Genomic DNA, 144,179 nt, shown 5'->3' with positions numbered 1-144,179 from the left:
TCTTTACCATGTAGTTATTTGGTCGGGTCATATAAATATCCTCCTCCAAATACCATGAAGGAAATCAATTTGCACATTCATTCACTCAACCTATAAATCATAAACAACAACAATAGAAAATAAAAATCTAATGGATGTCATTTATTAATAAGAGAGAATATCTCATCATAATCAACATCCACAACCTGAGATTAGCCTTTCTTAACCAATATTGCTTTATACTTCTCAATATGTATTCATTTGAAACCAATAAGTTTTCCTTGTTTAGGAAATAGTATAAGATTCCTTGTATCATTCTTTTCTAAAGTTGACATTTTTTCATCCATAGAATTTTTCTAGGATTTTGCATCATTCATACCTAATGCCTCTTTTACAATTAGAAGTTCGTCTATATTAGTATTCATAGAAAAAGTACATTTCCAATTACCAAGTGACTAGCTTTCAAGTGGCTGTCTATGCCTTATAGACCTTAAAACAATCTAATTTGGAGTGTCTTCCTCCTATTCAAAAGATTCATAGCTAGTTGAACTGTCCTTGGCTTCTTGTCTATTCACTTCAACTTTCTAAGGTGTAGGAAGAAGTTGAATCACATAATCCTTTTTAGTTTGTTCTGGCTACAATAATTTAGAAAGAGGGCCAGTTTCTCTAAAAATAACAATTCTACTATATATTACCTGTTGTGCAACAAGATCCCAAATCTTGTATCCTTTCACACCATAACTGTACCCGATGAAGATACATTTATCAGAGTTTTTCTCCAACTTTTCTCACTTCTCCTTTGACACGTGCATATTCCTCACAATCAAAAACTCTAAGATGTCTTAATGAAGGCTTATGACCCAACCATGCCTCCATAGGCATTTTACCAACAAGAGCTAATGAAGGAGACTTGTTAATCATATAGCAGGCAGTGACAACAACTTCAACCCAAATTTTTTGTTTTAAACCAACATCACTCAACATACTCCTAGTCTTCTCCATCAACGTCCTATTCTTTCATATGCTGAGAACACAATCATATTGAGAGGGGGAGGGAGGGGGGGTGGTGGGGGGGTGAATCAATATAATGACAAACTTTTACTTTTTTGACTTAGTATCTTAAACATATAACTTAATCTAAAAGCATATTCATTGCCTATAAAAATTCACATGATATCTAACTATTATGCATCACAAGTTGAACATAACATATAAGTAGAAACCTTTACAAGAGAAAACCACAGTAAAATAGCTTCCTTAAATATAGAAAACTTCTTGTACAAATTGATAAGTATCAACCCACTAGAGGCACCAACCCATGGTTCTATTTGTGAGAACCTTTTTCACTAGAGGCACCAACCCCTCATTCTCTTTAGAGGCACCAACCTCTCATTCAAATCTAGATCTTTACTAAATTGATTAATGAACTTATCCTTCACAATAAATGTTGTCAAACTTCCTCTCAATTTCCTCTTCAAATCTGGTATAAGTTTGCAACAATACTTTATTCTTAATAAAGTTCTTTATGTCACCTCTAAATTTTTCACAAAAACTCTTCACAATCATCTCTTTAACATGATTTATAATTCTACTTCTAGGTCTTCTTTATCTTTGCATGAAATTTGCTTATGAATTCTTCACAAATTTTTTCACAAGATCATCATAAATACCTCGGGCATTTTATTTAAAAAAAAACACAACGCATTTTCATTTTGAAAGCACAAGCGACGACCGTCTTGCCTCCTTGCCCCCCCCTGCCAGAGCGATCTCTGTACAAGCAAGGTAAGGTTTTTTTTGCAATCAAAGGAACTCTTTGTTTTTCAATGAAGGGCAACTAATTTTTTTTCGCAATCAAGGGCAACTGGGTTTTTTTTGCAAATTAATCCATTTTGTGCATAATAACAGCGGTTTATTCCTTCCTTAATATATTATCGCTCAGGGCTGCGGGAATCATGCCCTCGAAATGTCTTGATTCCCGCCCACCTCGGAATTGGACTATGCTATGATCATTAATAAGCAGCGGATCTCTTTCTTTAGTCGGTTCTAATCACCAGAATGATTTAGTATACATGCGGTCTCAAACGGTAGATAGGTAAAGTTCGCACCAAATCGATCCAATCCAAATCTTACCTGCGATCTTAAAATTCCATGAAATGACATCTCTTTGAGGTATTCCGTCATACAATTCACATGCCGTGTGTATGCTACCCCATTTTGCGATTTTTGTTATTGGAGCATTTGCAACTAATTTTTGACAAAAAACCCCCTTCGATTATGCTTTAATGGATGTCCATACCTTGTTCGAAAGCTCCTATTTTGGCACACGCAAGGAGGATGCTGGCAAACATTGCATTGAGATAAACATGACTGTATTTCCCTTTGTATTGATCTAGGGCTACTCATTAATGTATCTATGGATTTCCCTTATTCACTATGTTGTGACAGTCATTTGCAGATTTGGAACTATCATCTTTCATAATTTGATGTCTTTAAGATGTGGGTACATTGCTTGACAAGAAAAGCTCAAGCATTTGTGAAGTTCAAAGAGTTTAAACCCCTTGTTGAATGGTCATCCAGTTGTTCTCTAAATGCAAAATGCTCAAGTAAATGAGAAATTCACTCAAAATGGTTTATCCACAACTAAAAGAAAACAACTAACCACTACATATATGCATCAACAAAACAGTGTTGTATAGAGACCTAATCATGCCTTCATGGACATGTAGATCAAGTTCCTACATTTTGGACAAAAGCAATTCACACAATAATATATTTGTTGAACACACCCACCACACAGATTTGGTTATGCAATAATATATTTGTTGTTAACTTTATCATGGAGGATTTGGTTATGCTTGTTACAATCAAGGTTTGACCAAACTAATTCTTAAATATACAAATGAAGAGTGTGGTTGGTTGGTGACTAATTACTCTTTTTTACACCATTTACAAGATCATATCTAAATCAAGTGTCTCAAGAATTAAGCTACTACTAAGAAGATAGTTTGCCTAAAGCAAATGGGTTTCTTGGGTGGCTATTTATTGTAGATAACTTAGTTCCTTTTTGAGAATCAATCAATTTGGAACATGTATAACTCACATTTGTGACATGTCACTAATGCAATTCCTTAGTACTTGTTTGAGTACTATCTCCTCTATTGTTTTCTATCCACTTTTGTGTCCTTAGAACAAATAATAGATTAATGAGGTGGTGGAAAAGGTGGATTCACCTAAGAGGGAGTGGATTTTCCCAATAATATGTTAGATTCTCCCAAGGATAGATGAACTATACACTTGAAAGGTAGATGATTAAGGATGATGACAAGGTGAATTTTCCTTAGAATGATAGGGTTGATTTTCCTAAGAACAAGTAGATTCATGTAAGCTAGAGGATACAAATTTGGACAAAATAATGGAAGGAGACTAAAACTAGATAGATTCACCTAAATGGGAGTGTAGTCGTCTAAGGATAGGAAAAATTCACCATTTGCGTAAGAAAGATGGATAAGATAAATGATTTATGTGAAATAGATTCACCTAAGAGAAAGTAGATTCACATAAGGATAGGTGGATTTTCCTAAAGATGAAGGGATAAGACTTAACAAAAAGAGGACTTAGGATGATGACAAGGAGGATTCATTTAAGGATATGGCATATTCACCTAAGGGATAGTGTATTCTCCCAAGAATATGGAAAAATTATTGATTGGTGGAATGACATACTAGATCAAGGAATGATACAAGGGTAGATTCACCTAAATATAGGGTAAATTCAGCTAAAAGGGTACCCATGAGATTGTGGTACTGAGTACCTATCTATGGATGGTGTATTTGGATACAAGTATGATGAAACCAGGCTTGTGTATGATGAAACAAAGTCCAGATCTCCATTATAGGTCCAACATAATCTCTATTATTTGAGACACCATTTTATTAGCATATCCAATTAGGGTAATTTATGGGTTTAATTATGGATCATGTTGTCTATTTCCATGCACTATTGAACTTATTTTGATGTATTGTGATTATTTTAATTTTGAAGTTATAAATAAATTATGTTTGTACCTTAGAAAGGGTAACTCCAATTGATGTTTGGGCAATTTATTTGAAAACTTATATTGATTATTGCCCTATGTTATGTAATGGAGTTATTTTTACACTAAGTAATTAACTAGAAAAATGAATTTGTATTGTTGTACAAGTATGATGAAACCATGCTTGTGTGTTTACATGTTTGTGCATCCTATTGAGAACCAACCTCGCTGTTGAGGAACTCAATAAATGTGGTGTTAAGTAGAAGAATGGAAAACTCAAGAAGCTATGGTGACATATTGTGGCATTAGTAGGGATTATCTCTATTGACCACACCTTTCAAAGATAGTATCCCCTAGTTCTCCTCATAGAATGGACCATTGGATGGCTCATAGTGGTATCCTATCCTACATTTATCTTGATGGCATTACCGATAGTTGGTATGCGGTTCTTGGTACGGGTTTCCTCTTATCCTATTATCTTATTTATATCTTTGTTCCAACATGTGGAGATTGATTTTTGTCATGCTATGATGATTTTCATGTTTGCATGTGTTTTGACATTATGCAAATAGATATGATGTCACACCATATGTTTTGATATAGTGTAGGTGATGGTTACATGTTGTTGATGGTAGCGATTTGGGTTCAAAGACACAATTCCACACACACACACAAATATTTGAAGATGCATTTTATATTATTCCTTCTTAGTGGCGATTAGTGTTGGAAGATTTGCACACTTGTAGAGAGGAACTCATGTTAGATACAATAGGTTGTGTTTGATAACATATGAATGTGCCTCATGATGTATACATATAGCTTTAGTGTGTGACATGCATGCACATTTTTCCATAAGACACATTGCTATGTGGCATGTGCCCTATGCATGTCTTCTTTGTGAGGCACGTTGCTATGTGCAATGTGGCCCTAGGTGTGTCTTCTCTATGAGGTGTATTGCCATGATATGTTAGGATTTGTAGTGTGCAGGCCACAAATGCATGCATGAGGGACTATTATTATAGTCATGTTTTTGGGGCATGTAGCCTAGGCATGTCTTCTCCATTAGGTACATGGCCATGCCATGTGGGAATTTTTGTGTTCACGCCACAAATGCACACATGAGGGACTATTATTGGAGTCATGATGAATCTTCATTCTATTTAGCCACAATTTCTAGTCGTATAGTTATGTAATGTGCACTTTTAAGGATTGTGAAGTTTCCTTCAATTATTGAGGTTAGAGATAATCTACCTATATGGGAAGTGGTTAAACTCTACCTCTAAGTGGCTCATCTTGAGCATTGTTGGTATATGGGCATTGATGACATATTATATCTGGTTCTATCATTTTTGTGGGTGCAAAATTAACAAGGCAAAATAGTATTAGTGGGATCATGATCTCATCAAAATGGTTTTGGCTTTGCATTTATGATAGCACATTGATCACACCTTACAAAAGGTTCCAATCTCATACATAGCATCCCAAAGTAAGGTCAATAATGATGTAACTTAATGCTTAAACTGGAGTTCTGGGTAGTCATATACCAATCATTTCCAGGATTGATGCTTAAACTGGAGTTCTGGGTAGTCACATACCCATGGCATAGGGTAGGGGTGACCTACAAACAATGCTAGTTCTAGACGCCTGTTTGCTTGGTGTATAACTTGTCAAAATTAGATCGATTGGCTACAGGTCTACCATAAAGTTTCCAACTTATCACCAGTGAAAATACAAGAACCAAGGCTTAGAATACTCAAAAATGTCTCTCAGAAAGTCTGCAACAGGCAAAATTTTAGTAAGAATTTGCAGACACAATGCTTAGAAATTCACACAATCAGCTACATTAAATACGTTCTCTATTAAGTTCAATGTTTTAAGATGAAAAAGAAGAGTTAAATGGTTTTGGTTCGATTTGCAATTTTTGTGAAGCTTTTGCATTGAAGTTTCCATAGCCTGATTTTTTTGCCTGTGAAGAAAGACCATTGCAGATAATATCAGCGAAGAACAAAATAAGGAGACAATTGCTAGATTATGGTCTAACTTGAAAAGAAAAGGTGATGGGAAATGTTATTGTCCCTGCAAAATTTGTAAGGGCTTAAAGACTAGAATATTTCTAATCAAAACAACTAAGAAACATTGTAGGCAGCATGGTCACATTGAAGGGGGACATGATTATCATCCACTGGTAAGTTGTTCATTATATCGTTTTAACAATTTATATACATAAGAAATCACTTGATAATGAGATCATGATCATGGTTTATTTATGTTGATCATTTTTATATAGGTCGAGCACCCCAGGGCACATGATATGGACCAACACAACCCGAAGAATATGGTTTTCGAAGTGGAGGAACATGGAGGTGTGAATATCGAAGCTGAAGATAATGATCCCATGGAAGATGTTGATCATGCACCAGAAAACACAATTGAAGATGATGGTACAAATACATTGATCCATGACACATTTAGTACTGGCACAACTGATCATGATGATCAGGATGACCTTGATGTTCATGATTTACCTCTTCTTGAGAAGGCATATGAGCCCCTTTACAAAGGCTCCCAAACAACTCTTCTCTCTACTATATTGTTGTTGGTGAACTTGAAGGTTATGAATGGTTTATCCAACATAACAATCTCATGTATGTTAAGGTGTGTCATACATGTCATTATAGTTAATAAATGGTGAATCATGTACCATTAATATTCTTTATATTAACACCTCAAACTTTTTTTTTGTTGTTGTAGATTGATAGGTGAGTTTTTCTTACCACCATCAAATATTCTACCTTGCTCCTACTGAGAATTATCTGCCATTATGAAAGATATTGGAATGGAGTATCAAACAATAGATGCTTGTCCCAATGATCATATTATATATCATAAACAACATGAATTTGGAACAGAATTCCCTGAATGTCATATCAGTAGATATCGAACAGATCAAATAACAAAAAAGGTGCCTCGCAAGGTTCTTCGTTATATTCCCATTATTCCACGTATGCAACGATTATTCAGGTGCACTAGCTTGGCACAATTTATGGATTACCATGCATGTAATAGAAGTCGAGATGACATTATTCGAATGCCTGCGGATGGTTCAACATTTATGGACATAGAGGAAAAGTGGCCACACTTTAAAGAAGAACCTCGTAATCTTAGGCTTTCATTGGCAGCAGACGGTGTCAATCCATTTGGAGAGTTGAGATCTGTTTACTCGGTGTGGCCTATTTTTGTTATCAACAATAATATTCCTCCATGAATGTCAATAAAGAGGGAACACATAATGTTGGCAATGATTGTTCCAGGTATTTTATCATTTAATAGTCATCTACATTTAATTATAAATATTGCAGTAAAATGGTCATAATAATTATGTAATGTTTTTGTTCATTCCACTAGGCAAGTACCAAGTTAAAGATATGAATGTATATATTGAGCCTCTTATCGATGAGTTGCTGGAGTTATGGAATGGTGTGACCATGTATGACATCTCTAGACCAATAGGACAAAGACAATTTCAATTCCATGCAATGCTTGTATGGACAATACATGATGCCCCAGGGCTAACACATTTTTGTGGTACGTTATAGTGTTCAAGTTGCGCATGATAATTATAATTATAAAAATTAACAGATTTAATAGAATTATACATTATCTTGTAGGTCTTCAAACAAAGGGAAAATTTGCATGTCCATTTTGTGGTCCAAAGATGAAATCCCGTCATTCAAAAAGTTTAGGAAAGCAGGTGTTTGATGAGTATAGGCACTTCTTTTCAATGGGAAAGAAGAGACTACATCAAAGCCACAAAGAATGACTCTTCACTTATGGAAGTTGGAATATAATAGAATTAATCATCAAGGTAATGTCATTCCATCTAATGGTTTATGTTTGGAATTTGAATTTTTCTATCGTGTTTTGTTTACTGATGATATAATTGATGATACTGAAGGTCGTCAAGGCATGGATGACCACCTTCCAAAGGGACTAAAAAGTTATCCCAGATAATTCAGTAGGTTGCCTTACTACGAGAAGCTACAAATTGTGCATTTGTTTGATACAATGCATATTGGAAAGAATATAATAGAGACATTATGGAAAATATTGGATGGAAGGCGTGACAAAGAAAAAATTGTCAAAATTTGTAGTGATATTGTGGAATCCAATCATGCAATGAAAAATGTCATTCAATCAAATAGCAATGGAGATCAGATTAATATAAGTGCCCTTCCTTGGTTATTAATGGAGCAGCAAAGCAATTCTATAAAAGAAGTCATACGAAAAACTTGATTTCCCACAGGATTTGCTGCGAACATAAACAATCTCATATCAAAGAAGAGTGAATTTAGGCCAGGGATGAAAACACATGATTGGCATACCTTCATTAAGGTAATTCACGTTCTTGTGTATTTACTATATATTTGTATACTGCGCATGTACTTTTCATTGTATTATGTTAGAAAACAATGAAAAGATCATTTTATAATTGTTGCAGTACGTTCGACCTCTATCTCTCCTAGACCACTTCGACAATAATATCAAGCAAGTCATATATGATCTTGGAAAATACATGAGGTAAGTAGTGGTGTTTGTTCAATTTGTTGTATAGATATTATATTTGCCATTTGTTTTACTTGTTATGCAATATATTGTATATTATTTTGTAAAGTCTCATTTATATATTATTGCGTCTTCAATCTCTTTTAGGTGGTTGTCATCTAAAGAAATCCACAAGGAAGATATAAAATATTGGAAGAGAAAAATCCGTCATCTAATGTGTGAAATGCAAAAGTGTCTACCTTCAACTTTTTTCAATGCACAAGAACACTACCTCATACACCAAGTTGAGGAGATCGAATTGTGTGGACTTGTACACACTAGGTCAATGTGGATGGTTGAGAGGCACTTAAAATTTTTGAAGGCTTTGGTTCGACAAAGAGCACATCCTGAGGGTTCTATGGTGGAGGGATATATGGTATACCAAACTATGGTGTACATTACTGAATATCTTCCTAAGTTTGCAGCAAAAATCCACGTAGATCGCATTTGGGATCCCAACTCCATTAATAAATTCGAAGGGGAGCTCTTGATGGGGAAAGGTAGATTGAAGAAAGTGAGAGGTAATTATAAGATGCTATTGTAGTAAATTAATTCTTCATCTTCTAAATAAATCAGTTGTAAGTGGTCTATTAATTATTTGTATAGTTGGTCGGGAGTGGGATGCGCTACATTTGTATATTGCAAACAATCTTGATTGGATGACGGTGTGGATTTAACAATGTCAACATTCTGGTCGCACATTAACATGGGATGGTGTCACTTCATTGGTTAAAGAAGCTCATCGTAATGGAGATTCCAATGTTACACAAAGGGAAATTGATTTAGCATATGGTTTAAGAGATCAACAGGTACGTATAATTTTATTAATCACCCGTATGTTTATCAACTCATGATGCAATAATTTTAATATGTTAGACATATTGCAGGTCAAACACCACAAGGCTATGTGCTGCAATGGTCATAAATTTCGCATCAAACAGTTGGATGACACGAAGAAAACTTGTGATTCTGGGATAACTGCAGTCTTTGAGGTGACCAATATTTCATCTAGAAACAACATACATCCTCAAGAGTCTCAAAATCGATACTATGGCATTTTGGATGATATACTTGAGTGTGACTTTAATTCCTTCAAATTAGTTTTGTTCGTCGTCAATGGTATAGGCTACGACTGAATAAAAATGATCCTGATAGAACTGTTATCGAACATGATAATGGATTTACAATGGTTAATACAAGGTCATTTGAACGAGTTGGGGATGAGCCCTATGTTCTTCCAAGTCAATGTGAGAAGGTATTTTACTCGGAGGTTCCACATAAACTGGGTTGGTCATTTGTTGTTAGACATGATCCAAGAGGAAGGCCGATAATGTATAATGTGATGGAAGAAGAAGATACCAAAGAAGTAGAAGATGATATAGATGATGATCACGATCAACAGTTAGTCGATGATGTTCCTAATGGAAATGTACACAAAGAAGAAGCTGATGATGATGATGCTGTTGCTGCTGATGATGATGGTGATGGTGATGGTGATGGTGATGGTGATGGTGATGGTGATGGTGATGGTGATGGTGATGGTGATGGTGATGGTGATGGTGATGGCGATGGTGACGATGACGACGACGACGACGATGAGGATGATGATGATGATGATGATGATGATGATGATGATTGATGATGATGATGATGATGGTCATGATGATGAGCTGGATGAAGAAGAAGATCAATGACATGAATGAAATGTATGAGATGCGATTATTATATTATCTATTTAATATTGATATCTTGATAGAAATTGATTTGACTTATATGGTTACATAAATAATTCATATGTTTTGAATTCTAATGCCATTACTCAATTAATTCATGATGCACCTCTAGCTATGTGATAGATGGTGATTTAAAATACATATGTGATGGATTACATGCTTATGATGATACATGTGACATTTTTTGAACTTTGTGTTTATTTATGGAATGTGGACTACTTATTAGCTATGTGATGGATGGTGATTTATGATACGTATGTGATGGATTACATGTTTATGATGATACATATGTGATTCTTATGATGCTCAATTACATATATGATGATACATATGTGATGCTTATGATGCTTATGATACTGCAGTATTTATTGTTTATCAAATTACAAATGTAATGCTTATGATGCTCAATTGTTGGTGTAGGAACCTAAACCCCTTTCACGAGGATCCTGCACAGTCTCATGGATCGACAGGTATAAGTCAATACACCTTATAGAAATAATATATTTTTAAAAAATTACAAGAAAAATAAACTTCCTCAGTTTTTCAAACCTCAACATTAGCAGCAAATCTAATACAGTTATCAACACTTGAGGCCCCAGTTGGACTTACTCAAATTTTAATCTCAACATCAACTTTATGGCCGACTTCTTCATCAATATTACCCTCATTTGCAAAATATCTCTCTCATTACCAACTAAGTCTCTCATTTGATGGTGCACAGGTATCACCAAATAGGTATTTGTCAGATGTGTCTTCCTCGAGTGAGGGAAATGCAGGAATAGAAGAGGAAAGTGAGACATGTAGTAGATCTCAAATAGGGAGATCAACTAGAGGTCAAAAGATTAGAAGAAAATTCAATAAACACATGGAATTTTTTCTTGCTCAAGGGGGGTCATGTTCTTATGATGATGAGACCAAAGGCGACTTTGAGGTGCCCTTGAGGTACAAACATCTACTGAAACAATGTGTACTCAAGGAACTTCCTCCAATAAACACTGATTTTTGTGTTAATGAGAGGATATATCGCATAGCACCTTCGTCGTTACATGCTTTGGGCCTATTTTCCATGCACAACATAAAGGTCTGTTACAACAAAGTTGTTGAATTGATGGAGTTTGTTGGACCTTGTTACAATTATAATGATTGGATGCAGATTGTTCGATATAAAAAAAGTATGCATAGGTATGCACTGTCAGCCAATTATATACAACAAAAAGATAATGATCAAAGTAAATGAGTGGCTATATACATTGATGGAAGGCCAAAAGCAACAGGGAATATTGCAGCTTTTATAAATAGTACATGACCTGGGTCAACTAATAAGCAACCCAATTGCATATTTGAGGCACGTGAGGGAAATTGTGCGTTTGTATGTGCGATAAAATCAATAAGTGCAGGGGAAGAGCTGCTAATCAATTACAATTTGAATCATATAGATACAAAAAAAGTTACTATCATGGGGGTGGTACGTACTATATATACCATTTAAACCAACTTCCAATTAATGAATCCAATAAACCATTGTATTATTAAGTTTTTTTGCTAAGTCTATTGGTTTCATTTCGCTAATGTTTTTATATTTTTTCTTTGTCACAGGGCCACATGGATCCACCACATAGCATAGATAGGGGTGTAGGTCCCGACACTTCTACGGAGTAGGTAAACCTCATTGTAATTGTACAAATTAGATAGAAGCAAACTGTTACATTATGATCTTTTCTTGAGTGTTTTGAAGTAATTTTGATAGTGTTAATTATATTCTTGTCACAGACGGATGTTCGGGATAAGGGAAAGGAACCTGCAATACCTCAGCACCTCCATAGGGATGTGGGGCGCTCGATAGTGTTATGCGCTGATGACATCACACTTAACGCAAACCCTATACAATTGGTACAAAATAATATTAGAAAAATTAGCCAAGAGATTGTTGATTTGGCAACCATAAGCCCTCAGATTGATGAGATAACAGAGAGGGTGCAACTATTGTTGCGGACAGTGGAAAACTTGCAAGTAAGCAGTAATGAAAGCTTTAATCATAACAAAAGTTCAATAATGGTTTATATTTTTTTCTCTTTTATGTCATTAACTAAAATATGTATGTGTTGTTTTTACATAAATTTATAAGGCCTCATCATCTTGGTGGCGATGATTAGGGTATTGCGAGTAGTTCAGGTGATGACCATGTTCTATATATTAAAACCACTCCTTTGGACTTGTGAACTTGCTTTTTTAATGTTTTATATATTTAATGTATTACTCTTCAGGTGCTGACATGGGTCCGAGGTCGACCTCAACTGTATTGCCGACTGCAATGTCAGCAACACGTAGCATGCAGACATCGTCTGTTGCACCAGCTCATGTTGACCCGCCCACTGGTGGTAGATCCCTCTTTTTCTCTCTCTTTCGTTATGTGTTTATTACCCTTGAAGTGTTCTTTCTTGGAGGCATTTCATAGTGGATTCATTTATTGTGGCAAGAGATGCACATGAGGATGTGCTAGAGGTGACTACTGGTGATAACATACCATCATTTCCTGGATCTTCCCATATTGCTAGTATGAGAACGTTGCAGGCCACATTGGTGGTGAGCGACGGAGAATTGATTCCCTTGAAGATACAGAAGGTTCCAGGCACTTTAAAATTATTATTATATATAGTCTAATTGTAATTTACTTACTGATCACTCATTTTGGACTAATGATCACATGTTTTTTTTGCAGGAAATGATATTTTTTATAAAAATCTTAATGACATTACATTGCAGATATTTGGGCCCACCGTATGTAAAAGGTGGAACATCATACGTGAACTAACCCTTATCCACTATTTTGAATTCATATCATTGCTAGAATAGTTTTCCTTTTATCCATTTCTTGAACTATATCAAAGGTAGCTTCAGTTTCTTTCTAAATCTAACAGGTTTGTTTTTGCTTTAAAGGTGGAATGACCAAGAAAAAAAGTTAAAAGATGAACTCACAAACCGTATGGTAGGGTTGTTTGGAAATGACACATTTGACAAGACTAAGCTCCTAGAAAAAGCTAGCACATATCTAAAGTATGTGAGGGACCAATACAAGACACATTTAGAGAAGAACGTAAAGTATGAGTGTCCCCCCATGATTCCAGAGAGGGAGTGGAAGGACCTGATTTTGGATGCAAAGGAGAGAATTGAAAGGAAAAAAGGAAATACACCACCAGACGCTAGAAGAAGGTATGTGATACTATTAAGAATGTGAATATGTACTAATTATTCATTATATTTATATAATCTAACATATTTCAAACTTTTCATAGATTGAGTGACATGTCAAAGGCAACCAAGGCAAGACAAGAAAAGCATGGGCAACACAAAATCGACTCTGGTGGTTATATGAAACTTGCCGCACGAATTGTAAGAATCAGTAAATTAAGTATCACATCAAAATATTTATAAATTGTAAACAGTTTTTTTTTTATCAAACAATACAAGCAAAATTCACAATACTAAGAAAAAATGTAGGGCTCTGAATTCAATAGAGCACCCACAGAAGATGACAAGAGAATTGGCTACCAGCAAGGCTATATAGCCGTGGCTGAATGGCTACGAGAATTGAGTGGGCAAACATGAGATTCTGATGCATCTGTCACAATGGTAAATAAGCTAAATGAAAATTATTTCAAATTGAATACTTAACCAATAATCTATTTGATGTTAAGTTTCAACATAAAGTGACTATATTTTTTTTAAATAAGCAAGCAATGATAACACTGCGCATGGCATTGGAATGCAACATGATAATCGTGGAACAAAACCTGTACATGAAGGTCCGAATGTGCATCCTAGTAGTGGAGGTATTCATTTGCTATTCAAATTTTTTTATGTAATTATTAATACAATTAAACATCTTAAATTGAAAATTAGTGTAGTAATTAATGTAACCTTTATTGTTAATATTTTAGAGCATGTAGTCGGTGGTGACCAAGTGAAGCATGATCCGAGTAGACAACATCAGGAACGTGATGTTCCCCAATCAGGTAAAGAGGACCACTGTTATTCCTTTAAACAAATTTAATTGCAATTGGTGTATTGATTAATGTAACATTTCGTATTTCAACTCCAGGGGATCTAGAGGGTGTTCAACATGTTGAGGTTGAGGCTAGACAAAATGATGTGGAAGATGATGTGGCCCCATCAGGTAAAGAGTGTAACAGTTGTGTTCTTTAAATTAATGAAATACTTGTAACAATAATAAAAAAATGTTTTGAATTTAACCCAATTCTTTTTTATTGCAGAGGACCCCCCTTTGGTTCAGCATCATCGTCCTTTGTATAGGACTAGGCATACATCAAGAGCACGAGAAGAGGGCAGAACATCCAAAGATGGGGGAAATGATGAAGAAGACGATGCTCCACTTAGACTTTACATAGCTTCAAAAAAAAAACAAAGAAATAAATGATTGTAATCTACCTTATTTGATAATGACTGATTTTTATGTGTTAATGAATGTAATTATGTGCTAATGAATGTTCATGAATGATATGTGTTGATGATTATTGATGAATGTTGCGTGTTAATGAAAGTTAATGAATTTTATGTGTTAATGAACGTTATGTGATAATGAATGAATGTTATATTTTAATAATGGATGAAAGAATGAATGAAAGAATGAATGAATGCTAGATGTTAACAGGGAATTTAGAGTGATGTTAGGGGCAGGGGAGGGGCCAAATGAGCTTCCACCTTCACGTGGTCGGCCCTGTTAAGTAGAGATTATTAAACTATTCTCGAAACAAAGCGAAGCTCAATAAGATAACACACTTTTCAATATTTCATTATGATGCACAGTTAATCTTACTGAATAATGTAAGTATATTGAATCTTAATTGCAGGGTCCAACAGAGCCAACATGAACAACACCATGGTGCGACTGCAAAAGTTGTGAATATGCCTCATCATGAATAAAGTTGAATTAGCGCATCCTCTGTAAAATCTCAAATGCTCTATACTTTGGAAGTTTTGAAATTTTTATGATCATATCGGTCCCCTGCCTAAAAGCTTTTTTCCTTGATTTGTTTGTGATACACATTGAGAGATTTTTGTTTTCCTTTTATTTATGCATGTCTTAACCATTCTCCACATGCTTCCCATTCTTATTTAGATTGTTGTATTTTTACATATGTTGGAATCTGTAGTTCCACGTACATGTTTTCTATGTTCTTTGTAACTATATGAAAAGGTGTAAAATGTGGGTATAGTCCAAAATCTTGATTACCAACAAGCTATTGTTGTTTAATAGTTCCAGTGTTTGTATTAATTGAAATAGTTTAACCCTTTTAACATGTTTCATAGCAAACCTGCACTTTGTATGCAATCTTATTGTTACAGTTCAATTACTGAGGTGATTTGATTTTCAAAAGTATTCCGACGAAAACAAAATTGGTTTTCATTTATGTATTTTATTAAAATTTTAGAGTTTCCTCGTGAACATTTAAACTTAGAAGGATTTAAAAATTCAATACAAGAGTACTGGACATAATTTTTGGAGATAGAATTGAAACTCTCTCCCATGACTTCAGATTGTTTCCATGCTCTCTAGGCTAGTAGCTTTCAGACACAAAACATAGGTCTTCTAAATTCTGTCCCAACATTAATTAGTTCCTTTCTCTTCTTTTTCATCCTTTTGGAAAGAGAATTGGAAATTGTTAGGAACAAAATCACCCTCTCATTGTATTCAAAGTAGATGCGTAGCAAAGCTAGATGCATCAATCGTTAAATCATAAACAAACACAAGCTCAAAAATTGTGTTACCAAGTACGCTTGGAACCTAGCTTGTAACTAACTAGTTCATACTAGATATTGTTTGGGTATGGTATTCAATTCTATTAGAATCTACAAAATAAATATTAACCTAGAAATTAATGTAAGTGATAACATTTTTAAAATTGTTAAATATAAATGATAATAGAATCAAAATAGCATAACATAGTTGATTTCATAAGAGAGAAAATGAAAAAGTTCACAATATCTTCACTCGATATCCAAGATTTTTAATCCATGAGGATGAAGATGAGGATGATATAGAAAACCAAAAGACAAGGAGTTGTTTATCCAAGTTTCCAAATTTTTGAGGATAAGGAAAAAAACATAATCCTATGAAAGAAGGAGAATGTGCAAGTCATTATCTCAAGTTAAAAGAAATTACTTAAGTAAACTAAACAAACAAATGCAATATCATACTTACGATAAAACATATCCACTTGGTGAATAAAATGGTACATTGGCACACCCCCTTAAGTGCAATTGAGGTAAGAAGAAATGGGTCACAAGGTTAGGTATCCATGTAAAATATGAAATAACCCCAAATTATAAAGAGAGTGTACCCTCCCGAAGTAGAGACTAGAAAATCCATAGGACAAAATTCCATCCCAAGTGACATATGTGAAGGATAATATAGACCCACCCCATCCCCTAAAGTTGGTGCCTCCACAAAGAAGAGAGAAAAGCAATGCAAAATGTTGAATGGTGAATGTTGTAGTAGGTTCATTTGCAACAAATGATGCACCTTCCTTTCACAATATTGAAATCTTGAGTTGTCAAATTGTTGAATTCCCATTCAAGTGGAATGTAGAAAGGAATTCAGATGTATGGTTTTTGAAGTGACTCATGTGTCTTGATGTTGATGTTACGTTGTGATTGTTCCATAGAAGATTCAAGGACTACAATCATTGAAGTGTGAGACCTTAATTAATGTGAAATAGAATGTGTCATGTTGCATGATATGGTGGGGATAGAACAAGTGAATTTACAATGGGAGATGATGTAACTTGATGAGCATTGTCATCAATGAGAAGACAAATATTTTCAATTGTTTCATCAATATTTGAAAGGTGAGAGTCCACAAACAGATGTGAAATGTTTAAGTAGGCCTCCCAATGAAGTGGATCTCATAGACACGAAGAATCCTATATAGAGAATCATTGAGAGCCCTTGAAGAAGCAAATTTGAACTTCGATGAAGCAATACATGATGGAGGAATATCTTGCAAGAGGAAATCAAAGTCATTATGGTGTCATCTAGATCTGAAATGTGGTCTACTTTTCAAAAAAGTAAAGATGCTTGATAGGAATGTGTCCTAGTGGGGTGAATCTAGAAGACATATAATCCTATTGCAAAGAATCATGGAAAGTTCTAGAAGAAGCAACTTTTAATTATGAAGTAGCAACGTGTATAAGAGATGTTCTCATTTGTAGATGGAGTATCAAGAGGAGGATCACTAGTCCATGGACCATGTCATTGTTGTTAAATACCTACGCTTTTGTTCATAGTCACTTGGTGTAGGAATGAATTCAATGAGATAGGGTAGGAGATCCTACATAATGTAATTTTTCACTATCCCTTGTTTCAAGTACAAATGGTTCTCTGAATTTATCTTGACAATAGAATGTTGGAATTTAATACCATAATCCATGATGAAAACTAACAAAAATGGAAATTTATCTTAGTTCGCAATTACAAAATGCTTTTGTATAGGCCTCTCGAAGATTAAGTACATCAAATTGAGACTTTATAAATTGAGTGTATGTATTAGCAATCTCCCAAATTGTTCAATGGTCTCCAAACCTTGTCAATTTTTTATTTTTATTTTAACTCAAATATGTATGGTATAGGCATATCATTGGTTGTGTGATTTTTTTTTCCTTAAATGCTTCTACGACCAAAAGAGATAAGTTTTAGATGAAAATGGGGTCTTATGGGCCTTTTTGACACAATGGTAGGTTCTTTAGACCTGAAAATGCCCCCAAAACTAGTCGATTGCCTTAAGTTACAAACAAATCCTTGTTTGTGAGCATGCTTCTTGATCTCCAATTTTGGTGGAATGAAAGATAATATTGAATTTCTCAAGCCTTTTGGATGCTTCAAAACCACAAAAAAAAAGCTACTTTGATCATTGAAATGTTGTAGTGACTTGGATAAAAAAAGAAAACTAAGTCTAAACTTTAGAAGTTAGTTTTTTCTTGTCAAATTGTTTTCAATTTTTAAATCATCCAAGGATGCAAGAGGAGTATATTTTGTTATGAAAAGATTAAAAAAAAAACTTAGAATCTTTTGAAACCATTGAAACATGGTGACCCCTTCCCCCCTCCAAAATCCCTATTTTTTCAGGATGCAATACTTAGGGGAAACATCCCCTTGCCGCACCACTTAGGGACATCCTAGGGACTCCAAGGAGTCTCTTGACCATCTTGAGGATGCCTATGAGTCTCCCATGGCCCCCAATTAGAAACTCCAATTCTAAACAAAAATGGTGAAATTATTGTGAAAATGTCATTCGTATTAAAGGTTTGGCAATGCCCCCTAACCTTGATGGGTGCTCTGCCCCAAACCCCCCACAAGGGGCACTACCCATTGACCCCAAACCTCTACCCACCATTCTTATTGTTAATGCAATCATTTCCATTTTTTTTATGTTGACTAGTTTAAACACTTAGTATGCCAAAGTTTCATTTGAAATTCTTATACTTATTCTTAGTTTGTTCCCAAAGTTCCAAAACTCTACCACCATTGTTAATGTTCAAATTTCAATGCAATCATTGACATATTTTTAATGTTTATTGTAAAATTTACATAGTGAGGCAAAGTTTTATTTATAGTTGTTATACTTATTCTATACACATCCTTTATAATTAATTTTTTAAGTTGTATATATATTTGCATCCCACCCCGCCCCCTTCATCATCCCCCTGTCGTCCCCAAACTTAAGCCCTTGGTAAGTTAAGATATGAAAGCTCACAATAGTTTCATTTGATATGTTCATCGAGGAAAAACCTACAATATATAGCTTCCAAGATTCCAAATCCATGAGGATGAAGAAGAGGTAGAAAACCAAAAAAAGAAATTGCTTATCCAAGTTTCCAAATTTGTGACAAGGAAAAAGTAGAATCTCAATCAAAGAAGGAGAATGTGAAACTCATTATCTTATTCTACCTAAGTAAAAATATTACCTAATTAAGCTTTTTAATAGTGGAATATCACACTTAGGATAAAACATATCCAAGGTAAATAAAATATTACATTGATAGGCTTCTTTGGTTGCTCTAAAAGTGGTGCCTTATGAATTATGTTCTTGGATACTAAAGTTTCCAAATTCTGGGCACTCTTGATAGCTTCTCGTAGAGATTGTGACTCGAAGGCTTTAACCAAACCTTTCAATGGTTTATGTTGATGTGTTTTTTATGCACTATGCAACAGAAAATAAAATACTAAGTATTCTATCGTCTCTTGAACAAAATCCTCCCAAGTGCTAAACTACGTGATCAAATGGGATGACTCCAAGATTCCAATAGTCAGGTCTTGACTTTATATTGCAGATAGACTCAATGATTGTGATGTGATATCTACTGGAATCACAAGGGGGACTTACGTTGCTTGGGTCAAGACCTATCCATTCTCATGTTTCATGATTGATTTACACTCCATGATTAAGGTCATCCTTGAGCAACATCTCGACTTAGCCAAATTTTGTTTTTTGTACCCTTTGCCTTAGGTTTTATTGGAATTCTTGCTTCTCTAGCATGGGCACATTTCTAGGGTTCATTCGCACAAATTGCTCTTGATGAGCAAGCTAGTATCATGACCATGACTTAAACAAAATGTTAACTTAGTCAAATTATCTCCTCCAAACTTCTATGAGTTCATCGCCTTCATTCTTCATCATTTGGATGTCTTTTGTCATTGGAAGGTAATTCTTGACCACCATACCTCAATCTTGACCTATTCTATACCCTAAAACCCTAGAACCTAGTCATGTTTACAATTGAGATCTTGGTGACTTGATCACTTAATACAGCTTAATCATGCAGGTCTCATCTAACTCTGACTCCAACACTTAAGCAAATCAACCCTAGCAACCAAGTACTTTTGGAAATATCTTGCAACTTGACAACATGGGTAATGATGGAGGAATGGAAGGTGAGACCTATAGAGGTGAGAGAGAGAGAGAGGGTGAGAGGAAGAGATAATGACCTCGAGAGGGTAGAGAAAGAGAAGTAGAGAGGGAGAGAAGAAGAGAGGGATGGAGAAAGAGACCTAGAGAGGGGAGAGAGAAGAGAGATAGTAGAGAGGGATAGAGAAGAGAGATAGAAGAGAGACACCAATGTCAATCTTTTTCTATAAAAAAAAATTTTCCGAAAAATCGGCCTCTCGTCGGAATTCCGACTCCAAAGGATAAAATTCCGACATAAGAGTGTCGTCGGATGCACAACATCCTCGTCGGAACTCTCCTGGAGGCCATCGTATTACGACGGCCTCCAAGAGAGTGTCGTCGGATGTCAGAATTTTATCCTTTGGAGTCGGAATTCCGACGAGAGGCCGATATCGCGACGGTATTCTTTCAGGGTATGAGCATCCATGGCGGTCGTCGGAAAGGTTGGAGGTGATGTCGGAATTGCGATGACCACAAGGATAGTCGGAACTTCGGACACAAAGTTTTCGACGGCTTTTTTTGTCGGTAGTGCGATGAAATTTTGTCAGAATTCCAACGATTTGCCATCGAAATTTTGACCCGAATGTACTAGTGAAGAGAGGTAACCTTTCACAAGTATGCTTATTTACTTCTCCTCTGCTATAACAAAACATAATTATATATCTTTTATATTTTCTTCATTCCTTGCACCTATTTATTTTATCACTTGAACTCCTTCATCATTCTACACAATCTCTTTTTATCTATATCTACCAAACAAAAAGATACATCTTTTATGATTCTTCTTTCTATTTTATAAATGCATTTATACCATAGACACATTTCATATACTTCCTCTTTTTCTCCTTATTACCCACTCACCACACACTCACTTTACATCTCACTTACTTTTTTGCCACAAACAATCAACTCACACTCCCATAGTAGTTTTATATTATCCACATACCCTTTCATGAAGGATGTAAAACTCTTTTCAAAGAGTCATATCTTTTTCAAATATAATCACAGCCCTTTGACAAGTATTTCCTTTGCAATTAATAAAACTTTACCTTTAAATTAATTTCACCAAGCAAGTCGCATCTCCTCCCTTCCTTTGTATCAATCTTTATTTTCTTTTATTCAAATTCACACAGATAGAATACATTTATTTTATTTCATAACAAAATCACATTACTTTGTTAATCACAACTTGTCATCATGTGAAACATGATATTACCATCAAAATTCAATTGTGTAGTTTTTGAGTCGAACTCAATGACCTATTTTTAATGAGTAGTGGTTTACAAGGACCCATCTCTCATGAGAATGAATGGTCTACATAACACTCATTGCATCTAGGTGATCCTCACAAAGGTGAAGCATTAAACCTTCCCACGAGATCACCTATCAATTGTTAGCTTATGTGATTGACCTTCTTGCTCTAATCGACACAACTAGTTGCATAATGTCTGGTCCTCCCTTATCGACACTATAATGTTAATATATCTTTACATATAGTCCGTTAGTAGTTTGATCCATAATAATGTTTATTGCCTTTGATCAAACCATGTGCTTTCTTCATGCTTATTGTTGTTATCTTCTCATATACATATTGTGGCTCTTCATCATCGCTACTATTAATAATTCACTTTCATCTTAATTACATATCATTCTTGGGTGATCTAAAATGATTGACTTTGAACAAAATGGTCGGCCAACATCATAATGATTTAATCAATTACTTCAGTGATTTTCTCTTATCGACATTATCTTCATTTTAACTTTCGACTACTGTTGTTTTATCTTCATGAAGTCTTAGCATTCACTTCTCTATATTTTTATCAGAGCCACCTTTGCACATTGTAATGAGTTGATCTGTGTTGCTTCCATTTAATAAAGTCGTTGCTTCTTTCTTAATACTATCACTGCTTTCTTATAGAGTCACCATTCTAATTGTTGTTTGTTCTTAAATCAGTTCTCAAGCAGACATCTTGTTCTTGCTATCCAGCCTTGCATTCAAGAGTTGTATTATAAATGTTTCATTATATGTTGCCTCTTCACAAATATAGATCACTACCTTTGTTCATATCTTGTTCCTTGAATATGTATTACACTTTGATGATGATTTCCTTGACATAGATGTCATTTGGCATTAATGACAATTCCCAACAAACTTGCTCATACACTTGCGAGTAATCTTGCTTGGTCTTGTATGCTATCAATTTGATTTATAATGATAATACAAGGAGCTTTCTCAATGTATCAACAAAAATTGTTCCGTTTTATAAACTTATTACTACATGTATATTGACATCAATAACAATATTTTCATTCTTAACATCAATGACAAATTTATATATAAACTTCGTTCAGATTACCTACTTGACATCAATGTCAACATTTCCAACATCAGCAACTCCATTCTCTTGTAGATAATATGGAGTTGTCTTATGTCTATGAACGTCGCAATTTTTACTAAATCTATCAAAATCATTAGAGAAAATTTTACTGCCATTATCAATCCTTAAACATGTAATTTTTCTTCCCAATTTGCAACTCAACCATTTCTCCAAATTCTTTAAATCGACTAAAAACTTCAAATTTATTCTTTAGAAAATATTCTCATGTCCTTTTGCTATAATCATCAATAAACAAAACATAATATGAGGATTTTACAATTAAAAGAACATCTACAAGATCAAACACATCAGAATGAATAAAATCCAATACACCAAAAGATTATTAAAAATTGAACACGGTTTTGTTTTCATAAAGATAATGCTCACAGAAATCAAAACCAATATTAAAATCATTCAATCCTTAATAAGATTTTTATTTTTCAAAGGCCTTAAACCCTTTTCTCGAATGTAACCTAATCTTTGATCATAGTCTTATCTATAAATAACTTTGGTTCAGAAGAAGGAGCACTCTTAAGTACACAAAAGCCATGACTATTTATTGAAAGTTGAACCCTCACCTCTTCCAATGAAATATTCTGTAATGTCTCTTATACGATTCTTTAGAGTTTGTGACTAATTTCAATTGCTAGAGATTTCTTTCTATTAAAGCTTACCAAATGAATTTGGAGAGTGACTATATCTTTTAATGGAGGGGTTGACTAATGCAATGTTAATTATCTTGATAATATGCAAAGATTAGATTGTCCAACAATACTTGTACATGATGGTGATTTCCTATGATCAACCAATGTCAACTATATAAACCTTAGCTTGTGGAAACTGATCAATGTATATGATTCTCCTTTGAATTTCAAAGTATTGGACCAGATATACCTATTGAATGTAATTACAATGTATTACTGATGTACAAGATGGTTCCGAATATGATTAGTATGATTTATCCTAATACTTACTGAAGTTATGAAACTTGTATTATGCAAGATCAAAGAATTATATCGATCAAGCCGCTATCTCTGATATCTTCTCGATGTATATGCAAATGATCTCCTGTTGATCGGCATGATCACTTATCAGATGTATTTCTTATGAAGTGACAATGATCTATAATTATTGTTGTTTTTGATGTTGCTTTATAAATATGCAAAGGTGTCACTACTATCGGTCTCATCAGACCTCCCAATTTGGTATGATTGGCGCATGTCTAATGCAAATTCTTGTCATGGTGATTACTTTGGCACTGTTTCTGATTTTTAGTATGCATCTGCGCCTTGTTATCTTTTTTCCCCCAATCTACCCTCTTAATTCCACACGTTTCTTCCCTTTATATCTCCTTACCCCTTTGAAGAGACGTCCTTTGAATATAATTCTTTTGTTAAGGCTCGATCGCTTGTTTAAAAGTAAACTATTTCTTATATACTTCATTAGCAACATATATCGGTGCCTTAGGAAGGTAATATATCTTCTTTTAAAGGTTCACTCCATCATTAATAACTGCACTCTTTAATACATTGTTTCATATTGAATCACAATCTTTTGTTTGTGAGTTTATTAGAATAAGCATGAACTGCCACCTACTACAAAGTCGGCCACCTTACTTTATCAACTATCATTAACTTTTGATTGAACATCTTTGCAAAGTTTGACATGTAAAATCATTAATCACTACGTTCCCAGGTTTTCAATTTGTTAATTAATTTGAACATTAGCTAACATAGTGGTTTCCATCATGAGTATAATATCATGTTACCAAGCCAATTCCGGTTAGATCATATGAAGCTATCTTGGGTATATGAAACATTGTTTGTAAGGAAGTCACTGCTGCAATATGGAGTTTCTTTAGAGTATTAGCATTATTCATCATCTACGAAGGCAGTAGCTAGGAGATTGTGGTTCGATATTGCATTTGCACCTATTGCACTTGTTCGGTTTCCTTGTCTTTGTAATGGCTTGTTCACATCTACTTTTGGTTCTAGAGACTAGGAATTTGGATGGGGACATCACATATTCATAGATTTACTTTTCATATAAATATTATTACATTCAACAATGTATCTGTCTAGCTTATATAATGTGTCAAATTCGACACCTCTAGCAATCATCATAGCACCTTTGATCATTTTACATTTTGCATTAGAAAAGTCTATCTAGACACTTATATATATTAGTTTGCTCACAGATAACAAATTTTGTGTTAGTCAAGGGATATGCAACACACCAAAAATCTTTTTTATTCTACCATCAAGAAACTTGATTCTAACTTTACTAAGACCACCTGTTGACGTTATTAATTCCTCCTTTAGTCACTCGATCCTTCTAGTATAATCAATTTGCTTATATATAAATTGCTGGGTGAAGATGCACAACAAATGATCTTTATAAATTACACAACAATTGTAATATCCCGACTTCACACGTATATTTTCTATCAGCTTCTCCTATGACGTACATGTCCGATCAATTTTGGTCTCTCACAACCACACGCCTAGCAATTGCCCCGATAGAAGATAAATACTCGTTCAATTTCGGTGAGGGGTTGTGACCTCAATCGAGGTGGCATACCAAATGAGGGGGTACGATGTGTAATCACCGATATGCAAACAAGACATAATACGTGCTAACTAAACATAAATAATTAATGAAAGCAATGTGCATATTGGTGATCAGAATGATATATATATTATTAAATGTTGAAGGCCTTAAGGCCAATTTAACATTTAATTTTATCCAATTGAAGCTATAAACCATCAACACTCCCTCTTAGCTAGGGAGGATAAAAGATATTGGGAGCAATATTCATAAATCGTATGATGCTTATGTTGGGACCATAGTTTCAAGATGTGAATTGCCTCTATTGGTGATTCTATTCACAAACTCTTGACTGGATTGCCTCTGTCGGCGATTCCATCCATAAGCTCTTGTGTGGATTGCCTCTGTCGGCGATTCTATCCACAAGCTCTTGTGTGGATTGCCTTAGTCGGCGATTCTATCCATGAGCTCTCACATGGATTGCCTCAGTCGACGATTCTATCCACAATCTCTTACGTGGATTGCCTCAATCGACGATTCTATCCATGAGCTCTTGCGTGGATTGCCTCAGTCGACAATTCTATCCATGAGCTCTCACATGGATTGCCTCAGTCGGTGATTCTATCCACAAGCTCTTGTGTGTGGATTGCCTCAGTCAGCGATTCTATCCACAATCTTGAGTTATTGTAAGATCGTCACCTTCCAATAACTTCATAAAATACAAGTGGAAATCATTTGGAAGTCGTTACTCCCTTATGATTTACACAAGGCCCATAAAATAATTATTAGTATTAATTATAGTAATCAATATTTACAATTTTACCTCAGAAGTGCTCAATCTTTATTAGTAAGCTCCCTCTCAATCACAAGGTATCTTGAGTTTCTTCTAGAGAACATATTTTTCTGAACATACGTCTGAATATCCGACTTCAGCAAGGGAAGCTTGTAGTTTAATTTTGAGAGGACAAGTTCTTGCAATGTGGCCATATTCATCACATATGAAACATTGTACTTTAGAGAAGTTTCTAGGCTTCTTCAATGATCGATTACCATATGTCTTTTTGTCCTTTTTCCTTTTCAAACTAGAGACTAGAACTTGAACATCTTCATCAACGGGTTTCATGATTCCTGTTGATATTAGGTTACACTCTTCTTGATTGCAGTCAACTTTTAGTCTATCAAATTTGGGAACTTTGGATTGAGCACTAACTCCTTGTCTAAAGTTTTCCCATGAGATAGGGAGCCCATTTAGAGTTATCATAGTTAGCTCCTTATTATCATAAATGTGACCAATTGATGAGAGTTGGTTCCTTAATTTTGTTATCCTCATAAAATATGAAGTGATAGTCTCTTCCTTACTCATTTTAATATTAGAAAGTTGATTTTTAAGTGTGAGAATTCTGCTTGTGTTGTTAATCTCAAACATGTCTTTCAAGGCTTTGAACATGTCATATGCAGAATCTAACCTTGTAATGATAGGTAGTAGATGACTCTTTACTCCATCTACTAATAACTCCATTGCTTTAATATTGTTCTTTTGCCACTGACTTTGTTCATCTTTTCCATCAGGTTTAGAAGGATTCTCTATTATTGTTTTTAACTCATTCTTCCTTAGTACCAACATCATTCGTAGTTTCCATGAATCATAGTTTGAGGCACCTTCAAGTCTGTCTTCAAATATGATTCCATTCGTCATTTTAAAATACAAACTTTCAAGGAGATATCAATCTGATCTTAATCGGATCTTCCTTCAGGCGGTTAGGCTTTATAGAAGGAAACCTGGCTCCGATACCATGTTGAGGTTATTAATTCCTCCTTAGTCACTCAATCCTTCTAGTATAATCAATTTGCTTATATATAAATTGTTGGGTGAAGATGCACAACAAATGATCTTTATAAATTACACAGCAATTGTAATATCCTGACTTCACACGTATATTTTCTATTAGCTTCTCCTATGACGTATATGTCCGATCAATATTGGTCTCTCACAACCACACGCCTAGCAATTGCCCCGATAGAAGATAAATACTCGTTCAATTTCGGTGAGGGGTTGTGACCTCAATCGGGGTGGCATACCAAATGAGGGGGTGCGATGTGTAATCACCGATAGGCAAACAAGACATAATACGTGCTAACTAAACATAAATAATTAATGAAAGCAATGTGCATATTGGTGATTAGAATGATATATATTATTAAATGTTGAAGGCCTTAAGGCCAATTTAATATTTTATTTTATCCGACTGAAGCTATAAATCATCAACACCACTAATATCTAAATGAAAATCATCATCCAAGTACACCTTACCTCTATCAAATTTTTCACATTTAGAAAACCAATATCTGTTAAATGTCATGAAAATATGCACCTGAGTCAATTACCCAGGCATCATTACCTGCATGAGTGGCCAAAGCTACAATAAACACATCACCATCTTCCTTCTCAAACTAAGAATCAAATCGAATTTCTCCATTTTCTTCTTTTTTTCTTCTTTGCACTCCTTATGAAAGTGTCCAAGCTTACCGCAATTCCTACAAATAACTTTGGACTTTCCAAGAGATTTGGATCTCCCCTTGGACTTGGATTTATTATGTTTCTCATTCTTCTTTCCTTTTTTCTTAGGTCTTCCATGAACACTTAGAACCTCTTTAGCATTAATGGGTACCTTCCTTCTCATCTCTTTAGAAAGAAAAGAACCCACCACATATTTTGTCTTCAAAACAATAGAAGCACTATTGATAGCTATAACAAGATAATCCCACAAACAAGGCAAATAAAAAAGCAAGATCTGACATTTTTCTTCATCCACAATAGATGCCAATTGAGCCATCAACATATTGAATGCTTCTAGGTGATTTGTCATTGACGATTTTGTGGGATAATTTCAAAATAGTTGAATTTTATTCACCTTATACTCTTTAAAAAAAATACTTTTATAGGCCAATTCTTTAGATGTAACTATCAAATTCCTTTTGATTTGAGAGAAATATACCCCAAAAGTTCTAGATTGGTAGTCTACATAAGAGCTAAACAACTAAGATGCATCTAACACAATTCCTTCATTTTGAATGCTACAACTTGCTAACCCACTATATTACTGTATGAATCTACTCTAAGTTGTGCAAATGATATCATGTTTATGCAACTTTACTTGGATCAATTAATCTTTGCCTAAATTTGTTAATATTTTTATTCTATAGGCTCTTCGATATACTTTTCTTATTCATAATTAGTTAATTGACCCTATATTTTAGACACTAACTGTGAAGAATTACATCTCATAGCCACATCATCTCTCATCTTTCAGACAAAAAAAAATGCATCTGCTTGAGAATAATTGCTAACTAGTGCAATGCAAGTTGTAGATAATCAACAACTTTCTAGAGGTTTTTCCTAACATTATGGGGTGTCATTATAACTGGAAGTATGTTTAAACTCAAAGCCATACATAAAATTTGCCTAAGATTTCTCTATTGGTGGATTCATTCTCATCTAACTTCACACACTAATTCAACATGGTTGGCCAAGATTGATACTTATTTGAAAATGTTTTAGAACCCCTAATGTAGGGTTTAAAACTTAGACCACTACTAGAGGAAGAAAAAAAGTGACAGAATGATTTGTATCCCACTACTTTCACAACTTTCCAATCATCAAGATCTCATATGGACAAGGTGAGAGCATATTGTGGGTAGTTGAAGTAAAGCTAATAAGTAGTAGTAGTTGTTGTTGTTGTTACTACTTAGCATGGCCTTGGAAAAAACTTTGATGCCAGTTATTAAGATCTCACTTTCAAATATTATTAAATACATACAAAATATGTAGAAATAAATACAAATGCTTGGAGATAATTTGTAACTATATTTATGTTTAAACTGAGTATGTTTATATTCAAATATTCAATTACACATATCATTGACCTCTTCAAAAGGACCTAATTAAAAACAACACTTCAATAAAAATATGAAATCTCAAAATATCTCTTTTATAATACCCTCAATATAAAAACCTCATAAAAAATTAGTTACAAAATACAACCAATATAAAATAAATCATACGCCTACTATAAAATTATTACATTAAATATCTAAATAACTAGTTATAATTAATGATCATTTAAAAATTAGAACATAAAAAAAGGTAAGTGCAAATATGTTATTAAATGAAAGTACAATAGAAAGATAAATAATTCATTAATTTAATCAACTTTTGAACTTAAGTTTAAGCTCTAATCATCGCACCTTTTTAAATTTGTTATATTATTTTTTAATTCTCATTATCTTTCAAAATTAATCATCTTCTTCATGATATTTGATTTCCCATAGAATGATAAGCGACATAGAAAGTAATCTCTTTGAAAAAATAATAATAAGTTTTCAAATGATTAGAATATAAATTTATAAAATGTTACATTAATTTATAGATAATGTTTATATTACTACACAATCAATCAAAAATTATAAAAAAAATATAGAGAAGAAAAATGCATTCTTCAATCTTAGATTTTTCATATTTTACTTTTTTTGTGTATTATTAATATATGATTTTAACACTTAATTTGATTTCGTTGGCACACTCATTGACCTCAATTTTGAATCATACAATCTATTATGTTGAGATATTTGCACTTTAAACTAACACAAACTTCATACCCAAAACTTTCTCCTTAAAATGTACCATACACATAATCTCAATTCTTAAGTTGACCATCCGAAGACATTGTTGTTACCTATTGATATGGACAGCAAAAGTTGTTAAAATGTGTATCTAAGGTTGTGTAAATAAGAACACCATCTTAGGACACTATTATTTCTTGATAATGCTTCACATTTATAGATTCAATCATATGCATCACAAAATCAATTGACATCAATGGCAATTCAGTGCAACTCAACATTACTATTTCATTATTTATTTCAATATATTTAAATTAGTATGATAGCTTAACTATCATGGAAGATGCTAAATAGGCTTCTCTATACTTAACATTCTCCCCAAATGTCTTCTTAGCACCACATTATTTTTAGACACGTATGCATTCAAGAAAACACCCTATAAATATATAAAGACAGAGAAAGGAAAAGCATATAAATTAAAAAGAACAATTTTATATATATATATATATATATATATATATATAATCTAAACTTTAAGATTATACCCAACTCAAAAATGAAATTATATATTTTGTACGTACACTTCAATTAAATTGAGCTAAAATTTGGATGATTCAAGGTTCACCAAATCATATTTGCTGTTGTTGAAATGAACTTAGTTATAGCCTTGGGTATTAACAATAGCAACATGAACTGATATAATACATCAAACTAACAAAGCATATTGAAACCCACTATTAGTAAAGAAATTGAAGGTTAAGGTACATCAAAATGAAAACTCAAAACTGAAATTGTCCTTTTACATGATGTAATGTTGATAGATTAAGCCTTTAAAAATTTGCGTCCCTCAACCTTTTCATTATGACAAAGGAGGACATATTTGCTTGCTTGCCTGAAAATATTTCAACCATGTTGAATGACTGCAAAGGACTAATTGTAGTTAAGTTGGGCCACAAAAAAGAGTGAACGAAGGCGGGGTTGTCTAACAGGTACATGTTGGCTCTAAGCTTTGTCTAACACGAGTTGTATTTATTTGGTTGCAAACTTATCTAATTAAGTTCTGCAACCTGAAATAGAAGTATAAACACTAACTATTAAAGTACATTCTGCATATTTAACTATTCATATCCACATGCTAAAGTTGAAAATGTTTTGGGATTGATGGATTGGCTCAATTGGTGAGAACTTTCTGTGGTAGGCACAACATCACGAGGTCTAGTCTCCTCCCAGTCCAAGTGGTACCGGAGGACTTGTTGCACCAGCATCACCGATCATGTTAAAAAGTTTACCGAGCGCACTCTACTTTATAGGGGAGGCTACCCAATTCCTGCAGTCCATTAAAAAAAAAGTTGAAAATGTTTCAAAAGTGATATTATTTTGGTGAACAGATCCAATAAATGTTGCAATTTTGACTTTTTGAAGGGGATGGTGTACCTTTTACTAATAAAATCGAATAATTTGGTATTTAAGTAAATGTACATCCTGTTTTTTTTTCAAGTGGGGTAGGAGACACTTGAGAGTTAACCCCCACCCATACCTTTTCTTAAACCTGCAAAGAGATATGCAACCCACTAACATCTGCTGTGTGCACGTTGACAGAAACGCAGCCAATACTGAGAGGGGAGGGTGGGAGCGCGCGGGGAATTTGTATTGGAGATTTTGAAAACTTTTAACAAATCATGAAGCCATTAAAATATAGATAAAGAAATATAAGCAAGCATATGAACAAGAACACAAAAAATTTCTGGTGGAAAACCCTTTCGGGTAAAAAACCACGGCACAAATGAGCTCTTATTAAATTCAGATAAAAGGGCACCAACCCAAACTTACAAAAGTGAGCTCCAACTCACAAAGGGCACCAACCCAGATCAAAACTGTGAGCACCAACTCACAGACAACCAGCTGAAAGAGGCACCAACCTCACTGAAATGAAAGCTCCAACTCCCCAAACTAGAATCAGAATTTTTTAGAAAGGCCAGATCTTCAGACTTAACTAGCACATATATTGCTTTCAGCTCAGTATCCCCCAGATTTATCTCATACTTCAAGATTACATTATTTTTCAGAATATGGACTACTTGAACCTTTCACAGAAATAGCATTAGTATATTTTTCAGAAAACTTAGTCCGCAAAAAATCATCACTCCACACTCAAAATCGTATCAGGAAGATACATCCGACTTGGTACTAACATCAACCTCAGAATATAGCTCTGCTAACTCAATCCAGCATCGACTTCAATAAAAGATTTTAAGAAACTTCAATTACAACTTCCTAACTTTCAACCTTTCAAAAATTCATTTCTTCAGAATGATCTCTCAGCTCCACTATATTCGCATCTGACTTCTTTCAATCAACTGTCCTGTTACCAGCATATCCTCTGTATATTATTTCAATCGTCAATATCCTCCAAATGCAGCTCTGAACCTTTACTGTTGTGACTCAGAACAATAACCCAATCCTTCCAACTTCAACAACCCAGCTACACACTACATAATCTCCTTATATGATATCAAGAATTTTCAATTAATCTCCAGCATGACTTTCCTATGGACAATTACGGCAGCCAACATTCCCATAAAAAAACGTGTTAACCATTCCATGAAGGCACACCACAAATATAATAAAGATCGACTCCTTAGAATATGGCATGCAAAAGAACAAGCAAAAGCAATCCCAAACTTTAAACACGTCTGCTGGAAATTTTAAAGCCACCAAAAAAAAAAAATCCAGTCTTCATATTTCTGAAATCGTCAGACAAAACTGATACCCAACCAAAAACGAAACTTCTAGGAGCGAGTAATAACTTTACGCAGCTTCTTCCCAGAAAAACTGGGCCACAAAAATATCCGTCCAAAATAAGATTCCAAACGGAAGCTCTTAAAATATCCGCTCAGCACAAAAGTAATGATTTGGCTGCATAACATCTTTTCAAAATACCCCCATAAATCGCACAATAGCATCGCACAAGGATAAGAATTAAGCCGCCACTCTCACCGTTTCAATTCTGAAGATAATAAGCATACTTTGAAAGCATGTATTATAAATAGCCACGATATAGAATATGCGCTGAGTGCATATAATAAGTAACCATCTCCCATAAAAAGGTGAAGCCGTCTAGAAACTTTAAATAAATGCAAAGAATACATAACAAACTTGACCTTGTCCAAATAAGTCGATTCTTTTGAAAAGTCAATGCTGACTTGGCGAGAATCTCATGAAGCAGCTGACATGGTAAATAATTCTGATTTGGCAAACAAGTAGACAACTGACAAGGAGAACAAGCAAGCACACACCCTGCTGATGTAGACAGCCAACCAGCTCAACCAGACAAGCAAGCAGGTCAAGCACGTCAAGCACGTCAAGCATGTCAAGCAGCTCAAGCAAAAATAAGAAGATTTAATGAATAAACAGTAGCTCGAAAATCACTTCAAACTCGGTCCAAAATTACTTTCAGTAATCCTCTAGCTTGAAAAACATAGGCTTGACAAAAACCACTTAACATCAATGACAAAATGTCTAACACAAGTTCCCTTTAAGCATGTCTTTGTCAGATTCAAACCTAGGTCGCCTTGTGTGGGGCAGTCTATCTTACTCAGACTGCTCCCCCACTCGAGAAAACTTCCCACTCTTAGAAAGGTCAGCTCACATAAATCTTATGTCTTTTGCACTCTAAAGACAGATACATCATGTCCTTGAAAAGCCTTGTTCATATCATCTCCACTGTTGGACAAGTATCTTAACATTTACCTTCAGAAGTATCTCAAGATTACCTTGAACTGAGTTTTAGAAGGCCTGCAAATTCACACAAGATTACCCAGCAGGGGAAGAAAAAAAGTTTCATGGCAAGAGAATCGGCCATCACAAATTTTATGATCCGTGAAGTTCAGTAGGCTTCAGGGCAACTAACTTAGCAGTACTATTAACAAGTGACAATCATGTTGATTAGAAAAGTAAAAGCAGATTTGGGAAAAAGTCCTGATAGATTGTAAATAAATTACAAATTTGCTTGCACGTATTGATCAGCTTTATTTGAGATAAAACATTAATGATTGAACAACCATTTTGATGATGTTTTCCAACAGACATTAAACTTTATATACAATTCTTCTCCTTCAATGTTTAAAGAAATTGAAATGCAAAACGTGCATCAAACTCTCACACAAGGAGGAGACCTAATGATGCTGCATGCATGGATGAAATCAATATATTACAGAAGAGATGACAGTATAAGAGAAGCTGCTTGTCCCCATTATCCCACATGGCCAGAATACATTTCATTAAAAAAAGATAAACACATGTCAAACTATTGATCCATTCTTTATCACATTATTGATACATTTAAAAACAGCTCACTTTTCAAACACAATCCCTATTCTTCTGGACTAGAATTGACTGATTTAATAATATACTTTAACAAAACCATACATTCGAATATTTCTCTGTTGAAAATGAAAATTGGATTTGGAATCCTTGTACATTCTGCTAATAATGTTCGTATTCAGTACTCATTTAGGAAAAATGGTCGACAGTTAATTAAGTCATATTAACAAATGGAAGACTTGCAAAGATAATCTAATAACCAGCAAATCATGTGAACAAAAAATAAGGACTGGTCTTCCGGAGGAATCAGTTCCACAACAACAAAAGCCAATCAATTTCAAATGTCCATGGGGAACAATACAATGAATGATTAATAGAGCCAGCCAGAATTATCTGCTTGCAGCTCAACCAAAGAATACTTCAACAAATAATGCCTCTGCAGTTAAACGCCCTTTTTGATGTTTAGCCTTCTGAGAATTCTGCATTACAGGGAAATAATCAAAATGGGAACTTAAAACATTGAGCAGCATTTCCAAAGTAAAAACACACAGATGGGGTCCTCACATTTAAAGTAGACCAGCATCTATCAGATATCTCCGTGTAAGAGTTTCATCTACCAATTTGAACGTTTTCTTTACAAGCTTCTGATCTAGTGCTGTTGTCCTATAGATTTTGAAGACTCTATCCACACGATCAGGAGGTGTATTTTGGAAGTAGAGCTCCTCAAACTTCTTCTTTACAAATCTGAGAATGAAAACAACATGATAGGCATAAATAAACTAAACAGTTTTCTGTTTTGTTAAATACTAAATTTAACATAATCAATAAAACATGTTCCAAAATAACTAATGCCATGCAAACACACCTTGTCAATTACTTTTGACAGGTAAAAGGAAATTCACAAAGTTTATTATAATTGACTACACATTTGTGTTAATGCAGATATCTCACTGCAAAACATTTTGCATGCACCTGTTCCTTTCTCAAGACATTATATACTAGAGAAAGAAACTGTCTCATCATACTATGCTTACTCATATGCATGTTCAATCCCTTGCTTCCCAGTCGTCAGAGGCTTGTAATCTTTGAACCAGTCACAAACATTTAGAGGTACCTGAAAATAAGAAGTCATATTGACAAACATAAAACATTTGAGAACATGGAATTCAAGTAAGTATATTATTGTCAGTCAGACAAAAAGGATTAATATCTATGATTGAGATAAATGACAAACATATACCATATCCTAGGGAATAATGAATTGAAAAACAAAATTGAAATAGAATAATTTCATCCAAACATCCATGAGATCATTAAATATTGAGAACCACAACTGTGGTGATGATGATGCTGACTTTTAACATCCACAAGAACAAATCGGCCTTTAGGTCCTGTTGATGTATATCATTCAAATATACATCGTGCTTTGTCTTTAACTTTAGCGTGCAGTACATAGTTAGAATTCATGTCTTTATAACATGCAAATCCATTTTGAAGTATGCTAGGACAAGGTTGCCTTCATACCCAAAAAAAAAATACAAAACTATCCACGATGCAAATAAACATGAAGTTTATATGAATTTATAGAACAAAATTTCGATTTTTGACATTGGAAAGAACTGTTAGGATCATAATTGAAAAATTTGGACTCAGCGAACCCAAAAAGTTTCAAAAACTCGGACTAGACCAAATTTCTGAATATTAAAAAATAAATATGTTGACAAAAGCACACATAAAACTAACTTACAAACGTCATAAGCATTTTTCTGTCTTTTATAAATAAAAAACAAGTATGATTCACATCACAGTCATATGATCACAAGTTATATATCCATGTTAATATTTTATAAATTCCATCCATTGACAACCTGGGTTCAAAAACAACTTTTACTTCTATGAATTTGTGAGTTTTGCTCAGCAATAACTTGCTGCCAAGTTAACTGCAGGTAACTTGTTAGCGATTTTGACTCAGGCGTTCTATGAGTTTATGACAACGTTTTCATATATAGGATGCTTCATTGTCAATATGCACATCTATTCCTTTGCCAGTTTCCTTCAGAAACAAAATGATTGGGCAATTTACTCTAGTCATTGCCTGTAACTGGACGTAAATGTTTGTACACATGACCATTGTCATGGTATATTGGCAAACCTATAATTACAAGGCTCTCTTCCCGTTACTATCTTATCCATGATTCCAATCAGCAGTCTTCAGCCAGTCAGCAAATTAAAATAACCTACCCTGGAAGGGCACCTTGTGATCTGGCTGTATTTGGTACCTTAATGCCATTAAAAAAACTTGTTGAAAAGGAAAATCCTAATAACTAAAACTATCCCAAACAATAAAAAAGCACTAAAGGGACAAAAAAAGAAACTACACAAAAAAGGTCCTTGTCTTTTTACCCCCAAAAAATTGCAACAAATTGTGGAGCTACACCCACCATGATTCACCAGCTCTCTAAAGATTAGTTGGTTGAGAAAAAGGCCAAAAAATGGGAAGAGCAATCCTTGTATCTCACTGATTCTACAAGGGTGCCCAATGATTTAGAGATCTCTTTTAAAGAGAACGAAATGATTCCATAGGAACATGAGTCTGCTCCTTATATTTCTATTCATGCTCTAGTCGGTTTATCTTCCCCCTCAACACTTAAAGTCATTGGCTACATCAAACTCCAAAAGGTAGTGGTCCTAATTGATGAGGGTAGCATGATTAACTTGATTAGTAGGAAATTTGCCATCATTGCTATGTCCATGCTTACAATAATTTCAGATTATGTTGACCTTGATGGTAATACTCTGTCATTTGGGGGCATCACAATGTAAAACTTACTTTGGGAGATTACACTTCGGATTTTTAAGGAGTAGTCCCTTTTGGTTAAGCACTCTAAGTGTGCCCTTGGAGTCAAAAAATTGGAGTCTTTAGGTCACATTCTTTTGCGTGTTGATGTACAAGTTGACCCCAACAAGATTGTCATGATGAAGGAATATCCTAGACGTAAGTCTCTCAAAAGGTTGCAAACTTTTCTTAGACTTGATAGGGTAATATCACAAGTTTATTTGTATCTGGAAAAATTGTTACGCTCTTGACTGCCTTGCTCAAACAGAACTCCATCTAGATAGAGATAATTGGTTTGGCATTTACTACTATCAAGACAACCATGTGTTTCACCCTACCACATTTTCACAAACCCTTCATTATTGATTGTGATGGCTTGCTATAATGTTGATGAAAGAAGGTAGGGCACTTGCCTTCACTAGCAAGAAATTCATAGGGTGAAATCCTGTAAATCTACATATTAAAAAGAAATCCTAGCTACCGTCCATGTTGTACAACAATGGGATCCTTATCTATTGGGCCAAAAGTTTCAAATTAAACAAATCCTCATTGCCTGAAATGTATTTTATACCAAAGGGTGTCCTCCACTAAACACTGAAAATGGGCAACTAAAGTGCGGGGATCTGATTATGAGATAGTCATAAAAATGCCATGATAAATTTGGCAACAAATGCCCTCTCACATTAATATGAAGAGGAAAGCACAATATTTTCTCCTTTTGCCTTGGTGCCTGATTGGGTGGATGAGTTTCAGCAAGAATGGGCCACTAACTTGACAATATAGGGTATCATTTGGTAGCCAGAACAGGCCTGTAATATGTGCCCAGGTTCCACTAGACCAAAAAAGTCTTCACCTATCAAGATTGGATTTACTTAATTCTCAATTCTCAGCTCAAGTCTTAGTTACTCCTAGAATTTCACTTCTCCCTACCATAAGTCACTCATGATTTTTAAATACCTATGAGAGAGGAAAAAGGATTTCTTCTGGGATGGCCTTAAGTAGGATGCCAAGGTTTGTCGCCACATGTGATGTGTCAATAGATTAAAAGAACTACCAAAGCCCTAATATTTTTGTAGCCACTTCCTATTTTAGATAAATCTTGTATTAATTTTTTTATGGATTTCATTCGAATAAAGGGGGAACTATCAAAACCCTAGGATTTCTGCAACCACTTTCTATTTCAAATTAAGCTTGGACTGATATTTCTATGCACTCAATTGTAGGGCCTCCACTTTCAAGAGGTGAATAAGTCATTTAAGTTACTCTTGATTACTTTTTTTAGATTGCTTCCCCCTTACTCTACTGTTGTGATCACTCAATATCAATCTGTCTTCAAACTCCATGGGATGCTGTAATGTCCCCTTATGTAAATTATATGGAATAAGGGAATATTAACTCTAAAATTCAACTGCAAGAGACTTCTTTCCAATCAAAGACTAAAAATCCTTTATAAAACTTATATTGATGATAATTGATACCACTTAGTATAAAAATGATATATTATGATCTGCTCATAAATTTTTATCCTTAGGATTTACAATTAATACCACTTATAATATGATGATCTTGATCACTATATGATATACCACTTGTAAATGAATATCTTTTGGTAATCTTAATCACTGTATGTTAATCAAGAATTCAGATCTATAAGGTGTATGATCGTTGCTATCTCTGATAGATACAATGGGGATTATGCAATGATGATCTCTTGCTACCCTCCAATCTGCACTTATGGAGTTAACTCTGCTATTTCTGATATACCAATGTGAATCGTGCTGTAAGTCTCCTTCCAAATGCTTGTCAGTTGTCACTATTTCTGATATATCAATGTGAGATATGCTGTAAGTCTTTTCAATATTGCTTATAGCCATTCCTGATATGGCAATATGAAATATGCTTAAGTTATGGGCATTCTTTGGCTCTCACTTCTGTCGAAGGTTCTTGTGGCAGGAGTTTATTTATGCAGGTAGAGCAGATACCAGGAACAGGAGCCGGCAATACTAAAGTCTCTTTGAGTAATCAAAGAAGCGTCACTTCTTGAATCGTGAGAAGGAAATTTCTGAACGGTACCCCTTTATTCTGGCGAAGAATTCATATTGCTGGTGCATCAATTGACAAACTCATTATGTCCGACGTGCCTTAGTGTTATTCAGTGTGGGACTGTGTTTGGACAGATATTGTTGACTGTAAATTTTGTGCCTTCAAATGCAAACCTTTTCTGTTCTAATCGCACCAAATTATCTTGTAAGGAACGCATACTCATTATCTCCAGTAAACTGCATACTTGATATGGTTGGTCTATTGAACTGGTATAACATTGTATAAGGTGCAACCTGTGAAATTACTGAAATTCCTTTATATTGGGTTGCTGTGATAAATATTTCTGAGTCTCATTGTCGTTGCAGTAAGAAGGCAAATTCAATACATGACTAGTTCTGTTCATTTTTATACATTGAATGTCTTTGTCATATCCATTATTGAATGTATCAAACAATAGATTCTGCAATCTGAGACTAGTATAGTAGCAAATTTAAATTGTGGCAAACCAGAACCATGCATGTTCAAATGTGAGATTTTAAGGAATTTTTTTGAGGTTCTTTACACAAATTGCACAACTTTCTTCCCTAGTGAATGCTCCCGCAGTGGCAGAGAGAGATAGTGATTAATCCTGAAAACCCACCAATTTATCATTGGATCAATGGCACCTGCATGTCATAGAAACTTCATTTGTAACATATGCCTCTGTGTAAATTAAACCAATATTAAAAGAGTGAAATCCTTCTGCTAATTAGAAATGCTAGTAAATTATCCCATGATGTATTATCAGAGACCATGACTTCTTATTTTATAGTAAGCTTACACTCATGATGTTGTTCTAGGAGTTTATAATCTGAAAATGCAAATAAAGGACCCACCAGACATATGTCCGTGATTTTCTCAGTCAGGATTAAAAGAGTTGAATCGAATTCCATACGCATTTTTAACGAAAAATATACAAAAGGTAGTTACTTAAAAGTTATTACATGAAACTTGAAAGCTTCAATAGTAGAACAATGAGCAACATGAGATAATAATATGTTTGTTCCAAGCAGGAATAGGGGCATATTTAGCAAGAGCGAAATGCCATTAAAAGAATGAAGGTCAACCCCTAAAATTTTTGTATAACTATTATGGACACAATTTAAAAATAAAGCTGACAAATCATCAAACAAAATTATGACAACTCACAGAGTCTAATTTACTTAATTACATCAATCACGGAGAAAAGTGCATGTAAATTATAATAAATCAAAAATATTAGTTTGAAACCCATTTTAGATCATTCAAAGCTCAGTTGTGTTGTTTTATTGAAAGAACGCACCTTTTGAACCTTCTTTTCAAAAATATCGAATTTGTTTAAGAAAAGCAAGAAAGATGTTTTCTGCACACAGCCAGCCAGTGGAGATCATCAAAAATCCATCAAAAACCTTACTTTTCCTGTTATGCATATTTTACAGCATGCAACTTAGAACAAGTAGATATAAATATAGAATATGCTATTGTCCAAAATAGGTGTCCACTAGACAACATGGTAAGTTACCAATGTTACAGGCAGCATCAATCAAATTAAATTTCTAATAGTTGTGTATTTAAAAAACTGTGCCCTACAGTTATTTTAGGATAAATGCTTACCTCAAACCATGGCTGTTTCAAAACCCAGTCAAATAGCTCTTTTGTTTCTATCATACGGTTTCTGGTTTCATCTTCAAACAGTATCTGATCATATCTGAAAGCAACATTTTGAAAACAGGTTTTCATTTATACAGAAAACTTGATACTTAACCGGAAAAAAAAAACAAAAAAAAAACTTGCAAGAAATCACAAAAATAAGTCGGAGCACAAGACAAAGTGCTTGGGTTACAGACATTTCTCATAACAATAGGAATCATAAAAAAGGATACTACTATATATGCCTGTTTAATCTTAACATCGGAAAAACTTGAATTCATCAAGGAAATTAGTGTCTCTTCATTGTGAGTAATGCATCCAATAATATGAAAACCAATGATGTACTTTGAAGTCAGTTCATATGCCTCTTTTGATTTGCATATGAACACAGAGCCTATACAATAGTCAAGGCAGAATACAGTGTACATACAATGTTATCAAATAATTTTCTTATAAAGGGCTAGAAGTTCCAATGCAGATCTCTTTGGTTTGAGTTCTCAAAGTATTTTACAAATAGGAATAGTCCACAAGTCTTCATACGAAGAGGTCCATAATTGATAGGAAAAAAGCAGACAACTGAGGTGGGTCAATCCAGAATGATAATATTCTGACAAAGGCTATTTAACAGCAACGACAGATGTTGACATTAGATAGTTGGGAAACAAATGGCAAATATGTAATATAATTATTCAGGAGATGCCCAGAAGGCATTCACAGAGGTCAAATGCAAAACCAGAACATAGCAGCATTCACAAGTTCACAGTTTTGCACAAGCTAATTTGTAAGATTCAATAAAGTAAGAGTTAAGACTAAAGGCACTTTATAGTGACTTATACGTAGCATCATGAATACATGGCAAGGCAGTCACCACAGTGAGGTCCAATGTTCATAACTTCATTGTCTGTACTCATGTAGCTCTTTGTGATTATGTTAGTGGATTATTGATAGGACAAATACCTCTGTGGATGCTAGAAAATCTATTGTGATAAAATATCTAGCTAGGACCAATTTCTAAAATGCTTCTCAATGGAATAATCAAGGGTCAGTTAATTCATTGCGAGCTATAATCCACGTATTGTACACATTGATTATCATTGTGACAAGTTTGCATTTAGTGGAAACCCAGAAAAGGCATTATAAACATGTGACTGCACACTAATGGCATTATAAATAAGTGACCACACACTAGTTCTAAGCGTAGACAATAATTTGAGAGAGAACATGTAGTATACTCCTATAGTTGACAAGTAGCGTAAAGACAACATGGTCAATCTTATGGTGGAGAACATATACTCTCAGATCTTTTATTATTATACTATGTTGCTGATTTGATAGTATGTAGCCTTAGATCTAGGTCTGATTTGAACCAGGTTTGTGATTTGGGTCGATCCATGCCTAGATTCAGACAAATGGCATGATATTACTATGGGTTTGTCCCAAATGAACCTGATAGATCCCAACAAAAACCCAAAAGAACCATGACAAACCTAGAGCAAAGCCTGTCATGTTGTAACATTTATTTTTCTTTTTTTTTTAATCCTCACCTCGTTCTAATTTATAGGGCAACAAAAAGTGAGTGGTATGGCATCCATGAAGAGCTCTGAAAAACAAAAAAGTATCCACCTACACCTCATTGTTTCAATAAAGAATGCACTATTTTTATTAATGGTGGGAGAATTGTAGAAATGTTACCACTGCGATAAAAAATACAAGAAAAATATGGTAAGCATATAAATAGTTTCTACGTCAACGATGCCATTGTTACCTTCAACTTTTTCTTCTACTAGTTACTTCTCTGTTCAACGTTGGCTGATAAATACGTGTGTGAAAATGGCGAAGTTTTGGAGGTGTTATTATCTGGTCACACTGCTGTTTTAAATTCATCCAAGTCTCTTTCAGGAGTTTTTGGAGTATTACTTACTGCATTGATCTTAAAAAAGATTAATTATTGGCTTCATGATAATAAAAACAAGACATGCTTTATATTTCACTTCTTTTAAGTGTCCAAGACATTAGTATCGGGTTTAAATTTTAATTTTTTATGGTCTTTGGGAGGTCTGAAAAATGGGATTAAGCTTTTAATATTGACAACATGTGAATTTATTAAAAAATTATGGTTGTTTTGTTTATTAAATGTAGGTTATGTGCTTATCCTTGTTTTTAGGTTGAAATATTTATATATTTATGATTTTTATGTGTTTTTGGCTATGTTAATGGTGTGTGGGGTTCTACAACAAGTACCTGGTCTGGTTTGAACCCAGTTTACAGTTTAAGTCGAGTCTGCAGTGGGTTCAGACAGGGTTTCAGCCCTACTGAACCTGAGTAAACCCAAGATGAATTTCATCCCCAACAATGTGTTTCCGTCAATTTTGGCAAGTCAAACACTTTCTTTACTTTTTAAAGTTTTAAACACAAAAACCTAATTTCACCACCCCCAACCCTAATTTTTACTTGATAGGGTGCCCTAGAGATCCTCTACCCTAGGCCCAAGAGCAGCTATACCATCCCTCTTGGCCTCATGTGGCCCTTGCCATCCATACGAGGTGGTGTACCTAGTGAGGTGTCCTATAACCCTATAATCGTTCCCCTTCATCATGACATCCTTTTCCACTTCCTATGATTTGATTCCTAGCATAGTGATCCACCATGATATATTTACAATAGGGTGTCCGGAAATCCTTCCCTTCTAAGCCCAAGGGTGGCACTCCTTGTACCCCCTTGGCCTCATGGAACCCCCAGTCCCCACCATGATGTGGTGTACTTGGAAGAGGATCCAAACGATGTTTCCCCTCCTTGTAAGCCCTTAAACCCTCTAACATGGCATATATATATATATATATATATATATATATATATAAAATATCATATACACATTATTCAGCAGTGACCAAACATAAACAAATTCATTATGTTGTGTACCTCACAAGGAAACCCATACCAAATCACAGATACAAGATCAAACTATTGTATGCCTGAATTGGTTATCAGTGCTAGATCTGATCAATTCGATGATTGAGTTATTGAATGAATGAATTCCTTTGATTTGATGATTTGAGGCATTGGTGAGTGATAATTAAGTGATTGTTGGTTTGATAGAATGATTTGCTGAATGATTGTTTGCTCGATTTGAATGAGTGGAATGATGACTGATAAGTTATCCTTGAATGATTGGAATTATCTCTTTTATATATCATTGATGAAAGGGTTGCCACCTTTCAAGAGACTTGAGTCACCACCCTTCATTAGAATTGAGTCACCACCCATCATTACTACCTTTGAGAATAATAAATTAATTCTCCAAATTGATCTCCCTTCCATCTTTTCCTCAAATGAACCTTCTTCCCTTTATATCTTCCCATGTGAGGGAGAGGTCACATCTCTTCATCATTCCCTTTGACCTTTCATTAACTTAATTACATTTTTTATGTTATATTATATTTTTATTATTTTATGTTTTAATTTATTTTTATTATTATTATTATTATTATTAAATCCTATTTTAAAAAGGGGACATTACAAATCGTTTCTAGCTCCGTTAACCAACCCCACCTTAAAACAAACCCAAAGCCTCCCCCCTTTGGAAATATGATGAAATGGTACAACAACTTCCAAATGGTGGAGGTTATGTTTGGATTTATAAACTTTGTAAAGTTAGATATTTGAGATCATACAATAGAGTGAAAGGCCATTTGTGCATGCTCCTTGGATAGGGCATCAAATTTTGCCCAAGAGGACCAGCCCCAAATGATAAAGTCCTTCCAAATGTAGTCTTGACATACATTGAAGAGCAAGAAAAAGCAAAGCAAGTATCAAAGCGTAAATCAAATCAAAATTATCCTTTTGCTAAAAAAAGGATTGACAGAGATGAAGCCCCGTCCACAACCTTCTTATTTTGAACCTACAAAGGGCCATCCGTTTTTGTCCATACCTAAAGAACCTATGCCCTCTAGGCCCTCTACACATAAGAGATTAAAGAGATCACTAGAAAAGGCATTTCATAACGAGTCTAAATAGATTGTCAATGAAGACATAGCAAGATGTGTCTATGTAGATGAATTGGCATTCAATGTTGTTCACTCACCATATCGGCTAAAAATGGTGAAATCAATTGATGAGACTCCAAAAGGCTACAAAGGCTTGGGTTTTGAAAAGGTGTGCAGCACCTTATTGGATAGAAAGGTGAAATTTGTAGACTCATTGAACACCATAAGGGATTTGTGGATCAAAATAGAGTTGTCCATTGTTTTTGATGGATGGAAAGATGAAAAAAATCACCCATTGATCAACGTTATTATAGTAAATGTATTGTAAAAATGGTTTTGGATATATGTTGATTGAGCATAAAGAGGTTTTCCTATTAAGTTTTACCCATCTTCTAATATAATATATAAAAATGATTAGTATAGCCTAATTTTGGCTCTAATACCAAATATCATGTTGCTTTTCCCCTAGAATTCTTCAAGTATTTACATCGGAATTAATACAACGGTTAATACTAGAGTTAACATAATTTACAATTTATAATGTTATACAAAACAGATATAAAAAGCAATGCATACTATACATGTGATAATTTTTAAAAACTTTAAAAGATATATCTAAGATGGTAAATTGCATAACACAAACACATAAATCAATCATATTATCATCAAAACACATATGAAATTCTCAATATCTTTTATCATCAAGGGTTTTCTACAGTGTTCCATGGGCGTTGGGGACGGGGGGACGCGTTTTTGGGACGGGGGGACCAAGGGCCTAAATTTGGGGACGGCGGGGGGGGTGGCGGGGTGGTGGTGCTCATATACTTATACATATACATATAGTACTTGAAAAACTAGTTTTGAAAAGATGTATAACAGTATAAGAATTATATTTCAAATGAAACTATAGGAAATACAAAGATTACTTAGATTAGTAATACTAATTGCTAAATGCTATATAAAATTTGACAAATGAAATTGTCAAATTGGAGATTTCTCATTTCTATCATATGAATATCGAAAAAGGAAAACGAAAATACAAATATCTGATGCCATTGCAAAGTCTATAATAATAAAGATGATTACATGATTCATCATTACAATGAGTAGCCAAATACAAATACCAAAATACGTGTAGCAATAGCATTACAAAAGAAACTAGAGTCAAAGACATAATGACAAAACTCAAAATGTAACTAATGGAGGCCTCTAATCATCTGCAAACTCCTCCTCACTGGAACTGCTGGTCTCATGAAGATCAAGGTCCCTCAAGCTCACACCAACTAGCCCTGCATCTGAAGTGGTAGGATCATCCTCATCAATTTGTGAAGGCTCCTTTGGCTCTACATCCCATCGTGCCACTGGACTCTCCTTGTACACAAGTGTCTTGCGGTCCATGAGACGCAAAGCACTGTGTACAGCCACAAGCTTCTCTGCTCTCTTAGAGGTAAGTTTGTTCCTCTTAAGAGAGTGGATGAAGCTATATGTAGACTAGTTCCTCTCAGCAGCTAAAGAACTGGAAACCTGGGATAGCAGACGAATGGCTAGAGTGGTGGTCAAAGATTTCGAGCCATGACAATTCCACCATAAAAGTGGGTCCTCCTATGCCATAGTGTCTATATCCATCTTTGCCGCATCTGAATAACCTCTAAGAGTGGCAAATCTTCCCCACTCAGTGCGCATTGTGCCGGCATCTCTGGAATCAAACATCTTCTCTATGCACCTAAAGAAACCCGCCTTCACCTCATCATCCTGAATCGGTGTCAGTCTACCCGGTCTAGCCTTGTACCACTTAGGATTCAAGGCAAAGGCAGCCATATGCAAAGGAGTGTTCAACTTGTCCCATCTACGCTGAATGATAGGCTAGATTTGCTCATTGTAGAATGCTAAAGAGGGGTCCTTCACTCGCACAATAGCCCTCATCTGGTCAAGCATAGACTCAATGCACTCATACACCTCTCCAAGGTTAGGTGCATCCCCATCCCCATATCTAATCACCTGGAATACTGGAGAAATGATGGAGACAATGTATTTTGCATCAGTCCAAAACACATCACTCTTCACTATCTCCTTCACCCTTCTCCCCTGCTTCGTCTTGGCCTCAGCCCACCTATTCCACTCATTAGTCATAACCATGAGTTGCAATGCCTCTTGCAACTCAATCATTCTCTCCAAGAGAATGAAATAGGATGCATATTTAGTCTCAATTGGTTTCAAGAACTCCTTCGCGAAGGTCCTGAAGAGTGCATGTGAAGTGTGGTGGTTGCAGATAAACATCTGCACATCTCTCGCATCGGTGACCACTCCTCTAATCCAGTCTATCTTCCCCATGTCCTTGAGTGCATTTTTCATGGCATGCACACAACATGGGGTCCACCAAATGTGTCTATAGGCTGCCTTAATGAGTCTCCCTGCTGCTCTACACACATGGGCTGCATCTGTCACTACTTGGACCACATTTTGTGGCCCAAACTCCTCAATAGCCTCCCTGAGGACCTGAAACTGGAAATCAGCATCTTTACGATGCCCTGTACAATCAATTGCTCTAAGGAAGTATGGGCCCTCTGCACATGTGACCATGACGTTGATGAGTGGACGATGGCTAATGTCCGTCCACCCATCCATAACTATGTTGCACCTCAATGTCACCCAACATGCCTTCATCTTCTCCATCAAAATATTGATCTTGGAATAGCATTTATCCAAGATCAAGGTCCTCATTTTCGTCTCCCCTGGTGGCACATAAGATGGTCCTCCCTTGGCCACCATAGCCATCATCTCCTTATAATAAGGAGACCGTGTAACATGAAATGGAATGCCATTGGCAAAGAAGAACTTGCCAATGGATTCATCTATCTCATCTCTCAGCTGCACATTAAACATATCAGCAATGGGGTTGCTCTGTGGTGTCTGCAACCTACGTTTCCTAGCCCTGGCGGCAGTAGAAGTGGAAGTGGATGGAGATCCAAACATCATTCCTCCCGTCTGCGAAGCATGAGAAGTATGTGGCACATTCTGGTTGCCCTAAAGTGCTGCCCTAGCAGACAAAGTAGTAGGCATTGAAATATTTGTGTCATCTGGAACCCCCCAAAGCCTGTTAAACTCAATTTTGTACTATATATTTTTGGCTTCCTCCAAAAACTTACAATGTTTCACGCCTTTTCCTCTCCAAAACAAAAAGTGTGCATTCACCCTACTAATGCTACCGAACCATTCTGTGTCACAAATATTGCACTTCCACTTCCTTGTTCCCCCACTTGAATGTATGTGCCTTGTACTGATATTCGTGCAGCAAACTGTTTTAGAGGAGACTTAGGATCAAAATGACCCCTAGCATATGGTGCCAACAACTCTGAAGGGCAACCTGTACTAGCTGGTGCACTCGCCATAGAACTAGATTGGGCTCCAGGATCAGCCCCATGGTCACCCCCTCATTTTCAGGTTCATATTCTGAATCATTCTCACTATGAAATGGATTTCCATGTCATCTTCACTCATGCCTTGGGAGCTCATTGTAAAATTGACACTGCATTTCACAAAATAAAAAATAAAAATAAAATCAACCTAGTTTAACAATATATTTTTAAATTTTTTTCCTATTCATCTCAAAATGAGATTTGATGTTGAATCTTGAGGATCATTTTGCCCTCAAGATTCAACATCAAATCTCATTTTGAGTCTTGAGATGAATAGGGAAAAAAAATCCAAAAATGACATAGAACAGTGAAAATCAGAAAATAAAACAAAAAAAAACAAGAACAAGTTGAAAAACCCTGCCTTGTGCTTGAAAAATCTCTCCAAAATGTAGAAGAATCTTCTTCTTCCTCTTCTTCTTGCTTCTTCTAGCTCCTATCACGCTTGCAATCAGTTTTCTCACCCCTTCAATCAATCTTCTTCAAGTTTTTCCTCCTCTTCAGCTTGCTGGAAAAAAAATCAGTTTTCCAAAATGAGAGTGAAATCTAAAAGAAACATGCTTTTGTGTTGATTTGGGGGGTAGGGTGGGGCCCACGTCCAATTAGGGTTACCCCTTAACCCCCCCCAAAAGGAACATGTTTTATAAAAATTACTTTTTTCGGTTTACAAAACGTGGGAACGCGGGAGACGCCCAGACGTCTCCACGTCTCCCTGGGAGACGCGGAGACGTCTCCACGTCCCGGCGGCATTTGGGTGGCGGCGGCGGGACGGTGGGGGACGTCGCGTCCCCATCCCCTCATCCTCGAGACGTTTCTGACGGGGGGACACGCCCAAAAAGGGGGGGGACGCGTCCCAATGGAACACTGGTTTTCTATACTTATCTGAAACTTGAGCACTTGGAATAGTCATTCTCACTCTAAGAAGATTTCAAGCTATGGCACATCTAGGAGGAACCATTTCTTATTTAGATCTAACCCATATGCTTCCCAAGCATCAACACACCATGCTCTAAAGTAATTGCTCGACATGCACAACAGCCCTGGCCAAGACAATCTTGAGTGTATGTTGTACCCCGAGTTGGACAAGCATTGTGTGCCCCCCTTCTCCAAGTCCATAGCCCACCAAGCCACCTTCTTCTTTCTTGAGTGATCTCGATGCCCCCTTCCCAAGTCTCACAAAAATTCTTTATATAACATTTTAAGGGGTAGTTCCTAAACCATCACACCGTTTCATGAGAGCTTACTTTTACTAATTATTTAATAAATAATTATTCCTCTACCTTTTTAAAGGGTTTTTATAAATATTCTTTATTAAACTCTCTTTCAATCAAAGGATCATAATATCCTTTACTTTATCTCCCTTTTAATTTTAAAGGGACATTTCATATTCCCAAGTCTTACGAGAATTCTTTATATAACATTTTAAGGGGTAATTTCCACACCATCACACCCTTTCACAAGAGTTTCCTTTTAATAATCATTGAATAAATATTTATTCCTCTACCTTCTTAAAGGGTTTTAACTTTTCAATAAATATTCTTTATTAATCTCTCTTTCAATCAAAGGATCATAATATCCTTTATTTTTATCCCACTTTGAATTTTAAACGAATATTTCAAACTTTATCTTCTCTTGGGCAAAAAGTCACATAACAATCACCAAGAAAAACTTGTCCTCCATCAAACTCCTTGTACTCTGAAAAACACTCTTTATGAGCAGTCATGTTTAATGATCCACCTAAGGCAATCAACTAAGAATCATCACCATCAATGTTAGCAAAGATAAAACCATCATTACAAATAACATCATTCTCCAACAATTTATTAAAGGAGTAATCTTTCTTTAGACCTGCATTCCTTCTCCATGTGACCTCTCTTGCCACAATTCAAGCACTTGATATTAGGCTTACTAAAATACCTAGGCTGACCCTTTCCCTTGGACTTCTTAACACCAAGCTTCTTCACAATCCCTCTATCGATTGACTACCCCTTATAAATAGGGCACCACTAAAGGATTCACCTGTAGAATTTTCCCTAATCTCTTCACTAAATAAAACTCCTACAATATCCTCAAGTTCAGGTAAAAACAATTACCAATGACTATCATAAACAGATTCTCCCATGATTCAAGGAAGGAACAATGAAATATTATGCACCTCCCTTCTTCTAACTTATTGCCAATTGACATTATCTAACTCAAAATTAAATTGCAAGCATTGTGATGATCATTAACAAATTTCCCTCTTTCATTTAGAGTACAACATTATGTTCTTGAAAAGTCTATTAACCAAACTCATGGAGTGATATAGAGTTACTATCTTCTTCCACGACAAATATGCAATTGGTCTTTCTAACATTCATTAATACAAAATCTAAAAAGCATAAACAAATAAAACTGCTACCTTTATTTTCTAGTTAATTGCAGTCCTCATCATACACAACTATAGATTTTGACAAGGTATTTTTGTTCACTAGTCTCTCTCCACTAAGAGGTCTTCAACTTTCAACTTTATTTGGCCATCGAATCTTTTAATCTCAAATCTCAACGTTTTATCCATGAATTTAGCAACACATTTTGTATTCTAATAATACCTTCCAAACTCCCACTTAATCCAATTATATGGCAAGAAAAGGTGTCCCCTCCCTTCCATAAAAGAAATCTACACACAAAATTATTGAGGGTTCCACCAGCAAAAACATGCTATCAAACCAACTGACATTGTGTCACCCAAACACCAAAGCTCTTATACTAAAACATGAGGTTTTGATATCAGGCTACTAGCTTTGATACCAAATATCGGGAATTTGATCCCAATACAACCAATAGTTGATCATTACAAAACCTCAAGACTATGTGATAAAATACAGATGACATTTATGTTGTTGCAATTCAATTAGCAAATATTATGAAAGAAGATGGAATTATACACAATCCACATACATATGAGACACAAAGATTTACTAATAAAGTAAATACAATAAGATAAGAAAATGCCTACCAACAAAATAAAGTAAACAATTGTATTAATCTGTGAAACAAGCTCCAAATACAATGCAAGAAAATATCCTGGGAAAACTTTCCTCTAGAAGGTGAAAAATCCATCAGTGAATGTCTCTGATTATATTTATCAAATATGGATATGATTTTACAAAGTTGCTTCACTTCTTGAAGCTATATGAATAAGTCAATTCACTCTAGACTGCTGTGATATAATCCGAACTCCTGTAGGATTCACGGACTGCAGAAGGATGAATTATGATCTTCGATCTGACTTGAATGTATTAAGTAATCTGCAGATGAAGGAGGTCGATCTGCTGTAGGATGAATTCGATCCACTGAAGAATGTATTTGGTCTGCCAATTCGGTCTGCCAATTCAGTCTGCTTCAATCTGCTTATAGTATTTGATCTGCTAATTGTATATGTTAAATCACTATATTGGAATGTGAGGAGGATCGAACTATATACCCATATCGAACAACACGATTTCTCCAAAGTCTTCCAAAGTCGGCTCTTCCCAATCATCACGTCTTTCCTCAATGCTAACCAACACGTCTCTTCAATAGAGCGAGTTAGGTATTAGTTATACTAATAAACCACTTCATTAATCCGCCAATATAAATCAAGGGTCGGCATTATAGGATTTGAATTATGTATTAAATGTGTAAGGCCGATTAGGCCATTCACACATTTGATGACAAGTCGGCCCTGTAGGATCCAACCGATGCTATACAACAACAGTCTCCTTGCACCTTACTCAATCTACAGACTATAGCAAATAACATCAAAAACATGCTTCATAACATCATCACATCATTATAGATAAAGCCTAAATTGATCTTCCATCCACACCACAAACTAGATGTAACCCTGAGTCATTAGCCTGGAATCTCAATGGAAACAACACTATAACCACTTATTGAATACCAACTGTCACACAACCTTCATACCATGACATCATTGTGCCACATGTCACTCCAACAGGGCATCTCCAAATGAACAATCTATTCATCAACTTAGATCTTCTCACAATGACTGTCATGTTCCAGCATTAATCCTCCATTACTTTGTAATCAGTAATTAATCATGCTAATGTATTGACAATTTGAATATATATATATATATATATATATATATCATTTGTCTATTTAAATTAACTGTAAATAAATATATAATTAATTATGTATCAGCATAAACCCAGATTATTAATAATTTACTGTATTTATATATATTAATTAATGAATCATATTGGTAAAGAATTAACAGTTAATAAGTTAATTATTAATCAAACTAGTATGATTACGAATTAACTTATCGAGTCTGTTAAACAAAGGAACGACTCCAAAGTAAACACAACTCCAAAAAGGGAAGTCGTGACTTTCCCTCCAAAAAGGGAAGTCGTGACTTCTGGGAAAGTCACGACCCCCTTCCTGACCATCGTGCCTGCCCTACGTGGATAAGTAGGAACACAGAAGGGTCAGAACAAGGGGGGTGGAAAAAAAAAACATATTCTGCCACAGAAATTGGGAATATCATATCGGACAATCTGAGTCTATTCATGCCAACACACAAGTAAGATAATTTTCTCTAACCAATGTATGGTCACATAAGACCACTTGCAGATATTATTATTATATAACAGGAATAGCGTCTATTGCCAAAAGAGTACTGGGTATATACTTTGAAGTTTATATCAGAAATTAGTATTGTTCTGAAAAATATTTATATGATCTGTTTATAATAGATATAATTCTGCCTGAATATACACACTGTTAATTATGCTGCACTGAAAATATTTATATAATCTGATTACATATACATTGTTTAACTATACTGTGTGTAACTAAATTGCGAGGGGTTAGAAGCAACCAGCCCTTGGATTTGGTAGGCTAGCAACCCTTTGCTTTCCCTTCTAATTCGTGATACTTCCTTCTGTCTGCATGTTAGTGTTATTAAATTAGGCTGACTCGTAATACGTATATGCTGTAGGTATTGTGTGTGCACATTCTTGTGATTGCAGGGTTATCCATAATCAAGCTTTCAGCTACAGGTTAAGGTATGATCTAACTTAAGTTATGAGTTTCCTTTAATTGTAAATCATGCACAATAAACAATTAATGTTAGTCAATGATTAATATGCAGTTATAATCTTCGAAATATTTAGGAATGTTCCCTTAAAGTAGGGGTAGAAACTATAATCATATTAAAAAGGATTATTACTATTAACCAGGCACTGTACCGGTAGGGGACATCACAATGACTTAGACAATGGTTGACCAAACACACTAAATAACGAGTATGTATTTCTAAAATACCACCAAGACCAGACTAGGTATGTCTTTCTATAGCATGTCTTTCTACTATAGCAAATAACATCAAAAACATGCTTCATAACATCATCACATCATTAGGTAGACCGTAGAACCTTAATTGATCTTCCATGCACACCACAAACTAGATGTAACCCTGAGTCATTAGCCTGGAATCTCAATGGAAACAACACTGTAACCACTTATCGAATACCAACTATCACACTACCTTCATACTATGACATTGTCGTGCCAAGTCACTCCAACAGGGCATCTCCAAATGAACTATCTACTCATCAACTTAGATCTTCTCGCAATGACTTAGAAAATGGTTGACCAAACACACCAAATAATGAGTATGTCTTTCTACAATACCACCAAGACCAGACCATGGTTTGCAATAACAGAGACATCAATTTTGATAACCTGCAGTAATCCAAGTAACTCCTACAACATATACATGTCCTCTGTAATCAACTTATCACCACATGTACTCCAGCAATGCTATATAAGTATTGACACTGCCATACATACTCTAGCAACATATTCTCTTCACAGTACAATAACCAGTTCTTAACCAAACTTCATGTGGTTGCGACCATGGAAACACTAGGTTATAAGACACTTCCGTGCCAAAAAGCAAAGTCTAACTCCACCGCATTTTTATTGCACAAGCTTCTAACAATATTTTACCAGTCTACAATCAAACTTGTCAACAAGAACTGCTAGTCCCAAAACTGTCTCACACTTAGGAACTCTCTACAAAAGAAATGCACACAAAAGTTCTAAACGATTAGTATAGGGTTGAAGTTCAATACAATAGACACCTATTATGAACACTGGCTAACCAATAACTTGACCTGCTGTCACTACGGTGTTTATTACATAAATGAATTTATACATGATCCAATTCTTCATTTTATCATTGAATTTACTCTACTAAACTTGATCTGTTAAAACATATTCCAATCATAGAACTTGATTAAGTACAATATACAGAGACATCAAAGTAAAATGAGAAGCAACAATAATTTGTAAAAGCCAGAACATTTGTTGCAGCATTCCTTTAACTAACTCCTCCTTGATTGGAGGCAAACCACTAGGATCAGTTTCCCAGTGTAAGGCGCTAATATTATCCAACAGTTCGTAAGGTAAATCCCCTTACAAAATTGCCTATAACATCTGGTTGCCTTATTATGCCACAACAAGTTGAATCTTGACATGTTCTCTATGTACAATATACTTTATTCAAGCAATTGAAGAAAGAGATCACAGTCTTCTTGCAGGTGTAGAAGAATTTGCTTCTTATCATAATAGTCTGTTTTCTTTTTGGCACTCCTGAAAGACAGTAGATGACTTTGTTCAAAAGATGTATACAGATCTGATCAAAAACATCATTCAAGAAAGAAAAACCTCAAAGTTTAGCATGCAGAACAATCCAACAACACTTAAGATATAGGAATGCTATTCCTATTCATTTGACGAATGTCAAAACCAATTTAATTTGGATGTCAATTGATTGGCCTGCATCTACTGTACTACAGCACCATTTTTTATGGTAGCTACTAAACAGTTAAAAAGTTCTAATTTTCCTTATAGCATTAGTTTGAAGCTGATAGATACTGTGATGACTGGGATCAACTTTTTCATTTCACTTCATTATATGCATCTGGCATGATGGACTGTGCTAATTTTTTATTCATTGCCAATAATTTGAAGCATTTTTTCTCATTGAATTTAAGGAATGCAACAAGTCAAAGAATTCCATGGGAAAATTTTAGATAAAACTACTATGTACAGAAAAGAAGCTAACTTACTCACTAATAGCTGCACAGAAAATTACAGCTGTGACCCCTTCAAACAGATGAATCCATTTTTTCCTTTCATTTCTTTGGCCCCCAACATCAAAAAGCCTATAGCATTCACCATTCTTCCTACTGTCACCCACTGGGCTGCAAAAAGGGAAACAAGATTAAATGTTAAATTTTTACCAGAAATACAGCTGCAGGAAGAATGCATCTTAGTACAGAATATACAAATAAAGTGTGCAAGTACCCATAACAATGTGATACACATGAATTTTTGTCCGCCATGTAAGGTATAAAGAACAATTTCAAACATTAAATGGAGTTCAAAACATATCAATTTCAATTTTCAGCAAAATTTCCAAAAATAACATAAACAAAAAAGGAGCAGGCGTCACTTAGTTCACCACAAAGACTCAACTAATGCAAAAACAAAACAAAAAAAAAAAAAAAGATAATCCCAAATAACTCTGTTGTTAGCATATTATCTGGGTAAGGGTATATTTAATGAACATCAAGTCATTAAGAACACAGCCATCAACACAGTTGTTTTATAATATTATATACAAAAGAGATCAGAATTTCATAAGACTTAATAGGATTGAAGTTTGCTAGAGTGTTCCGAAACAAACACCTCAAACCACAATTACAAATAAGACCAAAGGCAGCTTGGCATAAGATTTCTGACTGCATTAGTAAAGGGAATCACCTGAACTGTATTTCAGCAACTCCAGTTGTGCGTACTCTAGAATATAGAACATCCTCCTACAGAATACAAACAAATTGTCAATATACAGTTTCCATTGACTGAATGGCTCTTCCATAATTCAAGAATAAAAAATATGAGAAAAATACATAAGCCAAGGATGAATTCAAGCAAGTGACAAAGTAATCTAACATACAAGATCCAAAAGTTGAAAGTTATATATAAAAGTAAACGGTATAGCAGTACAAATGCGATCATTTCCAGATATATCTTTCATCAAAATCTATCTAAATGTAGATCAAATACAATAACATAAAAGCACCTACATTATAATAGAATAATATTAAATTACTAAAAGATAAGGCTTACAGTTGTAATAAAGCCACCTTAGTGGCAAAAGTTTTTTTTCTGTTTTTTCAGTTCGCTTTTTAGTGTGTCAAGTAATATTTATCCATTTGGGTTGTGTTGTCATTTTATGACACCCTTGGTCCATCAATGAGAACCAACAAGAGATATATTCCATGGACCAGCGCTGCCCCAATTGATCAAGGACAAGGCCAATGGTCATGAAGTGTTAAGTGTTGACTTGTCAGGAGGTAGGTTCTCATGAACCTGGAAACCCAAAATCTCAGATTTCCCAATTCTTCCATTCATGAACTTGGAATCTCAGGTTTCCCAAATCTCCCCTTCATGAACCTGGAATCCCTCCCCTTCATGAACCTGGAATCCCAGGTTTCTCAATTCTTCCCTTCATGAACCCGAAAACCTAGAATCCTAGGTTTCCCAATTCTTCCCTTCATGAACCCAGAAACCTGGAATCCCAAGTTTCCCAATTTTTCCCTTCATGAACCCGAAATCCTAGGCTTCTTGATTCTTCCCTTCATGAACCCAAAATACCAGGTTTCCCGATTCTTCCCTTCATGAACCCGGAAACCTCGAAATCCCGGGTTTCCGACTTCCGACTTGTGACACTTCCAGATGACGTGATCAACACTGAAGGCTCTTAATGCTCCACCAACTCTTGCGACTTGTACACTTTCGTTCATGGAGCTACAAGGGCGCATTTAATGCTTTTGCAAGATTGCCATCAAGTGGACTATAGGGCCATGCTTATTTATGGTTACTTGATGGCCTTCATGTCAGGCATGCATGCTCTGACTTTGGAATGTCAGGCAATCCACCTTCTAGAAGCACTTCTCTTCTTGGGATTGCCTTGTCAAGGTATGGCCAGGTTGCTTACGCGCACACCATGTCAGGTCTGTGCACTTCCCTGCCTAACATTCCTCTGCACACACAAGGGTCAAGGATTCTCTTCCTTGGCCATTGATCTCTCCTTTAAGAAACAGTTTGCTAGATATAGCCTGTTAAGCCTCATTGTAAAGGGTTCTCTCCCTGCTGTCTTGATCTATCCTTTGCTGCTTCACTTCTCTTGAAGACTTGTATATTTCTTGCATTTCTGCAACTATAAGTTTCGCTATTGGCCTTAGAATGAATTAGAATTATCATTCTTGCCTTCCTTCAACTTATGCATGTTGTGTATGTTTTCTTACCTTCATTATAAGTTTATGTTTTGTGGCTTTCTCTCATGTATATGCAGTGTTAACTTGTTTCTGAGTGTGACTTGTGGGAAACCTTCTCCCCTTTGACATTCTGCAAATTCTAACCTCCATACATGCGTTGAGGTCGTTCATGCAACTGAAGTTTGTGCATCTCCTAGGTATTTCAATTGATTCTTTGTGTCATTTTGGGTGGGGAGAGGAACATCTCTTATCTTGGTGCATCACCTCGTTTCATTTTAGCATTTCTCTCTTCCCTTTTCCTCTACAAGCTATTAGGATAGGTTTACAAGTAGAATTTCGAGTGTTGAGTTGGATTAACAACTGCACTTGGATTGAGAAGGAAGTCGGTCTTCTCTGAAGATTCAATCTCCTTGCGCAGAGTCCCATACTTCGGGGTTGTTTCCATGTTTCACAAGGTTGTTGAGTTGATAGTTCAACAAGGGTGCAAACTTTTGTGACAACTGGTGGTTTCTTTTCCAATCTCTATATAAGGAGATGAAACTCTTTGTAATTATCATTCCAATTATTCAATAGAATATTAAAATATTGTGTTCTCTAGAATTTTACAATATGGTATCAATGCAGAGGTCACATGAATTTACCAATTGTAGCCAAGGGTGAAAATCATTAGTTATTGCCGCTATAATTTGCGGCCTACTTTTTTGGAAAAACTTATGAGAATTTCATGATTAAATCACGGGTTGGCTATTTTTGTGTGGGCGGATTTTTTTTCAAAGAATTGTGTAGGAATTTTCATGCAAAATAACTTGCATGTCATTGCATGTGAAGGATTCGTGATATTTAAAATTCCAAGCATTTCTTCTATTATAATTTTTTAGTCTAACTAGCTTTTTGGGAATCTACTAGAAGGAATTGCATATCGTTTAAGGCTTGTGGATTGCAATAGATGTTTTGTGTAATGCTTTATGCAGATCAATGTACTAAAGTTATTCGCAAGAAGGTACTAAGGTTTGAAAATATTCAATTTTATAATATTTTTTGGAAATGGAAATTTTCAATGGACTTGATTTAAATAACCAGCACAATAAAGATTGAACAGATTCAGAAAGTTGGACAGTTATGCACTTTGTTTATGGGTATCATGAAGTAAAATATCCTGAGATACTTCATGAAGCTAATGCTGACACACTTTGCTGCCATGTTGAAGAACCTTCAGATGCAATTCCAAGAGACCCTGGAAAGATTACTATGTCAATAGAATTGCACGTATTTTAAGAAGCCCACACTTTGAAGACATTCAAAATCCAATACAGATAAAACTCAAAATGGATGTTTGCCTAGTTAGCTTGGAATCATACCCTTACAAGGGTTATGAGACAACTTGATGGAGCTCGGTGAAATAGATCAACGTAGATTGTTGTTATGAGACAACTTGATGGAGCTCGGTGAAATAGATCAACGTAGATTGTTGTCCAATGGTTCGGAAGATTTGTGATTTAGGAGTTTGGGAAGGTGTTAATCTGAGATCTTGGAATTCAGCTCAGGAGCCACACTTTTAGGAAGGTTTGAGGCAGCTTGATGGAGTTACAATTGGTGTATGGTCTGTTTCCAAAGAAAAGCTTTTAAAGAATGGTATATTCATGGTTCAAGGTGTTTTCCGTTTGTTAAGTTTTGTTTTCAGTGAAGCCATAAGGGGGGGGGGTGGTATTAGAATAATATTAAATTGTTAGAAAATAAGTCTTACTGTTGTAAAAAAGCCCCCTTACTGGCAAGTGTTTTATTTCTATTTTTTAGTTACTTTTTAGTGAATAATGAAAAGTTTATCCATTTGGCTGGTTTCTTCTCCAATCTCTATTTAAAGAGATGAAACTCTTTAAAAAAAATCCGAAACAACTGTCATCAAACAAAATTTACAATCAAATCAAATCTGAAAGGACTGCCAGCAAACAAAATCTTCAAGCAAATCAAATCCTATCGACTAACTCTACGTAAGACTGTCAGCAAATCCAAAAAACCTACCATTTCTCTCTCCCATTAAATGTTTTGCTGCCGTAAAGTTTTCAGGTTTTCTCTTAAAGTTTACCAGTTAGTGGCAATATTTGGTAGTTTGCAGGCGTAAGACAGGTATTAGGCTGAAAGCTCACAATATATGTAGCCTATTGGCTAATAATCAATCAAGTGATTTAATAGAATATTAAAATATTGTGTTATATTGATTTTAGGAATACAATATAGAATCCACAAAGTAGAAAAGGGAAGAAAAAACATTAGTAAAATATCATACCTCTAGTCTCAAAATTTGTGCCAGTGCAAGTAAACAAATAACATGTCAAGTGCAACATTATATACCCCCCATATATATATATATATATATAACAATCAGCAAACATTAGAGCTCAAAATGATGTCAATGACAAGGCACATTTTTTAAGAATGAATAGAGCCAATTGGTAATCCAGATAAAGTTCAGTGTTTTTAGTTCTAAATCACATTCCAGATACAGTGTTGTATGTGAATAAATAAAGCCCTTCAGATCAGACAGAATATTCCCATGCTTTAGCATCGGTGTCTCTTCAAACAGTCAGCACCAAACAAAACAGTGAGGAAGCAACTAAACTGTTAATCATACTTCAATGCAAAACCTTATGAGGTTTTAATTATAACAGTGGTGCATCTCCTCAAATGCATGTTACTTATATGAGGAACGGCAATTGAAACCAGAAATAGCTGGAGTTGAGTGCTGTCAAAGAGGGCATTTTGAAATATAAGAACAAATGAAACCTTTCAAGACTCAAACAGTAAACCACGTGCATCAACAAATGATGTATGACTTATAAGATCTGGGCTCATATGTAAAAAGGTTGCATTTGAATTGAAAGAAGTATACTTAATGTTGTCAGTATGATGTTGATGCAAACAATTGATAAGATGCGTTTTTAAATAAAGAACATGCCCCAAAATTACAAGTCACAAGTCTGAAGAATTTTCTCAAATCTTCCAGTGAATCTTATTATGCATAATGTAAGTTTCCAGGTCCTAAGAATAATACTTAAAGAAAAACGCATAAAATAAATTTCAAGGTCCTAAGTCTATCCTTTAATGAAGAAGGTTTTTGCCTATTCACACACCCATTAAATCTTTAACAGTGCCAATATAATTGGAGAGTATAAAATTGGTTAAAATTGGAGAGGATTCTTATCAATTTTTTTAAATTCTGTCTTCATGTAAAGTTTAGTACCATATGCATTGGCGATTCAGGCCCAAGAGATTGAAAATTGGAGAGTATTCTTCTCCATTTTGTTAATCCTGTCTTTATGTGAAGCTTAGTACCATTTGCATAGGGAAGGTTCAGGCCCAAGAGGTTGATATTAGAGTGTTCTTGTCCATTTTTTCTACGTTGCAGGGTTCATCCCTTAGGGTGTCAGATCCAGGTCTGGTTCGAAACCAGTTTGGATCTGAGTTTGGTTTCTCTGCGGGTTTGAGCAGGGTGTGGGTTATTGGTGCCTAATTCATCCCACGATGAACCCAGACGCCCAAACCCATGAAAAAACTAAACTTTGCATATTTTAAATAACTTTTGAGGTCCAATTTCACTTTTTGCCCAGCCTAAACCCAAAAAGTTACCTCCAAAACACTTAAGACACCAAAACTTAATTTTTCCTCATTTCTTTTGCAAACAGCAAGTTTCATTCCTACAGGTTGGGCATATATTTTTTCTTGTTGCATCGATGGAGAGAATTGAAGATCAAAGATTGAAGCTTCATCAGGGACTGCACCCTCATTCCTATGCATTTGCAACCTTCGATTGGCCGTAAGAGATAAGATTTTTTTCATTCTTTTCCAAAAAATTTGTTTTAAAAACATGAAACAAATTATTTGTTTAGTTCATCTATTTTTGTTCCATTCTTTTAATTTTTTTGAATGCGTTCATGATATTTTTTGCCATAGAAATTAGAATGGTAACTAGTTCTACCTCCACATGTCAACAACCAAAATTCAAAAGAGATCCAAATCTCCTCTATGGAAATACATTGATATTATACGACCAATTCCATGAGGTGGGGTATTCATTTGGAAATGTAGGTGATTCGATGTACAACGTTCAAGTTCATATTTTTGGATGAAAGCCCATTTGTGTAGAACACGAGGAAGAGCATCAAAAGTTGCCCCGGAAAAAATGGTGTACCTATACCACAAAAAACAGTGTTAAAATATATTAGGGAGCAAGATGAAGTAGATGACCGAGAAGCACCTAGATTAATGTAGGCCCCATCTAATCCCAATATTGTGGTAGAGAACCACCCATTTTTTACCACAGCTGATGTTGAAAGTGAAGAATCCATTGTACACAAAAGATCAAAGGGACCTTAGGAAACTTCATTTCAAATGAGTTGAGACATTGTTGACCAACATGTAGCAAGATGTATTTATGCAAATGGGTTGTCTTTCAATGTTGTTCGCTCCCCATATTGGAAAGAGATGTTGAAAAAAGTTAATGAAGCTCCAAAAGATTACAAAGGCCTAGGTTATGAGAAGGTGCATAGCACCTAGTTGGAAAGAGAGGTCAAGAGGGTTAAAGATGCATTGAAGCCCACAAGGGATTCATGGATTGAGACAGGTGCATCCATTGTTTTAAATGGGTTGAAAGATTGAAGAAACTTAGAAATCGTCCCTTGATCAATGTCATAGTGGTGTCCCCTAAAGGGGCAATGTTTTGGAGAGTCCTGGATTATGAAGGGTGGGCAAAAGATGCACAATTTATTGTTGTTATTCTCATCTCCGTCATTGAGACAATGGGACACCGTAATGTTGTTCAAGTCATAATAGACAACATAAAAAACTGTAGAGTTAAATGCATACAATTTCTAGATTTGATTGTGTAGACGTATAAATCTGACCACCTAATTAAATAAATATTCACTGTTTATTTAATCCACTAAAACAATTCTTCTATTAATTAAATCATATTTAATTAATTTCACCCCCTTTCCTCTATTTAATTAAATAAATTATTCAATTTATTTGATTTAATTCATTTGACCACACTCTAGCCTTTAATTAAATAAATCGCATTTATTTAATTGAATCACCCTCTTCTCATTTAATTAAAAATCCCATTGTATTTAAATAAATCAATATTTATTTAAATATCCTTCCAATGCAAGTTGTAACCCACATTTTGAAATAAATCATTTTATTTCAATTAAATTCAAAAATCTTCCCACTTGCATTCTCCTAAAAAATCCACTTGCTTGCCTAAACCTCTTCTGAAATATTTTAATCCATTCTAATTAACCTTAACCCCCTCCTAAACATTTGCACAATCCTTAAGAAAAGGGTCACTTCTCAAAAACCCTTAAAGTCTTCAATAACCATTAAAGGCTTTATGTCTTCAAATGGTTAACCTCTAAAGTCTTCCAAACCATTGAAAGCTCTTACATAACCATTATGGTTAACTCAAACTCAACCCTGGGTTAGAGACTTTCTCTCTAACTTAACCATTCATTAACTCATGGATCTCTTCAAGCACTCATTGCTTTGACCATGGTTATCCATTGGACAAAAGGATTATCCAATAACTCAACCCTAACCTTACCCCCTAGTGTAACCACCATGTCTTCTCAGGCATTTAATGCCTCTTCTCTCTCCTCTCAAGCCATCTCATGTTGACAATTGTCACCATTTCATTGGTGACAATTGTAAACATGGATTGAAGATCATTCAATCCTAGCCCTTGTTAAATTACTCAATCTTAACCATCCAATTGCCCATTTCTTCTATAAAAAGGCCTCATTTCTCTCATTATTATGATCCAAGTTTCATGCATCCAAATTATAGTCTATTTCATCAAGCCTTGCCTCTCTTAATTGCAAATCATTATCTCAATCATTTAGAAGCATTTTAGTATAGCATTTTATCATATTTAACATATATCATGTTAGCATAGCTTGTTAGTTTCAATATCATAACTAATCTTTATCCTAGTAATTTCATCATACTCATATAGATCTTAATTGCATGTTGCATATTAGATCATTTTATCCATTATCACTCGTTCTTCGAGTTGTCATTCCAAAGGTTAGTTGCTCAATGATCTGAGAGCAACCATTGACTTGAGGAATCCTATGAGATAGAGAACAATGAGACACACTTTGAAAGATTAGCTTGTTTAACTAGTTTAGCTTAGTTAATCTTTATATCTAAAAGTTTCATTGGTGTGTTAGTTTCTTGTTCTTTTGATTAATCAACTGACACCACTATTCTGGCATACAGATTGTGTATATATTTTTTTTTAACCATCAACGTTTCGAATCACACTCTGTGATCCATCATCATGATGCAAGAGAGCTCAAGGTGTTGTAAGATAGATAGTTGCAAACCAAAGTTTCAATAAAAAGAAGGGGTGCACGAGGACCAAGGGAAACAAAAGGCCAATAAAATAACCAAAAATACAAAACCCCTCAAATATAAAATACAAACCTAAATAATACCCTACTCACTATATGAAAAGCCACCAAGTATAACAAACAAGAAATAGGATAATATTAAAACAAAACCAACATGAGAAGAAAGACCAAACTAAAAGCATCAGACATTAATACGAAAGAAAAAGAAAAACAATTATGAATATATATTAATGAAAAAGGACAGGAAATAATGAATAAAATTATATATATATATATATATATATATATATATATATATATATATATATATATATATATATATAAGCAAGTAGAAGAGGAACTTAAAAAATCCAAACAATAATCAACTAATATAAAAAATAAATAAGACACCAAAAAAAAAAATGTATATATAAATCAATCAATAAATGAGAAAATATGAGAGGGTGTGTGTGTGTAACAAAAAAATAGCTCACAAGAGACTAAAAATAATAAAAAATATCTTGAAAAAATAACTAAAAGAAAAGAGGCAAGAAAACCAAAACGAAAGAAATAAATAAATGTAAATATAAAATGAGGGAGAGATCAAAAATAACAAAATAAGCAATGGCAAAATAGAGGCCAATTAAAAATTTAAAAAACATGAAGATAAAGAGAGAGAGGGAGGTAAAAAATGAAATAAAAATACAAAAGATAAAAAATAAATAGACCAAAAACAATATAAAAAGAGATAGGGAAAAAACAAGAGGGCCAAGACAAAAGGTGGAAAAGAGGAGGGGAGGGCAACAGGGGACCACAACGAGAGTGGGGGGGATGAACTAGGGGGGAACCTGAATATGAGGACTTGAAGAGGGGGTAGTGAAGAGGAGAGGGGGAGACCAACTCAAGGCCAAAACTAAGAGACCATGAAAGAGAGGTCAAGGCGAGAAACGATGAAGGTTTTTAAGGATAGATAATAATGGGTGCCAAGAGAGGCTCAAGCTCCAACCTTCATCACGATTAAGGTTGGTTGGGTTATTATTGATTTCAATGGCCTCCTTGAGTTTCCTTTTATTATGTAAACACATAATTGGTAAAAAATGATTGTTGTATTAACAATGAGCAAATACACGCAATAAAAAGATTTATAAAGTGTACAAAACAGCAAGTTTCTAAAAAGAAACTGTGAATAAGATCAGAAAGATCTTATTAGAAATATTTACATAATATTACATAATTGAGCATTAAATAAATAATAAAGTATTATTCTAATACCCTCCCTTAATGCTCAATCTATCAACTACACCAATAGACCCCCAGAATTTTACAAACTTATCTGGACTGAGGGGCTTGGTGAGAATATCTACTAGCTGCTCCGTTGTAGGAACATACAACAACTGAATGGATCGGTCTTCAACCAACTGTTGAATGTAATGACAATGAAGCTCTACATGTTTGGTTCTTTCATGGAAGACTGAATTCTTGGCAAGTTTGAGAACTCCCTGATTGTCAGAGAACAAGGGAGTCGGACCTGCTTGCGATATTTGCATATCCGCAAGCATCCGACAAAGCCAAACTGCCTCACAAGCTGGCCTTAACTGCTCCCCGATATTCTACTTCTGTCGAGGAGAGAGCCACTGACTACTCCTTCTTAGTAGTCCAAGTGACTGCACCGGATCCCAAACTGAACACATATCCAGAGGTTGACTTCCTGTCATCAACCGAACCTGCCCAATTTGAATCTGTGAACCCACTAAGTCTAGGATCATGACTCCTAGTGTAAAGAAGTCCATAATCAGAGGTGCCTTTCACATAACGCAACACACGCTTCATTGCTACCCAATGATCAGCCTTGGGGGTTGTCATGAAGCATGAAATGTAGCTCACTGCAAAACTGAGATCAGGTCTAGTAGAAGTAAGATAGATGAGACTGCCCACTAGTTGCCTAAATTGTGGTTCATCTACAGGAGGAGAATCAGACTTGGCTGACAACTTCAAGCCAGTCTCCATAGGTGTGGAAGCAAGTTTGCAATCCTCCATTTGAAACTTGTCAAGCAAGTTCCTCGCATACTTAGACTGAGAAATAAAAATGCTACCATATGTCTGCCAAACCTCAACACCCAAACAATAATGGAGAAGCCCCAAATCTGTCATATCAAAATCCTGGCACAGATCCTGTTTGATTTCTGCAATCAAATGTGCTGAACTGCCAGTAATGATTAAGTCATCCACATAGACAACAAGAAAGAGAATATCATCACCAGAGTGATTGATATACAGATTACTGTCAGAAAGGCAACGCTCAAAACCATGAGCAACCAAGTACTGATCAATCTTAATGTACCACACTCGAGGTGCCTGTTTAAGTCCATAGAGTGCTTTAACAAGTCTACATACTTGATGTTCTTTGCTGGCAGCCTTGAAACCAAGAGGCTACGTCATGTAGACTTCTTCCTGCAATTCACCGTTGAGGAAGGCACTCTTAACATCCATCTGATAAACTTTCCATCGAAACTGAGCTGCAATATCGAGAAGAAGACGAATGGTACTCATCTTGGCAGTAGGAGCAAATGTCTCCTCATAATCAATGCCCTCCCGCTGTGTGAATCCTCGAACTTCGGAATCCCTTTTGCTTCAGTATAAGTCTGATGCTCATAAATGCTATGAATGTTGGCCATGAGAGAAAAGTTAACTGTATTTTGCTGCTTGTCCTTATTTCTGGAAGATCTACCCTCAATGAGCTCATCAGGACGAAGATCATTGATGGTCTTAGCCCACCACTTAGGCCGGAGAGTAGATGTGCCAACATCAGATGGAAGAGGAAGAACCAAAACTGGAGGTGGAAGAGGATCTAGAACAAGTGGAAGATTAGCATCATCCGGAGGAAATTTAGGTAGCGCATCATCAAATACAAACTTCGCATCATCCCTCCCATCAGGTGAACCAAATGGAAGACGAACACCTAAATCAGAAGCCTTCAAAGGTTGATCCTCAGAATTTTGCTCAAATGAGAAAAGCTGAAATGGTCCTCGATCTTCATCAAAGACAACATCGCAACTGAAGATGAGACGATCAGTGTCTACATCAATCAATTGGTAGGCCTTATGGTTGTCATTGTAACCTGTAAACATGAGCTTCTGACTCTTGGAATCCAACTTAGAGCACTTGGCATCTGGAATCCAAACATATGCAAGAGAGCCAAAAACTTTCAAATGGCTGATCCTGGGTTTACAACCAATCCAGGCTTCCTCAGGAGTCTTCCCTTTAACAGCATGAGTGGGAGACCTATTAAGGAGATAGACTACAGTAAACATTGCTTCTGCCCAATACTTCTTAGGAACATTTTTGTGTTCCAACATAGACCTAGTCATTTCTGTAACGGTGCGGTTACGACGTTCTACAACGTCATTCTGCTAAGGGGTGTATGGTGCGGTTAACTGGCGTTTTATGCCATGTGTATCATAGAAAGTGGAGAAAGCAGTAGAACAAAACTCCCCCCCATTCTCAAACCTAAGATTAATAATAGAACAACCAGGCTCTTTTTCTACCATGACCTTAAATTTCTGAAATATGGGAAACACATCTGATTTTTGTCTAAGAAAGTACACCCACATCTTACGACTATAATCATCAACAAAAAGTAAGAAATACCTGCACCTAGTAACAGAAGTAGTATTCATTGAACCACATACATCAGCGTGGACCAACTGCAGTACCTTAGAAGCTCGCCATGAGTCACCATCCTTGAACGATGTTCTGTGTTGTTTCCCAGCCTGACAAGCTTCACAAACTCGTTGATTCTGAGTTTGAATTTTAGGTAGGCCATGTGCTAAATCTTCCTGAACAAGCTGAGCAAGATAATGAATGTTCTGGTGACCATATTGTTGATGCCATAGACGGGAGATAGAGGAGGATTTTGCTACGAAGGCATGCTCAAGAGAATCACCTGTATCCACAAGTCTATAAAGACCATGATCCTCAATACCAACAACAACTGTAGTGTGTGTCGCATGATCAACAATAGAACACTTATGTGCACAGAAGATGACATCAAGCTGAGGAGAATGCCGCATAATCCGACTCACAGAGAGAAGGTTCAGTTCCATGCCAAGAACGTAGTACACATTGAGGAATATGAGATTCCTCCCACCAGATTGTATTTGAACGTTGCCCTTGACGACAACTATATACTCCTCACCTCCTCCAAAAATAACTGAATCAGTATAAGGAGAGAATTTTGTAAACCAATCACGCCTGTGAGTGAAATGCCAAGAAGCACCAGAATCAATATACCAAGCACAAGATTTCACATGGTCTGCATGTCTTTTAGCCACGAAGGCATAAAAGGCAGACTCTTTCTGCTCTGTGTGCTCGGCGATATTGGCTTTAGGCTAAGACCCTCCCTGCTTCTGTTGTTCGGAAGCTATCCGATCGCGACAATCCTTAATCAGATGGCCATATTTGTGACAATAATTGCATTGAACCTTCTTCTTTTTCAAGCCATCTTGTGACTGACTAGAGCCCTTCGACTGAGAGAACTGAGATGACTGAAATTTGCCTTTATCCTTGTGAAAGGATTTGGCTGCAAAGGCTTGCTCAAAGGAGAATGAAGTGGCACTGCTACCAAACTGTTGTTTCTAGCGATCCTGCTGCAAAGGTTTGGTGCATAACTCTGAAAATTTCAGATCAACATTCGTAGACGTAATGTTGAGAGTCTCTATGAAGTGCTCATAGGATTTTGGTAGACTTTTGAGGGTTATGACTACCATATCCTCTTACTCCATTTTCCGACCAATAGTGTCGAGCTGATCTCGAATGTCCTTAATCTTCGTGAGATGCTCCTGTAAGGACATGCGTTCATCCATCATGATCGAGAACAATTGGTTCTTCAAGAATAATGCAACTCCTTTAGATGCTTCCAAATTTCTGAGGCTAATTGACCAGAAGGAATCTGAGGTAGCTGGTCATCTGTGACAAAGAGCTTGAGAAGCATGACAGCTTCCCTATTGTAGTCATCAAATTTGTCTTGATCGGCTCCAGCTGTAGGAGGAGATTCTTTTCCCAAGACAAGATCATCTAGGCGGCGATATTCGAAGATTGTCAGCATATGCTACTTCCAGGTGTTATAATTTTTGCCATTGAATCGCTAACTGCCTTCCAACATCAAGTTGGTCAATGATGCTATCTTGCATGTTTCCCAATGCACAGAAAACGAAAAATCAAAGAAGAGGCAATATTACGGAATGCAAATCCCAATGCAGAAAACAGAGGCAGATACAAGTATAGACTTCAAAAAACAGATGAAGTATGGTTGACACAGATTTCGAGAAAAAAATCGACTGACCCAAAAAAATTCAAAGACAACCCAAAAATCCTTGCGAAAAACCCAAAAAGAATCTGAAATCAGAATTGCAATCCACGAGCACGAAATTCGAGGCACAGAAAACGATGCACCCACAAAATTTTGAAAACAATCCAGTTGAGCTCTCGAAAAACCCACCAAGAATTTGCAATCAGAAAAAAAAATCGACTTGATCTGAAGGGTAAAAACCTAATCGAAAATGCAGATTTACGTCCAAAAATGGCAAAAAAAATTGCAGGCGGGAAAAAATCGCGTTGCGTAGGCAGAAGACTCAGAAATCCCAAGTCACTGGATGAAAGGTCGGAAAATCACATGCGAATAAACACATAGGTCGCCACGAACAAAAGACGCGGGCAGCAAAATAAGTAACACTAAGAAAGTGTGGGTTTGCAGGTTCGAAACCTAAGACACGAAACCCCACAAAAAATCCGACCTTTACACACAAATCCAACCTTGTAAATTTTCTAGGCCAGGAGCAAAATTTAGGAAAAAAAAAAAAATCGAAATCACCAAGCTCTAATACCATATTATGTAAACACATAATTGGTAAAAAATGATTGTTGTATTAACAATGAGCAAATACGCTCAATAAAAAGATTTACAAAATGTACAAAACAACAAGTTTCTAAAAAGAAACTGCGAATAAGATCAAAAAGATCTTATTAGAAATATTTACATAATACTACATAATTGAGCATTAAATAAATAATAAAGTATTATTCTAATACCTTTCAAAAAAGTTGTCCACCTTAAACACAATTTGAGTGTCTTCTAGACAGATGTGGTGCTTAGTGGAAGAGGAATGCTCCGCTAAAGCCGATTTAAGAATACGTTCATGTTTGATGTCAGCACCATGCTCTTTGATTCTGGTGTTAAAGGAGTGCCCTGTTTCACCTATGTAGGGGGTTCCACAGGAGCAAACAACCTTATAGTCTCCAGATTCTAAGAAGACATGCCTAGAGTCTTTAAGAGGGGGGATGCAATTATGTAAGGTGGACAAGGATTTGACCTTTTTGGAGCAAAAATTTTGAGATCTTGTGGGAAATGCCTTCAACATAAGGAAGGGAAACAACCAGGAGTGTTGCAAGTTGAGAAGAGTGAGGATTGGAAATGGAATAGAAGAGAGATTTGGCTTTGGTAGAAAGCTCTAGAAATTTGCTTGTCAGTATGGCCATTCCACTTAAAGACTTGTCGAAGATGGGAAAGCTCCTTGTTTAAGTTATCACCATCACAAATTCGAGGGGCTCTCAAGGCTAGGGTTTTAAGGATGCCAACTTTTTGGCTAGGATGGTGGTGAGAAGAGGCATGAAGGTAATGGTCAATGGGGGTGGCCTTGTGAAACACACTACGTCCAAGGGAGCCATTACGTTTTTTAAGTATTAGAACATCCAGGAAAGGTAAATTGTAGAGTTGTTGGCTTGTTGATTGAAGAACAATATCAACATATCTTTTGGACACCTTGTGCAGTCCACTCACTAAATCTTATGCTACAAAAGATTGGGAATAAAATTTACTGGATCCAAGAGGTGTACGTAAAGGCTAAAATAATCCAGATGTATCACCGATCACCACATGTCTCAAGGAATTTTTAGATCAATTACAAAATTGGAGCTATTGAAAGTAAGTAAAGTAGCATAAAATTTTGCATTTTTTGGTTTTCATAATTTGATTGTATATTCTAATTCTTCTTTAAATTTTGTTTTTTATTTTTATTTTTAATCATTTTGGCTTTAATTTCTATTATAACTTGCACAAACCCATTTCGCCTCTAACACAATCATCTTGAGAAAACTATGAAAGTTAGAGAGGCACTTTCTAATATGGTGATCAACCAAAATTGGTCTATATGGAAGCAAAGCAGCAGCGAGTAGGCAACAAGAATTAAGCTAAGGATATTAGATGACTCATTGTGGGATCATGCAGAGTATATCCTTAGTTTCAGCAAGCCCATTATGAGCATGATTTGCTATACTGACATGGACATGCCTTAAATTGGAGAGGTGTATGATGGCATCGACTCAATGCTTGAGAAGATGAAGTGCATCATAGGCGCAAGAGAACAAGACCCTAAAAAGGCTTTCTTCAAACAAGTGCATGCAATTGTTGAAGAAAAATGCAACAAGACGACCACTCCATTACATCTTCTTGGCTATGCATTGACTCCAAAATACTGCAGCAATCAGTTTCTTAATATGCCAAGCATGCTTGCCCCATATAGAGATTTTGAAGTGTCTGAAGGGTACAAGGTAGCATTCCTTAGACTCTTCCCTGATGATGAATTGTGAGATGCAATTATGAATAAGTTCAAAGATTTTGTGCACTCAAATGGTCAAAATGTTGAGGCTTATCATGATAGGTTTAAGAAGGATGCTCATAGTTGGTGGTACTTCCATGGCCAATACTTCCAAAACCTGCAGCCTCTCACAATCAAAATTTTACAGTCAAAATTTTTATCACAAGTTTAACAATTAATGAATATTTATTTTTTAGTATTTAAAGTTTTATTTATAATTTTTTTTTTCAAATTGAAAATTCTAGAAATAAAATTATGAATGTATAACTTTAATTGTTTACCTTGTCTTCATAGGTTACTAGTTCATCTGCATAAAAAAGAAAGTGGAGCACATATTCTTTCATCCACTCAATAAAGCTCAATAAATTGCACTCGAATAGAACAGAGAACTTAGTATATGTGCATTCTAAATTGTGTCTCCTTTCATACAAACAACATGACTACAAGCAAGGGGAGACGAAGATGTAGGATATAGAGCTAGACCATACTGACTAGGATGCTTCCACTTCTCAGTATATTGCATTTAAGACTCTAAAAGCGAGAACACTATTATTGCAAGTGCAACTGCAAGAGGCACTAGCATTGCTTGTGTTTCATCTAATGTTCCTACATCATCTAATGTTCCTACATCATCTAATGTCAATGATGAAGATGATGATATTGATGATTTAGAGAATCCATTTGATGATCAAAACTTAAAAGTTTCATTTGTTGAAACAATGAAACTTGAACTCAATATTTTTTTGTACTAACGTACCAAAACCAAAAAAAACATTTGCTGTACCAGCAAACCAGATCCCTAAAATTAAACCTGAACAAACAATTTATCATTTTTTTTTATTCTATCTTTATGCCTGTTTTCTCATCCACACTGCATTTGTCTCAAGATGTAAATCTAAAACCTGGAACTATGAAGACTTTTCTTCAATAAAAATTAGAATAAAGAAAATGAAAAACAAAAGGCCAATAAACTTATAGCATATGAATTCTAGACTTATTTTCATTTTCAGTTGCTACAATGTACAAGATGTTAGAATAAAGAAAGCAAAAGAAACAAAGTCCAAGTTCTAGCATAAAAAAAAAGATATCTCAAACAGCGGTTGATAATTGCAATGTTGACAACAGTATCTATTCCAAATCCAAAGTGAAGAAACTTTCCATAATAATATGTTACTACCTGTGTTGGCACATAGTCTGATTGAACCAAGCGGTGAATATTCTCCATAAAATATTCAGTGCAATCAGGAACTTGAAGTTCATTTGCTCTCAGGTATGTTTCCTGTAAATAAAAAAATATATTAACTCTCAAAAGCTTCTAAAACAAACATCAAAAGGAGAATATTAAATTACACTATTAATACAGAAAACTTCTAACTAATTTACCTAGTCTATATTTTTAAAAGCAAGCTAACCTACGTGGATTTACCTTGAGAATGAATACAAAGGGTTGGTTCACAGGTTGATCTGTCTGACAGTAGTCTCTTGATTTGGTCATATGTGAACAAAAGAAATAAAACACCTCAATTCTATTGATCCAAGCTCTTAAGAATTGTTTATAAGAGAATATTTGGTAGGAATGATGGAAGCTCGGAAATATGTCAAAGAGAGAGTGCTTTCAGAAAATATTGTATTTATAATATTGATGGATGTCTTCCAAATATCAAGTCAAATATAGGGTGGGAATCTCCTCTGCAAGCAGCCATGAAAATTGTATACTTGAGCTCAAATGCACCAATTTACAGATTCACAGTCAATTTGTACCTTAATATGGATGCGAAGAATTGGTTGTTCAACTAATGGAGAAATAAATGTGAGACTGAGATACTTCTGTGCACTAAAGGATATTAAAGGTGAAGTTGACCATATAGGCCTCAACATATCCAGCACATATAGGTGAATGAGATGCCAGTTGTGACAAGAGGTAGAGTTTTTTCATTTTATCTTTAATAGCGTTTGAGTGTCCAAAACTTTTTCACCTCATGATAAAGAACAGGTAAACTGAACCTCTGTAAGTTCTTTCAAGTTTCAAAAATGGAGATCAGGTGTTGAAGTTCCTTTCCTACCAAGTTAGGCTTGTATATAAAGTATCAGAATCCACTAATAGAAACTTATATAAGTTGCCATAAGGATCGGACAGCACCCCACTCAGAGAAGATATTTTGTCTGAATGCCAACACTGCTATTAATATGACTATCTTTTATGTGCATGTCCACATATAGATGGAAGACAAATAAAGGGGCAACGGACTCAAAAATCAAACAGCCAAACACACAAGACCTAAATTCACAAAGGGGGAAAGCTCAAGAGATGAAGACACCCAATTCTCACCGATTAGGAGCACTGAAAGACACCAACTAGGAAAAGCAGGTGAGCAAGCTAACAGCAACATTTTATTAATATAGATATGAGATTTTTTGCAATGCATAGTTTTGTGAAAAATATGTGATGTCCCTTTCCACAAAGTAGTCCAGAGTGACTAATTAGCCTATTTAATTCCAAAAAAGAGTAATATTATTTAATTAATTTAATATACCTTATAAAGTAACTTAAGTGAAATATTGAAGGAAATTAAGAAAGTCACTTTAATTCTCAGGTTCAATTAAAATATTAAAAGGAGCAGGAAATTGAAAAGTTCTTCTGGCTGTTTCTGCGGATTGTTATAAAAAGGACATTTCAAGGCTCATTTGGACATGCTTGGATTTATTTTCTCCCGGATGGATTTTGGGAAAACTTCTTTGGAGCTGGATAACCAAGGATGTAAACCCTAAGGGTAACTAGATTCAGTAGTGAGACTAATCTACCCTACCAATTTGTTGGAGAGATTATTCAAATTTCTCATAGTGCTTTAAAGTTTAAAGTGATTGAAGTATTAGACATTTTGTCATTGATGTCAAGTGGTTTTTGTCAAGCTTGTGCTATTCAAGCTAGAGGATTACTCAAAGTAATATTGGATTGAGTTTGAAGTGCTTTTCGAGCTACTGTTTATTCATTAGATCTTTTCAATTTTGGTTAAGCTGCTTGTCCTACTTGACCTGCTTCAGCTCCTTGCCCACTTGCTCCAGCCGCTTGCTTGGTTGATCGAGGTGCTTGGTTGACTGCTTGAGGTGTCTGGCTGTCAGTTTCAGCTAGTTGTGTGCCTACTTGTCAACATGACAACTTCTAAGTCAGAATTGTTGCCATGTCACTGTTTGTGTCTGTGTGGACCAATTTAATATATTTTCATCCTATGTATTCTCTTAGGTTTCTAAAAGGCATCAGATTTTGATTGGTTCGTGGGCATGAATATCATTTGAGCAATATGTAACGCCTTACCAAGTTTAGCATTGTTTTCTAACAAGGCAGCTATTTTCAGTTCGTGGTCCTCATAAATAAAGATGTTGCCAAAATGGAATGTGCATTGGTGGTGCAGAGAATTAAACTTTCATTTATTTTTTTGTGCTGTCGGGTGTAATTGGGGGAATCTTTGCAGAGGTTTCTGAATCGTTTTGTTTTTTAAAAACAGTTATTGATTTCTAGTATCGTATGTTTTGAGATTGCTTGGGAAGCTCATTTTTTAACTGTCGTTTTTTTGGTGAAAGAAATAAACTGACTGAGCAGCAGGTGCAATATTTATTAAAACTGACTGAGCGGCAGGTGATGGGTGTGCAGCATTTCTTCTGGGAGTGGTGTGTGGGCTTTTTTAGAGATGGAGTTGGTTCAAATTGATGTGTGGGTGTGCATGTATGTTGGAAGATGAGGGTCGTGGAATTTCATTGGTGTGCGTTGTCTTTCTGATATATATCTTTTGAGTTGAGCTATATAAAATATACATACAACTGCTATACCTGGGTGATATTATGTTTTTGTGAAGTATAGCTAGAGTTTATCTGAGCTGCATATGAGCCAGGACTGATGTGTAGACACAATAACTTCTTTGGCTGTAACTGGGGGGTATTTTTGTGGAAGAAGTTTTTGTGGAGGGCATGAAAAAACATTTCAGTTGAGTTCGTGATTTATGGAAGAAATGTTTTTTTTTTAAAAACAGCTGTGCTCATTAACAGATTTTTTTTGGGGGGGTGTCTGCTTCTAAGTGTTTATTCATTAAAAACAAGCTATCGTGGGTGGACTGTGTGGTATGCACTAAAAACTGTTGTGGTGTGGAATATAGCTGCCTGTAGCCTCATGTTTGAGGTGTGTGAATTAAGGTTTTGGCTGGGAGTTTTTGTTTTGAGGTTGTGAAAAGAAATCTTGTTGTCTCCTTTGACTGCAGCTGTGCATGAGTTTATGAGTCGCAGCATATTCAGTTTGGAGAAGTGCATATACAGGTTGGAGAAGTGCATGCTGTGTTATCGTGGTCAGTGAAGGAGCTGAGATACAATCTCTGCTTTGTTCAGATTACAGCTTAAAGAAGTGCACTGTTAATATTGCTATGCAGAACATTTAGGATATCTCAATGTGCTTTATATTTAAGAATTTTATGCATTGTTTGCCTCGGATAGAAGGATTCCTTGTATTCAAAAAAACAATATTGAATCTTGATTTTGAACACACTTAGGAGCTAGTGTTTCAGCAGAGAGGAGAGTTGGTGCTATTTGACGTTGGTGCCTCATTTGGTGGAATAGGTACTTCTTTAGTGCAGTTTCTATGTGAGTTGGTACTCACTGCAATAGAGCTAGGTTGGTGCCACCCGTGAGTTTGTGCTCACTTTCTGTATCTTTGAGTTGGTGCTCTTTAATAAAAAAAAAAATTGATGACGTGATTTTTTACCCAAAAGGGTTTTCCACGAGAAGTCTTGGTGTTCATATTGATTATTCTCTTTATGCTTTATAAGATTTTAGGCATTCATAGTTTTGAAAATTTAAAATACTGATTCACCCCCTCCCCCACCCCTCTTAGTATTTCCTATGTGCTTCTCATGAAGTTCGTAAAATTTGTAAAGTCTGTTGCATAAACAAATTTTCAAGGACTTTGAAGATTATTTCTATGATTGTTTTGGAGGCTGTTCATATTTTTTCTTATTGCTGGTAGTGGGTCCTGCAAAGACTTGAGAGTGGAGTAATATTAACATATTCTAAGTTGTATTTGCTGGGCGTATGATTGGAGCAGGACAAATACATATTACATGGTGGTGTGAGGGTTTGCTCTGCTTCATTGGGCGATCGGTTTAAGCCGACTCTGCCATATTTGAAGGGCCGACCCTCTAAAAGTGTCTCTCATTGCTACGTGGAGTTTATCCTCCTCCTTGCTGTTTGTGGGAACCTCTACTTAGCCTCTGCTGCAGATTTGACTATGAATAGTTATCTTGGTAAAGACATGAAGGGATAAAGTGAGGCCGTGGTGCATTCTGGGCCACTTGGACAGAAGTTTCATCAGCGCTGGGTACTTGGACTGAACATGGTCTTTGTCTGAATACAGCAATGTTAATACTTCATATTCCAGTCTGGTTTATACCAATGAAGCAATAGTCTGCAAAAAATCGCGATTATACCCGATTAATCCTGAATCCTGGAGCTAGCCAATTTATTCCCCGAAAAAATCCCGATTCATTAAAAATTGTTGACCAAGCATTGACCCAATTTTCATAGATTTTTTGCATTTAAAACACATTAAAATCATGTTAAAAACCCCAAAAATGCAAAAAAGTGAAAAAATCATTGTAAAAACTTGCAAAACCCTAGAAAAAAGCATGAAATTACTGAATTGCTTAGATATAGGGTTGGCCTGAGACAAAATCAGAGTCAATGTGGAATCAATGTTGAAAAAGTTTGTTATTTTGTCCATTTTCGGGGGGTTCATCATTCCTCACACTTGTTCAAACCCACGAGCTCAACAACCCAACAAAGGTAGAAAGCCCACGAGCTCAATGGCCCAGTAGGGGTTTGAACCTTGGTGGCTACCTCACCAATGAAGTTTTTCTACCACAACACTAAACGTTCAAAGACATTTCATATATGTAGATATAGATATATGATTTTTAATTTATAATTGATATAGTTAATTTTTGCTTAAACAAAGACATACAATTCATTATGTGAGCAATATATCTAAAGTGTTCCATGAAATAAATCTGAATGACAACAAACAAGCTTACATAGTTGTAATATAAGAGCCTCCAGCACACAATCATTAAAATTTGTCTCTACCTAAAATAGTAGTTGCAAGCTAGGTATTGCCAAAACCAATGGCTTGCTAATGTTTTACTTCAGCTAAACAAATGCCTTTTGTTGAATTCTACCCCATATAAAAGACTTAGCAATTGCCATTAGGGAATATAAAGCATTGCAACTATGGAATATGATTTGATAAGCTTTCTCAAATATTGAACTACCCCTAGAAAACTCCTTGCCTCAATCACAATGAAAGTCTTGGATCACTTCAAAATGGTTTCTACTTTTACTAAATTCCTAACGATTGTTGGATCTTTGTCTGATAAATTTTGATCTCAGCTACTTCATGGACTTAGCTAATCTTTGATTTCAGACTTAGACAACTATTTGGTGTATTTGGTGACTGCCCTTTTGAAAAGTTAAATGAATATTTGCCTATGTAATCAACAATATGAATATAAACAACAAAAATCTATTTTCTACAATTCATGGGTTAAACTCCTTGTCTCAATCACAATGAAAGTCTTGGATCACTTCAAAATGGCTTCTACTTTTACTAAATTCCTAGCAATAGTTGGATCTCTGTCTGATAAATTTTGATCCCAGCTACTTCATAGACTTAGCTAATACCCCTAGAAAACTCCTTGCCTCAATCACAATGAAAGTCTTGGATCACTTCAAAATGGCTTCCACTTTTACTAGATTCCTAACAATAGTTGTATCTCAGTCTGATAAATTTTGATCTTAGCTACTTCATAGACTTAGCTAATCTTTGATCTCGGACTTAGACAGCTATTTGGTGTATTTGGTGGCTGCCCTTTTAAAAAGTTAAATGAATATTTGCCTATGTAATCAGCATCATGAATATAAACAACAAAATCTATTTTCTACAATTCATTGGTTAAACTCTATTTTATTTACTCTCTATATCTCTATGCTATGGAACTATAAATTTTTACAATTTTTTAAAATCCAATTTCTTACCCATTTTTTCAAAAAATCTTATACTTTTGGTTTGCCGATTTTTTCGCCAAATGATTTTTGTTACTATGATAAAAAGCATTGCAATTGTGGAATATGATTTGGTAACCTTTCTAAAATATTGAATTAACCCTACAAAACTCCTTGCCTCAATCGCAATGAAATTCTTGGATCACTTCAAAATGACTTTTACTTTTACTATTTGTCTGTTAACTTTTGATCTCAGTTACTTCATAGACTGTTAATATTTGATCTGACTTAGACAACTATTTGGTGTATTTGGTGACTGTCCTCTTAAAAAGTTAACTGATTATTTGCCTATGTAATCAGTAATATGAATATAAACAACAAAAAATTATTACCATGTACAGGGGTACAAAGAGGACTAAGGCTTCCAAATAATATATCAGCAGTTGTTATATGATTCTGTGTAAATTTCTGAGAAAGATGAAGTGTAATTTCAAACTGTCGTAAATATTGAAAGCAAATAGATAAATTCATTTCAGTTCTATGCAAACTTGCCACTGTCAATTAAAAGGGTCAGGTATATTTAACTTATCTCTGTATTTTTCTATGCAAAGTCTGTATTGCATTTCAAGGAAATAAATACCCATTCGCTATTTCTTTCAACATTTTGTGGGCCACTGTGAAAAATTATATGAAATCAGAAACCTGCCAATACAAAACAAATAGATATGTGTTGGGGCATTCTAAAGGCTTATTTGGGACCCTGGTATCAACAAGGTGGTCTAAGATTGCTTGTGATTAAGCAATTTCCAAGGAAGGGAGACTGTAATAACCCCATCCAAACTCTAAAACCAATCAATCAAGGGAGATATCATAGTCCAAAGGCATCGCAAGCCTAGGATGTCTCATGTATAATTCAGTTAGAAATAAGCCTATCATGCCAAGAAGAAAATAGTAAGTTCAATCAAATGTTAATTAGTTCATCAATGATATTGTTCGTAAAGGATCTGATTAGGAGAAAGACATAATTAATTAGGTTGTTTGCAAAAGTCATGGTTGAGGGAGATACAACTACTTACATCATGCCCATTCGATGGGTATAAGAGGAGGATCGTGGATTCTCAAGGAGGTAGAATTGTTTTTCTATATATTTACTTCAGACTACAAGCAATCAAGAGAGCCATAGCATAGCCAAGTAAAGGTGATATTTACCCACCCATCTACAAGGCTAAGATGCATGAATAGAGAGCAAACCAAGCAGAGACACCATCAAGAGAACATCGCAGGAGTTTAAAGATTTATTCAGGGACAGCAACCAGATAGAGGCATAGCATCTCATACAGGGAATCACATGATTGCACAGGGGTGATTCAGTAAAAGCAACTCATACATATTTACCATTATTTCATACAAACAGATCAACAATGCTCATATCGCATGGTTATAAGACATACTTCAGGAACGACGATCAGATCCTTGTAAAGATCAAATATTCCATTATTCTGTATATATTTCAATAACTCAATAAATCATAAAATTTACCATTAAGCAGAACTCTTGTCCGATAATTGGAATCTAAATCAGAGATCAGATTAGACCTCTCTTAGAACAGAATATTAATACTTATAAGTTATATCAGACTTTCTGGCATAGTTATATCAACTGTCTACTGGTTGATGATTCATTACTTAAGCACATGTTAATCTAATTAGAGTTATTCTTGAAGTATCTAAGCATTGCAGAATTATTATATATATCCCTCAACTATACCATTCTAAGTGAGACCTTAAAACTACAATCATAATTGATTCAATATTTGGCAAAGTTCGAAGTGGTTCTACAAGGGACATTAAAAGGCCATATTCACAGGCTGTGGGCAGGACCCTGCCATAACCCACAAGGGACCAAACCCAGACCCGAACTCAGGTTTTGAGCCGAACTGAGACTCGAGGCTTCCTAAGGGTGAGCCAATATCACAGGTCAAAAAAGAATAGAGGAGAAACAATGAAACCAAAGATGTGGGAGATGAGGGAACTACTATTGAAAACAAATTTCACAATTCTTAAACCACCACCATGGGTAAACAAGTGAATAAACTAAAACTCTTCTTTTAAAAAGAAAAGTAGTTTATCAAGTTTCATCCAAGTGTGGTGCTCGAGACTATGGGTTCATCCAAGTATCTCAAACATAACAAGGGATGACCACTAGGTGTACCTAGGAGAGACTAGACAATACTCATTCCTAATCTAATTTAGTGCTATATAAAACTTAAAAGAGAAACAAATAGGGAATCAGACAATAGGAACAAAGAAATTTAAGTGTAACTTAAAGATTATGATAAATAGAGATGTTCGGCAAAGGTAGATGCATGCATTACAATTCCTCAAAATCATGACTTCAAAAGGATAGGAAAAATTTCAAATGTACATTGGTCTCTAAATGCCAAAATCAAACAATTCAAGTAGTAACAACATCTAGATGCTAGAGAAAAAAGTGCGTGATTGAGAATCAAATTACAAATAACCACATGTTAAGCAAATGGAGATTTGAAGACAAAATTAAAGGTTGATACAAAGAAGAAAGAGGCCTAAAATGATGTTGTGGCCATTATTACAAAAATTTACAACATGCCTAGTGACACCTCTTCAGAGGTGAAGGAGGTCGTGATAAAAAAAGTTCCATATGTGAGACGGTCATTTAAAATTATGAGACAAGGTTTTGGGTTAACTGCGTCGAAAGTTTTCCAATCATATTACTTCACTACATGGAGGTGCCCAATAAAACCCTCCCATGAGAAGCTTGTCTTGTGCCTTTTATGTCTGATCAGCACTGTTGTATTCAGTCAAGTTTCTTTGCATATGCTTTTATGCATAAAATGATCAAGATATGGATTAGTCAAAAAGTTCGGTTATAACTTATAGCTGGTTAACATTCAATCTGCCCCCCTCAATTTATTTAACACTACTGTGACTGGAATTATGCTTAAGACCTTAAGTAAATTTATTCTGAGTAATCTATACCATATGAAGATTTAAGTATATCTTGTTAGACCAATTGTTTTAATGCATATTATCCGCATCACATGTACCGTTCTTATTTGTTCAGTCTACTCGTAAGGTTAAACAGGAAACTAAACTTCCTCACTTTTTGATTTAAGTAAGAAATACAGAAAAAATAAGTAGTTATAATACTTTGGCAAAATCCTGTAAGTAGGGATTGTTGAGTTCTATAATTTATTTACCATAAGGCTCAGAGATCAAGAATAATAAACCATGAGAGAGCTTCATAGAAACATTCCTTCTTTAGAAAGGATAGAGTTACCTGAATAGCATTATCATTCCATAGTGCTTCAATGTCCTGTGCTAATTTCTCAGTTAGAAGAGGGTAATCAGACCTTCCTCCTATATCAGACAACATCTCTCCAATATCCTGTCATAAGCATTAAAATAAGAAGGTGCAAATTGTGCAACTCAAAAGATAATAGCTTGCTGGGATTCTTATTCAGTGTTGCTTTTGCTGGCTTAGGATAAAGTATAAACAATATAATATCATTACGGTTGTGTTTGAATATATGTTCTTCCTGCTGGTTCTACCATGTAGCATTGTGCAAAATAGCTACAATGAAAGAAAACAAAATACCTCAGTTGGCAAGCACTACAAACAGTTATTTCTGTAGAACATCCAGGTTGGATTTATACATATTCTATGTTCTAAATGAATGGAAAACAGAGTTGAAATTTTTGTTCTTGCCAAAAATGTAAACGAATATATTTGGTAACTTAATCTCATATACACAGCATAGCACTAAGTACAACTCCAACATTAATTTCTTTTAACAAGATAAATTTCTTGCAAACAGCTGGCTTTAACACTTTTCAACAACTATCAACTCACATATACCAAAACTGAATGACTCACAAGTATAAATTTTAAGATGATGCATCAAAATGTGATGTAAGCATTCCAAGAAACAAATAGCTACAGATCTAGTAGGGGAAAATTTGAATAACCAAGGCTTTTCAACACCTCACCCATATAGAGGCAAACAAAGTAATGTGGCAAAAGATGCAGTGAGCAATACAGCAATAGTGAACGGCCCGTTCATGGGCATAGACAGGATGATCTGACATGCTGTAATTCTCTGGAGAAGTTAAGAGAAGAATGGATCCCACAAGAGGAAGGGTGGATCAAGGCAAACTTTGATGGTGCATCCAAAGGTAATCCGGGTGAGTCTAGTGCAGGAGTGGTGTTTAGGGAGTGGAAGAGCAACATCGTTGCACGGGGTGCTAAGCGATTGGATAAGGGCACAAACAATGCCGCTGAGGTGCAAGCAGCATCTTTAGCAATTGAGTGGGGGATGAAACTTGGTTTCCAAAAACTACACCTGGAAGGCGATTCATTGATTATTGTCAATGCAATCATTAAAGGGGAAATGCAAAGCCTGGATGCTAAACAAGTTTGTTCGGAAAATAATTCATGACATGAAATTTTTCAAAAAATTCAAGATACCCATGTGCAAAGAGAGGGAAATAAAGAAGCGGACGTACTGTCTAAATGGTCAAGCAAATTTAACGATGAACAAGATTTCCAGCTGGAACATATTCGAAATCTTCTCATTGATGACATGGATGGTGAAGTAGTTGATGGCAACCCCGAAAAATTTGGGGGATCGGAGTGATAGATGTAAGACTTGCTAATAAATATGACTATGAAATGTTGTTAATACCGGTTTGTGTGGAAGGTTGATATAATATGATATACTCTGACAACGCATTTACAAATTGTAGCGATGAAACAGGTTTTTGGTGGCGGTGAGGGATGGCTTACAACGTAAGGAATGAATGATAATCAATTTGATGTAAGGAATAAGTGGGGGAGATTATTTATTATGCTTTAGTGGCATTTTAGCTCTTAGTTGCCAAAGAGCTGTTTTTAGGAAGTGGAGGTGGCGGCACTATAGATTTGTGTTAATGGAGACAAATTTTACATTCAAAACGCAGAAGAAGCTTGTGCCTTTTGTGGAAAAAGGCCTCAAATAGACGATTACAAGGGCTCTTTCTCTACAAAGATGAGCGATTGTTGTAGGCGATGAAGCTAATGCTAAGTGAGAACATTGTACACATTAGTCATAGATATCGAACCAATATGTATATTTACTTGTTGATTGCAGCGTGGGGGCTAGAATTTGAAGACACAATTGATAAGGTCCGGCAAATTCTAAAAGAGCTTATTGCAGAAGACTATTTGGATGGATTGGAGTCATTCCTTGAATGGACCGTCCCGGGGGTTGGAATTGAGGTATCTGAAGGTGTTGTGGAGCAGGGAAACCCCATTCCTTTTGTGCGTAGGCCAGAGGATCAAGTTAAGGAAAGATGCAGAGCAGCAGCCTGGCAAGGATGGGAAGCCTTCAAGACATTTGTTGGGTTGAGGAAGCTCTTCAGGCGGCACATGAGCTGTCAAGGGCGGGGTTGGGACCGAAGCTACGACCGCGGGCTCGTACAGAGGAAGCGCAGCAAATACTAGACAAGTTCAATGAGGAGAACCTACATGAGAGATAGTTCTTAGTTCATATTTCTAGATTGCTAGTTGAGAGTAGGAGTTGTTAGGTGATAGATTTTTTGTTACGTTAGATGTGTGGGTTAATGGCTGCCCGATAGACTAATATTTTGTGCGTCCTCGATTTTGTAGTGTTAATCAGTGGGATCTGTGATGTATATGGTTTTGTTGATTGCTGGTTTTATGAACACTGTATTCTCTTATTTTGTTTATCAATACAATCAAAAATTATTACCGACCAAAAAAAAATAAAGCAATAGTGAACATAAATATTTTTAATATTCCACAGCGTTTTCCATGATTCAATGTATGATGAAAACATGCAATAGGGTAAAATTTACAGTTAAAAGTTTCAAAGCTAGAAACAAATAGCAAGCCCAAAACATGACCACCAATCTAACATATGGTCATTCACTGCACATAATTTAGAGGTACATTTAGACCCCAAATGACATTGCTCGACTCCCTGCATGATAAAAGACACTAAAACAACAATAGTTCAGATATTATTGAGGAATGAAACTCTCAACACAGATATGCATCTTTGCTTAGACCAAGCTTTTATTATTTCAGAACAAGCTTATATTAATAATAATCACTAGACAAGGTAACCCACAAATTGTAAGTAATGTTAGTACCTGAAAGTGGAATAGGATGTTTACACATTAACCGACAAACATATACCCCAAAATTTGCATCTGGACCAGTAAAGTATTTAGTGCAATATTGTCCTATTCGCCTTGCATTGCAATTTGTAATGTCCCCACTTTCCTAGTAGATCACTCAAATATAGAGGTTCACCTATTAGCCATTTCTGCGGGTGAATTCAGTGAATAGGAGATGCTAGCGATGGCACATGGTGGTCTACACTTGGCATTTGGGGGCTTGATATTGTTATTATTTGATATTATAATGTTATTAAAATATAAAGTTAGAAAAAGAATTAATTAAAGTGACTTTATGAAATAAAGTGCAAAGTTGAATTAAGTTATTAAAAAGGACACCATGGCATATTTTCCTAAGCATAAAGTGTTTTTAAAAGATGGGGCCAAGTCAATGAATTATAAGCCCTTCAACTTGAGCGATTTGGCAAGGAGTTTATTTCATTTAATAAATTTCATTAAATTAAAACATGAGAACCCAAAAATGTGCGATTGGGATTGGGAAGTAATAAAGCAATGTGTGGGGCTCCATTTTGGCATCTTTGAATCATTTTACAATCAACTTCTCGGGAATTGAGCTCTGCAAATGGATTTCAGCAGCAAACAAGCCTCCTTGGAACGAAAACTCCTTGGGGATCAATGAATTGGATGTCAACCCAATTCATAATTGAGGGGAATTCATACAAGATTCATGTTTGTGCTTCAATTGAGAGTTATATCAGCAAATTCAAAACTTTATCAGCAGATTCAGACTTTGTATTGCAAATTCAAGAGGATTTGGAGACCCCCAAAGGTAGCCGTACCATTTCTTGAGCCAGTTGTACCTCCTCCTTGCTGGTCGTATCACTTGCAGCTCTTTGGCTTCATCATTTGAGTCGTACAACTCAGAGGGAAGCTGGAAATTGTTACAATCTTCATTGTCTTCACTTTCCTACAGGGGTTTGGTGCATTCTACAGGCTACAAATGTCAATCGGGGTCCAAATCAAGGATACTTTGAGGAGAACTTAGGAAATTCAATAATCTTGCCTGGAGGCCAGGCACATTCCTTAGAAATTTCAGTATATTTGTTTTTAGTAATTATTGTTGATGCAAATAAACTCCTTTGGAGTCATTAGACGTCTTTGAGCGCTCACCCATTGTCACTTATTGAAGATTAATCAATAAATTCCATCTTCTGGCTAGGCGTTGGACTCCTAGTATGTTCGTTATGCCTTGATGGAATAGTTTCCTAAATTCTGGAAGTTATTATGTTTCTGTCATAACAAATCAGAACTCTGAAGTTTAATTCAGTCAATTGTATTCTTGCAATTTTCTTTCCAAGTATCAGTTTATTGGCATTTGATTATGGAAAAACACTATGCAAACTATTGAAAACAAACTCAATCAAAAAACCATCAGCAAAACAGTTATAAAACATCATTACAGCAGCTTGAAAGCAAAAAAAATTTCAGTCCAGACTGGTTAGGGATCTTTCACAATTATCATCAATCTGGAAGAAACACATACCCGGCCCATTCTTTATCTCTTTTTAGATGATAATTAAATATTACAATGGAATGACATTATTGACAAGGAAATGCCACCTAGTGTTACAAGACTCAGACTCGCATTGGACTCAGCCAGCTGATTTTGACTAAGACTCAAACTCAACACCTGACACCCAGACACAGTGCAGACTTGGCAATTTGAGAAACCCAAGAAATTCAAAGGTTTTTAAGAATTTAAAACTTGTTTCATGCAACCTTAAATAAATAAACCCTGAACACACAATAACCTCATCAAATAGAAGCTACTTTGATCACGTACACAAGTATACATCAATTACTTAAGTATAAACTATAAACAAATTTTAGTTGAAGGAATAAAGATTTAGATATATAAATATTGTCAATTGTATACAAAATATATAAGTCTATGGCTCAGAGGAGCCTGTATTACTCATCCCAACATTAGGACAAGTCATGCACTAGTGTTTAAGATAGGTCCTAGATAATGATATAGCCATGATATTTGCTTGTGTCTCAGTGACTGTGTATACTCAAGTGAGGTATTTATTATTAAAGGTTTCTAGAAAGCCTTCAAGACTGCATGTTTTGTTGCAAAACTCATTAACAAAGAGGAACAGTTAAGTAAAAAGATAAATGGTATGTTCTGATTTGACCTTAGCTAGGCTACTAATAGATGGGATTGTTCTATGAGTAGTCCGTGCAAGGCATGATGGAGATATTTTTGCATTATGAAAATGGCATTTCTTGCCAACCATGACTTAACTTGTATTCAAGTGTAGATTGGCTAAAGCATGTCAACTTTGCCTATGGTGATCCATGTATACTAAACAAGTTGTCCAATGTATGAAACAAGATAATTCTTTTGTGGTTTTGACTATGCAGAAGCAGAGATTTACAATAGAGTATATGTATTTTCTAGATTTCATAATGATGACAATTCATTGGCCTATTACTTGCTTAGACTTACAGTTTGATGGAGGTTTGGGGGCAACACCCCAACGAGGTCAAGGGGCAACACCCCCACCAAGGTCAAGGAGTAACGCCCCTAGCAGTGTTGAGGAGAAGACCTTAATGGCACACACCATTTTCATATTTTTTTTGTAAATCCTAGATGGGCACGTCATTAACCAAACAAGCATTAAAAGGTTGTAAGTTTTTTTTAAAAGTAACTGAAATAACGAGTCAACCTTGCTAGACTCTCCTAGTCTAGGTGAGCCTAGCGAGTCTCCCAAACTCAGCAATTCTAGCAAGTATTCCGCAGTCAAGTCTCCTAAACTCGCCAAGTCCAGGCGAGTCTTGTATCCATGATGCCAACTTTGTTTAGAACAAACTTGTAACTTCTTACGAGATGTGGGATGCATGCACGCCCCAAAACAGTTTTTCCTATTTTTAGACAGTTTAATTTAAAGATTACATAGCTAGATTTATAGTGGAACAAAATCTTCAATGGGAATAGCAAATTTGGAAGATATATTAACTTAAAGTATATACGTATATATTTATCATGACATGCAATTCAAAATAATTTTGTACTCAACTATTGTCATTTAACGGTACATCATCCATCATGAGATACCAATACCATATAAAAACAACTTCAACTAGCCACTTTAATATTTTAGTCTATATTTGGGTTTTTTGCTTCAACATTTTATGATTATTTTCTTAGTATTGAACACAGTTATTTATGTTTCAAGACACCATGCAAAGGTACTAGTTTATTTCCTGTATTTCCAAGCATTGTTTTTCAATTATCTAGATTTGCAAATTAATCATTGCTTCACATTTAATCGCAGGAATCAAATATTGTAATACTAGACAATTTACTGCCAATAGTTGTTTTAATTACAAAAGATCCTAGATGGTTCACAACCAAATCCCCATACTTCATTGTAAAAGATCTAGTTAGTTTATCTACTAGTTCGTTTCTTTAATTTTCAATATATTATCCACCATGCTTGCCATAGGGGCCCGACCCGACGAAGGGCGAGGCTCGGGAGCAGGAAGCAATCAGAGTAAGGGCATCAAAACACTCTCCCTCAAGCCTACTCTATAGAATATATAGCTTGAAAGCAGGGAGAAGAAGTGAGGAGGGAACTTTGAGCAATTGGGAGAGAGTAGTAATTGTAGTAGGAGCAGTGGAGAGAGAGGTGGGTGGAAAAGTTGGTTCAGTCTGGACTAGGAACAGAACTAGGATTCAAGAGATTGCAAAAAACAATTAGTGGTTTTGAGCTAACACCCTACCATGATTTTACATTGGCAAGTATGCTTTACTAGAAGAGGATGAAATTTTGAATTTGAACATTAAGATGCCAACAAAAACAGATATTTGTAAGACAAACAAAGGATTGTAGATTCAAAACAAAGGCATATCTTGTTATGCCATCCAACAATCATGTGCAAGAGGATGGACAATCATGTCGACCCCATTGATGTGACTAGTACTCATGTTGGCAGACAAAACCACCAAGTGATAATAACATGTCCCTTACTCAAGTGGTGCAACAAAAAGCGTTATCATAAATGAGAAGAAAATGAGATGTTCATGGCCTATGTATATAAGAACATCAAATTCTATCAAGGCAAAGAAATCTACAATTCTAAAATTAAGTACAGGCAGCTATTCAAGCTTCAACTTCAATAAATGATGATCTAGCAAAAAATCATAATCCAAAGCATAGTGAAATATCCAATATGGAAAGGAGTGGCACCTCTTCTCCATTCTCTCAATTTCCAAACCAAGCCACCAAGAGAAAACTTAGTGTCAAAGGCACCTATTCCAAAAAGCCCAATCTCAATCCTCCTAGGAGCCATGTATGGGATCTGAACTGTAAACCTTTGCTATGTATCAATCTGGGAAAATGATTCTTGAGGTGAACCATCCCATCCCAGATTGATGGATAAGGGAGAATCTTCCAAAAGGAAGGTTAAAGCTGTGAATGATAGAGATACTAATAGTGGCATTTTAGTGGAGCGGAATAGCTTGTACAACAACATTATTGAGCTCAGCCATGGCCTAAGGCAATCTACAAGGAAATATTTTAAACCAAAAACTTATCCTTAATAATGTGAATGCGCATGCCAGTGTTGGAGGGAGATATGAAGCTTCATGAAGAGTTGCAGACCCAAACAATTGAGATAATAGTGAGCCTATGCTTTATCTTCCTCTCAATATCTGATTCTTTGAACAGTCTCATGGAATACATCAACAGATGCACTTTATGGTATGTTAAGAAGTGTAGATTGTTGATAAAAAAGTACCTCATGAGGCAAAAAATAACTCCCAAGTGGAGGAAGCCAATGCATAGCCTTCTTATGTTGCACACATGTCTAGGTATCTTAATCTTCGTATGTGTTATCTTTTTGTTCATGTCACTGAATCAACCAAGGAAGCTTGGCCATTGCCACTCTCTTCTACTCTCTTGTTGTGCCAAGATGAGTCGGATTTGATCTAGTATGACTTGTGTTTTGTACCTGAATTTTCAAAATCAAAGGAATATCTTCCTTACTAAGAAAAAAAATACAATCCACAAATAAATAGCAAAAAAAGGCAAAGTAGTACAAATCCAAAGTGAAGGTGAATCATCTTCAAACACATAATTACTAGTATTTGAAAGAATTTACTAGCATTGAATTTTTGGATGTCTTCCTTCAATCACTTCCTCAAAAAAACATTTTGATGAATTGAGGATCTCTCAATCAGGTAAGCATGCAAATTTTATAAGATCAGCTACTTTAGTTGCAAGCTATTGTATATATAATTGGTACTTGTATTGCAGCAAACCACCTCTTGTAGCAAAATTGCCCAATACTCTCTCGCCCAAGCATATTTGTTGGATGGTTTGTTGGGGAATAAGATCTTGTTGCCATCCTAGACCAGCTACTTCCACCTACTCGATCTATAAGATAAAGATTACACACATTACGAGTTTTCTCCCTACCATAAAAGGTTCTTAAGCCTTGGTTACTGGGAGGAGCTCCTCAAGAGATGCCTGGTATCCTGATAGGTTACCTAGCCTCTCCACTCAAGCCTAGGAATTTCTTTATGAGCATTCTCAGATCTGACATTGGCCTTTTAATAGTGATAAATGATAATTGCAATAGTTCATCTAGCCCAAGCCTTGCTACAAACATGCAACAGTTATCATCTAATGTCATGGCCTAAAGCTTTCATCTTCATCGATACCATGATTTATTAAGGGATCCTTCTCTCATGGGGATATTTCTACTTATACCTAGTTCTAATGGTTCCACAATTAACACCTTAAAGTTTGTCCTCTCTTGCCTTATTTATCACTTTAGCTCTTAGTGTTTTTTTTCGTAACTTGGGTCCCTTTACCCTAGTCCTAATCTAATGTAACCAGATGTACTTTTTAAGACCTGTTTATCTAGAATTTTTTACTTTGTTTCTTTCTTTTTTAATTATTAATTACCATATGGATCTTCTAGCTTGCTCTCTCATAGTTTGGTTTTCTCTCTTCACTTGTTGACACTGACTTTGAAGTTTCAATCAGAAGCATTTTTTAATCTTTTATAAATTCAAAGATATATTTTGATCTAAAGTTTCAACTAGATTTGTTTTCTTATTCTTATCACATAGTGTTTCACTTACTTGTAAGGATGATTACCTCAAATTTATCTATTCTTCATATCTAATAATTCTATGAAAATTTACAAACCCAAAAACAAAATTTTGGTTCCCTTTTTAAAATAACCCACAATGTACAACATGAGTTAAAACAACAAAAATAAACAGCCCCTTAGACATTATTCATGCTGAGAATGATATAAAAATGAGAAAAAAATGAAACAGAACACAATGAACAGTCTACAAAGCGCAGACAAAATTTTCACGAATGGTTAAACAAGATGAACTCTTATAGTGAGTTGTTCACGTAGATTCACAAAAGGAAACAGATAAAAAGATGTAAAACAGCATATAGACAGTGTATATGAAAAATACTATAAAACTACATAAAGACCTTGCTTCATAATCCAAACTGCCAATATAGCATTGTTTCAAATTTTAAAAAATTTAACCATAACAATAAACTGAATACTTCTCTATGATTATCAATAACTGAAATAACCAAGTAAATTGAATGAATACATATACATGCAGTCAAATCAAACATTCAATAATAGCTGCAATGAACCAGTTGTGAATTATTCTAATCTAATGAGTTGTTCATGTAGATTCACAAAAAGGAAACAGATAAAGAGATGTAAAACAGCATATAGACAGTGTAAAAGAAAATACTATAAAACAGCATAAAGACCTTGCTTCATCATCCAGAATGCCAATATGGCATTGTTTTAAATTTTAAAAAATTTAATCATAACAATAAACTGAATACTTCTCTATGATTATCAATAATTGAAATAAACAAATAATATTTAATGAATATGTGCATATGCAGTCAAATCCAACATTCAAGAATAGCTGCAATGAACCAGTTGTGAATTATTCTAATCTAATAACTACGAGAAGCCATCTGAGAGTTCTAATCAAAAAATTAAATAGATCTATACAAAATATGAATTATGAAATATCTGCTGACCTTATTTGCAGGGCTTATAACATACTTTGAAGAATCCTCTTCACTTTCAGCAAATTCTTTTGAACCATCATACAGTATCTGCAAAATAGAAACCTGCATCAAGCTCCTTGCAAATTATGGTACACACCAAAGATTTACATCTGCCCATCAACATTATATATCCCACGACATGCAGACGGGCAAAAAACAAACACACCCTTTTGAGTACAGCATACTTTGATAGACTGATACACATTTGCATGGATAACTGATGTGTAGTTCCTGCGCTCTGCTTCACCAAATCCAGTTTGAAACAAAACCTTTATCTGAAAATGCATCAAGTACAGAAAACTAGTCAGGTAAAGCCAAGAAAACAATTTGAGATTTCCTACAATACTTGTAATCAGAGCTTCAAAAAAATTAACAGATACCTGTTTAAAAATTGTAGACTTGCCAGACTCCCCAGCACCTATAAAATATATCCAGGCAGAACATTACTACAATATATACAAAGCCAAGGAAAAATCTGGGCTAATTACGAACATAAATAAAGCATCACAAGGACTGGAGAAAACCATAATTTCTGTACAATATCTACCCAGTCAATATAGCAACAATTTCCTCTTCACCTTATTTTATTTGCTTCAAGTAAACATAAGTTCATGCTAATATTTTACAAATCATAGCGCAAGCCATTCTCAATTAGTCCTCTAAGATTCACTCACTCACTGAAACAATCAATTATGAACTTGGCCAATGTCAATCCATGGAATAATATACACATGTTTCCCATTGCAGTTCGCTTTAATCTAAATGTTTCAGGCTTAATATTGTTTTAACTTTTAATGCATTTCTACAAACTCTCGAGAGATTTCAGAACAGGTGAATAAAGGGCTATTAGAAGTCAAACAGATGATATAGGTCTATGGATTTTCTTGCTTCTGTAATGTTCCCTTCATATGCACTGTCAGTTTGGAGACCATTAACCTATTCAGCAGGCTCCCATAGGCTAATGAGTTAGGGTTAGGGGACTCATGATGAACATTCAATCCAGTTAATGTGGCAATGACAGGTCTTGTTTTCAGCTCAGTTAGTTGGGATTGGCCATATAAGCTTTTCTGGAGTGGATTCGGGCAATTTGTTTGTTTTTACTACTTTTAGTAAGTCACAGTTTGGACACCAACTTGGCTAGTTGGCAGTATTTCTATTTTGGGAGTGTCAGTATATCTTGGCAGTTAATGTGGTCCAGAGCATTTAGTTTAAATAAAGTTAAATTACAGATTTTACTTTAACATTATTTATTTTAAATAATTGACTAAGTGGGTGCCCAAGGTGAAATAAAGTGCTTTCTCAAATATTAAATAAAATGATTTTCTAAAAAGTGCACGCCACAGATGGCAGTTATAAGGATTCATTTTCAATTAAATTAGATGTGCAACCATAATCTGGGCGTTAATCTGGGCGTGGGCTTTTGGAGTTCTATTTATCGGGGTTTTGAGCTCATTTCTCAGAATGTTGGTTTTGATATTTGATAACTAATTTGCTAGATTGAATTTTTGTTCATCCTATGGCTTTGTGAGGATGAAAACCCTTGCAAGGAGCTTCTTTTCCATTCGTGAAAGATCTAACCTAGAGAAATTATTGGTGATTTCACTCAAGAATCACAGTTGGGCTTCATAGATTGATTTGAAATCTTTAGTATTGATCTCTACACATCAAGGCAAATTTAAGGAAGTCTAAGAAGGTAGGAAAGAAGAGCTTATTGCAGATTTTTAGGCAGATTTCACCTTCTTTTGCTGGTCGTACCATTTCAAATGGAGGTTGTACCTGCTAAAGGGAAGTGGGGATTTGTTTATGCATTCACCTTTGTTTGGGAAGGGTTTCTTGGCCATTTTGGGTTGCCTGGCCTAGACCAACATAGATGAATCTTGCTGGAGGCAAAAAGAACAGAGTTTGGAGTGTGTCATCCAAGATAAGGGATTCTAGTTTGTTGGTTATAAATGCAAAATCAGCATTACATACTCCAGATTTAAAAATTATGTTTGAAATAAAATTGTAATATGTTTCGTTGGTATGAGTAGTGTTTATTTGGTTGAAATATTGTGAAACTAGTTCTGAAATTATTACCAGTTGTGGGTATTTTTGAAATATTGTATTTGAAGTGTTATTTCTGTTATTTCATTACTGCAAATAAGAATAATATAAAATCTACTTCTGCAATTCCATCTACTTCTTCAAAACAAACCAGTGTTCCATGGAGATTTGGGACAGGGGGCCGGGGGGATGCGGGGATGGGTTTCGGGGACGGGGAGACAAGGAGCCTAAGTTTGGGGATGGCAGGGGGACGGCGGCAGGGTGGTGGGGGGCGTTGTTGATATACATATAATACTTGAAAAAATAGTTATAAAAAGATGTATAAGAATTACATGTCAAATGAAAGTTTGGCAAATTAGTTAAATAGCAAAATCACTCAATCTATCTCTTTTCACTCCTTCAATCAAGACTCAGACATGGCAAGGGTGACAAAACTCACAAATATGAAATCCATGACATCAAATGTTCCAATCAAATATCAAAACAATAACTACGAACCTGCATCCCTCCTCTGAAGGCATCTAAGGTAAGCCCCACTAACTAGTGGGGATTTGGGAGTGGAGATGCTAATGGCGTTGAAAGGTAGCAATGATAAGTTGCACAAGGTGTTAGATGTGAGAAAAACCCAACGATAGAAGGGGTGTGGGGAAATGCAAAAAATTTAAAAGCATGATTTTTTTTTTAAATTTATTTTTGTGACGTCCCAAGACAAGAGTCTTGGAGACGCCGAGACGTCTTCGGTGGCGCACCAGCGGCAGTGGCAGGACGACAGGGATCGCCATGTCCCCATCTCTCCATCCCAAAGACGTCGGCCTGAGGGGGGGAGACGCGTCCCCGTGGAACACTGAAACAAACTCAAACGGAAAAAAAACAAGGTTGTATATTACAGCTTCCTGCAAATGTTACAATCAATTGATAAGTATGACTATTCCAATGTATCAATTGGAGAGAGTTATGATAGAGGGAAGAGGAAGGCCACTTCTGCTGCACGTGAAAAAAATGTAGTGGTAGGATTAATGAGTTTGCAAAAACATGAGCAAGCCAATGATTCAGTGACCAAATTTTTTTTTTTGCACATGCTATTTCATTTCATTTGGCAAGGTTTTCTTATTTGAAAGGCATATTAAGAGATGCAATGGCAGTTGGACCATCTTATGCTCCCCCTAGAGAACATAGAATGCATACCTCCCTCCTTGAAAAACAATATTCAAGATGAACATGTTTTTAAATAGATTTACAAGGACAATGTTTCTAAATGAACCAATCGTGAACTGAAGCTAGAATTAGAAACTAACTAAACTAACTAAGATGACCATTAAAGAAACATTACATTATTTTAAGACCCTCCCTTAATGGTCATCATTCTACCAACCCTGCAGAAGACAATTTTCAGGTCTTTTGGTCACAAACACAAAGAAGGCTACCCCCTTCTCTTCAAAACACTCTACAGCTATTGAGACCCTCCCTGGATCTGCCCCTCGCAAATTGTCCCTCCCAACCAGAGACACCAAGAATAGCCTCTCAAACTAAAACCACGATTTTGAGGAAAAATAGGCAAACTCTCCAAAGAGCAATAGATACGATTTTGTCAAAAACCGCAAAAACTTTTGCAGAAGAGCACTGAGCATTGTTTGCTCTAGCAATTCCAAAACAGACTGCAAGATACCACATTTGTAGATGTTCGCCCCAGCAACTCCAAGTGCGACCCAAAATAGACTGCAAGAAACCAAGATTTTTGTGGAAAAAACCGTCAAACCCTGAAAACCTCAAACAGGAACCCCTTACAAGTAGTTTTTTTTTGAGGTAAAAATTATAAAACCTAGAATAACAAAATCCCACGCGAACAAGCAACTTTGTGAATTACAGAGGAAAAACGATTTTTTAGGAGAAAAATCGATCAAAACCCAACAAATAATTTTTGAGGCAAAATTATTTAAACCCATCAAAAAAAATTGTGGACAAAAATAATAAAACCTTCCCAAAAAATTTTAAGGGAAAAAATTAGAAACCCGTTGAAACATCTCCAAGCGGCCAAACAAATCGGCAGATTGCATGCCCTAGCCACGTTGCTACAGGGAGATGAAGACATCGAACAAGCAAGACTCCATGAAACCCTAGGTGGCTAGAAATCATGAGCAAGAGAATGCACACAGAAACCGTGGATTGAAAAACCCTGTCGCGGTATTCACTGACTTCAAGCGGTTTGTAGAGGAAGATCTGACGAAATGAACAGGGCCTTGCAAAATGAAAAAAAAAATCCTATCAAATTAAACAGAGGTTGCAGCACAAAACCTTCGCATAGGTCTCAACAGAAGAAAAAAAACAAATCACGAGCTAGCATCAAAATGAAGAAATGCAGGCACAAAACCCACAACTTGAACCTATGTGTTGCAGCCGCAAAGATAAAACAAAGGTTACGCGGAAATTAAAAAACCAGGAATGCAAACTTAAGGTCGTTGAATCCTGTCTTGAAACCAAGCAGAAAGAAACCCGACTAGTGAAAAAGGGACTCGACGCATATACAAACCCTCGCATGGATGAAGAACAAAGATCGCGGGTGAAAACAAAAAATAGAACACATGAGCTTGAATGCGTGATGACTGGCCGCGGATCAAAGATAAACAAACATGCCCAAACACACGCACAGATGGCGCCGAAGGAGAAACACTGGTCAGCACAAATTGATGCCAAATTAAAAAAAATGCTCTAAAGCAAAGAATTCCAATCGAAAAAAACAATCAAAAACCAAAACTTTTCTCTCAAACAACGAAAAAACTTCAAAAAGAAATTTTTAAAAAAGACAGAATTTTTTATTCCCGCTCTGATACCATGTTCAAATAATTTGATGTATTAAACAAAGGAGACAAAGGCTCCTTAAATAGATTTGAAAGGACCATGTTTCTAAATGAAACAATAGTGAACTGAAGCCAGAATTAGAAACTAACTAAACTAACTAAGATGACCATTAAAGAAACATTACATTATTTTAATACATGTTGATGGAGGAGAACAAACAAACACGGATTAGGACTCATTCCATTGTCATCGATGGGTGGATTGATATGCCACGTCAGCCACTCATCAATATTATTGTTGTATGCCCTGCTGGTTCATACTTTCTTAGAGCTATTGATTGTTCTAGAAAACATAAGAATGTTAAGCACGCTTGAGTTGGAGTAGTACTAGGATGGGTGAACTCCCGGGAAGGCCCAATGCTTTACCTCTATGAGCATCAGCTAGATGCAATGAGTGCTAAGTGTTCCATTCATTCTCATGAGAGATGGTTTCTTGTGAACCACTATTCATGAATCATGGGTCAATGAGTTTGACTCAAAAACTACACAATTGAATCATGATAGCAATATTACAATTTGACTTACTGTGGAAAAAATCTCCTACTTATCAATTGATGAGCTAAATGGGCTCTATAATGAATGGTTCATAAGGCACAATACTTATTGAAGGTTTTGCAAATGGGGTTGCAAGCTAAGTGGGCTTAACCTTGGAGGAAACTCCATGGTAAGCGCACTTGAGTTGTTTTAGTACTGGGATGGGTGACTCCTGAGAAGGCCCAATGCTTCACCTCTGTGAGCATCACCTACATGCAATGAGTGCTAAGTGTTCCATTCATTCTCATGAGAGATGGATTCTTGTGAACCACTAGTCATAAATAATGGGTCAATGAGTTTGACTCAAAAACCAAACAGTTGAATCCTAATAGCAATATCACAATTTGACTTGTTGTGGAAGAAAATATCTCATACTTATCAATTACTAGTTTGTTGTTTTGTAGCAAGCCATAAAGAAGGTTGAGTCTTCTAATGTTCTGCAAGTTGTGACAAATTCAACTCCTGTTTTTAAGTTAGTTGGTTTGATGGTTGGGTGCTCTTACAACATTATTTGGACTCCAAGTGTACGCAGCTTGAATAATGCTTTCATAGGCATTGGCAATAGATTGGGTGAAGGTAGCAATGGTCGAAGCTAGAGACATACAAATATTTATATGTAACCATCACACTTCACTTGCAATATTTTGGTCCTATTCAAAGAAAGAATTCCTCAAACCAATTGAGACTAGAGATGTTGACTATTTTATTTTGCTAGAGAGGATGTTGGAGGTGCAAGATGCTCTAAAATCCATGGTGGTTAGTGGAGAGTAAAAAAAGTGGAGTCAATAAAAGACAGGAGGCAAGGTGGTGAGAGAAGGGTTGCTTAATGACACTTGGTGGTTAAATATCAAGCAAGAAAAATTTATTTAATAATTTAAATTAGTATGTTTGAGTTTATACTTTGTTTTACTTTTTGTTTTCAAATTTACAATTTACATTTTTAATAGTGATAATGTCATAAGTTTTAATTTATGAAAATTTAGATATTGCTTGTAAATATATTTGCTCCATCATATCACCTATCATGTATGCGAATACAAACTCTCCTAGCTTGGAAAGGTTTATGAGACTTCTAGTAGCATGCTTGATCAAATGAAGCAAGCAATACATGACAAGGATCTTGGACTACAATTCTATGAGGAACATATTAGGCCAATTGTCACAATGAGATGGACCACAATGAACGCCCCTTTTCATATGGTTGCCTATGCTCTTAATCTGAAGTGGTATGCATCTAGACCTAGTCAAATGTGTAATGTCCCCTACCTAAGAACTATCAACTTGGTGACCATATGTCTATTTAACGAGTTCATGTAGGCTAATGAGTTAAGGTTAGTGAACTCAAGGTAACTTGGTGATTGTTCAGTCCAGCTAATTCAGCGATGACAGGTGTTGCACTGAGCTCATTCGATTGAGATTTGCATTATGACCTTTTGTAGAGGGAATTTGAATAATTTGTTTGTTATTACTATTTTAAGTAGGTGACAATTCAGACACTAACTTGGTCAATGGGCAATATTTCTCTTTTGGGAATGTCAGTAATGCATTTGATAATGATATTTCGGCAATTAATGTTGAAATTTGATCAGATTGTATAAGTAGGTAGTTTTAAATTTTATTTAAACTTGATTTCAGTTTGATATCAATTCAACTATGTAAGGTATGAATCCAATTAGCAGAATGTCTGTTGAATTTGCTGTGTGTGAAGATCACAAATTAATGTGTGTGTATATCACAATTTAGATGAGATCCAATCTGTCACAATATATACTATATGCAGGGTTTATAATGATAATAGATTGCTGTATAATATCGACCTCCTTCAAGTTGATGGTAATTACGAACTGCAGTGTTCACCTATTGCTGTATGTAATTCACTGTATGTATATTATCGATCTGCTAATATTGATTTCCCACGAACTGCTTGCTTATCATATCGTTCACCTTGTTGCCATTCAAAAGAAATGTATCATTTTCATATATGATACTGTTGACATGTATTTTGTACACAATCATACACAGAATAAAATACCCAAAGGCATCTTATCCTCTCTTGAATAAAGTCTCTAACTGCTGAAGATTCGCATGAAGGATCAGTTAGGATGACTCCAATGTTCTTTTGGTAGGGTCTCTACGTGTGGATAAGCTCTTCGTGGTGTGATGTGATTTGCTGGAATCACAAGGGGACTTACATCTGATGATTGAACTTCCGATCTGCTTTGCTGGAACACAGGGTCTTACTGGCTTAAATTTGAAAAAATGGAAAAAGGATGAGGGCGAAGAGAAGATCTAATCCTAATACTAAGAATGTAGGAGCAATGATTTGACTTTTGATGAAACTCTAACTAGGTCTTGTTTTGACATCAATGGACCATCTCCACAAGGCTAGTGCGATCTTCTAAGGGAAGCTTTATGATGTTCAAATCATCACCGCAGGCATAGACACCATCAAGTTGATGCATATCAATGAAGAAGCGACAAATTGAAATTGAGCTTAAGCTGAATGATTCCAGTTGACTACACAAGGCAAGTCTGCAATCAACAAACTGCTAGTAGTATGGATATACGAATTTCCACCATTAATCAATCACATTTCCTCCATTCATCTAATCATCTACCATCTAGGATTGAAGACTCAACAAGAAACCATGCAAATTGCAAGAAACGACACACTTCACCATTACTTCAATGAAAATGGAGTTTGTTTACAATCAATGGCAACAATTTCTTGCCTTGTCCTCCTATTCTACTCTAATTACTATTCTATCAACTTCTAACTACTCTCTATCTACTAACTGCTTTCTATATTTACAACCCTCTCTAATTTATTGCTAATTAGCCTTTACAAATGAAATGCCTGGGCTTATATAGTGCCCACAATACAATTTGATGGCTTAGATCAATTCAAGATCAATGGCCAAGATTCAACAATGAAAACCCTAATTAGGGTTTGTTACAACCATTACATAACATTTAATGCTTGACCAATGATAAAATTGTATTGCTTGGACACATGTCCCCTCTAGAAAAATCAACCAATGGATAGCTGGGGTAGGTACATTGGAGTTTGTGCCACCTTCCATGAGTTAAGTACATTGAATCTGGACATGCTGAGGTGGACCTCACTGATTGGAGAAATGATGACTAGGATGCCACCTCATTTGACACCTGTAACTTGGTAGATATTCAACTTGATGTTGTTGAGAAGCTTGCTTTAATTAATTCATCTGTAACTATTTACTTCTTCAACGAGCCCTTGTTCTAACTCCTTGTGTCCTTGATGTGCAGGATGATGTACCTCGCCTTGGAACGCTAGATTGAAAGAGGTCACTCCATGTCCTGGCTTGATCGTCCCGGCGAAGATCGTCCTTGATCCGGCTTGATTTTCCTTGATGAGATCTCCATTTGATGCCTACACAACAATTCAAAATTAGTAACATGATTTTGCAATACATAACATAAATTAGAGAGCAAAATTTTAGGAAACTTAATGATAAGTCCTTTATTAATCATTTCCTAAAAACGACTGAGCTAAGGGAAAACGAATTTTCAAAATTCAAAATTAAGGCAATGATGATCAAAATTCGAAATTAAAACAAGAGATCTTGCCATACCTTACTTGAGAGCTTAACTCTAAAATGCAAAATAAAGGAATTCGCCTAGGCAAAAATCAAAATTTGATGGCTTCGACGTGATCTTGAAGGATAATGAACGTCCTCTTTGTCAATTCGCCACCCTTGGGGATATCTTTGATGTGTTCCTCAATGTCCTTGGCAAGTTCGCCTAACTTGAAACTCGAACTCCTTTGATAATGCTTGCACCTTCCCTTTGAAATTCGCTCCTCCTCTTGAATGATACTTCCGCACTTCCTTTATATACTCCAAATCGCATATGAAAGAGGATGCTTGAATAATGATTTAAAAATGAAATAAACGCCTCCTTTTATAAGCACTTTCCTCATGCATTACCTTAGGCCGACTTGGTGAAAACAAAGATAATTAAAAGCCATTTTTAATAAAAACCAAGGCCGACTTTTTGTAAAATAAACCCAAGCGCTCAACTCATTTTTATAATTAATTAACTTTATGCCTTTATAATTAATTTTTTCGATTTTTAATAGGCAAAATTAATTAATAAATGTTATGCGTTATTTTAAATGCCACTTAATTAAATTTTCAAAACCTATCGAATTTAACATTTAAAATAAATTCAAAAACTTGTTTGAACGCCAAAATTGGAGAATTGGGAAGAGTACAAACCTCATCGCCTTGGTCCCTGACTGAAGGACAGGAGTGATCCATCAACTTGGTCTTGATCCTTGCATTTTTGACGTTCAAAGTTTTCATCCTTACGTTGGAATTGCCATTTTCGCTAGGTCCTTCAAGCTTGATTGACTTGTTCTTGCAAATGAATGTCCTTTAGATATGATATCGCCCTGGTCCCTTGGAGAGGGACAGGAGCGATCCCTATTCTCTTACGTGAAATTCTTCGTTCTTAATATCAACTCTTCGCTCATTACCTTTCAAGCAACGTTTTAGACCCTTTGCAACTTTGTTTTGTTATGATCTTCGAAGGATAACAAATGTTTTAGTAAATAGCGCCCTGGTCCCTTGGAGAGGGACAGGAACGAATTTGAAGCTCTAGTCAAAATGCATCATCTTTCATCATTGGTTCTCCGTTCATTGCTTTCCAAATGGTGTCCTCGATCTTGCCTATCTTTGCTTTGTCTTGATTTTGAAGGAGCATGAGTGTTTTAATAAAAATCGCCTTGGTCCTTGTCCAAAGGACAGGAGCGATATAGTCTCTTTAGCTCAATTGATGATCATTTAACGTTCGAAACCTTTGCATATCATCTTCAAAAGACACCTTGGACCTTTTACCACTTTGCAAAACCTTGACTTAACGTGATTTTTGAAGGAATTAGCAACTATAATCAATATCGCTCTGGTCCCTTCCTGAGGGACAGGAGCGAACTTCAAGATTTTGAGCTTGTCCTTGCTTCCATCAACTTGCCATTGCTTTCATAATGTGAGATGAAGTCGCTTGATCCTTCTTAATCACTTGATACTTGTCTAACTTTTGAAAATCTAGGCCTTTATGAGAATTTCGCTCTGGTCCCTTCCTGAGGGACAGGAGCGAACTAGGTGTCTTGGTGCAATTCTTTCAATGTTGCGACCTTTGATGCTTTGTGCTTGATTGAGACGCTTTAAAACGTCCTTGCCACCATGTATCCGGTACTTGGAGTGTCTTGAACTTGAAGAAAAGGCAACATACTCATTACATCGCCCTGGTCCCTTGGAGAGGGACAGGAGCGATATTGAACTTATAGGCTCCATCACACTTTGTTAACTTCTAAATTTATCTTCAACGGATTCGTAATGTACCTTTCCACTCATCCATGCCTTGGGATTGATTGTAACTTAGCAAGAAATTTGTCTAAAACAAAAATCGCTCTGGTCCCTGCCTGAGGGACAGGAGCGAACTTGGGCATTTGGGTCCCTTGTTGACGTTTTGTAATCTTCAATTTATCTTCAACGAGTTCAATTCACCTCCTTTCTTGCCTTCGAACATAAAACTTGCTTGATCTTTGCCCAGTGCATACCCTATGAAGAATTTCGCTCTGGTCCCTGGGAGAGGGACGGGAGCTACAATAGACTTCGCCCTGGTCCCTGACTGAGGGACAGGAGCGATTTTTGCATTTTGGTTCATTTTTCTTCACGACGGCACTTCAAGTTATATTCATTTGGTAAAATGCATCTCTTTGGACTTCTTCAAATCATCAAGTCGTTAAAATCCTGCGAGGACAAAGCAATGTCAGACTTTAAGCTTCGGTCCTTCACTGAGGGACAGGAGCGAAATTTGCTCTCTAGGCCAAATCGTTACAATTTTCATCAAAAAATGTCTTGGCTAAGGAAGATATCATCTTACTTAATGCTATGAATAAAAGTTAATGTCCAAACAAGGTCTAAAATTGTGCATATAAAGAAAATCGCTCTGGTCCTTCAGTGAGGGACAGGAGCGAATTTGACCTTCTAGGCAAAACTTCATCATTTCATTATTTTTTTGATCAAGTTTGGATGCCCTATCATGTTCATTTTGTCCTTCACCATGCCTTTGATGTCTGAATTCGTCCAAACAAGGTCAGAAATGACTGAAATAAGTTTTATCGCTCTGGACCCTTGGTGAGGGACAGGAGCGAAATTTGACTTTTCGATCTCTCTATCAGGACAATTTTAATGGAATATAACATTTAAGTATAAGAAAGAACTTATACTTTAAGTTATATTCCATATATACTTTCAGGATGTTTGAGAGTGGTTTCAGACCTCCAGGAGTTATATTGCAAAATCTAGTTTTTTTGAGGTTTTTCAGTTTCCAGACTTAGTCAAATTTCAGGATCAGGACATTCCAGACTTAGCCAAATTTCAGGATCAGGACCTCACTCAAGCCGGACTTGCTATCCATGTGATCACCCCGACAGCACTCAAAATGCAAAGGCTAACCGACAAAACCCTAAAAGACCTAAAGAACAAACCCTAAAAAGCAAAAAACAAGGGTCCCCATTTGCAATGGGGCGATGTGTGAAAACGTCACAACAGATACCCAGAGACAACTTAATAAGTCGTGACTCTATATGAAAAGTCTCGATGGCAATTGGATGCAGAACCGATTCATAATTGTAATCGGGTTTACATTCAACTGATTCAATTATGATCGGTTATGCATAATAAACTTAACCAATACGTAACAACTCCAATATGATAAATTGATTACAAGTCAATGCAATAACAAATATGATTAAACCGATCATAGGCAACCCTCGATCATATAATGTAAGTAGATAATCGGATATATACGACTATAGTAAATAAATATGACATGGCAAACGCTAATCACAACTGATCTGAAGTTAAAATACGAATCATGTTTAACTGAACAAGTAAATTGAATAACCAAATGTCTAAGGCCGATAGGCCAATTAAACATTTGGATAGCTAGGTTGGTCAGCGGAGTCCTACCGTAGCTATAATATCTTCAACACTCCCTCTTAGCTAGGGAGGAATCCTTTCTTAACCTTTATAACTTACATCACCTCATTGTGATGATTGTCCACAATGACTACATCCATATGTGGAACGGAAAGACATCACCTCACAGTGATATCAGGTATTATGGCATATCCACGGATATCACATGCCATAGATATCTCCTTATGTAATATCCACCATTATGGCTTGTCCACGGATATCACTTCAAATGATATCCACCATTATGGCATATCCATAGATATTACCTCTCGAGATATCAACCATTATGGCATATCCATAGATATCATGTCACATGATATCCACCATAATGTTTTAACCAACCAATATTGTAAGATCGTCACCTTACAATAATGGTGAGATGTACAAGCGTTCATCATTGTGAGATCATCACCTCACAATGATATTCACCATGGCTCATCCAGAGGGTAAACACACAAGTACATGGAAATCATCACGGACTCTCTCACATGATGTTGTCATGGCGTCACACGCATGACATCCACCATGAACCATATCAGATGATGGAGAAGAGGGCTTTCACCTCAAGGCTCTTCTCAAGGAGAAATGTCATTAAACAAGAGTTTACACATTAAACATCTTTGCTCAAATAGAAGAATACATTAGTATAGCATATAACTAAATCAATGATGTTGAGACTCAATCTCAGCTAGGGCTTCATTCTTGAGCTTACCTCGAAAGTACACAAACTTTATTTTGAAAAGAGGCTTGGTGAGAATGTCCATCTTCTGCTCATTAGTAATAATGTATCTTAGCTGAATAGCATACCTTTCCACTTGATCTCCACATGCCTTGACCTTTCATGCAATACAAGGTTGGACTCTGCATCATTCCAAAAACTTACCAAGTATTCATCTATCCAGAAATATCATGACCTAGGAGTCAGCATAAAGGCCTTCTAGTATATATACATGGGACTCCATCCCATGAGTCATAGTCCTTTGACTGATCACTAGGGAAACCATCTTGACATGGTCCACTCCCTCTGAATCAATATGATCAAGATCCACGGATATCAATCGAAGCACATCTTCTTCGCTGCTCCCTCTATCACAAAAGTATACGAACAAGATCCTCTTGCAGTATGCTCCCTATCACTGGGAGAGCCCTCTTGTCTCATCTTTGCTTTGTAACCCTAGATGCTATCATTACCTGCACAAATGCCTTGATAGCTTTCCCAAATGGACTGTTGCACTTCTGGAGGTAACTATTTGTTTTAGGGAAATGCAAAATCTCAAAATCTCCACTAAAGTCCTCTGCATATGCCTCCTGAATTTCAATGTCTTCATCACAAATAGAACTCTAAACTCCACAGGTTGTGATTCTAAGGATGTCCTGTATGTAAGGGATAAGTTTCTCATAGTAAATTGAAGAAATTTAAACACAAGATATCCAAAAGCAGCTTGTCGTAAACAAACATCTACTGACAATGTTGATTCACAAGTAACACACATAATGTAATAGCATGAATTAATAAAAATTATCTCTTTCAAGTCAGAATATGAATCCTTTTGTGGAAGAGTTTCACCAACATCCGCAATGGAAGCTTGAGGCATAGTCCTAGTTGGACATTGCATTGCATAGTGACCATGTTTGTCACATCTAAAGCATTGGATTTCTGCAATATCCTTCCTTCTTTTGAATGTAGGGGCACCATTAGATTCCTTATATTTCTTCCTTTTGAAATGTCCTTTCTTACCTTTCATCTTTGAGGAGTGCAAGGCAAGAACATGAATATCTTCATTTATGGAGCTTTGGCCAATGCCTCTTATAGCCTATCTTGACTCTTCTTGAATGCAGTCAGTCTTTAATCGATCAAACTTAGGAAGTTTTGAGCTTGCGCTTATCCCTTGAATAAATGACTCCCATGAAGAGGGGAGACCATCGAGTGCCAACATGGTTAACTCTTTGCTCTCTATCATGTGACCAATGGTAGAGAGTTGCTCTCTCAATTCTGTAATCCTCATGAAGTATGAGGTGATGGATTTGCCTTTTGTCATTTTTACATGGTGAAGTTGTTGCTTTAGTGCCAGAGCTCGGCTTGTGTTGTTTATCTCATACATTTTCTCTAATGCTTTGAACATGTCACATCTTGTCTCCAACTTGGAGATGATTGGCACAATGTGATCTTTCACAGAGTCAACCAACATTTTCATTGCTTTGTTGTTCTTTCTCTTCCATTGAAGTTTCTCATCCTCTCCCTTTGGTTCCAGTACCGCATCCTTCACGCATTCATCTAATTCGTTTTCCCCCAAGGCAAGCATAATTCTAAACTTCCAAGATACGAAGTTTAATGCACCCTCAAGTCAATCTTCAACTCTGATTCCGTTCACCGTCTTGATGTTTGGTAGATGAAGTCGATCTTGAGGACAATACTGGAGGATAACCCTGCTTCTATGAATCTGATCTGATCTTTCCTTAAACTTGCTCTGATACCATGTTGAAATTTGATCAGATTGTATAAGTAGGTAGTTTTAAATTTTATTTAAACTTTATTTCAGTTTGATATCAATTCAACTATGTAAGGTATGAATCCAATTAGCAGAATGTCTATTGAATTTGTTGTGTGTAAATATCACAAATTAATATGTCTATATATCACAATTTAGGTGAGATCCAATCTGTCACAATATATACGATATGCAGGGTTTATATGTATAGCCACAATCTCTAATGATGATAGATTGCTGTATAATATCAACCTCAACCTCCTTCAGGTTGATGGTAATTACGAACTGCAGTGTTCACGTATTGCTGTAGGTAATTCACTGTATGTATATTATTGATCTGCTGATATTGATTTCCCACGAACTGCTTGCTTATTATAGCGTTCACCTTGTTGTCATTCAAAAGAAATGTATCATATTCATATATGATACCTGAAGACAACTTAATAAGTCGTGACTCTATATGAAGAGTCACAATGGCAATTGGATGCAGAACCGATTCATAATTGTAATTGGGTTTACATTCAACTGATTCAATTATGATGCATAATAAACTTAACCAATACGTAACAAGTTTGATATGATAAATCGATTACAAGTCAATGCAATAACAAATATGATTAAGCCAGTGTTCCATGGGGACGCGTCCCTCCCCTTTTTGGCTGCGTCTCCGAGACGAGGACGTCTCCGCGTCTCCCAAGGAGACATGGAGACGCCTCCACATCTCCTTGGGAGACGTTTGGGCGTCTCCCCGTCCTTTGAGAGACGTGCAGATGTCTCTCAAGGGACGGGGAGACGCCCAGACGTCTCCTGTCACCCCCACGTATATGCAATGTTTAAAATTAAAATTTAAAAAAAAAGTGACTTTTTGGGGGGTTAAGGGGTAACCCTAATTGGACGTGGGCCAACAGAAAAATAACACCCGACGCCTTTAGAAAATAATAAAAGTATTTTTGGCCCCTAATTGCCTGCCCCTTGACCCCGCAAGGGGCGATACCCCTTAACCCCAACTTGGGGGCGCTGCCCCCAAACCCCCGTTGAAAAATATAGGGAGAAAATGCGCCGATAGAAGTAGGGAAAATCTAACCTCCGAGTCTGATTAGGCTCCATATAACAACACAACTTAGAAATCTTGGTATTTAGATTTAGTATTTCAAATTTCCTATAGTCTCATTTGAAATGTAATTCTTATACTGTAATACTGTCATACATCTTTTCAAAACTGGTTTTTCAAGTACTATATGTATATGTATAACTATATCAGCACCACCACCCCCCCGTCGTACCCCCGCCGTCCCAAACTTAGGCCCTTGGTTCCCCCTCCCCAACGCCCGTGGAACACTGGATTAAACTGATCATAGTCAACCCTCGATTATATAATATAAGTAGATAATCGGATATATATGACTATAGTAAATATGACATGGCAAACGGTAATCACAATTGATCTGAAGTTAAAATACGAATCATGTTTAACTGAACAAGTAAATTGAATAACCAAATGTCTATGGCCGATAGGCCAATTAGACATTTGGATAGCTAGGTTGGTCAGCGGAGTCCTACTGTAGCTATAATATCTTCAACAATTAATGTGTTCCAAAAGGATTATTTTAAATAACGTTAAAAAGGTATTAAAGCTAAATTAAATATTTAACTTAACGTTATTTAATTTAATTGACTTATTTGGTGTCTAGGGAGTAATGTTGTCTTTAAAATATTTGTTGGTTGAAAATTTTGGACAGCTAGGAAGGCGTTCAAAATTATGGTTTCAGCCACAACGTGTGAGTTAAAAACTCTCCTAATTCCAAGGGAAGGCTCCCCCTTTCCTACTTCTAACTATTATGAATTAATTACAACCTATAAACACTAATTTAATCTTGGGTGAGACAACATCCTTTTCTCCTTTTCAAAAATATGATATTCTATTCTCTTTTTTTTTTAGAAAAGAAATTGACTTCTAGTAACAAATATAGAAACTTTCAAGAAATTTCAACAATTAAAAAAATGCTTATACAAAAGAAGCGAAGTTTGCATAAAAAAAAAGTCTTCCGTCACTTCCCCGGGATGGGAATGTAGAAACAAAAGCTCAAATTCTTCACTCTTCTACTATTCTATCAACCTTCCAAAATGATTATTAGAGTAATAACGTACAACATACAACAACTCAAAGTCTGTCAATATAATGCACTCCTAAATTGCTATGAATAGGAACAATTACAAACACAAAGTCTTGTAGCTTTTCTCTATTAATAACAGTTAACTATGCTAATTTAATTGTCAATATTTGCAGCACAAAGTCTGCAAGAAATCAGATTAAATTTCTTTCCAACAACCTTACTAGAATCTCAAGTATATGCAGAAAAATATATCACTGTGACATAAGAACACAATGAATATATGAACAAAGTATCAACACAAAGTCTGAAAACTCAAATGTTCTCCTTATATTGCTTGAGAGTCAAATTTACAAGTTTAAAACACAAAAAATTTATCGCTGTAAATTTCTACAAAGTTTTCTTGCTTGCCAAAAACATTCATATTACATAGAGCACCCTCTAATATATAGGAGAGGGTCTAAGAGCAAAAAGTGGGACAAGTCCAACTAACTAAGACTTATTCCACATTACAATCCTACTGTCTTTCAAGTTGTAATTTGTTTCAATGTAATTACAAGTTACAAGAATACAAGTAATGTGACCACTTGTAATCACATGTTTTGACATTAATGTAATTTGTCGAAAGGAAATTACAAATGCATAATTGAAACTAATCTAAGTGTCTAAGACACGACTCTATTTACATCATTCTCTGTCTACGAGGTCTTCATGCTGCTACAAGATGTTGGCACTTGAAGTATTCAAGATCGGTTAAGGTATTTGTTTAGGAACATCAACTTGCATCCTTGATAGTTCTTATGTCCTTTGCCAATGAACTCCAACCTCATCTTCTTGCTTGGGGTAATATTGATTCTTCAAGAGAAGTTCTCTCTATGCATATGACATTGTACTATTTTCATTTAATGTCATCAACATATGACAACACTGGCTTTTGCTCACTATCTTTACATGCATTAAGACCCCTTGCAATCGGGTCTCTAGGACCCAATTGCAAATGCAAAAGTATTTAACATTCTTGCAATATCGGCTTGCAATCGGGTTTTGGAGGCCCGATTGCAAGTAAAGGGAACTCGCAATAAAGGAGACCGGGTTACATGCTTGCAATCGGGTCTCTAAGACCCGATTGCAAGTGACTAAAGTGACTTTAGTTGCAGTCAAAGTTTTGAAACCCGATTGCAAGTAATAAGGTTTAAACTTGCATTTCGGGTCTTAGGACCCGATTTGCAAGTAATAATGTAATACAACTTGTAATCGGGTTTCTGAGACCCAATTGCAAGTAAAGTTAAATTGCAGTTTGAGAAAAAATTCCTACTTGAAGAGAAGAACTCAAAACCCGAAATTGAATAAAAAGCTAAGAAAACAAAAACAAATGCCAACCAAAACTTGGACAACGATAACAAACACACCCATTGATGATTTGACATTAACAAATACAAATTTTAAACCTCGTAAAACATGCCTTAGAGAAAAAAACTACGAATTTTGAGTAAAAATTTGTAAGGGTTGTCTATGTTTGAAAATTCAAAAATTGAGACATCAATATTAAATAAAGGGACACTTAGAAGTGGGCACCAACTTTGCAAGACATAAGGAGAAAAAAATTAAATTAAAAGTTGTAAACCCTAAAAGGAGGCGTTGGGTTTTGGAGGTAAAAGGCATTTTTGAGCTCATTTTCAATATGTATGGATTTGATACTAGAAATAGAACTTTGTTGGATTGAACTTGTTCATTGTGAGAATGAAAATCCTTGCAAAGAACATCTTCGTTGGTGAAAGGTCTAACCTAGGAGATTGATTGGTGGTTTCATTCAGGAATCACATTTGGGCTTATTTGAGATTAACTTGCTGGTCTCTTTAGGGGGTTTCAAAGAGTAGATTTCAAGGCAAGAAGAGTAGATTTATTTAAAGATTTTATTGTTCGTTTGCCTCTATCTTCCAGTCGTACCATTCCCTTTGCTAGTTGTACAATCTAAAAGGTGGCGTGGGAGTTTGTGGAGAATGGCAGCTAGGTTTTGGAGGGATTTATTGTTGTTTTGGAAGTGTCTATGGCCTTCATACCCAGAGACATCCCACTAGTGGCTTCTAGAGGTGATTTTGGAAAGCGGCATCCAAGTTTGATGTTGCTAGTTTGCAGTTTTTAATGAAAAAACAGGTCTGTGCATATCCAATTCAATGGGTACACTTGTATTGTGAATTTGAAGCATTTTGGCTACCTGGATACCATTCATTTTGATGATACATTGTAGTCAAAATTCAGAAAATAAATCTGAAACTGTTAGTTTTAGCAATCAGATTGAACAATAATCACAGTGGCAAATTACAACTTCACCCGTCTTAAGGCACACATCAACTATAGCAAAACTTATCTGAATCTGGAAGACAGAGTGTATATGCAGGTCACTGTCAATCTGAGACAGAATTCGGCAGCCTTGACATACTTCACAAGCCCTTGAACAAGTTCAGCAGCCCGTGATGGTATTTGCTCAGCCTTAGGTAATGTTCGCCCAGCTTGGTATGCAAGTTCGCTCAACCTTGAGGATGATCACCCAGCTTGAGAACTCCAATTCGCTGCCTTAGACGGATTTGCCAATGCAGATATAATTCACTTGATGATGTTGCTATTAATCAGAGATAGTTCGCATATGAGAGGATAGATAATTCACTTGTGTTGTGTCTTGTGATCCTTGGTTACATTGCTTCTATATGATATGATGCTCATCATTATCCCTTGGTCAGCCTTGCATATTTTGGCGCCAAGATATAATTTGGATTCACAAGTTACATATGGGTCAGGACCCATCTACAAGATACATATCAATGAGTCTTACAAGTTACAAGTTAAATCAATCGCCCAAATAGGGCCTGCCCCAATTTGAGTTAACATACAAAGTAAGCTGCCAAAATGCTAAGGCCGACAGGCCAATTAGCATTTAGGTGTACTAGGTCCCTAGAAGAGATCCAACCTAGCTACACATCAACAGAAACCATTTCTGGTTGTAGATATTTCTGAATATTGTGATTTCAAGTGTTATTTTGCTTTGAAACATTGCTGCAAATAGTTTATTGCAATATCTATTTTTGTGCCTCTTTCCTACATTGCAAAGACAAACTCAAATCAGAAAATACAAAACCAAAAGAAAAAAATAAGCGTATAGATAACAGAATGCTTCATTATGAGGGTGATTGAGCTAACGGAGGGGTTTATGATATCCCTTCATAAAAGCAACAATATTTTGAGAGCAGTGGCTTGAATTTCCGATCCTCGAACTCCTACATTCAACAAACTAAAGGCATGGACCATTAAGGCCACTATTGCACAAAAAAAACCACATTGGATGGTGAAATTTGCATGAGAAGGACACACCAGAGTTGAAACAACTTGTTCTTCTTATACTCTCACAAATTGTTAGTTCCTCTGCTGAAGAGAGCAATTGGTCCACCTATGGCTTTATCCACTCAATAAAGAGGAACAAGCTTACCTCAAAATAAGCCAAAAAAAAAAGTTGCAATTTATCCTGTATTGAGACTTCAAGATTGGCAAACCATTGAGTATCGACAAACAAGGAGGCTAACCATGGAATGTAAGATAGAAGATGTTACATAGATTGACGAGGAGGTGCAACGAAGAATAGTCGAGCTTCCATTGGATGTTCCACTTCAGGCAAAGAGTGACACAAATAGTTCTTCTGATATTGATAGCTCAAATGAAGCATTGATTATTGTATTTTATAGTTTGAGACTTTCAATTACTATAACTTTAATTTTTGAATTTGAAAAACTCATATATTGTTTCCCCCTCGTCATCCCCAAAAAATGGCCCTCAAAATGTCATTCTTGAAACGTGTCCCTTGTCCTCTCGTCACCATAATGAAACACAGCAAATAAATAATTGTTGCACACAATATTCAAAAGCACTTTGGGGGTTAGTAAGGTCACATTGGCACCACTTATTTCCTTGTTTCATCTTTCCTTTGTTTCGTGCTACATCCTTTGGCTATACCACGGCTACTTTGGTTATTCTCCTTGGCGTACAGGTTTCTAATTTAGCATTGGAGGATTTGACTTATCTAGTGCACACTAAATCTTACATCCGGTGCCCATAGATGAAGTACCCTTCTACATTAGTAGTGAGAAATTATTTATTGGCACAGATATAAGGATAATATCCATTGATATACATTAGTACCTTATTACACTCTATTTTGTTGATAAATAGCAAGGATATCGAGGGACTTGTTTGTACAATCTTGCACCAATAGATTCATCCTTTGACACAATCAATGGAGTTTGTATACTCGCCCTCACAGTGCTTAAGAAGATACTATTCTTTGTGAAAATGTAGTGAATTTCCCCTAAGTGTCAAATGATTCAAAATAATGCTAACATTAGTAGTTGCAAGCTTCCCACTAATGTGAGATCAATATGAACATCTTCAACACCACAAAAGTAACCTTCTCAGCATTAGTGAAACAACTGACTAAGAAAGGCCTCCAATTGTCAAATCCAATCATTACATGCAGTAAGATGAGCTTGAACTTGTAAGCATTAAGTATTTCAATCAACTCGAACCCTTAAAGGGCTTAATGTTGAAAAGGTGTGTTGGCCTTAATATTTCATAAGGATTTCTACTAGCCAATATTAGCTAGGAAGCATTCTGGTAGTTTTTTTATCATTGGGATTCTCACTTAGCTTTTTGGGTCTTTGTATTCATATGCATTGTGCTCATAGAAGAGCATTATTTTGTTATCTTTCTATCTTCTGAATGTGTGTTAATTTACAATGTTGTACTTTGCTTCATATTCACTCCATAACTTGGTGCTTTGCTAGCTAGTTTATTGGGCTCTCTTTTGTGCCATATTTATGGCTCTTGCAAAGTATAAAATTATTTTATTATTCATGTTTTTCTTTATCGGTTCCTCATGTGAATTCAAGGAACTAGTAAACAACAAAATTTCACATCCATTGGTTCATAAGTTCAATAAGAATAAACTTGTAAATACACATGCACAATAGCCAAAAAAGCCAAAAAAGGAGAGCAACTTAGTTCTATATCATGATACTTGAGACGAATGTAGATGCAAGATTGAGATGGCTAATTCCTTGAAGAATTTTTTCGATGCTTCCCAAAAAGTTCAACAACCTATCAAGAATGCTATGGAGGCATTACCCTCTTTGGACAACTTTGCGAACTTGTGATGCTTTTGGGTACCGTATTTTGTTGCCTTCTTTTGCCTTGCTTGCCAACACACCTTTTCAACATTAAGACCCTTTAAGGGTTCAAGTCAATGGAAATATTTAATGCTTACAAGTTCAAAAAAATGTTATTGCATGTAATGATTGGATTTGACAATTGGAGGCCTACATGAGCCGAGTACAAGTAAATACAAAAATAAAAGAGAAGCAATTACATAACGATTCAGATTCTCTAGTAATTTATGGCTTGCCTTCCAATTGATGTTCTCATTCATCTACTCGAGATGTGCTATATGGGCTAGTGTATTAACATTGCATGAACCATGGAAGCATAGTCTAGAGGTGTGCCATGTGGTGTGAAGGTTCAAAATTTCTAAGGAAGCTCATTGTGCAACACAAAAAATTAGGAAAAGTCAATCAACTCGAGTTCAATGCAAGTTGCATTGAATTGTCAATAGGGTCAAAGTAAGAGTGTGGTCATCGAGGCTTGGCTCAGATCACTAATGAGATTCTACAAAAAATATTGGCACAGTATATATTTTTTTTAAATAAATGTCAACTTAAGTTGATCTAAATTAATAAGCTTAATGCAAAAAGAACTATCCATTTGAGAATGCACTAAAATTAATTCAAAAAGAAAAGCTAATATTAATGTTTGCAAGTGACCAAAATAGGTCAATGGGTAGCAAAGAAGCTAGAAACTAAAGAAAATTAAATGCGAAACAAAATCTAAAAGGCTAAAAGGCATTCAAATGAAAAGAAGGATGGATTGACATAGAGTGGGGAAACCCAAGGCCTATCAAAGGGGAAATAACCAATGAAACTTCCAATAAGACTAAAATAGTCTATAAATAGTCCAAATGAAGTCTATAAATAGTCCAAATGTCCAAGATAAGGGACCCATCACCAAAGAAAACAAAGTTGAGAACACTTAAATGCCAGAACAAGTGAACTGGATCTAATTTGTATCACTAGAAGAAGAGCCAACGCACTCACCAACAACTATGAAGGCACATATTCAAAACCTTATGATGTCCCTTGTAGAATGCCTCAACCAAAAGGTTTTCAGCTGGATAACCTTAGGGGCCACAAAGAGTGTCACCCCAAAACTCTATCAGATGCTCTCCTAACACTCATGGCCAAAGACCCTCTGCAATCTAAGATACCAAACGATGGGAAAGAACTAGTGGCACACATATGAATATGAGAAAATATCAATTATATGCAAATAAATATTAAACACAGGAATGAAAACAGCGAAGAGATGATATTAATGTGGTTCACCCAATCTCAGGCTACATCCACCAAACAGAGAGTCCAATATTATTATCCAGTAAATCAAAACCGATTACAACCAGCAATCCCCTTGCAACTCAATACCGCTGCAAATTGCTACAAAATTCTCTACAGAAAACCCTAACCCTTAGCCTTTTTATCAAGACTTGTGTCGGTTACAAAATTAGGGTTACAACATGTCAGCCAATAGAAAAATAATTCCCGACGCCTTTATAAAATAATAAGAGTCTTTTTGGCCTCGCGGGGCGCTGCCCCTCAACCCCACCCTGTATCGCGACAAGGAGCGCACCAGGGGCGCTGCCCCCAAACCCTCGTCGAAAAATATGGGGGGAAACCACGCCGATAGAAGTAGGGAAAATTTAACCTCTGAATATGATTAGGCTCCATACAACAACACTATGAATGAGACACAACAAGAGTTTGGAGCCTCAAGTCATAACTCAAACGAGAGAGACAGAGTGCCCTAGTCCAACAACATAAAAAGATAGCACACGAATGTACATTGTCTCACTAATATTTCATCAATTGTGTGCAAATGTGAATTTCCCTAAATGTCCAATTTCTCTAATACCAACGCCAAACTACAAGAAAGAGGTGATGAACCTAGTGGCCCTAGGTGTCCCTTGTAAGGCCCTATGCATAAAGGAAACAACCCCCCTCAAGAAAAGAGTCAACCACCACTAATCTAGATTGGAGAAGTAGCTAGTGAGCCACTAGTGCCTCTATACAATCAATGGTATCTCCCCCATATCTCATAGTATATAAGGCATTTGAAAATAGTGCCCCTTTATCTCTGCCTCATTGAAGGGATAATCATAAGAAAAAGTAATTTCTTTACAATTTAATAGATTTAGTTACTTTTATTGCATATTGGTTTGGGTTTGGGTTCACAGGCAGAAAAAAAAGCGGGGGTTTGTATTCATCCATACAAAAACAGACAAAAATCAGAACTATATATATTTGCAGCAATAAGTTAAAAATACCACATAGCATCGTATAGTAAACGAAACCTCCATATAATATGAAAAATTAAAAAACTACAGTGTCAACAATAAACCATCACTAGCTCGTTAATGGACCTAATCGGGTTAATCCGGAAATCAAGTTGGCACAGAGGGTTACTTGGACTGCGCCACAGGAAGGGTGGTAAAAAATAAATTTTGATGGCGCTCCCAAGGGTAATCCTGGGCCATCTAGAGCTGGGTTTGTGGTTAGAGATTGGGTGGGGAATATTGTTATGATGGGGGCCAAAAGACTCCCTAACGGTACTAATAATGTTGCAGAGGCACAAGCTGTGTTATTAGCAGTAAATCTTGGTGTAAAGTTGGGCTTATCGAAAATACACCTAGAGGGTGATTCCGCCATAATAGTTAATACAATCAAAGTTGGTGGGATACAAGCTTGGCACTTGGAAAAATATATAGTAGCTATTAAAAAGGCTTTGATAGGTATCAATGATTTTCAAGTGTCTCATGTGTGACATGAGGGTAATGAGGTGGCGGACTCTTTGTCTAAATGGGCATTGTCTTGCAATGATGAGGAGGTACAATGTGAAGATTTCCAAGATATACCTACGGATTTTGATGGAATATTACATGGTGAAACAAGTGTGTGATAATTATGATTCTTTAATGCCTAGCGATCAATGTGACAAGGGTTTGTGGCGAAGGGCTATAAGGTGGTGGAGGACACCTATTGATGGCAGCAAGGTGACGGGTGGTTGTGTGAAGTAAGTATGGAGGCAACATTTACTCTTCAAACGACAAGGCAATAGGTGGCTTTCTTGGGGAAAAAATCTCTGAAGAGAATTAAAGATCTTTTCCAAACTTGGTGAGGATGGCTTTCTGCATGTGATGGAGACCCTGTTGGGTGTGGATTTTTTGACCTCCACACAGGTATCATGTGAATACGGACATTGTCACTATGGTGGAGGCTTGGGGTCTGGATTTGGGTGAGAGGGAGGAGGTTGTGAATTGGGTCATGCACTCATGCTTTGAGGATGAATGGCTATTGGGGCTGCAAACGATGATGGAATGGGCAGTGTCGGGGGCAGGGTTCGACCTGCAAGAAGGGGTTGAGGATGGGGCGTGTAAGAACCTCAAAAGGCCCTCAACTGAGACAACTAACGTTTTGCTGAACCTGTTGCGTTTCAAGTGTGTTCTTTGCAAATAATGACAGCAAATAGAATTTTGACAATCTTAAGCACAAAAAGCATCTAATGGTATTTGCTGGAAATCAATTTATATTCAACAACACTGATCAAACCCTCATTACATCCGTTCATCATTTATTTAATACTCAAATAAAAATAACAAGAAGCTAGAGAAGAACTGATAAATACCAGTATATTCTGTTAAAACCCTTATTTTCCTATTGCTGGTCATGCACATATTTTATGACAGCAAGCTGCAATTTATTTTAAACTGACCCGAAATACTCGCATGTTAGCCCGATGGAAAGACATTGGCAAGGCGTCCCTTCTAGCATTTGTTTCAGAATTTTTGGACGACGACTCAGCAAAAATCGTACCCTTTCAAGGAAGAAAGGTACGGCAGATCAGCAAGCTATACATGCACAAAACCCCCATCTGTCACACACTTATTCCTACCTCTGTTCTGACTCTGCGGCTGCAATCAATCTTTTGCATAAAAATTAATAAACCCCTTTCCAATCTGTCCAATCTTGGTTTCTGGATAAAACCAACTGAAAGAGCAAGATCAACTGATATTTCACAACCTCTGATGTTGTTGAACAAGAATCCCACGTTTTCCTGTACCGATACCTCTGATCACTGCAGAAGAATCTTCTGCTGAAACCCTAGGCCAAAACTCCTCTCAAAGCTCCAAACAAAAATATCAAAACTTAGCATAATGAAAAAGAAGACCTAAAATCTTCTTTAATCTTCTCCATTTAGGGTTGGCGCAATTCCCAAGAAAGGTGCGACTTGGCCTTTAATGATGTTTTAACTTTTATTATTTATTTTTGACTATTGAAGTGTCAAAAATAAATCATCTTCCATTTAATATAAAAACTGGCCCCATCTAATGAGAAATAGACCCTCACTTAAGTTATAACTTAAGTGACTTTTTAAAACATTAAAACATTAAAGTTCGCCATTTAATATTTAATTAAAAATAATTAAATATTAATATCTCTCTAAGTATTCATCAGAAATGCCTGTCGTCTGAACTGGAGACTGCCAAACCATAATCTGTCCTTGCCCAACCTACTGGCTATAAATAGCAGGACTGCTAAAAATAGAAAGTATCTCAAACGGAGTCCTGGAGACCTCAAACGAAGACCAGACCTGGAGTGCTTTCTCTAAAAGTGGTGAATCAAACTCTGGAGGACCCTCTACCCAACCTCGTTAGCGTACGAGGGTCAGTGATTGGCTAATCTACTCAGCTGACACATGTCAACTAGAAGGGGACATCACAGGGCGACAGATGAATTGTGGGAGCTTTTTCCCTTCATTCGCTGGCCTATTGGTTTTAACAAGAATGTGAGAAGGGCTGAAGTGGCGGTTGGGTAGTGTTGTGACCATTTCACACATCGCCCCATTAGAATGGGGACCCCCTCTTTTTGCCTTAGGTCTTGCTTTCTCTTTGCTTGTTTTTCTCTCTGCTTTTAGGGTTTTGAGTGAGTGAGTGGTCTGCCTGGGCTGGCTAGATTAGGGCTAAACCTTGGAAGCTCGTTTTAGGGTTTCTTTCAAGCTAAGTCTAGTCTTGTTTAGGGAGGTTGTTAGTCATCTGCCTAAAGCCTCAAGATTGCCAGAATGAAGCATGCCTTTCAGGAGAGTCAAGTTGGTTAGATCAAGGAACAGGGAGAATAGGTCTCAGATCAGGTCTAGATTGAAAGAGGGTTTTTTTCCTGTCAAGTTCCTGTTTGTTTCCCTGCCTAAGTCAATTGAGCAGAGCCAGTGAAGAAAAGGAGGTGGTTTGACTAAGTTTGATGGAAGATGAAGCGAATCAAGGTAACATATAGCCTGGAAATGTCAAAATCGCTCCTGACCCTTCCAGAGGGTCCAAGGCGAAATCCTTGTAAACCTCTTTTTCTCCTCATTTTTGACTAAGTGATGCTTTCTAGGGCATGTTTGGAGGTGAATTGATATGTTCTTGCCTGGAGAGGGATTTGATTGTTTTTTGAAGAGCAAGATAATGCCTGAAAGAGGATTTTCGCTCCTGACCCTTCCAAAGGGTCCAGAGCGAATTTCATCCTAAAACACTATTTTTTGCCTTGGATAGACTTGCAATCCTGTTCCTAGCCTAGAAAATGATCTAACTTTGCCTTGTGAGGTGGTTTGAAACTTGAAGACTGAGCAATTTGGCCTAGAATGGAGATTTCGCTCCTGACCCTTCCAGAGGGTCCAGAGCGAAAATCTTATTAGAGCTTATTTTTCACTAACTTTGGCTAAGTTTTGATGTGCAGGGTATCTTGGAGGGAGGATTGGACGTTCCTGTCACATTTGAAGATTTAGCAGCTTGCAAAATGAAACATTTTTGGACAAGAAGGGCACTTTCGCTCCAAACCCTTCCAAAGGGTCCAGAGCGAAATTTCCAAAAGCTCTTATTATGCAGTGAAGAAGGTCAAGTTTTGGGCATGAATGAAACAAGAATAACTTGCTTTTGCCTCTTGAAGATGTTTTAACTTGGAAAGTGAAGGATTTTGCCCAAAAGGGCAATTTCGCTCCAAACCCTTCCAGAGGGTCCAGAGCGAAATTTCCAAAAGCTCTTATTATGCAGTGAAGAAGGTCAAGTTTTGGGCATGAATGAAACAAGAATAACTTGCTTTTGCCTCCTGAAGATGTTTTAACTTGGAAAGTGAAGGATTTTGCCCAAAAGGATGATTTTCACTCCTGACCCTTCCAAAGGGTCCAGGGCGAAAATTCTTCAATCACCTATTTTTCTTGCAAAATCAAGTCACTCTTTGGTTTTTATGGCTTGGATGAGAGGAGAGTAGTGTTCTTTTTGTTTTTTTTCCTTAAGAGGTGAAATCAACTTGAACTGATGATGGAATAGGCCAAAAACCTAAAAATCGCTCCTGACCCTTCAAGAGGGTCCAGAGCGAAAATCTCTATAGGAGACATTTCTTGCTCAATTTGGTCGAATTGAAGTGTCAAAGGCATGATGAAAGGAAGAATGAACATGATGAAAACCTTGGGCATGTTTAGAAATGAAGAAAATGAAGGGTTCTGGCCAGGAAAGGCAATTTCACTCCTGACCCTTCCAAAGGGTCTAGAGCGAAATTCCTTATAAACACATTTTTTAGCCTTCCTTGGGTATGAAACCTTAATCCTAGCATGATGAAACATGAAATCCTACTTGGCAAAGAAGTTTTAAGGTGAAAAAATGAAGATTTTTGGTCAAGATTGTAATTTTCGCTCCTGACCCTTCTAGAGGGTCCAGAGCGAATTTCCTCAAAATCACCTTTTGATATCAAATTTTGCTAAGCCAAGTATGGGATAAGGTGAAACACTGAAAGAATTGCCCCTGGGAGTAAATTGAGATTGCGAGAAATCATCAAAAAATGAAGGAATTGAGCCAAATGGTGAATTTCGCTCCTAACCCTTCTAAAGGGTCCAGAGCGAAATTCCTAAAAACATCTATTTTCTTGCAAGGTCAAGGTAACTTTTTAGTTTTTATGGCTTGAGTGGGTGTGAGGAAGTGTGTTTTGCCTTTTGAAGATGATTGAAATTGTCAAGAGGAAGCAATCAAGCCTAGAACATGATTTTCGCTCCTGACCCTTCCAGAGGGTCCAGAGCAAAAATCTCCAAAACTATCCTTTCTCCCAAAGTTTGGGCAAAGTTAAGCTTAGGTAGGGGTGTGAGAAGACATTTGAATTGCCTTGAAGTGGAATTGGAATGCTAAGAATGCAAATTTTGAAGCCAAGAGGGAAATTCGCTCCTGACCCTTCCAGAGGGTCCAGGGCGAAATTTCCAAATCCTCCTATTTTCCTTGCAGTTCAAGATTAGATTTTGGTTTTCGGGACTCAAAGAGGAGTAAGGCATGATGTTCTATGCCTTGTAAATGATTTGAAGTTGAAAGGATGAAGGAATTGCCCTAAAACCTAAAAATCGCTCCTGACCCTTCCAAAGGGTCCAGGGCGAAAATCCTAAAACCAACATGTTCCTTTCAAGTTTGTGCTAAGGCAAGACTAGACCAAGGTAGAAAAGGCCTTTGAGACCACTTGTGAGTAGATGTTTGTTTCAAAATTTGATGATTCTAGGTCAGAGAAGGAAAATCGCTCCTGACCCTTCTAGAGGGTCCAGGGCAAAAATCTCAAAATCCCCTATTTTGCCTTGCAAGAACAAACCAAGCTTGGGTGGAGTGAATGAAGAAGACCATTGCCTAGCTTTGAGTGAAGGATTCAAGACAAAATGATGAAGGAGTAAGCCTAAAATGTAAAAATCGCTCCTAACCCTTCCAGAGGGTCCAGGGCGAAAAACCCTAAAATCACCTTTTTCTTCCTGATTTGAGTGAGACTAGGCCTGGACTACAATGAAAGAACCTATTTGGAATGCCTTGAAGAGGTTTTGGACCTTCAAAAATAAGAATTTTGAGCTCAGGAGAGAATTTCACTCCTGACCCTTCCAGAGGATCCAGAGTGAAATTCCCAAAAATGCAATATTTCCTTCAAAGTTTTGATGAACTAACCCAGTGATGGCGAGAAATGAACCCTGGAGATTGCCTTGGAGGAGTTTAATGATCAAACTAAAGTGAATTTTGGCCTAAAATGTAAAAATCGCTCCTGACCCTTCCAGAGGGTCCAGGGCGAAATTCACATTTTCACCTAATTTCCTCATGAAAAATGATAAAAATTCGAAATGCAAGACTTTGAGTAGGTCAAAGCACACATGAACTCACCTTCCGGGAGATTTTGGAGTCAAGAAATGAGATATTCAAGACCTAATGGGAAAAATCGCTCCTGACCCTTCCAGAGGGTCCAGGGCGAAATCATCAAAAACCTATCATTCAACCTTGATTGATTAAGTTTAGAGATTGTAAAGACAAAGACATGGAAATTTGCAAATATAGGTTGAGAAAATTTCAATTTCATCAAGAGAACAAGCATGGATAAGGGGTTCAAACAAGTCTTGAAGTGAATCTAGACCTTCATCACTTTGAATATTTCAAAGCCTAAGGAGAAAGGAAATTTCATTAAGCCTCAATCAAGCCTCCATAATCCTAAATTTTCACCAAATTTGCCAAAATTAAGACATTTGGGGAGTTTAAATTAAGTTCGCATAATTTGAGGCCTTTATGATTGAATTAATTAATTTTTAAAGCCTTAAAACAAATATAAAATCCACCTTGGAGGCCTTGATATTAATTTTGAAATTTAAAAAATAAAGGAGAGCGCTTAAAATACATTTATTTGCTTTTACAAGCAAGTCGGCCTCCTTTTAAGTGGGATTTTATCTTATTTTATTGCTAAATACCTAGGTCGGCCTCATGAGGATTAGGGTGAGCGCCCTATTTAAAGGAGATGCTTTGTGGTGAATTCAAATCATTCATTCATTCCTTCTTATGCGAATTTGAGGAGCAGATTAGAGGAGCGAATTCTAGCAGATTGGAGGCGAATTTTTGCTAAGTGTTGGAGGCTAGTGAAGGTGAAGTTCTTTTGAAGGTTAATCAAGACATAATTCATCCAAGGAGGGCCAGAAATTCAATTTCTGTCTAGCAAAATCTGATCTTCTTTCTTCCATTTTCCAAGGTTCATAGTTAACCATTCAAGAGGAAGGTATGAAGAATCCTTTTTGAAGTTCTTATTCAAGACTTGTTTTGATCTTCATAGCAATTTTTTAAAGTAAGTCTTGAAAATCTAATTTTCATTCATAATTAATTTGAAGAATCATGTTATTTTCAAATTAATGTTTTGAATTTTTCCCTTGGAAGGTCTTAAATTCTATGCTTTAAGGTATGATGCTTAAAGACTAATTTTAAATTTTTGTGTAGACATCAAATGACAACCCCCAAAGCCGGAGGATCTACTAGTCGGCAGGCTCTCATCAGGGAAGATCAGAGGAGCGACGAATTGGAGACCAGGATCGTGTCCAAGTGGAATAATATCGAAGACACCAACTTAGGAAACTTCAATGCGAAGAAGTTTTGAGAGGTCCCCTACATTGGCAAGCCATCACCTGTTGCGAGGAGGATAATTGAGAGTGGCATCATCAAGGCTGCAGGTTTCCCTCCCGCAGTCAAGTGTCATGAGTTGATGATCGAGTGTGCCCGCCATTATGACTCACAGTCAAGGACGATCGTAACCAAAGACGGGAACATCTTAGCCTACCTTTCAGAGGAAGCTATAGGCGAAGCTCTTCATCTTCCGAACCATAAAGACATGATCTACAAAAGCTTGGAAGGAGCAAGGTCGATCTATGAAGATGATCCTGAGTCTTGTTTGAACTTCATCAATAAGAATTGGTTGCTCAAAAGTCGGCCTCGCCTAAACAAGATTCCCAATACACCACATAGGATTGACTTCCAGGAGGAATACAGAGACTTGATAACTTTGCTCAATCGAGTTACAGGTGCTTCTCAAGCCGCCTTCTTCAACAAGTGGATGTTTTTCTTCATACAAGTAATAGTCCAAGGAAAAGGAATGCTGCATTGGGCCAGAATCATTAGCAATTGTCTGGACGTACAGTTGAGAAGGCTAAGACCCACCAAATTATTCCACATGAGCCCATATGTTATATATGCCTTGATCAGGAGTTTCGAGTATGCAGGGCTACCTCACAGAGGAGTGATTGGAAGAGGACCCGGAGAAATAAGAGTTTGTAATTCTTATGTTCATCTGCATCATCTGCCTAGAAGTGACTACAAGTTAGTCAATGACACCTTCACGATGAACATTACCAAGATATTGCAAGGGGGCATTCACAATCGACTATCTCTAGATGCACAAGAGCTTGTGAAGAAATATGGCACATGGTTCATCCAGTTTCAAAAGTTCACATACATCAAAGTTCATGGGTGTCCTTCACCTCCCTACATGTTGCCAAGATATCCAACAGACAGGATAGTGCTACTTGAAGTGACTAGACAGTTGGTAGCTTATGCGAAGGCATCCAGACACAAGCATGGAAATGGAATTCCCGTGCCCATCATACTAGGGAATTCAGTTGAAGTGTCTCCTAATACTCAAGCCACAGAAGATGCAGAAAAGGAATTATCTTTATACTCATTCACATCCTTCGCCTCGCGAGAGAATTTTGATCCTCGTGGTTATATGAAGGAGACAGTCGGCAGGAAGTACAAGCATGAGTTTCAGGTGGAGGACTTTTGGATGAATCTCCCAGGTGATTTAGAGGTCAAAAGAAAGATGCATTCCAGGCTACCCTTCGATCTCATCAGAAAAATGCAAAGTTTATAGAGTAGCCGATCAAGCCCAGGATAATGGTAGATACCTCCAATCATCCTATGAGAAAGAAGACAAAGAAGTGAAGATAGATTGGAATGAGCCCGAGGTTTTAGACTTGAGAGCTTTAATGGCTCCCGTTTTATCCTGCACTCGCAGATGGGTGGATGTACAACATCAAAAATTGAAGGAGCAGAATGTATCAATGACATTCACTTTGAAGGCGAGACCTGAAGAAGGAGAAGCAAGTGTGAGTGAGAATACTTCTCATTCCAAAGGCTCAAAAAGGAAAGAAGGACCTGAGAAGAGAGAATCTTCTAAGAAGAAACAGAAAACAAATCCTGATCACCCACCAAGCACATCTTCTAGGCATGAAAAAGAGGCGAGACAAGGGGAAGATCAGAGGCAGATAGTATATGAAGTTGATGAGTCTATGGAATCCATGCTACAGAATGAAAAACAAGAGAAAGGACAGACACCTCAGCATTCACCAAGTCAATCTCCCCAAGTTGGTGCTAATGAGCAACACGAAGAAAAGAATGATGATGAAGCAAGATCTCCTTTCCGAGAAGATAGGCCACTACCTAAAGAAATACAAGTGAGGGAAACAAGATCTGCCATTCCTGATTGGCTGAAAGAGAGACTGACAAGGGTAGTTATGGTTGAAGAGGAAGAAGATGTGTTTGACTTGGAAAGCCTTATAGGAAATTCTCATGAGGTAATGGAGAAGAAGAAGGCCACAAAGATGTCTAAGGTAATTAGAGATGAGACAAGATCCAGGAAAGTGCAGGTAGCTACACCAGTGGTGGACAAATATGAGGATGAGATTCTTGCAAAAGAATATGACTTAGAAACATTTGAGCTTGGTCCACTTATCTCCGAGCAAGCGATGGAAGAGGCAACTGATTCATTTGAAGCACTTAAAGACAAACTTAAAGAAGAAATGGAAAAGAATAAAAAGCTTGAGAGGGAGGTCAGTGCTTGGAGGAACTATTTTAGTCATCTTAATCAGCCCTTGAGACGTGAGGATCCAGTAGTATCTCCTTTACAAGCACTCCCTCTTGAATCAGTAGGTGAGGCAGAAAGGGTGAAGAACTTGGTTCAACTTATGAGTTCTTGGATTGATAAATCTCACAAGATAGCCGTTGAATTTGCAACAAGTATGATGAAGACAGTTCATCGAGTTATCCAGGTCCTTGAGATTATCCATAATCTAATGATAATTGTAGCTGCATTCACTCACACTAGAGATGTTATCATCCCAGTCTTACAAGTGATAAGAGAAACACCAAGACGGATTCTGGCACAAGAAAAGATAATGGATGGAGGAACCCATAACCTCCTACAGTGGTCAGCTCTGCTCCAGATGAAGGAGGTCCTTTTTGAAGACGTCAACACCAGATGTAGCCGAGTTGAAGGTATCATTCATCCAATTCAAGATAAGGTGTTTGAGGTGTTGTGTACCATTCTTGACAGGCGGATCGAGATCGAGACAAATGTGGACATCCAAGAGTTGGAAGATAGAATCAAGGTCATCTTTTGCAAAGAGGAGAACATCATCACAGATAAGCAACGAGATCAAATGTACACTACTATGTTCCTGATTGAGAAGACCAAAGAACTTGAACCTGAATGGGAGACAACTCTTCTCACTGCTTTTGATCAAATCCTTCACTTGGAAGAACGAATGAAGAATCTTCCTGAGATTCCCATTGTTGAGATTGAGGGAATTGTGTCCAGATTCATTGAATATGCTAAGAAAGAGCATAGGAAAGGGAACAAAATTCTAGATGAAAAGTTGTTATAGGATGATGTGGCAACTTAATTCCTATTGGTCTATGTATCCTCGGTATTTGTGCCAATTCTTTATTGGCTATGGATTAGTGATGTTTATCTAAATGGGGACTTTTTTGTAACAAACCCTAATTAGGGTTTAGGTGTCAAAATCTCAGCCGTTGATCTTCTTTTGATCCGGGCCATTCATTATATTTGAGGATGCTATATATACCCTCACTCATTTCATTTTAAAGAGTTAGAGAAGTTAGAGAAAAGAGAGAGAGCTTAGAGAGAAGAAAGTTAGAAAGTTATTGTTGTAGCAAGATTGAGTAGTGAAAAAAGAATTTTGAACAATTGTTGTCCATTTGGCTATGAGATCAATAAAATATTGAAGTTATGGTGTTTTATTGCAATACTTGTGGCTATCTTCATGATTGTTTATCTTCTTGAATCACTCTCAGTTGAAATAGCATTTAAATTTTAAGTTTGAGGGACGAAGTGTTGTGCTTGATCTTTGATAAGATTCATATTCCAAACCACTAGCTTCTTATTGATTGTAAGGACACCTTGTGTGGTCAACTGGAAACCTTGAGATTGATTAAGAATTCAATCATTCTTGGAAGTATTGATATGTATCTCTATGATAGTATCTATATCCTTGATGATTTGAAAGTTATTGAATCCCCTTAGAAGATCGCATCAATTCCAGTAGAGTTGAAATTTCTTGGCGAAACTGAAATTGGTAGAATCTTATCAAGTCTAGTCTTCATTGAGTCATTCTTAGGATTAGTTCAAGTATTCCTTCTTTAAAACCCTTATCTTTTGACATTTTTTGAAAATCCGTTAGTGTTAGGAAAATCATGTTCCTGCATTTGGAAAGAAAGTAACGTGGAAGCTTTCTCTGAAAGTACGTAAGGCCCCTTGAAGAAACAACATATACAACGACCACTGGTGCTTATCCACACGTAGAGATCCTACAACAAAGAACCTTGAAGTCAGCCCGATTGATCCTTTTCCCGAAATCTTCAGCATTCGGAGACTTTAATCAAGAGAGGATAAGGTACCTTTAGGTATTTTATTCTGTGTTTGGTCGTGTACAAAATACACATCAACAGGTAGGAAGCTTTGAAATCTTTCCTCCATGGAAAACTGGTGGAGAGGAATGCAGACCATGGGGAACAGAGGCTTGGAATGGCAAAGGGGGAGAAGCATTTGAAGACAGATGATGTAGTGGTGGCTCCCCAGATTGCAAATGATGGGGACGGTGGAGAAGGCAATGGGTAGCAGTCAACCTCTATCTGCGGGGAGGTATTTTGACAATTTTGTGTGTCTCTATGGTGTTGATGTTGCGGCTCTCTTCCTCGATGGTTTTGATCCTCTCAGATATTTTTTTCTTGAAATGGTTATATGGGTCTGGGCAAGTCTCAGATATTGTTGTTTTCAGGTGGGATGGGATCTTGCTACGGGTGTTTTAGACCATTTTCATGGTTCAAGGTGAGGAAGCTTTGCCTTTCAAAATTGCTTACGTTTTCTATTTTTTTTGTGAAATTGAATATATGCATAATGATGGTGTTTTGTTGTCTAGGTGTGGGTTGATTTTGTAAATTTTTGGTTAGTCTAAGGACGGAGGTGATGAATGTATAATCTTGCTGGGCATATATGTATAGAGGTTGTAGGTTTTTACTATCACAAGTGGTATGTATGAAGTATGTAAATGGTGGTGGGATGTCTAAAGCTGATTTCGTTGGTGCTTTTTTGTAGGTATGGGATGTAAAGGGGGTTTTGTTTTTTGACCATATGTCGGGATGGGAAATCTTTGGAAACAATAGAAATATGATGTAATTCCTTTTTTGATATTATTAATAAAATACAATCTTATTACCAACCAAAAAAAAACAATCAACATCACTAATTAGGGATCGTTGTCATATGGATCTTCAAAATATCAACATCCATATTAGATGATACAAGAACTAGTATATTAGAATAGCCACAATCATTGGCACTAGGACTTGCACTCACACTAGCGCTCTCATGCTCACTCGATGTCAAGTGCAACAAGGTGCGAAACAGTAGCATCCAAGTTAGTATGCCTTGCCTCAATATCCCACTTCTTTGCATCCCCTTCCTTGTAGCCACTTTGTTTGTGTGAAAGGAGACACAAATTGGAATGTAAATACACTAAATCCTTTACCTTTTGTAAGTGCAGCTAGTTAAAGTTTACTTAGTGGATGAATGAGTACATGTTCCAATTCCTCTCAGATGCAAATGAACTAGCAACTTGTTAAAACAAAATTAGAGAGTTAAGAGTTATAAATTCAAAATTTTAAATTTTTAGGTTATAAACAAAAAAATCATAAAACTTACTTGCAATAAAATTTTGATGTAGGCGTGTGAATGATTGGGCATGGAATTACCACCAACTATGAGCATCAACCTTGAACTTGTCACGAAGCATAGCCATTAACTCAAGTCTAATTAAATCCCACATGTCAAGATCAATAAAGAGTTTATGATGCATTATCTTGTAGCCTTAGCTGAAGTCGAGATCTATATATAGGGAAATCCTTGTCGATACAAAAAGGATCTTAGAATTATAATATTTGGGTCACAGTGCAAAAGCAAGAAGATGTAGCTGTAAATGATGTTCAATTTACATTCAATATGCAAGTTATATTCTATTTTGAATAATCTTGTTATATATATTAATTTAATTAATATATGAATCTGACTATCTTCTTGTTTGTGGCAGGTGAGAGGAGCATTTATATTTTCTATTTCCTATCTCACGATTGCCACTCAATATAAGTATATAACAAATGGGGTACGATCAAGCAATGCCTTGATCAGTCATGACCGATCAAGACATTACTTGATCGTGCCTCTTTGTTAATACAAACAAATGCATGTTCATTGTTAATACCAATCGGTGTGTAAATATCATAACAACCAATGATTATCGGTGTTCGCACAATACTAACAGCCGATAGTTATCGGCATGTTAGCCTTAACAACCGATAACTATCGGTGTACGCTTAACAGTCGATAACTATCGGTTATCATGCCACCTGATATATTGAAGCATATACAACCCGATATTTAATCGGTGTTTTGATTAATCATAATATTTATTATCAATTATGTTAGTCGATATAAATCGGAATGCAGGATTTAGTAATCGATGAACATAAACAAAAGATATAGTATGATTATCAATCTTAAGTGTTTGATCGAATTGAATAGGTTGTTTATATGCAAATGTAGAATGGCTATCAAAGAGGAATTAATTGCTTGAAGGTTTTATCATAGTTATCGATATGATAGATGATTGAATGAGAGACTTCATTTATCTCTCATTCAATCATTTATCTTACCGAAGCTATCATGCATTAACAGTAGCAAGATGGTCATTTTGTTCCATCTCTCTTCAATAATTTTGTGCAGTTGTTTGAAGAAAGTTTCTTCAAGATTTTTCTCTTTTGCACTTATGATGGCTTTCTTCTTAATCATTGAGTTGATACCATCATATATATCTTTGAAACAAGGCCAATCCATGTCTGTAGAACAAATGATACTCAATATGAGTTAAGTGAAACTAAGGAAATATTCCCACTAGGTATCATCTAGGATCACTCACTTAATATTTGTTGTCCTTGCAATGTTAAATTGCCTCCATATGGACCAATATAGCTATAACCGAGTTAAATAGTGCCTCTTGAACCTTCACAAGTCATCTAAAGGCCATCATGTTGGAGGCAACATGAGTCTCAACAACCTATTCAATGGAAATCAAAATTAATTAACTAAAGAATAAAGATATTAAATTCTTAAATAAGAAAACATAAAAGTAACTTTTAAAAAAAATTAAAATTACTAAAATGAAACATAAATATTGAACTTTAAAATATTTAATAAATCTAAGTGCTTCAATTTTAAGAATGTTCTATATATGCCTTGTGACATATGGTGCTTGATGATGAACATTTGGATGTTATCAACGTCACTATATACTTGTTTAATTCAATCAATTTTGGTGACATTTTTTTTGTAGCATAAGGTTAAGAGAGTGAAGCGCAAAAGGTCCAATAGATGTGTGAGTAACGCTCCTCAACTAATAAACCAGTTGCTCAACAATGTTTTACATTGTCCATTATGACTTGAACAAAGCTTTTGAGGCCCCACTTCCTAAAAGACTTGACAAAGAATATTAACAGTAATTGCACCACCCTTCACTTCCCCACTCCCCCACAATCATCTAACTACACAATGTAATGCCCCAAACTGGGATATTCAACATTTTGAAAATAAAGCACAAATTCTTGAATTTTCTGATCACTGAGATCCCATTATAAACAAGGTAAGAGCATATGGTGACCAAATATCAAATATGCATTACTGGCAGCAGGCTGCACAGCTATGAAGCATGCAGATACAAAATTGATAGATATTTGCAATTGCTGGAGGCTTACATGAAATAAATTGGCATATTAATATTACTTTTTGGTTTTTAACAGGGTTAACATCCATGCAATAAATTGTCCCATCATTCCCTAATCTTTGGTACTCATCTGGCATCTCAAAAACATGTCCCCATCTAGGAATTGCAGATAGGAATGTTTCCAGACTCCAGCTGACATCTCATAGCATCTCCATGAGTGTTCCAAAAATGCCCCTAAGAATCATAGTCTTGCTATTGAAGTTTCTTGAACGCGTCATACAAATTATGTGGTCATTTCCCTCTTGTGCTAATAACTAGTTTTAATAAAGTTAAAAGAACTAAAGGTAAACACTATTCACACAATTAAGAAAGTTATAAGAACTAAGGGAAAATAATGCTAGACTGTGATTGCTGAGTTTTGCATGACAATTTGTTTTTTATAGGACATTTCCTTACCAAATCCCACAGTAGTACTAATAAGAAGAGAAACCAATAAGAAAGGGAAACATGTCTGTATGTATGGAAGCTATGTTTATTAATGAACATGTGGAAAAGGGAACTCCACATTAGTAGCTTGTGTCAATAAACAATAGCATTCCTCATTTGCATTTGCAGTTTTCTTGCTGGCACCAATACATGAAGTTATTCTTCATAATTATTAGCCTTTAGAAAACACCTTCAAGATTATTCAACCATTGCTGAGAATAAAGTGTAGAAGCAACAGCTAGTTCGGACATTTCCAGGTACATGATCTCCAAATACTGCGGTTGAGGTTTTCCTCCAGAACCTTATGGAAGCTGACAGTTTCCAATGAAGTCTTGTTGAGAGCTTGTAAATGGGCTTGTTTACTAACATCTCATGACCTATCATCTAGTAATTCAATATTGTGCATGTAGAGTTAGAAGTTTATCCTACACCGAAATTTCTAGTATAGTCATAGTTCATGTAATATTTGCTCCCAAGAAGAGGACAGTTGAGCTATAGGCCGTACACTATTGATTCTCTGGACTCAGTAAACCAAGATTTTATTGCTTCATCTTATTCCTTGTGACATTGAATCTATATAGTTTGGAAGGATGTGCTCCAGTAGATTCATTAAGCACTTTCTCATTCATTGTACCTAACATCTATATTCCTGTAAGTCCCCTATACTGCTTATGTATACTACAAACATTTATATTTTTTAAACAAGCAATACAGTATGTAACATTTTCCTACAAGAAATGGTTTCTGTTATTAATTTAAAATGAGAATTGACTATGCATAATAAAATGAAAATTAGGAAATCCTTAGTCATACGATGCAAACTAGATAATTCTAGGATGTAAGTGCAACCAATAACTAATACAACATAAATTAGAAGTTTCCCATAGATATCAAGTACTATTATGTCTTAACATTGACTTATGCAGTTATATGAATTATAGTAAAGCAATTGAAAGTAAATTTGCAAGAATGCCATCATTATCCTACAAGAAACAGTTTGAATTAAGAATTAATGGCAAGCATTGAATAAACATAATAAAAAAATAATCTGAAAATCCTTAGCCAAATCACAATAGAATGTATCAAATAAGATGAGCTCCAGTGGTAAAATATCTGGGTTTTTCATAATGAAAACCCAAGCTCAAATTCTCAGGAGACACATTACAGGCTTAGAATATTCAAATATTAAAAATTAAGTTGGGTTAACTAACACATTAAAGTATTGGGTGAATTTGGTTAAAGAGATACCCCTTGTTAATGGCATCTACATCAAAGGCCACCCCAAAAGGGGATACTAAACAATTAAAAAGAAAACACGACAGAAAGTAAGTGTTGCCTTTAATAATCCAAAATTAATTAGATTTCAATGATAAAGATTCAGTACCAAGTAGTAAAATTTTTTGGATATTTTTCTCAGCCTTTGCTTCCTGGGTAATTCTTCTATCAATCTCTGCAGCCTGCAATCAGTACAGAAATTAGAAGAATAGCCCATGCAAATTCTGCCAATCAGATTATTCAGAGTAAACCACCAACAAATTAGCATCCCCAATTTTTGATCTTCAAAATCTCAATTCAACTAAATGCCAAATTTAAAAATCAGAAAATAATCTCCTTACAGTTGCGTTCCCACAAAACTTTCCTAATAAAATAAATCTGACAAAAAAGAAAGTGTATCAGCTAGCATGTACCCCATATGAAAGTATGTATGTTTTGAAGAGATCCATGAAGCTGAAAACACACCTGAGCTTTTTCTTCGACATCTGCTTCAGCTACAGGATTTTGCTTGCTACAGATCGACCCCATACTCCCTCTAAAAATGGACAGCATGGAACAGGACAGCTTCCTGTTACCACGAGAACTTTCTTACCAATAATGAGATACAAAATAGAAATTGCAATGCTTCGTTTTGGAAACAAAATTCCTTCTGTGGTTGGCTCATGCATTTGCCAAAAGGTATTCTAGAAACAGTAATCATACATTTGCCTGCCAAGGAACAAATGCTAGCATTAGCTGGATTATTAACAACTTTAATGATATACTGTGGAAAGAGAAGAATATGAGATTGAAATCAATGATAAATCCTTGAAGATTATTGAGACAATTAAACATTATGCCACATCATACTTTCATCTAGAATTCAACAATTCCAAATAAGAAACCGGGCCATGCAGGTAGCTTAATATCTTCCAAGGCATAGCATAGTTATGTAAGATCTTATTCATTTTCTACAGATCATTTACAAGATAGAGAAGGTACATATCCTGATGGAGTCTAAACTAATTCAGACAAATGTAAATTGCAGATGGCAAAATATTAAAAAACTTTCTTTATGCAGAGAGACAGTTGTTTTCTGGTGAAGTACAAAACAAACAACAAGAAAAGTCAATCGGAGATGAGATATAATAGCATTACTAAAATCAGTACAAAATAAAACGAAGCTTTACGTTGCTATCTAATGGGTGTTTGAAACAACCTAACAAGCATTAATCTGCCTCAATAAAGAAAGGAGAGTACTAATGTGGAATGAAATCCCATAATAGAGACATGGATTACTATATAATTAGACTGGGTCAAACAGTTGAATATTGTGTAAAACTTCAGAAACTGCTACAAAAAAACATGAAATGTGAAATATAATTAGTGAGAACAACATATACCAAACAAAACTTTACATCAAAATTCTAAAGCATCTATTAACCAAATTAATTGAATATTAAACCTTAAACATTACAAATTTCTCCAGCAATTTCTATATTGGGACTTTCAATGTTCAGTGGTTTTAACCCTAAAATGTATCTCATTAAGAACAAATCTAAGGTCAGGCACCCAGCCCTATACCAACTAAACCAAGGGCAAAAATTAAAATTAAATTTAAAATGGGATGCAAAACGAACATAATACTGACAGAACTTGTTATCTACATTCATAATTAAGCATCAGAGCTACAAGCAGACAAAAATCATTTTTGCTTCTTTTAACAATTATAAATATGCATGACATTCAAGATGACAATGAAACAAAAGAATAAGTTGGCTAACGAATCTAAGGTCAGGCACCCAGCCCTATACCAACTAAACCAAGGGCAAAAATTAAAATTAAATTTAAAATGGGATGCAAAACGAACATAATACTGACAGAACTTGTTATCTACATTCATAATTAAGCATCAGAGCTACAAGCAGACAAAAATCATTTTTGCTTCTTTTAACAATTATAAATATGCATGACATTCAAGATGATGATGAAACAAAAGAATAAGTTGGCTAACGGTGGAACTGTGAATAGCAAATCAGTTATCTCATTGACAGTTGTTATTAACATTTCAGAGCCATGAGATGATTATCTAGATATCAAAAGCCACAGAAATTTGAAGTGCTTGAATAGAAAAGGATTCTGCTTTTATATAATCAGTACTACATAAAAAATTCCAAAAATACCAGCATCATTAATTTATAGAAGAAAAAACAATATGGTTGTATTGTCCGCACTTTGAAATAGAATTTAATAATTAAAAAATAATAATAAAATTAAAATATAAAAGTATATAATTAAATTAATGAATGGTCAAAAGACATAAATGAAAGTTGTGACTCCCTCAAACATGAGATATAAAATGGAGAAGAGAACCTCATTTGAGGGGGGATAATTTGGGAATCAGAAGTGCAGATCTGATTGTGAAAGGTTGTGTCCCTTTCAAAGGGCAGAAACAATAAAGAGTTGCACTCTTTCAAAGGGTGCTGATGGTGAAAGGGTGCGTCTCTTGCCAAAGGGCATACATGATGAAGAGGTGTGACCTCTCCCTCACATTGAGAGATATAAAGGAAAGGAATCAAAAGCATCCAGTGACATCACCATGGATCAGATCAGATCAGAACTGTTATAAAGTTACAGGCAGTAACATCCTTGTTCTTGGTGGTATGCATGGGGATGTGCTTAATATGTATTCTTAATATATGAAGCCTCATAATGTTCTTATGCAGAATTTAATAGTAATATTAATATAGACTGCAATATTTATGAACTTAATTTCATATACATTCATAGTACAACAAGATATTGACTTATTTACAGTCCCAAGCTCTTAACCAGTTCTAAGTCCTTTTTCCTGAGGAGTGGTGTGATGCTGTTAGGGAGAGGTGGAGTAAAACCATCTCATGATAGATGAGCCCCAAGGGTGAAAGAACTCATGATCATGAAACCTGGGCTGCGGGCCCCAAGGGTGAATTGACTGAGGTTCCAATAATCTAGGCTCCATTAGGGAGATGGTATCATTGTGCCCTAGACAAGCGAGTCTACCATCCCGGATTAGAAATTGGAAGGGGATTAAGATTAGGCCTGAATAAGGACAATGCCTAACTGTACTATGAGCAACCCTAGTCATTAATTCGCAACTATTGTAACATAATAGGTAGTAATGCATGTTTCCCTTTGGGAATTGACAGTCTATAAATAGGGGACATTAAAATGGTTCACAATAGCAATAGAATTAGAACAAAACCTTAACTTGGGATGAACAAGGACCATCAAAGACAATATGACATGTGGCAGATGTGAATATAGTGAGATGCCTACTGTCTACTGATTAAAATTGTAATTTTAAACTTATGCTTTTAATCATGTGTGACATGAAATGTAGCTGAAGTAAATAGCCAGATTTCAAGCAAAACCAACAGGTGTGTATTACAAACCACATCTATATTAAAATATTCTTGCAGTAAGTCCTCACCCTTCAGGCTTTAAAGTTTAAAGAGTTGAGGAATTTTATCTTTTTTGACAAATACAAAGAGTAAATTATATAACAGATGAACGGATTCATTATAGCAGGCTGCTGCTGTAAATAAAAATAATCGATGTATCAAGATATACTACTTCAATGTGTATTGGACTAGTTCTCTTAACTTGACCCTATCTAAACAGAGTATTTCTGGAAGCACTTGCAAAGAAAATCAACTAAACATGGCATTGGTAAGCAGACATAAAACACTGAAACAACTATGTCTTTGAAGAAGACTCTAGGGGATCTCCATACAGTGGAAATAGTTATCTCTCAATTCTGAATATGCATTATGGGACATGCTTTCAAATGTTGTATTAATGAACTTAACACCATTGTTGACATCTTTCTTCTCTGCATTGATCTTCACTTCCATTTATAGAACTTCACTCAATGAATATGTTGATATTTCTAAGTTCTTCTCAAGCAAACTCACCTATAACTTTAGCATGCAGACATTGTTATCAGCTTGAACTGTTTGATCTTGAACATGAGAGACCAACATATCTTCCAATTTCTTTCTCTCTCTGCCCTGTTTGAGAAATAATCTCTCTGTATTTCTCCTGTTTTCCTTAAGAATTGTAATGTCGAACCCTGCCAGCCATCCTCCATACTTGTCTCAGCTCAACTGCTAAGTTAAAAAAGTTCACTCATCCTCCTTCTGCACCAGTATCTTCTAGATATTCATAAATTTCTTGACTCCTTTATCTGATTCTGGACCTTGCAGCTTTAAAACGGATCATTTTTTTTCAAACAGAGTTCCACACCCTTTCATCATGTTGCAAGCATCATTTTTCAATGCATTAACTGGTTTCAACTTCTTACAAATGGGGACGAAGCTACATCCCCAGCAAGGTGAGCCCTTTTTTTTAGTGTTTTTCCAAAGTTTCGTCCCAAATTGCCATCTGCGTCAGATGACAACTAACTTCCACCAGCTATTAACAGCAAAGTGGCAAAAAAATAATAAAGATAAAGTGATCAAATTTTCATAATTTGTGTGGCAAGTCTCAAAACTCCGGGTCTAACTATTTCAATGATTGGCAAATCTCTTATTTCAAATCTGTGCATAATATGGTAGAATGCTAACATTCCATAATCCCTGGAATTACCTGTTTATTTGTTGCATGTGCTGTATTAATTGTTGCCATTTGGAATCATATTAGCATTTTCCTTGTTCAATCAAACATAAATTTCTGTAATGTCCCCACTTTGAAATACAATTTAATGATAAATGATAATAACAAAATTAAAATTAAAATATAAAAGAATACAATTAAATATAATTAAATTTTAATTAAGTTAACGAATGGTCAAAGACATGAAATGAAAAGTTGTGTCTCCCTCAAACATGAGATATAAAAGGGAGAAGAGAACCTCATTTGAGAGGATAATTTGGGGAATCAGGAGTGCAGATCTGATATAAATAAGAAGTGCTGATCTGAATGTGAAAGGTTGTGTTCCTTTCAAAAGGCAGAAATAATAAAGAGTTGCACTCTTTCAAAGGGTGCTAATGGCGGATAGGATGCGTCTCTTGCCAAAGGGGCATACATGATGAAGAGGTGTGACCTCTCCCTCACATTGGAGGATATAAAAAGGAGAAAATCTCATTTGAGGAGGACGTCGAAGGGAGATCAATTTGAAGAATAATTTATTATTCTCAAAGGGCAGCAATGAAGAGTGATGACTCATTTCTTATGAAGAGGTGTGACTTCCCACAAATGAAGATATAAAGAAGAGATTAATTCAATTGAGAAAGGGGAATTGGAGGAACCATCCATAAGATCAAAGAAGACAAGAAAGTCAATGGATCAATATCTAATATCAGAATTAATAAGGGTGAAAATTAGCAGACTGATATTTACAAGGGCAAGATTTAGGGCAATCCCAAAAGGGGACATTACAATTTCATATATCTTGATATTACCACCCTACAATCGAGGAGGTCTGCCACTTGATTGGGAGCTCACTTATGTATTTAGATGCAATTGACTAACAAAATCCAGCTAACTGGTTGAACTCTTTGAATCTAAAAATCTAACAACCAGTTTTCAGCTTTGGCCTTTCCATTATTCCTCAACATGTCAATGATAATTTTGTAATTGCCTCCAATAATATGGTCAAGGTTATCTTCTTTCAAGGTACATTTCATTCCTAATAAGACCCTCCAATTCCTTAGCAGCATTATTTGTAGTTTGTACAGTGATCAAAAATAACTGAAAATAACAGACATATATATACTTTACTATCTGTAAAATCCCAATACAAAGCATGGTCCTAGGATTGCCCCTAGAGGTGTCATCAAAGTTTTATTTGGCATAGGGAGGATTTAGGGGCTCCCAATTGCTTTAGATTTGATTTTTTCTCATGAAAACCTTCCTGATATCAGAATATACATATGATAGGCTGCAGCTTTCCACATGTAAGAAACTCACTCTCAGGAGGTTTCTTGATATCTTTCTCGCACAGTTGTATATAGAAATTTTATTTTAATGCTGGCTAATATCTAGACTGTAAAATTCCCTAGCAGATACTTGTTCCAATTTAAACAAATTCTTAATATCTAGACTGTAAAATTCCCTAGCAGATACTTGTTCCAATTTAAACAAATTCTTACTTACAACACGAGTAATGAGAATGGAAAATTCATACAGCTTAAATTTTCATATTTTCCTTGTATTTCCCACTAATACTGTGTTTATGACAGATACAAAATCCAGCTAACTGGTTGAACTCTTTGAATCTAAAAATCTAACAACCAGTTTTCAGCTTTGGCCTTTCCATTATTCTTCAACATGTCAATGATAATTTTGTAATTGCCTCCAATAATATGGTCAAGGTTATCTTCTTTCAAGGTACATTTCATTCCTAATAAGACCCTCCAATTCCTTAGCAGCATTATTTGTAGTTTGTACAGTGATCAAAAATAACTGAAAATAACAGACATATATATACTTTACTATCTGTAAAATCCCAATACAAAGCATGGACCTAGGATTGCCCCTAGAGGTGTCATCAAAGTTTTATTTGGCATAGGGAGGATTTAGGGGCTCCCAATTGCTTTAGATTTGATTTTTTCTCATGAAAACCTTCCTGATATCAGAATATGCATATGATAGGCTGCAGCTTTCCGCATGTAAGAAACTCACTCTCAGGAGGTTTCTTAATATCTTTCTCGCACAGTTGTATATAGAAATTTTATTTTAATGCTGGCTAATATCTAGACTGTAAAATTCCCTAGCAGATACTTGTTCCAATTTAAACAAATTCTAACTTACAACACGAGCAATGAGAATGGAAAATTCATACGGCTTAAATTTTCATATTTTCCTTGTATTTTAATATTCACAATACCCCACTAATACTGTGTTTATGACAGATACAAAATCCAGCTAACTGGTTGAACTCTTTGAATCTAAAAATCTAACAACCAGTTTTCAGCTTTGGCCTTTCCATTATTCTTCAACATGTCAATGATAATTTTGTAATTGCCTCCAATAATATGGTCAAGGTTATCTTCTTTCAAGGTACATTTCATTCCTAATAAGACCCTCCAATTCCTTAGCAGCATTATTTGTAGTTTGTACAGTGATCAAAAATAACTGAAAATAACAGACATATATATACTTTACTATCTGTAAAATCCCAATACAAAGCATGGTCCTAGGATTGCCCCTAGAGGTGTCATCAAAGTTTTATTTGGCATAGGGAGGATTTAGGGGCTCCCAATTGCTTTAGATTTGATTTTTTCTCATGAAAACCTTCCTGATATCAGAATATACATATGATAGGCTGCAGCTTTCCGCATGTAAGAAACTCACTCTCAGGAGGTTTCTTGATATCTTTCTCGCACAGTTGTATATAGAAATTTTATTTTAATGCTGGCTAATATCTAGACCAAATGCATTCTACCACTGTGTCGTTCTGACCATAATTGCCAGCACATAAACCGTGCCTCACATTTTTTAGTAATTAAGCATTTAGGTATCACTGAATTTTCTATGCCAATTCCTGAACAGTTAAGTATCCTTACACACAACCAGTCACCAAGCTATGTTCTAGATGACAATATTGCAGGCTTCTGTTGCTAAGCAGAAAATAAAAAGAGGTTATCATCATCTTCATCCACATTACAAAAATTTACATGCATATTCAGTCAGTCAAAAGTCCTCTTTATTAAGAGGATTTGATTCAATTATTTTATCTGTTGAACGGTATATACTGAAAAAAATATGCTATTTTTGGCCACAATTTTTTGTTCCACATACTTTTTCACAGTTTTTAACTATGAGATATTTTCATCTGTAAATCAAATCCTTATATCCCTTTTCAACATTATAATTATGTGATTGGGATTCTTGATTTTCCTGTGTGATTTCATCAATACTAATAAGTGTTTAGGAGAATTTTCCAAGGTACTTTCTTCCTGTTATTAGGATTCAGGAATGCATCAGAGTCAAACTTTTTGATGATTCCACTTTTTTTCTGCAGCTTGAAGGTTTTCGACTTGGTCCTGACGTAGTCCTTAGCTCTAATCTGCCCTCTACAACAATTTGACTTAAGATACCTCACTTTAGGATATCTGGATAAAGGAATTGAGTTCTCCTCAAAAACATTAACACAGCTATCATTGTGTATTCCTAGAAGATCCACTCTTGAAATATCCACTTCTCTAATCTAAAATTGTTCTCTGTGGCTGATAATTTAGGAAACTTTGGAGACACCATTCATCCTTCACATTAAAAGGAACTTCCTCTTTCAAAAATTTTGGCTAAAGCGCCTTGCTATATTTTTTTTTTGCTCGATAAAGGGCCTTGCTATATTGACATAACCCCCAAAAGGATTTTAATTCCCATGCCTAGCCCTTTAAATCTTCTCCCAATCAGTCAAGGGCAAAAATGACTTGATGTAGATCAAGCGCCTCAAATTCCACTTAACGGCACTACACCAAAAAGATGAAAATTCTCATCTCCAATTCCCTTTTGTCCCCAAAGCACCTTAAATTGGGATCTCAAAAGCAGACTTAACACCCTCAAAACACAAAATTCGCAGTATACTTTCCAATTGCTCCGTATCAGTCTTACACAACCCTCCTACTTCTGTAAAAACATTCGACTTGATCTTCTAATAGACCATTCAATATTTGTAATACAAAGATTCCAGATCTAGATAGAGGCAAAAATCAAAACATTCGACTCCAAGCAAAACACTCCATGTATAATTCCTAGCCATGGGCGCAAGCAACCATCGGCAGCTTCATTTTAAGCTTAAGTAAAATGTTTAAAACCATAATTAAAACATTACGGGACATCGTTCAAAAAACCTTCAATTTAAGCTTAAAATCCCACATATAGACAACATTCAAAGCCAAATTTGAAAATATCACTGCAAAGCCTTCAACAATTTGACTCTCGAAATGAAGGCTGCTTAAAACAAACTAAAGAAAGGCTAATTTTGTAGCAGCATAATTATATTACCAGTGGCAAATTCATCACGTCTTCCCATGTTAACTGTGAAAATATTTCGTACCTTTTATTGTGGAAACCTCGGCTGCACCACTTAGAAACCCTAGCCGTCGGATAATTCAGCACATCTACGGATCGAATCCGTTTGCCAGCACTACAAAGAGAAAAATCAATAGAACAAACCCTCGTTCTGTCTTTGTTATATTGCTGGTGAAAATCTATTTATGTACCTCGTGTTGCTACCCTTCAATTTTTTTTTTAAATTCCTGTACCTCCTGCCGGAAAGTCTCCGCCGTATTCGTCAACTCGTAAAAGAATATGCTGTCGGGAAAGTCGAACTTGCAGCTGCTGAAAAATTTAATTATAGAGATGGGCCCCACCAACAGCAGAAAATATTCTGTTTTAATGTTTTTGTGGATCCATCACACGAAATTTAATTTTCGTCAAATTTTTCGGCTTTGACCAAACATACGTACCAACGCGATGTCGCTTCATATGTCCCCACTTTTACACCAATATTTTAAGGTTGGGGTCTCATGGAGGGGAGGGGGCTTCCTAAAAAATAGAGTGTTTCGAATGAGATTTTGTATTCGAAACGTAGATCTAATTATGAAGTCATTAGAGATTTGATTGGGGAACCAGCGTTTATTTAAAGAGCAACAGGAAAGTACTAGTTTGAAAGGCTCGTTGGAATCGATTCGTTACGAGATTGACATGATATACTATGAAAGCACTTAAAGTATTGAACAGAGTGGGTAAGAAGCTGAGAGCTTTTAGGAATATTTTAAAGATGGCAGACCCATGAATTTTATATTGTAATTCAGCTTCTAAATTTAAGGATGTCGAAAGTCTTATGAACTTTGTAGGGTAATCAACTTAAGTTTAAACTCTTAAATTTAAGCAAGCTGGTGGAAAAAAATAAATAGTTTTCTTTCTAAAATTGAGATGATTGACAAGTGGGATAAATAATTCCTAAGCTAGTGGGGCAAAATTTAGCCCCGCCCCGTTTTCACCTGCTTAAATTTACAAGCCTAAATTGTAGGAGCTTTATTTTTTTGGAAAAGATTCCAAATAATCTCGTAGCAAAAAAAAAATTCCATGGGACCACCTCTTCCTTAAAAATAGAGCTTAAGCCCCCCTCATGGGACCCCTGCCTAATAATTAATAAAAGTATCACTAGTAGCGAGTACTAAATGAATGAAGGGATTTTAATAGAGGAGAGGACCCAGTAGTAACGTGTTCCAATTCTTGTGATAGAAGTTGTTGATTTAATACTCCCGTACTTGTTGATTTAATACTCCCATACTTATTGATTTAATGTCTAATTTTTGTACAACATTGCACCAATAGTTGTGACTTTAAAGTTGTTGTTGTTGATGATGAGTACCAATAATTGAATGAAATATATTTGTTGTTGTAAAAAGCAAGCAATCATGTGATTCCACATCAGCTACACAAGTATTGGAGCTCCTTTTACACGCCTATTGGTCTCACCTTTTTTTTGGATTGTTTTGAACACCTTAACAAAAAGCATGTTGATGTAGCATCATATTTGATGATGTGGCCCTGAAACCTTAGTTATAAGCAAGAGACTTGTCGAGTAAGTTGCTGTGAAAAATTGGGGGTGATTTGAAATTTCCATGTAGGATTTTGAGAAGCATGAAGTTAGGGTGCACAACTACTAGGTCCTCTCCCCTAACATCCATGAGATCAGACGATCTAGAGGACCAAGAGCTCCAAAAACAACTCTAATTAAAGTTTATCTCCATGTCATCTCTCCTTGTATACATCTTGACTAAGAAATTCATAGTTTTGTGAAGCCTAGTTTGCTCAAACAACTTACTTAGATTGTCTACCTCTAGATTGTTTTCAAATTGTTTTCAAACTTGCTTTAGTAGTCCAGTTAAGAACTAGTCCACGTTAATTCAGATGTGAAAATGAAGATGGATGATGGATGATAAGGGGGAGGGCTCCATTATGGTCCGGGGTTCGATATTTGGGATAGTACTTGACAATGTGGGCCCACTGATTATCAACTGAAAGGCTAAATATAGACAAAAAAGATGTCAATTTTTTTCAAATTGTTTTTATAACATGTAAAAAAAGGTAGGCTATGTGTCTAATCATAGGTAGAGAAATTACCATCCACCTTCACTAATTTAGGTGAAACTAAACAGATATTTATATTTTCATTCATAACCACTTGTATACAAATAGTGATTTGATATGTACACGAAATGTCACATTTAATCAACAACAAATTAGCATTCCCAATTTTCGAATATTGCACCATTTTCTCACTTTTACACTAATTTTTTAATTAATAAAAATATCACTACTTGCAAGTGCTTGCTTTATTGGTCTAGCTAAGAACTGGTTCACTTTAACTCATATGTGAATTCAAAAGATGGATGATACCTAAAGAAGAACGGAAAAAGAGAATTTGTTGTTATTGCATCCAAGAAGTAGTGGAGACAAAAT

The 144,179-nt window shown here is 35.9% G+C and overlaps 1 protein-coding gene across 5 annotated transcripts; it reads right to left on the bottom strand.

The window, feature by feature from the left end:
• Positions 1 to 34,278: 34,278 nt before the first annotated feature.
• On the bottom strand, positions 34,279 to 142,092 carry LOC131055489 (guanine nucleotide-binding protein alpha-1 subunit). Of its 5 annotated transcripts, XM_057989971.2 has the most exons (17): positions 141,763 to 142,008; positions 133,203 to 133,445; positions 133,079 to 133,115; positions 132,847 to 132,919; positions 100,579 to 100,692; positions 92,229 to 92,266; positions 92,034 to 92,123; positions 91,819 to 91,896; positions 81,852 to 81,959; positions 72,673 to 72,774; positions 55,941 to 55,996; positions 55,244 to 55,378; positions 40,688 to 40,781; positions 40,377 to 40,436; positions 35,211 to 35,290; positions 34,741 to 34,920; positions 34,279 to 34,655 (listed from the first exon to the last, which is right to left on the bottom strand). In XM_057989971.2, the coding sequence occupies exons 2-16, from the start codon at positions 133,220 to 133,222 to the stop codon at positions 34,743 to 34,745; spliced, it is 1,263 nt and encodes a 420-aa protein (XP_057845954.1). In that variant the 5' UTR covers positions 133,223 to 133,445; positions 141,763 to 142,008; the 3' UTR covers positions 34,279 to 34,655; positions 34,741 to 34,742. The 5 variants fall into 5 exon arrangements, with proteins under 5 accessions (XP_057845954.1, XP_057845953.1, XP_057845973.1 ...); XM_057989970.2 differs by lacking the exon at positions 133,079 to 133,115 and having other exon boundaries at positions 141,763 to 142,006; XM_057989990.2 differs by lacking the exon at positions 100,579 to 100,692 and having other exon boundaries at positions 141,763 to 142,004.
• Positions 142,093 to 144,179: the final 2,087 nt, after the last annotated feature.

This window comes from Cryptomeria japonica, chromosome 2 (assembly GCF_030272615.1).
Source record: "Cryptomeria japonica chromosome 2, Sugi_1.0, whole genome shotgun sequence".
Classification (NCBI taxonomy): Eukaryota; Viridiplantae; Streptophyta; class Pinopsida; order Cupressales; family Cupressaceae; genus Cryptomeria; species Cryptomeria japonica.
This window is presented reverse-complemented; position numbering and strand designations above follow the sequence as displayed.

Coding starts and splice junctions, on each gene's coding strand:
- LOC131055489 (XM_057989970.2), bottom strand. CDS start 133,289: ATGCTGTCCATTTTTAGAGGGAGTATGGGGTCGATCTGTAGCAAGCAA. Junction 92,124..92,228: donor AGTCTACAATTTTTAAACAG/GTATCTGTTAAT, acceptor ATGCATTTTCAG/ATAAAGGTTTTGTTTCAAAC. Junction 55,379..55,940: donor GTTGCTGAAATACAGTTCAG/GTGATTCCCTTT, acceptor CCCTTTTTGCAG/CCCAGTGGGTGACAGTAGGA.